The sequence below is a fragment of the Leucopleurus acutus genome (genome assembly GCF_964270905.1).
Source record: "Leucopleurus acutus genome assembly, chromosome: 14".
Classification (NCBI taxonomy): Eukaryota; Metazoa; Chordata; class Mammalia; order Artiodactyla; family Delphinidae; genus Leucopleurus; species Leucopleurus acutus.
In genome coordinates, this window is record NC_139156.1 from 78,447,679 (window position 1) to 78,591,857 (window position 144,179).

At 42.8% G+C, this 144,179-nt stretch overlaps 2 protein-coding genes across 5 annotated transcripts in view; both read right to left on the minus strand.

Moving 5' to 3' along the window:
• The window catches only part of MTR (5-methyltetrahydrofolate-homocysteine methyltransferase), a 95,111-nt gene extending 86,221 nt beyond the window's left edge, over positions 1–8,890 (minus strand). For all 3 annotated transcript variants that reach the window (XM_082854597.1, XM_082854598.1, XM_082854596.1), the window contains exon 1: positions 8,485–8,890. In XM_082854597.1, the coding sequence (XP_082710723.1) occupies positions 8,485–8,518 (34 nt within the window). In that variant the 5' untranslated portion in view covers positions 8,519–8,890. The remainder of the gene's footprint in view (positions 1–8,484) is intronic.
• Positions 8,891–21,286: 12,396 nt separating this feature from the next.
• ACTN2 (actinin alpha 2) lies at positions 21,287–98,275 on the minus strand (the record flags this gene model as incomplete). Of its 2 annotated transcripts, XM_082854638.1 has the most annotated exons (21): positions 21,287–21,445; positions 23,636–23,794; positions 24,704–24,769; positions 26,665–26,811; positions 27,589–27,768; positions 28,686–28,820; positions 31,359–31,541; positions 33,470–33,610; positions 35,290–35,398; positions 39,712–39,862; positions 41,738–41,885; positions 44,354–44,584; positions 46,168–46,260; positions 47,808–47,893; positions 52,199–52,280; positions 55,215–55,293; positions 57,109–57,196; positions 61,439–61,525; positions 62,409–62,528; positions 63,452–63,566; positions 98,150–98,275. In XM_082854638.1, 21 exons carry the CDS (start codon positions 98,273–98,275, stop codon positions 21,287–21,289), a joined length of 2,685 nt encoding a protein of 894 aa, XP_082710764.1. The 2 variants fall into 2 exon arrangements, with proteins under 2 accessions (XP_082710764.1, XP_082710763.1); XM_082854637.1 differs by lacking the exon at positions 24,704–24,769 and having other exon boundaries at positions 98,150–98,218.
• Between the last annotated feature and the right edge of the window lie 45,904 nt (positions 98,276–144,179).

A 144,179-nucleotide genomic window follows, 5' to 3' on the forward strand; every position in this document is an offset into this window, starting at 1 on the left:
CCCCAGAATGTTTAAATAACAATGCTTAATGAAATAGGACACTGTACACAGCACAGAATCACTGGTAAAGCACCACACCAAGGTTAAAGTAGGCTCCAGTTGTTCCTGTTTCGAAGATGAGCAAAACAGGCAGCAAAGAGCCCAGTGTTAACAAGGCCAGGCCACCTGCTGGAGAACATCTTTAGGGCTCTCTGTTGGTTCTGTGCATGTGTCCCCTCAATAAGGAGATTTAGCTTGATAACTGAAAGCCATCAATAATTCCAAACTGCCATTTAGACTGTTAACTTTGACGGTCTCTCCCACCCACTGCCAGAACTCACGTAGCCTACACACAGGGTTTTCCTCACCCCTGCTCCACCTCTGGACCGATGACTGCTTAACACCCTGGAGCTTCTCAACTCTCCCTGTGCCCTTGACTTCTCCTAATTCCCGGTCCTCAAAAGCCCCAAGGCCTACTCCTTCCAATCCTACTTTATGGTCTCCAAGAACTACTGGAAAGCCACAAAACCATGCTGTTTGGAGTCACTGAAAATTCCTAACATGGAGCCTCTTGTTTGGTTCACCTTTTCTCGGCGCTCTCAACACTTCCCACACCAGCTGTCCCAAACCTCTGCTTGCTTTTGGCACCAAATCCTTCTCATCCGTTTCACTCACAGGTGATTTCACCTAATCCTGTACAAAAGAGTCTTCTTTGGGGAGCTCCTCAAATTCACCCCCCTCCACCTCAAAATCCTCTTGCGGCTCGGCTCCCTCTGCACCTAAAGAAGAGCACTTGACCAGCTCCACCCACACCTCCCACTGCTCCTCCCTTCCAACTCCGCCCCCCACCCCCCCACCCCCGCCAACCCCGGGCAGCTCTAGCTCAACCTGTCTTCTCACTGTGGCTTCCTCCTCTGCCTCTCTACCGCAATTACTCTCCAAAGGCACCCACGACCTTCGAATTCTCAAACACTGGCTCCAATCTTAGACCCAGATTTCAAGGTGTCCACCTGTGATGGCCCCCTAGAATACCCACCTGCCCCTCAATCTAGTATCCAAATCCAAACCTGCCAAATTTCCTGTCTGATCTCCCTGTTTCTGTGAATGGCACCACCCTTCCCAGAAGCCTGACCTGACAACCTCAGTGTCAACTGACTCCTCACTCGCCCTGATAACCAGCATCTACTCAGATCTCAAGCCCTATAGATCTGGCATCCAAAATGCCATTCATGGACTTCCCTGGTGGTCCAGTGGTTAAGAATCCACACTTCCACTACAGAAAGGGGGCATGGGTTTGATCCCTGGTCGGGGAACTAAGATTCCACATGCCAAGTGGCATGGCCAAAAGAACCCCCAAAAACCAAAAAAGCATTCACATTGGGCCCACCTTCCATCCCCAGTGCCACCCTTTCTTCAAGCCCTTACTACACATCCCAGCCATCACAGATCCTCTCTGAGCTTCAGTTTGCATCCATGAAAACTGAGAATAACAATACCTGCTCATCCTACCTCATGGAGTTGTCTTACGGGTTAAATGGGATCAGATATGAAGATGCTTTGTAAAAAATCAAGTGTCCTACAAAGGTAAGAGATTACGACCACCGGGGTGACTGTACCTGGTCACCCTACATTCCAACCCATCCTATGCACCACGACCAGATTCATCTTCCTAAAGTACAAGTTTAAACCAGCTGCTTCCCTTGCTCAAAAACCTTCACCAATCCCTTACTGCCAGGCTTCCCTGGTGGTGCAGTGGTTGAGAGTCTGCCTGCCGATGCAGGGGACACGGGTTCGTGCCCCAGTCCGGGAAGATCCCACATGCCGCAGAGCGGCTGGGCCCGTGAGCCATGGCCACTGAGCCTGCGCGTCCGGAGCCTGTGCTCCACAACCGGAGAGGTCACAACAGTGAGAGGCCCGCGTACCGCAAAAAAAAAAAAAAAAAAAAAAAAAACCCTTACTGCCCACCAAAGTTACAAGTTATTCACCACAAATCACAATGACACCCACCTCTGCTGTCAACATGGCCTTCTGTGCTCCCTAAAAGAGGAACAAAGCTGGAATAAAATGCAGCTGGCTCTAAGCTATTTGAGCCTCTTGGAGAAGACTGTGACTACACCAACTGATCGCTGTCCCTAGCAATACCAAGGACAGTACCTGGCACCTAAGTGTTCAGTAACTCTTTCCTTAATTGAGACAGCAAAAAAGTGAGGAAAGATGAGAAAGAAGAGAAGGTCATCTAAAACCCAAACCAGTAATGTATGAAGATTTGTAAGCTGGCATTTACAAGCCAGCGCTGTCTTACTGTCCAGAGTCTTAGGTACTCAATACAGAAACAGGAGCTAAATGATGGCTACAGAGCTATTTTGACTGAGTTACTGCTAATAGGCTTCAGAAAGGTTGCTCTAGCAACCGGCAAGGCAAATTTGCCAATATCTGGTTTCTTTCCCAAAGGACATTATGCTTATTTCAGGGTTTACTATTCCTTTCCAAAACCAACTCACTGGTTAATTCTGTTTATCGAACTGACAGGTGAAAGAAAATTCTTCCTGAAAAAGGAACAAAGTTAAGATCCAATGATCTGACTAGTAGTACTTCAAGTACCAAAGGAAAAAAATCACTTCCTGGGAATGTGAAGAAAAGCAGGGCTTATTGAGACATGTATAATAGAAAGATCAGTAGGCAATCCGGCAGTGGTCCAGTCATTTCCAGCTAAAGTCAAAAAAGGCGATTCAGGTGTGGCATTAATTTGGACACCCCATGCATGATGTGGTTGTCCTATCAGCTAATAAGCACCCAGAATTTGACATGATTAAGTTAATGGTGACGACAAAAAAAGCCAAGAAATGGGGGTTTTAGTCCTCACTCTCATAAGTAGCTATGGGGTTTTGGACAAGATATGCCCCGCCTTTATCACAGAAAGTGTGATAAGAGAATGAAACAATGTGTTTGAAAGCAAATTTCAGATGTTAACAGCTGGGACTCTCAAATCACACAAGTCATGAAATGAGACATATATCCTTCACATAAACAGCCCGTAAATGTTAATGACTCTTACTATGTCATTATTATTGCATAGCTGATAAAAAGTGGAGCTGGGCTTGAAACTCTAAAGGTTGCTTTCTATATACTACAGTGTCCAGCAGACCATGAAAAAGCATCACATAAGCCTGAAGCTATCAGCTCTGTTCATCTTGGGGCAGGAAGCAGGGATGGCATGTTTACAGGTTTGGAAATGAACATGAATGTGGCAGAGGGAAGACAATACTCGGTGAAAACTTTTAAATGGAGATCCTTTCAGATGGGGAATAAGAAGAGAGAAGATTAAAAACTTTAACCTATATGCTCAACTGAGTTCCTTTTTTCTTAAAAGAATGCAGCTGCAATCCACCCTGAAATAAGAGCATGTGAGCTTAAGTAGGTGTGACTGAATCACCCAACTGTGGGCGCACAGGGTGTGGACATGGTGGCGGGGGGGGGGGGGGGGGGGGGGGAGGAAGTGATGCATCTGAAATTTAAAAAGTATTCAAACCTTCTAGGAAAAAAACCCCAGTCTTTTCCACAATGAAATATGCCTTTGGCATCAGCAAAATAGTCAATCAGTATCATATTATTTACATGTCTTTGTCCTTCTATCTCCTCCACTGACCACGTGCACAGATGCTTAAGGAGACAGGAAGAAGAAAGGAGAAATTAACGTTAACGACATAAGAAATGCCCCACCTCCTCCCACCCTGGTCTAGCTCATCAGTGTTGGTTTGGCTTTTCTCTACTCACTGCAAATCTGACAATGGAGTGCACCTCACTTCTCCCATTTTCATAAGAAGTCTAAGCACTTTTTCATGAGGCCTCCACTGTATTCACTTCTCAAATCAGAAATATAGATTGTTTTCAATCTGTAAGACAGTTCACTATAGGGACTTCCTTGGCCGTCCAGTGGTTAGGACTCTGGGCTTCCACTGCAGGGGGCACAGATTCGATCCCTGATCAGGGAACTAAGATCCCGCATGCCGCATGGCAAAGCCAGAAAAAAAAAAGATAGTTCACTATTTACCATAAAACAACCCCATCCCCACACATACAAATTGTGATATCTTGTTAAGAGTCATCACATATGTAAGAGATCAAAGGTTTTTTGTAAACTCTAGACAAAACATGTGAATTTTTATGAGAAACTTGATAAACTTACTCTGTAACTTATGTGGAAGACTAAAAGTCCAGAAAGAGCTAAGTTAACTTTTAAAAAGTAGGAAGAGATTATTTGGCCTACCAAATACTATGATATACTACAAAACAATATCATAAAATAAGGAAAGTAAAATATAGAATATCTTTATTACTTAGCATAGGGAAAGACTTCCAAAGACTCAAAAAGCTCAACCTATAATGTTAAAAAAAAAAAGGTGAATTTGATTACATAAAAACTAAGAATTCCTGTTAAATGAAAGTCACCACAGACAAAAGTAATAAACAGATTATGAATTGGAGGAAGATTCTGCAATGTCTATAACTGAAAGGGACTGGGAATTCCCTGGCAGTCCAGTGGTTAGGACTCCGCGCTTCCACTGCTGGGGGCCCAGGTTCGATTCCTGCTCAGGGAACTAAGCAGGAACTAAGATTCCGCCTCAGGGAACTAAGATTCCGCCTCAGGGAACTAAGATTCCACAAGCAGCACAGCACAGCCAAAGAAAAAAAAATTAAAAAAAAAAAAAAGGTGTAAGTGAAAGGGACTAACATCTGTAATGTACCAGGAGCTCCTACAAATCAATAAGAAATCAAATAGAAAAATGGGCAAAAGATGTGAATAAGCAAACCAAGAGAAGGAAAAATTGAATAATCAACAAGTATATGAAGAGATGCTCCAACTCATTAACTATCAAAGAGACAGGAATTAAAACAAGACAAAACCAATATATACACAATGGATGGGCAATAATTAGAAGACTGGATAATGCCAAAGAAAATGTGAACTCTTGCTTTTTGGAACATAGACAGATACAGCCATTGTGGACAGCAGCCTAGCAGGAGTCAGTAAAATTAAGCATGAGGAAAACCCAACAATCTTACTCCTGGTATTTCCCAAAGTCTCCATCGATCCACAGAGAACAAATCAGAGGATGTTTATAGAAGTGGCAAGTTGCAGACAACCTTGGGAAATGGCAAAGTCAAATGTGCAGGATGCTCATGCAGAATACTACTGGGTGGTAGCCGGATCTACCTCTGTGTTGCTCTACTGTACGGACAGAATATTGAGGGAGAAAGTTAGAAATGACTAACTACCAGGTTTATATTTATATGAATTAAAAATACATACACAGACTAGAGTCTACAAGGAAATGTACAAATACGTAGAAATATGTGAAACAGGAGCAAGAGAATTGTGAACAGAAAATAGAGGCAAAAGGGAACACATAATAAAAAAAATATGAGTGGAAATTGTAAGGATTGAACACAAAACTCCTCTGCAACTGAGGTCCTTAAAAATCCAATGCATCTACATTTTCCACATGTTTATTTATCCTTTGGGGGATAACGTAAGATTTACCATAAGAGAAACTAAAAGATCCTCCTCCCATATTTGTTAGCATAAGTGTTCACTGTTCTAATCTTTATGTGTTCCGCAAGACTTTCCAGTATGGGATTATCTTTCACTGGCTTCTAATCACCATTGCTCCTCCAGAACCTTCTCATAAGAGTAAGTCACCTTAACAATTCTCCTTTCCCTTGGCAGGGTGAGCATTTGTTGAAATGCTGCTCTCCCATAAACAACAAAAACAACAAATCAAACCTCTGGTATTTATCTGTATTCAGTTCATTAGGTCTAGAACATTCTGTACTTTTTTTTTTTTGCGGTACGCGGGCCTCTCACCGTTGTGGCCTCTCCTGTTGCGGAGCACAGGCTCCGGACGCGCAGGCGAAGCGGCCATGGCTCACGGGCCCAGCCGCTCCGCAGCATGTGGGATCTTCCCAGACCGGGACACGAACCCGTGTCCCCTGCATCGGCAGGCGGACTCTCAACCAGTGCGCCACCAGGGAAGCCCTAGAACATTCTGTACATTCTGTACATTTTACTCCTGACTAGTCAGGTTCTAAACAGAGCAGAACATCAGGTTCTAAACAGAGCAGAACATCCCTAACATCTTTCACAGTAGAAGTTTTGCAGGTCCTTCATCTAACTGACCAGTTACAACAGTGTCTCAGAAATACCTTTAAGTTTAACATATATATGTATTATATAGATATGCAGTCCAGAAGAGAGAGTCCTTGTCTAGCGAGCCTAACAGATCACAGTATTTTTCCCAGTTTGAGAGGACCTAGCCAATGTATTTTGTTTATTTGGGTGATTTATTTTTCTACCACTAACGTTTTATTTCCCAGTAATAATACTGTGATTCATAATAAGTGTTCCAAAGAATAAACAAACATGGGTTAACTGGTTAAAACACCAATTAGATGTTGAGGTGGGTAAGTCAGATACTATCACCTTTAAGAACCATCCTGAAGAATGACAAGATGAAGGCATAAACAAATAAACCCCTAATACACAGGATTTAAGGTAATAAATTAGTGTCAGGAACACATTTCCTCTGGGGACAGAATGATCCCATGTAGCTGATTTATTTAGGACTCCCATATCCACTGCACTAACTGGGGAACACACAGAGCAAGGAAAAGAAGTTTTCATTTTCTGCATTGTAAACAAATGATCCCAACACATTCTCAGCAGTTTCCTGACTTTACTATATTAAAGACTATCTTACTGCTGCCCTGTAAGTCCCTTGCAAGATACTTCATTTTTGAATCTCTAACTTCTAGGTTGCACCAACTTGCTACACTTTGTAGACATCTCTCTGCTTGTGCAATGTTCCATTTCTGAAATATACTATTTCCGCTTTGATTTTAATAAGACAGGGAAGAATTAGAATCAGGTAACTGGCTGATATCAATTCCCTGGCTCATTCAGTCATTCTTTCATTAATCACTTAACAACTGAGTTCCAGATAACATAGATAGCAAGGATGAAACTAAGAAATGTTTAGAAGCTGTAGTTAAACTTTTCTCACAAGAAGTATTTGCTAGCCCACCAGCCTCTTTCCTAAGCGGGTACAACCATGGTCTGAGGTCATGGACATTTAGGCTTAAGGCCTGACCTCGAGATTCAAGAATTCCCAGTTCTTCATTAAAGAGCTTCACTAAGACTGGACACCAATAAGTAACTAAGTAAGGGTTTTTAGGAAGTTAAAACCTGATTCTCACCCCAACATACAGGCTGCCCACACAGAGAGAAGCTGCAGAAGTGAGCCTTGGGGTCAGGGAGCTGAGCTAGATTCAAATACTCAACAATTTTCCTTTCATCTGCTGTACAAAGATCACTCAGTATTCAAACTATTCTAAATCTTTAGAGGCATTTTGCTGCTGGATGAGGGAAATCACATACCTCCTTTTTTAATTAAACGGGGAGGGGAGTGCCAGAAGTCATCGGTAAGAGATATTGTTCAAATAAATAAATGACACCCCTGTGAGAGATACAGGTCTTACTTTATAGCAACAGTGATCAAATGTTTCTCAGTCATAGTTCCACTTGTTTCATGAACAATTCTAACGGTCCCATTTATCACGACCTTACAATCTAAAGGGTCACTAGCTCACCTCTGAAAAATTTCTGAGTTATGAATTCAGTCTTCACGCTCCTCCCTGAGCTGAACAGCATCATCTGTCATAGAACTGCTACTGTTCCGTCCTTATTACTGATTCTCTTGTTTCTTCATTTTCTACTTCATACCTCACATGTTTTTATGGGTGTATCTGTCCACAAATTATAATCAGGGACGGCATTAAAGGCCCAGAGCTCATTTTAAAGCTGAAAATATATTCTGTTCTTGTGCTAAACTAGTTTGTTCGTTTTTTTCCCCTCATTGTTGATGCCGGAGCCACCAACATCAAAATCACTCAGGATTATTACTCCACATCCCGACCTACTGTGTACCTGCTAATCTATTTTAACATAGTGATTCTATGCACACTGGAGTTTGCAAAAGTACTGCTCTAACCCCGAAGTGGAAAATAAAACTTCAACGCAGTTTTAAATAGTTCTCTGGGCTTCCTTACCTCTCAGCGCCTGAACCTTCTTTGGCTTAGGTGCTCAGTAAACATATGCTGAATGAGAATGTTCAATCATGCAAAACTTCCATAGGGCCCTGCAGGAATACGCTACGTCAAACTGCAAAGTGTAGTTACCTTGACGTTCAGAATGTGTTTCGGGGGCATTGCGGGTAGGGGGTGTGCTCTACGGATTTGATGGTTTGTTTGCCTGGGGAGGAAGGGGGAAGTGGGTGGAGGGAAGGAACGCAGCAAGAAAACGTGGTACCTCAGGGCTCCTCCGCAAGTTCAAAGGCGCCGCCCGCCCACGGGGAAACCTAACCAGGTGTCTCCGGGTGGTGACTGAATCACCCCAGGGATTAGGAGGCAATAAACCACCGAAGCGCGGAGAGCGGGTCGTAGCGTTACCGGATGGCGTCAGGTCGTGGAGCGCGGGGGACATGCTGCGGAGTCCTCTCCTCCTCGGGCCGGGGACGCGGCGGGGAAGACGCACCCTCCCTCCACACGTGACGGCCCAGAGCCACGCCAGCCAGCGCGGGGCCAGTGGTTCACAGAAGGCCGGAGTCCGGGGGACACTGAGGGAGGGGCCTCCCCTCAGGACCCTGGCGCGGCGCGGCGACGACAGGCGGACCCCTGGCCCAGACCACTGCTCAAGCACGTGCTTTCTTCTCGGCCACCTGGCCTGTCCTCGGCAAGGGCCTGGCGGCTAGACCCGCGCGACCGGAGGCCGGGTCGCCGGGAGGGCGCGGGATAGACCCGAAGAGGAGGACGACGTGGCGGCCGAGGCGCCGGCCGAGACTCTGAGTCCCCTCAGGGTTTGGGGAAACTCAGAATACTGTTAGTTTCTGCGCGCAATCCAGCCTCAGCGTGGGAGGACCCGCCCTTCAAGCCCGTGATTGGTCTGTAGGAGCTCGTCGCGGCTCTATGGGCTGCTAGATCTCAACCACTCACCTGAGGCTTTGCCCCAGGGGTTTCTGGGAGATGTAGTCCAGGGTCCCAGGTGCCCCTCTGAGGCTTTGCGCATCTCAGCCCTGCGTCCGAAAGTGCGTCCGCAGCGGGTCTCCCCAAGTTTAAATCCTGGTGTTAAGTTGGCGCTGACCTCAACATGTTGTATGATGTCAAGAGCCCGGTACTTGGGAGTCTTGGAAAATCAGGTGCGAGTCACGCTTTACTGTTGACTGGCGCGGGGCAAGATACTTAACTTCTTCGTCTCCACTCTACACTTAATAAAATAGGAAATGATAGGGTGGTGATAATTACTATTTTATAAGGTTGTAGTAGGGATCAAATAAGATCGTGTGAACGCGCAGGGAAAACTATGAAGTACATATATGCGTGTTAATTGTCACTTACTGACAATAAACTTTTATTGAGCGCGCACTATGTGTCAGGCTTTGGGCTACACACTTGGAATGCAAAGACAGACAAGGTACATCACATCCCCCACCTTTGTCTTAAGAGGAAGAACTCAGTCTGGTTAAGACTAGTAATTGAACAGGGAAAAATAAAAAGAATCACATACATTGTGCCAAAGGAACTCAGAAACCCAAGGGAAGGTTTCAAAGAAGACGCTGAGTTCTGAAGGAAAGGTGTGTGCCAGCTGAGGCCATTCCAGTTGGGAGAAACTCCCAGGTAGAACACAGCACTTGAGCGAATTTGAAAATAAAAGACATCTGTGTACGGCTAAGCATGCTAGGAGGAAAAGCAAATGAATCTAGAAAAAATAAAATAGGGCTTCCCTGGTGGCGCAGTGGTTGAGAGTCCGCCTGCCGATGCAGGGGACACGGGTTCGTGCCCCTGTCTGGAAAGATCCCAAATGCCGCGGAGCGGCTGGCCCCGTGAGCCATGGCCGCTTCGCCTGCGCGTCCGGAGCCTGTGCTCCGCAACGGGAGAGGCCACAACAGTGAGAGGCCCGCGTACCGCAAAAAATAAATAAATAAAATAAAACAGAGACAAAATAATGAAGCCTACTAACTTTCAGAAAGTGCACAAATTTGCTTGTCCTTCTCATTTTCCTGTATGTAATTGTACCTCAATTGTTTAAATCTACAAAATTATAGTAATGTATATAGCATCCTTACCAAGGACGGTAATACCTGGACGGGGGAAAATGGAGTGAGTGGGGAGAGAATGAAACAAGAGTGTGAGAGGGAGGGGATATCCCTGAATAGCTGAAGGTCTTGTTAAGATTGTAAGGGCTAGTTTAAAATTTTTCACCTCTCTCTCCAAGTTTGTTGATGTCTCTCTTGAAAAGTAATCTTAAAAGCACCTAGTCATTTACTATCCCCTATCCTAGTAAAAATTCCAGGTATTGTATATCAGTCTCTGTTGTTAGCAAGTCGTCAGAAGTTTACTTTCTCAGATAAAACTGACCAAATTCACTATTTTCTTAGTTGTAAAAGGGGAACAAGATTTAAGGGATACATGATGCCTAAAGCGGCAGTGAATTCCTACTACAAAAACTCACACAACTTAAAAGTTCCAAGAATACTCGTGTGGGTTGAATTGTGTCCCCCCAGGAAGATATGTTGAGGTTAGTCCTAAACTCCGGTACTTTAGAATGTGAATAAATTTGGATATAGGGTGGTGGTTGATGTAATTAACATGAAATCATACAGGAGCAGAGTGGCATCCTTATAGGAAAAGGAGAGAGATGCACAAGAAGAAAACAGTCATGTGACAGTGAAGGCAGATATTGGTGTGATGCAGCTACAAACTGTGAAGTAAAATTCATAGTTTATGGCCAGACAAGAAAAATTTAAACATAAAAAATTCTTCTCTGCCCTTTGGCCTCCTCTCTCCCGTCACTGTGCATTGTGTCTACATTATGCATGGACCAAACCTTCCGCATCAGCAGGATGCTGCTCAACCATAAAGAGCAACATTCTCCCAGCACCAAGACAACTCCTTAAAAGATAACATTCCTTCTTGAGCTTGTAAGGGGTCACATGACCCACCACCTTGTACTTGCAGATCTGGATTATGTAAACTGTCAATAATAGGTCATTTGATGTACAGCCCTCTGTCTCAAAAAACTTAGGTAACAGTGCCTTTACTTCTAACGGGCGGAACAGTTCTCAGAGCTTTCCGAGATGCTTTTCCCCGGTTATAATCCTCAAATTTGGCTCAAATAAAAATTTCTGTTTCTTTCTTAAATCGACTAATCAATTTCTCGTCGAGAAAACCAAGGAATGCTGAGGATTGCCAGCAAACATCAGAAGCTGGAAAAGACAAGGAAGGATTCTCCCCTGTAGGTAATTATAAGAATTACTTTAAAACTTTCTCAGAAAATGCAATGTGTTCTGTTTTTTGTTTTTTTCTTCTTTGACTTGGATTTTTTGGTTTCTAGGGGGGGTTGTTCTTATTGTTTGGGGGGGTTGGTTTTTTAATTTGTTTTGGTTTTTTTTTTCTTTTGGTTTTGCCTAAGAGTAGTCAAATATTTTTGTTTAATAGACAGGAATCTGGTACTTAAGATGTTGAATTGAGAGCTAAATTGATAATTGCTAATCTATCCAACTTATAAATGAGGTATAAGGAGGGGAAAGTGCTCTGACAAACACTTTTTAAAGTTCTGTCTTTGAATCCTGGAAATTTGTGTCCTAAACATGGAGGGAAATCAGAAATAATTTTTATTTTATTTATTTTTTTAACCTACACTTCATTTAATATGGGTGCTATTTTATTTTTTTATATTTATTTATTTTTGCTGCATTTGGTCTTCGTTCCTGTGCGTGGGCTCTCTCTAGCTGTGGTGAGCAGGGGTACTCTTCGTTGCGGTGCCCAGGCTTCTCACTGTGGTGGCTTCTGTTGTGGAGCACGGGCTCTAGGCGTGCAGGCTTCAGTAGTTGTGGTGCACGGGCTTAGTTGCTCCACAGCATGTGGGACCTTCCCGGACCAGGGCTCAAACCCATGTCCCCTGCATTGGCAGGCGGATTCTTAACCACTGCACCACGAGGGAAGTCCCAGAAATAATTTTTAAATTGAAAAGAGTACATGAAGAACAAATTCTTTTCTCATAACCAAAAAGGAAACTGGTTAAAGTTCAATGTGATGTAAAATAATCTAAAGTTCAGCAACCTAAACCAGTTAGTATTTTGCTTTGGTTTTCTTTTAAAATTTCAATATACACGTGATTTAAAAGAATTAAGTGAACTAGCCAGTATTGTTTTCTGGCTCAGACTGGAAGGTGAAGTGCAATTAAGATAATCAAGTTTTGGGGAATTCCCTGGCGGTCCAGTGGTTAAGACTTGGTGCTTTCACTGCCTTGGCCGGGGTTCAGTCCCTGACCAGGGAACTAATGTCCTGCAAGTTGCGTGACGTGGCAAAAAAAAAAAAAAAAAAAAAAAGATAATCAAGTTGAAACCTAAAAATTCTGTGGTTTGGGGGACATTATCAAACTCATTAAAAGATAAGAGTTCTTGTTATACTGGCTTTTAAAGACCTAATTGTTGAAATCCTATGAATTGTTGGGGCATTTATTTATTTCACAAATATTTATTGACAATGCTATGTGCCGGGCATTGAAGCTAAAATAATGAGACAAAACAGATCCAGGTCCTGCAGCCTAGAGGGTATGACAAATGATAATCAAATATATCATTATAAAACAAGATTAGTGCCACGGAGGAGGATATTTATAAGCTAGTTTCTGTTATCATCCTTGTTTACTGGTGAGAAAACCAAAGTAAAGAGAGGTTGGCTGGTCAGAGTGCAAGAGTGTAACAGTGTTTACAATTCATTGATCACAGCCAGGTACAGATTTCTTTGTTCCTTCCCCACCCCCACTGCTTCGCTTAACTAATCAAGAAGAAAAAGGAAAAAAAATAAGAGAGAAGTTAAACAACTTGCCCAAGGTCACACTTCTAAGAGGTGGTACAGTTGGGCCTCAATCCCAGGAAAACTGGTTTCAGCATTCCTCTTCTTTATCTGTAAGCCAGTACTTGCCCTTGAATAGCTGATGAAAGAGCCCTCTCTGCAGAAAAGCGGACACATGGAATTGCTTGCAATTTCCATTGTTACTCAGATTCCCTGGCCTTAATTTACAGAATAACACGAGTTTATAAAATGCTGCCACGTCGTTAGAATTAAACAAATGCTATCTTCATTAATGAAACCATGGAATTTTAAATATACTACATTTTCAATGGGAGATATTCCTACTTGGCTTTTGGGAACAGATAAAACTTTAATGTTTAAAGGGTTCATGTTTAAAGGTCACCAAACATCATCCCCAGCGTGTTAGTACAAGACATTCCTGAGCTCTGGTAGGCCAGGTGCCTTGCCTGCTCTTTTGCCTTGCTTACTTAAGTCTTTGATTCAGTTTAAGAAAGTCTTATTTTAGTACAGACTTTTTCTGGTTTGGTCCTAGCTATAGCTACAGAAACATTTAATACCTGGCACATGGTGGCATGTGAGGAAATAATGTTTGCAAGAATAAATTACTGGAGAAATATTGCAGTCATCATTTTCTGGACATTATTAAATGAACACCGCTAGCTCAGCTTTCATAGCAGACACTTTACTGGCAGAAAGAGAGATTTTTGTTTTATTTTGTCTTCACCAGGATGTAATTTGAAAGCTATAATCATTCTCTAAGATTGGAAATATGATTCCATAATTAGCCAATGGTAAGATAAATCTCACTAAGGTTAACATTAAATAAAGCAAAATAATCCCCAGGTCAAGTGTAATTTGGTTAAAGGTATTAATCCTGGTGAAGAAACACCTGTCCGTCAGCAAATGTGGGGTTTGGGGCCGAGTACTGGTTAGGACTGGAGGCATAGACTAGGGAACTCGGGAATGCTCACCTGGTTGCTGGGATCTTTAACCCTGTTCCTGAGATGAAAGTGCAGCTGGTATCTATAATGGAGATTGCATACCTCAGGTTGTCCTGGTTTGATAGCACTAGTCTTCAAAGCCATTCAACTATTGCCTGGGTCTTTTTAGAAAGCTAGTCTTTCTCTGGTGACAGACAACCATGTTGGTATTGCTCTTCACATTTAAAGTGGAAAAACACTATACCTGGTGTATGATTAAGAATAGCTACGTTAAAAAAAAAAAAAGAATAGCCACGTATAAGTATCATGTACTTATAAAACGATGTGAGGTAGCTTTTACACTTGGCTAGCCAGTTGGTATTAAGAACCTTAATACAAATGTTATTATAAAACTATCAATTTGGATGTTGCACAGAAATGAACTATAGCCTGAAAACATTAAAATTAAATAATGTATTTTTCTTCAAGTAAATATTTAATCACCAATTATTCTTTCATTCTATTTGTCAATCATTAAGGTATATTGCAGGATTAGTTCTGCAGTGTGTTCCATCTTGGAATTTTTGTTATTAGGAATTAAATTAATTTCAAAGAAACTGAAGCCTATGGCCTTGTTCAGATTATCAAAATGTATAATTAATACTGACAGCAGAACTTCAGAAAATTCAATAAAACAAGTGCCAATTAAATACCTGAAGTGGATGAGAACCAGGTCAGGTGCCTTGGGGAATATAAAGATGTTCAAGATAAGATTCCTTCCCCAAAGACACTTCAAGACAAATTATGAATGAATAAGACAAAGCAGATCATAATAAATGGAATGACGGAAATACAAATGAAAAGCTACTGACTAGGGAAAAGGAAGTAAAGTTCATTCAAAATATGAAGAACTGAGAAAGATTCATGGAAGGAGGTGAGTTTGGACTACAAAGAATGGTGCTATGGGCTGAATGTTTGTGTTCAAATTCATATGTTGAAATCCTAATGCCCAATGTGATGGTATTAGGAGATGGGGCTTTGGGAAGTGGCTAGGTCATGAGGGTGGAACCCTCAGGAATGGAATTTGGGGTCTTATAGGAGAGGCCCAGCAGGGCTCCCTTGTCCCTTCTGCCGTGTGAGGATATAAAGGGAAGTCTGCAACCAAGAACAGGGTTCTCACCTGACCATGTTGACACCATGATCTTGAACTTCTCAGCCTCCAGAACTGTGAGAAATATCTGTTGTTAATAAGCTACCTAGCCCATGGTATTTTGTTAGAGCAGCCCAAACGGACTAAGACAAATGGGTAGGAAGGAAAAGGCTATTACTTGGCTGCAAGTAATTTTTTGAAGGGCACATAGATAACAGACGTTCTAAACTCTGCCATATGTAAAATGTCTTTCTACTGTTCATTTACATGCACAACTAACTGGCTGCCTATGAAATTCTTGATACACAACCTTTTCCCCCTCAAAGCTGATTGCTGCATTGTCTTCTTTTTTAACAGCTTTATTGAAATATAATTCACATATCATGCAGTTCACCTATTTAAGGCATATAATTAAGTGGATTTTGGTGGTATTGGTATAGCTTTTTGAGGAACAGACTGTTTTCCATAGTGGCTGCAGCATTTTACGTTTCTACCAGCAATATACAAGGGTTCTAATTTCTCTGTATCCTTACCAACACTTGTTATTTTTCATTTTATTGTTAATAGCCATCCTAATAGGAGTAAAATGGTATCTCATTGTGGTTTTGATTTGCATTTCCCTAATGAATAGTGATGTTAAACAAATTTTCATGTGTTTATTGGCCATTTGTATATCTTCTTTGGAAAAATATCTACTTAAATTCTTTGCCCACTTTTGAATTGGGTTGTTTATTTTTTGTTGTTGTATTGTGGAAATTATTTGTGTATTCTGGATATTAATCCCTTATCAGATACATGATTTGTGAATATTTTCTCCCATTCTGTGGGTTATCTTCTGTCTTGATAGTGTCCTTTAATGCATAAAAGCTTTTAATTTTGTTGAAGTCCAGTTTATCTATTTTTTTTATTACTTGTGCTTTTGGTGTCATATCTAAGTCACTGCTAAATCCAGTGTGATGAAAATTTTCCCCTGTGTTTTCTTCTAAGATTTTTAGAGTTTTAGCTACTAAGTTTAGGTCTTTGATCCATTTTTCGTTAATTTTTGTGCAGGGTGTAACATAAAAGTCCAAATTTATTCTTTTGCATGTGGAATCCAAATTTTCCCAGCACTATTTGTTGAAAGGACTATCTTTTCCACATTGAATTATTCCTCAGTTCTCTATTCCATTGGCCTATATGTCTGTTCTTGTGCCAGTACCACACTGTTTAGCTTTGTGGTAAGTTTTGAAATCAGAAAGTGTGTGTCCTTCAACTTTGTGCTTTTTTTCTCTCTTTTAAGATAGTTTTGGCTATTTGGGGTTCTTTGAGAGTTCATATAAATTTTAGGGTGACTCTTTCTGTTTCTGTAAAAAAAAAAATGCCATTCGAATTTTGATATGGATTGCATTGAATCTATAGATTGCCTTGGGTAATATTGACATCACACAATATTCCAGGACATGAGCACGAGATTTATTTGGTCTTCCTTAATTTCCTTTAGCAATGTTTTATAGTTTTCAGTGTGCAAGTCTTTCATCTCCTTGGTTAAATCTATTCCTAAGTATTTTATTCTTTTTAATGAAGTTGTAAATGGAATTACTTCATAAGTTCCATTTCAGATTGTTAATTGCAAGTGTGTAGAAATACAACATCAACACCTCAAAATCAGTTGTATCTGCAACCTTGCTGAATTCATTTATTTGCTCTAACAATGTTTTTGTGGATTCATTAGGATTTTCTACATCCAAAATCATATCATCTGTAGCACAGAGATAATTTCACTTTCTTTCCAATTTGAATGTCTTTTATTTCTTTTTCTTGACTAATTGTTCTGGCTACAACTTCCAATTCTTTGTTTAATAGAAGTGGTGAAAGAAGGAACCCTTGTCTTGTTCTTGATCTTAAAGGAAAAGCTTTCAGTCTTTTTTTTTTTTTTTTTTTTTTGCGGTGTGTGGGCCTCTCACTGTTGTGGCCTCTCCCATTGTGGAGCACAGGCTCCAGACGCGCAGGCTCAGCGGCCATGGCTCATGGGCCCAGCCGCTCCGCAGCGTGTGGGATCTTCCCAGACCGGGGCACGAACCCATGTCCCCTGCATCGGCAGGTGGACTCTCAACCACTGCGCCACCAGGGAAGCCCTCAGTCTTTCAATGTTGAGTATAATATTAGCTATGTGTTTTTCGTTTCATACGGCCTTTATCACATTAAGGAAGTTTCCTTCTATTCCTAGTTTATTGAATGTTTTTATCATGCAGAGGTGTTGCATATTATCATATTCTTTTTCTGGGTAATTTCAAATGTCTTATCTTCAAGTTTGCTGATCCTTTCCTCTGTCGGCTCAAATCTTCTATTAAATCCCTCTAGTGAGTTTTTCAATTCAGTTATTGTGCTTTTCAACACTAGAATTTCAGTGTGGTTCTTTTTGATCATTTCTATATCTTTATTGATACCCTCCTTTTATTCATACACCATTTTCCTGATTTCCTTTAGTTCCTCTGTCCATGGTTTATCTCTTTGAACATATTTAAGATAGTTGATTAAATGTGTTTGATTAATAATTCTAATATCTGAATTACTCAGGGATGATTGCTGTCCAATTCTTTACTTCCAATGAATGGATCATACTTTCCTGTTTCTTAGTATGTTTTGTAATTTTTTTGTTGAGAACTGAACATTCTGAGTATAATGTTTTGGTAATTCTGGAAATCTAATTCTCCAACTCCACAGGGATTGCTAGATTTTGCTTGTTGAGGTCTAGAGCCATGTGAATTTTCCAAACTAATTTTGCAAAGTTTGTATTCCTTATTAGATACGATCACTGAAGTTTCTCTTCCATTGTTTCTGCAGTCAGTCTTTGACCTTACAAAGATTTCCTTAAATGTCTGGCTCCCACAAGGGGAAAAATAGATCCTGTTTCTTTAAATCCCTCCTTGCTGGGAAGTCTTTCCTTAAAAGTCCAGTGTCCAATGAGATTATAGAATTGAAGTTCTTTATCCCCAGTAGACTGCAAGTTCTTTTTTTTTAAAATTTATTTTATCTTTGGCTGCGTTGGGTCTTCGTTGCTGTGTGCCAGCTTTCTCTAGTTGCAGCAAGCGGGGGCTACTCTTCGTTGTGATTCACAGGCTTCTCCTTGCGGTGGCTTCTTTTGTTGCGGAGCACGGGCTCTAGGCATGAGGGCTTCAGTAGTTGTGGCACGTGGGCTAAGTAGTTGTGGCTCATGGGCTCTAGAGCACAGGCTCAGTAGTTGTGGTGCACGGGCTTAGTTGCTCCACGGCATGTGGGATCTTCCTGGCCCAGGGATCTAACCCGTGTCCCCTGCATTGGCAGGCGGATTCTTAACCACTGCGCCACCAGGGAAGACCAGACTGCAAGTTCTTTAAAGACAGGGACCATGCCTTATTTATCTTTGGATTCCCACTCTTTATCACAGTGCCTGCATACAGCAGGAGCTCAATAAATCTTTGTTGAATAAATGATAATGTCTCAACTCTTAAGCTTCTTTTTTTTTTAGCAAGGGACATATGGCCTCAGTCAGTGCTTGCACCTGCTTTATGCCAGTGCCCACCACTGGCCAAAGCTTGTCTGTCTTTTTCTGCCCCAGGGCTTAGGTCCCCAGAAATTTCCCAGGGACCATGGCCCCTGGGTGAGGGCTGTCTGCAGGGCAGCTCACTGGCAGAATAGACATGATGGATACTCCTGAGCTTGCTGTCAGCTTTCTCAAGGTTGATCTCGGCCAGATAAGAGGAGGGCTGGTTGGTACATGAAGGAGGTGCTTGATGAAAATGTTTGATAGGAGGACTGGTCTGACAGTGAGCAGTGTGCAGGTGGAGTGCCCAGGAGAGAGGCAAATACCAACACCCACCTTCCACCCCCATAGAGAGCTGAGGTGGTTTTATGACAGAATATTCTTTCATGCATGGTAATAACAAGCATTCCAAGATCCACGGAAGAAAACAAAGACATGATTTTAAGGAGGCTGATGCAATAGTCCAAATAGGAGATAAGGGTGTGGCCTAAGGCAGAGGCAGAAGAACAGAGACACCTCAGATGGGTTTTCTGATCCTAATCAAAATACCTACTGGGGACTCTGAAGTGATCTCCTGGGTAAAAATGTCTTCCTAATCCATTTAGTTTCCTAATCCATTTATCACTCACCTCTAACTGAGTCAAACCTTAATTCCTCATCTCAAATTTACCTGTTACCCAACAAGCCAGTCTCTAATAATTTAAGGAAGGCAAATACTAAACCAAATGAGAGTTTTTAATGATGATGGAAATTTTACATGAGAAAAGTCTGTGGTTAACCAAAGAAGCTGGTTATTCTTTGAAATAATAAAAAACAGGGATTCCTTTTCTTTTACAAATTAAGTTTAATAATTCAGCTTCAGAAATAAAAATAACTTCTAAAATGAGAGTATAAACATGTTAAGTGTTTTCAGAGTTTATTTCCTTTTTTCATTTATTAGCAGACAGTATTGATCCATTCTCTTGCCTGAATGTTGTAAAGAAATTAAAGTTTTAGGTAGATGAACTACCTATACCCATTCTAAAACACCACAAATCCCCCTAGTAGCCTCAAAGGCAGAACAACTTCCCATTTTTTCCTTAATGTTTATGGCTGGAATATAGCACCTGCTTGAAGTAAAATAAGGAGTCACAGTTCATCTAAATGACACCCCAAAAGTGTTTGGCACTGAACTCAAGGACTTAGATATTTCAGGAATTTGTAAACTATCAACTACTTAATAAAATGAAGCAAATTAAATGAAATTTATAAAGGTTGAAGGTTCTAAGAGGGCCAACTGTGTAAAGGTATTAAGTTACCAGACAGTCATGAATGGAAAATATCACATTTCCAACTACTGGTGGAAATCTACAAAAATCTGAGGAAACATACTGTAGGTAACACATTACTGCTTTTCTAGTGACACTTTAATTGCTGTTTACAACTGTTTTTGTTTATAATTCATGTCCTGATCATTAAGGACTCAGATATAAAAAGAATGCCTGCTTTATTCTCTACAAGCTGTCAACAAGATGGAAAAACAGGGGAGGTACAGCATATGGTAGCACAAGCAGGAAAATGAACGAACACTGACAGATCTAGCTGATGGTGGGAGCCACTGGCATCTTCTGCATGGGGCTTCCACGCGGACAGAGCCAGACTCAGGATGTGTTAGGATGCATCATCCAATCACAGCGGGAACATGCTCTGAGTGCTGGCAGAAACATCTAGGAACTCCTACTACACGAAATGAATTCACCTGAAGTATGTAAAGGTTCTACAGTGAAAGAACTTACCTCTACTGTTGTTGAGAACTAGTCCTTTCGTACTAACTCTTCCCTTCCAATGCCTTCTCTTCACTATATCATAAAACTCAAGGTATAAAGGAGAAGTTCTGCCTGGAGAGCTTATAAAGGTACCAGTTTTTGACTTGTCCCCGTTATGAACTACTATCAACACCTGTTTGTTTAAAAACAGAGCACTTATGTACGGTCATCTCTTGAGAACCTAACATACTAACAAGCTCTAGACAAAGTACAGAAACCTGGAATCAATAAATAATCCTAAAAAACTCATTTTACCTAGTGATTCCATCTTCTTCCCCAGCAATTAAACTGACTTCCATGTTTCCTGAGGTCCCTACTTTGGAGGATGAGTAAGGCATTGAAACCCACTAATTAGACTACATAGTCCTAAATAATGAAGAGCTGACTATAATTTCTATCTAAAATGTTTTAAGTACTAAAGATCTTTTGGGTAGTCTGTTTCTATTCCCTGGAAGTTCCATCTCACAATATTAAATTCAGCTAAAGAGGTGACAGTACCATTTATCTTAAACATAGCTAATCTTTGGATAGCAAGAAAGTAAAACACCGGTATCCCAAATATATTCCCCTACGGATAACCATATAAGCATATTATATATATGAAGAATATTTTTTAAAGTATCAAACATTTACTATTATTTTTCTGCTCTTGAATCTTGGGTATTTTGGAATTTTCCCATTTTGTACATTTCTTCTGTCCCTGGGTCTTCCTAATTTCACACTACTCAAGTAATTTGCTTTGCTTTATCAAAGAAACCAACAAAAACCCTGATATGTCATTGCATTTGGCTAGAATCTCAGAAATAAACTTATTTGTTAAGTACGCTATGTCATCTACTGGAAAAACCTCAGCCATATTACATTGCTGGCAATAACTGAGCTGCAAAAAAAGTTTTCTCTCTCTTAACTGAATAAAGCTTGTCAAAGTTTCCAAGAAACAAACTATAACGAGCTTTTATTGCGTCCTGCTGGGACCAGCGATTACAGAACCCCGGCCTCACAGATCGCTCTCCCCGTACAGCGCGGAGGAGAAGGCGGCGTAATCCAGGGCGCCAGGCACGCTTCCTGGGCCCGAGTAGGCGGGCATCCTCTTGATGCAGTACTGGGCCTGGTCAGGAGGCAGTTCTCGGCGCAGCTCCTCCGCCAGGATGTACGGCTGGAAAAAAAATACACGTGTGTTTGCAAAATCAACTGCAGAAAACACAGGAACATAAATGGTTTAAACACACTGCTTAAATACATTTGTGTAATTTTAAAAAAGGACTAACTGAATCACTTTGCTGTACACTTGAAATTAATACAACATTGTTAATCAACTATACTCCAATATGAAATAAAAATTAAAGGAAATAAATTAAAAATAAAAAGGACTAAAGGCAGGGTGTCTAATGTGCACAGTACTGGACAACCAACAAAAGGCTGAGTTTTACTTGTAATTCATCATCTAGCCAGCAGGAAATTTAATATACTCCATGAAGGCAAAGGGAGCAGTACCATCAGTACTTCTTGAACTGAGCCATAATGCAAGTGAAAAATACTATGAGGGAAATTTCATACCAGAAAGATTAAGGGTAGGCTGGTTTACATCATATGCTGATGAAAACGCTGGATTATTTAATTTGAAATTATCAATGTGGTTGTTTTTTTTAAATAATGTGATGTGCGCTTTTAGGAAATGGAGTCACTTTCCTACACAGTTTATTAAAAGCTAGCAGCATGTTACCACTGGAGAAAAGCTCTTTCTAAAACAAAACAAAACTGACATTGAACAATGGAGTCTTTTTTTTTTTTTTTCTTTTTCATGTCAAATATCTAAGAAGAAATAGGGTAATTCTCATAAAACAGATTGGCAGGGCTTCCCTGGTGGCACAGTGGTTGAGACTCTGCCTGCCGATGCAGGGGATACAGGTTTGTGCCCCGGTCCGGGAGGATCCCACATGCCGCAGAGCGGCTGGGCCCGTGAGCCATGGCCGCTTCACCTGCGCGTCCGGAGCCTGTGCTCCGCAACAGGAGAGGCCACAACAGTGAGAGGCCCGCGTACCGCAAAAAAAAAAAAAAGAATCCGCCTGCCAACGAAGGGAACACAGGTTCTAGCCCTGGTCCGGGAAGATCCCACATGCTGTGGAGCAACTAAGCCTGTGCGCGACAACTACTGAACCTGCGCTCTAGAGCCCACGAGCCACAACTACTGAGCTCGCGTATGACAAATACTGAAGCCTGCCCGCCTAGAGCCCGTGGTCCACAACAAGAGAAGCCAAGAGTAGCCCCCGCTCACCGCAGCTAGAGAAAGCCCACACACAGCAACGAAGACCCAACACAGCCAAAAGTAAATAAATAAGTAAATTTATTTAAAAAAAAAAGGTGGCTGGTCAAGATAAATAGCAAATATCATATTATAATTTATAGTAGGGTTTTTTGGGGAGTTAAATAAGCCTTGGTTTATTATCTCCTACATCAGTTGGACTTCCTCCCCTCCACCCCTATCCCCATGATAAAGGATTCATTTTAAAACAAACGTAATTATTTTAAACATAGTTTATCTTGTCTGATAAGGGTTTTTTAAGGTAATAAACATGGCCATGTTGATGCGTTTCTTTTTTTTTTGGCTGTACTGCACAGCATGTAGGATCTTAGTTCCCTAACCAGGGATCAAACCCACGCCCCGTGCACTGGAAGGTGGAGTCTTAACCAGTAGACTGCAGGGCAAGTCCCATGCTGATGTGTTTTAGAATCCTAACTTCCTTTCCCTCTCAGCTACAACACAGGGTAAAGGAATCATAGCCCAAATTGAGTTTATACATACTGAGATGTTTTTATATTGTTTTGGGAAAGAGATTTGAAAATTCTGTATTTGCAATTAAACTCCTACTTAATTTCTAGGCTTCAGATAATGAAAAAGTAGCCAATTTTTTAAATGAATGAATGGCTCTATTTAACTTTGCTCCAGGGGCGGGGCACAGTGTCAGGGTCATTGATCCTTGAGAGAAGGTTCTCAGTTTTATAACATCTGAATTGCATTGTTCCTTCTTTCAGAGTCATATCTACCAACCCAGAATGTGAAGTAGGGTCGAACCAGAAAAACACACAAAAAAACTGCAAAATATATACTCTCGGTTCCTTCTATAAAACTCCCCATAAGGACAAGCACAAATGCCAGGACAGAATGTCTGTGTTTAACCTGTTCTGGGGGCATCACTGTTATATTTACGTGATTTCTGAATTCAGTGCTGTTGTGATACAAAATGCAATACATCAAAATGGTTATTATTTGCAATGCTGTTTCCTTTTTGATTAGAATGAAGCAGTGGGCTGTCACAAAAGCAGAAGAAAACATGTCCATGCAGACCTTGTCGGAAGCCAGGATTCGGAAGGAGGCGATGACCTGCTCGGCGGTGTCGGTGTCGGCCGTCTCTCTGGTCATGAAGTCAATGAAGGATTGGAAGGTGACGGTGCCCTGCCCGTTGGGATCCACCAGGGTCATGATGCGGGCAAACTCAGCTTCACCCTGAGGCAAGGTTGCAAAGAAACATTTACTTCAACCGACAACTCTCAGCAGTGCCGTTCTCCTGCTTTTACCTGTTGGCATGCAAGTTCCTTTCTGCTTGAAAACTTACATAGTCCCTGCACTTCCCTTCCACTTTTGGAACAGATTCCCCTTATGGGTGACTTAAGTTTACTGCCGTCAAATGATTTTTAAACGTTGCTGTAGCATCAACCCAGAAGCTCCTGAATGTCAGAATTCCTTCCTCTCTCTAACCCATGTTGCCGTTGGGACTTAATATAGTTATGGAAGAGGAATTCAAAGAGGGTTAGGCCTTTTCTCAGACTACAGTTGAGAAGAATAATACTGCAAAAGAGAAGGCAGGTCAGAAAAGGGTTCTCATGATGCTTATCTGACAGTTCTGAGAGGAATCAAAGCAGCTCATGTTCAACATTACATATCAGCAGGTAATAGAGAAGTGAGGGTATAAGGGCACACTCACAGCCCACAGGGAAATGTAAGATTTCTTAGCTGATTTTTACTAAAAACTTTTTATCTTCTAAAATACTAGAGGAAAAAATACTTTAAAATCAGCAAGAAAAGACACTGAAGTGTATACTCTCAATGGGTGAATTGTATGGTATGTGAATTATCTCTCACTTAAAGCTGTTTAAAAATCATCAGGAAAGTTTATGTTCTCTTCCTTCACTAGGAAAAAACCAGCTGACCGATGACTGAATGAAAATATATGTTCTGGCTCTGTGAAGTTATTTTTATATGGTACCAGGCAAACCTTCAAAAATGTTACCCTAGACAATGTAAGTCAACGAACCCCAAATGAGCTGCCATAGTTTAAGGCAGTTGTCTCCTATAATACAAATCTAAGCTCAATAGAATATCACATGGTAGTAAAATTTTCAACTTCTGTCTTACCAAATCATAACCCATGGAGATCAGGCAGGCTCTGAAATCCTCATGATCCATCAGGCCATTCTTCCTCTGCCGACAAATACAAAGAAGTTGAGGGCTTCCCTGGTGGAGCAGTGGTTAAGAATCCGCCTGCCAATGCAGGGGACACAGGTTCGAGCCCTGGGCAGGGAAGATCCCACATGCCGCGGAGCAACTAAGCCCGTGCGCCACAACTACTGACCCTGCGCTCCAGAGCCCACGAGCCACAACTACTGAAGCCCACGTGCCCAGAGCCCGTGCTCCGCAACAAGAGAAGCCACCGCAGTGAGAAGCTTGCGCACTGCAATGAAGAGTAGACCCCGCTCGCCAGAACTAGAGAAAGCCCGCACGCAGCAACAAAGACCCAAAGCAGCCAAATAAATAAATTATATAAATAAATAAATAAATAAATAAATAAAAAGAAGTTGAGAGTTAGAGGCAAAATAAAAAACTCTACTTGACCAGGGAACAAAATCCAATACAAGAAGGGACACTTTGAGATTTGCCAAATAATTTGTAAATGTCATCACTGACTTAGAGGAAGGACAGACCTGACATAGGGATGTTAGAAAATAATTTCTTAAAAAGGAAAAAGGAGGAAAGGAGGGTAAACAGCAGTCAAGAATGAAAGGAGACCACACATTCAAGAAAGCAGGAAGGACTACCCAGTGCCAGTGAAAATGACCTCGTCAGGAGCTGCCCACTGCCACCCACCGATGGCTGAACACACTCTAAGTGTTCTGAGAAATCCTCACGCTCTCGTGGCCCCAGGCAGTCCTCACTTGTAAAATTCCCCCAAAGATTAAAACATGGCTAGGACTCACACTGGAAAGTTACCCCGCAGCTACTCTCAGGCCCATGTCCCTCCAAGACACAAAAATCCTTAATTTAAACTATTAAACTTGGCAGGTTCTGCATTGTCTGCCTTTGAACTTTTGTTGCAAAAGACAGTCTCGTTATCCTAGATTCAAATAAATTTGGGTTTTTTTTCCTATGAGGTGGCCCAAACGATTGAGGGCTGTCTTCGCATAAGCCCGGGTGGATGTGTTTAGGGACGATGATCAATTATTTCCCTCCACAGGAGGAAAATGACTCAACCTGAAGGAAGTCAGGTCAGTGTTACAGCATGTTTTGTACAGTACAGTTGTGCTGAAGCCAAGCTAACTTTAATGTCCAACTCTGTGTATAATTCTTATTTATGCCTCAGCTCCCTGATCAGAAGTCTACTTTCTGAACTCTTTGATAGGCCTGAATATGGCTGAATATCCCAAGCAAAGTAATGAAATATACTTACTTTGTTACGGATCTTTTAAGGAATGGAATGTGGCCTTAGGAGTCACTTTTAACTAGATGATAAGCAAACTGGGCATTTTCTTGTGAAGAACTGGTTTTACTCAATTGTATTCAAATCAAAATACTAGATAATATTTTAAGAGCTGCACTTAACTTTTTTATGATCACCATTTTGTTGGTGCATTTTCCTTCAACATTCCATGAATCAATTTTGTTCATTAAAAAAGAAACTGAAATTTTATGGCAAAAGAATAGGCTAATCTTCATCAGGGGCTTCACCTAAATAGTTAATTGGGAAAAGTTCATTACAGCTTTGTATTTAAGTATTTAGAAAATGTCCTAAATCCCTAAACCACATTTTGGTAAGGATACACTTTCACTTAGAACAAATCTAGTGTTGATCCCAACTGCAAAGGCATTTGTTAAGTGCTCTGTATAAAACAGCCCACAAACCCAGACTTTGTGTCACCTTCAGCGACATCAGAGCTTAGCACACTTCATGTCAGAGGCTCTTTTCCTTTGGCCTTAATCGTCCTGTTTCCCCATAACCTTTAAGGACATTAAAACGTAAAATAATAGCATGAATATTATTTCAAATACATCTTTTGATGTCCCCAGTGGTGCCTTTCAAATAACTAGAGGGAGTGAGGTACCCTGTCGAAGTGGTTGAAGGAGGCTCTGAACTCATTCATCTGCTCCTGGGTGATGCCCTTCGCATCTCTCATCAGGATCTGGGTCTCCACTTCGTTGATGGTTCTGGCAATGGTCGTCAGCAGCAGCTCCCAGCCCACACGAATGTGCTGCCGAGGGAAACATCAAACGATCAGCTCCAGGTCCTCCCAGCAGGTCAATCTTGCCTCCTCATTTTCATTTTTTTTTTTTTACACCTTTATTAGAGTATAATTGCTTTACAATGGTGTGTTAGTTTCTGCTTTATAACAAGGTGAATCAGTTATACATATACATATGTTCCCATATCTCTTCCCTCTTGCGTCTCCCTCCCTCCCACCCTCCCTATCCCACCCCTCCAGGCGGTCACAAAGCACCGAGCTGAGTCAACCCAAAGGGAGATAAGTAGGGCTTCCTTATGCTTTTTTTTTTTTTTAATTCTACTTTTCCACTTTTTTCAAGATTCTATAGTGGGAAATACTCAGAAGTGAGACCAGGGTTCTAGCAGTGACAACTGTGAAGATAAAATATACAATGTACAGTGTATTATTTGTCGTTAGCGTTTACCAAATAGCAGGATGGGTCCTGGATTATACCCACTGGCCAATTTGCAAGGTCAAATTGGGTCAAACTGGCCAAAACGTAATAGTCCAATTTCGGTTCATTGTTGTGATAATGATGATGATAAAGTTGTTGAGGATGGTGATGATAATTAACAACTATGTAGCGCTTGATCTAGTTCACAAAGCTTTTTCACATATAGTAACAGGAAAGGTTTAATGATCCCTTTCCTACTTATAGAACAAAACAGGAACAGATGGAGACCAATGTGGGAGGAAAACACCCTGAGAAGGTGAAGTGGTCACAACCAGAAACCAGAGCACCGCAGGCCTGTGCAGTGGCTGTACCTCCATGGTGTAATTAGTGTGCTTGTTGTCGAAGACCAGGGCCTCCTGGATGAGCTGATGGTCACCTTCCAGCTTGTCGATGTTGTTCTTGTAGTTGATGATGTTGTGCTCGTACTGCTTCAGCTGATTCATCTGGTCCTCCAGGGCTCCCGTGATCTGGATGGAGCTCCGGGCAATCTCCTGGTGGAGGCATGAACAGGAGAAGAAAACAAGGTGAGCCGGCCTTTCAGGTTACTACGGGGGCCTTCCTGCTTCTGCTTCCAATGCCACGCCGGCATCAGGCGGCAGCTAGAGACACTTGCTTTTTCAGAGAAAGTGGGAAACAGGATAGTACTGCAGCATGAAGGAAGCTCTATTTCTAGTCTGTCTAGAGAATGGGGAAAAAACAAAACAAACCCACCAAGATCCATAAAAGCAAAGCAAGACGGGTAAGAAAGGAGCCATTTAGGCCTCTTCCAGTGAACACAGAAGCCTCCCCAGGCTGGAGCTGCCTCTTCTGCAGGAGGCCAGGGGATGGTCTGCACGAATGCAGCTGCCAGGGAGATTTCAGACCACTGGATGCTTCATCACTGGTCAAAAGAATTTCCTAGATTTTTAGATGTCCTCCTCTTAAGAAAAAAGTTAACATTTTATCACCAAAAGGGAGGCTGGGAGAAGAATAAATAGGCCAATAAATGTCTCTTGGCTGTTCTTGGTGATAAAATGAACCCAGCAATCAGTGTCATTCAAAGATTACTTTTCCCTGAATGTTCTGAAAATGCCAAGTATTTGTGACTCATTAGGGACGGACGGTTTAAAACTCTAGGTCCTGCAGAGGCTGAAAACTGAGAAAGAGCCCCGTCACCATTCTTAAGGACAGGATGAATGGATGGCAGCAAGAACAGCCTCAACTTTGGTGCACAGGTGCCCTCCCTGCCCCCCGCCCCGCACTGACGCTCATGGGCGCCCAGGCTGCAAGAGCTTAGGGGCCATCAAGAGTAAGGCCCACGGAGACCTGGATGGTGCTCTCATGGCACTGAGTGGAGACAGGTCGTCGTGTCAGCTCAGGGACCGATTTGGAGGCTGTGACAGGCTCCCTCTGAAGGTCACTAACCCACCTCCATCTTGTTCTGGATCCAGGGCCCAATGGCATTGGCCTGTGCAGCGAACTGGCGCCGCAGACGCTCGTTGGCATGCTGGCGCGCCAGCTCCTCCTGCAGCGACTGGTCCCGGATGGGCACGAGCTGCTTCACCTGCCAGGGTTCAAGGGCAACAGGGGTTAGAGGCCAGCTGTGGTCTAGGAGGAGGGACCAAGATCGGTGGTGGTGGCTGAAGGGCAGGGGTGGGAGCAGAGAGAGAGGGAGGGAGAGTGGGGGGGAGGGGAGGAGAGGTAGGGAGGGGAAGGGGAGTGGGGTCCCTACTTTAGGGACTAAAGGAAGAGCTCAGTCTAGCCTCGACTGCCCCCCAGTGCCTCCACTGCCTGAAGAAAGACGGGCTAAGTCTGCAAGAGGGACACTGACCGTTCCTCTAGCCAGGGGCTCTTGGCCTGCAGTACTAACCCTACGGAGAGCTGGGTCCAGGGTGCAGAGAATTTGTGAACTTGAATGAAGGAAAAGTGGCATCCTTATTTTCACCACCCCTAATGGAAAATGAGCATTTCCTTTGATTATGAATGCGGGCACCAAATCCACTGTGACTATCACAATAGAAATCACAGACATTCTCATATACATTAGTTACTGCCTGCCTCTCAAAATATCATATACACTCATCACTACTCACAATTATTAGACCTGCTATTAGATCATGGTTTAAAATGTGGTAGTAAAGAAGCACATACATTACTATATCCCAACTTTAAATATATATATATATATATATATATATATATAGCCTTCATTAAAATTTATTTTTTATCCAAGTACCATTGATTTACAGTGTTGTGTTAATTTCAGGTGTACAGCAAAGTGATTCAGTTACACATATATATATAAAATATATTTTACTTTTTTTTTTTTTTTTTTTTTTGCAGTACACAGGCCTCTCACTGTTGTGGCCTCTCCCGTTACGGAGCACAGGCTCCGGATGCACAGGCTCAGTGGCCATGGCTCACGGGCCCAGCTGTTCCACGGCATGTGGGATCTTCCCGGACCGGGGCACAAACCCGTGTCCCCTGCATCGGCAGGCAGACTCTCAACCACTGCGCCACCAGGGAAGCCCTTTAATAACTATTTTTAATGTAATTTATTTCCTTTGTAACCTTAAGTATTTTTTATGAATTTACACCTATTATTATCAGAAGGTATCCACGGGCTTCCCTGACTACCAAGTGATCCAAGACACAAAAACAGTTGAGAACCCCTGCCAGTTTCAGGAGCTTAGTCCTATATGATGTTGGACCACAGGAAAGTATCCTACCCTGCCTACATCTTTTCCATTCCACTTGTACCCTGTGATTTACACTTTAATGCTATGTCTCAGTTCTTTTTGAATCCGCAGACAAAAGAGCTACTTCAAGAAGGCTTTTCTGTGTGTTGGCAAAACTGCTGCTAAAGACATTATTATTCAATGTACCTTTTACAAAACTCCCTCTGGCAAATTCTGCTTTATAACTTAGTGACAAGAGAAAAGTTTGTCTCACTTTAAGAAATGACACATTTCCCTATTTTTTTCAAGGAAACTACTTAGCTCAACACGTTTCCCTCTTCACTCTGGCTGTCAGAAGAACAGAGCTAATTTTAAGATCAAACACAATAACTAATTATGGTCTCTCAGATGAACACTCTCTTTCCCATACCTGTTTTTTTTTTCCTCTTTGCATCGTTTATAACTAACGATTGCTGAATGTGTGTTTTTATAGCAAGCCACCTCAAATGCACGTGGTGGATTTCTTAAAGACTAGGTAGTAGCATACTAAGATGATCGTGCCTCAATTTAAACAAGAAAATAAATCTTTCTTAAGAATGAGACAAAAAGGCTCAAATGATCCCATTGGACTATAATTAAGTCTGTACGGTTTCCCCAAATATAAGAGGCAGCAAATTAGCAGGAAGTCCTTTGGTTCCCCAGATACAGTTTTCTAAGTAATTTTCCCGCATTTAAAATTCACACACACTTGGGACATGTCTATCCCATATTCTAAAAATTCTTTAGTGAAGTACTAGCGGCAAGCTGATACCATCAAATTTTCAGTTGGGGTTTTAAAAATAGTTTCCTTTATGGTATTAGCATCATAACCTGTACTGAGTTTGCCAACATTGATAAGGTTTTCCTTAAGGACAATCATTTCTACTTTCTTTCCTTACAAATCACAGAAGCTGCTGAATGGATTTAAGAGTATAACATATTTCATCTGTTAAAAACAAGCCCAAAATAGAGTCGAGTGCTAAATCCCACTCCACCAGACCAAGATTTAACTTAATTACAGTTTCCACTCTCCCAGAAACGGAATCTTAGTCAATCAGTCATCTGGGTGGACCCCTTCCCTCCCCTAAAGGAAAGTAACTCTGCAATAACCAATCTGCCTTTTTTTGGCCAGATAACTTCCCTGTTCCTACTCCCTTCTGCCTATAAAAGCCTTTCATTTTGTTCAGCTCCTTGGAGTCCCTTTCTGCCAGCTAGACTGGATGCTGCCCAATTCGAATCAATTTTTGCTCAAACACTTAAAATTGTTACTATGCCTCAGTTTCTCTTTTAACATGTCTATGAAGACAACCCCCAGGGCTTCACCTCTTCCCTCCACCTCGGCTTCGAGAACGTTAGCCTCGCCCCCTCCCCCCTCAGTCACCCACCTTGTCCCACTTGGACCGGATCTCGTCCACGGTGACAGTGCTATAGGGGTTGCTCGAGCTGATCCTGATGCTGTAGCTCTGGATCACCTTCTCCACCTCGTTCTGGATGGCCAGGATGGACTGCCGCTCGCCGTCGGCCTCGGGCAGCGTGGCCTTGAACTGCTCGTGGGCGGTGATCAAGCTCTAAGCCAGAGACAGAGCGGAGAAAACCCGACTTACTTCAGTGTGAATTTTACAGGCTTGCTGTTCCCTTCAGCATGCGTATAAACGACTTTATAACTGCGGGAATCTCCAGTGGAAGACAAATTCTGGATGTCTTTAGAAAAGCTACCTGGTGCACAAAAGTCAAGTTCCTCGAAAAGGGAAAAAAAGATCTCCTGATGACTCCTTGGTGGCTATTAATCCAAAGTCTTCAAAAAATAATTGTTTTCTTTTTAAAAAATTATGTTTGATTTCATCTTATATGATCCCCAGCTATTGTTTAGGTCTTACTCGCCACTGACATACAGAACTTAAATCAGGGCTTCCCTGGTGGGGCAGTGGTTAAGAATCTGCCTGCCAATGCAGGGGACATGGGTTCGAGCCCTGGTCCGGGAAGATCCCACATGCTGCGGAGCAACTAAGCCTGTGCGCCACAACTACTGAGCCTGTGCTCTAGAGCCCGTGAGCCACAACTACTGAGCCTGCGTGCCACAACTACTGAAGCCTGTACACCTAGAGGCTGTGCTCCGCAACAAGAGAAGCCACCGCAATGAGAAGCCCGTGCACCACAACAAAGAACAGCCCCCGCTTGCCGCAACTAGAGAAAGCCCACGCACAGCAACGAAGACCCAACGTGGCCAAAAAAAAAAAAAAAAAAAAAAAATGTGTGGCTGTGTCCCAGTAACACTTAAAAAAAAGAATTTAAATTAGCTGCCCTTTCTAATGACCAAGTTTACCTATAGCCCAAGAAAAGAACCTCACATTTGCTGCCTTTATACCTAAAGATCACCAGGAAGTACATCCCTTTCTCCAAAAGAAAAGGCCACAGAAACCAACTCCTTCCCCTCAGGCTTTATAAAACCTCCACTTAACAACCCTATACCCTTGGACCCTAAAGTATAAGACAGCAGCCCTTTATACTCAGCTGTAGGAAGGTGCCACGTGGACCACCTTCCAGGGCGAAGCCAACACTCAGTTCAGATGCTACGACAGATCAGCTGCTAGCACACCTTTCACTAAACAGAGAAACTACTTCATGCATCAAGTATGGCTTCCAAGGCATACTTAGACATCTCACTTTTTCCAAAAATAAATGGTTTTAGGTTGCCAACCTCTGCTTAAGAGTCTATGCAAGAAACACCATCACAGCCTCTTTCAGAAGACAAAGGCAATGTTCAACAAATTTCTTGCCTCTTACACCCCGCTGCAAACCTAGAATGGTCCTTGGCAGGGAGATATGGGTTCAAATCCCAACCTTCAGTATTTCCTTTACATCTGGATTCTTTTCGATGACCTATTTTACAGAAAAAAGAGAATCTAGAAGTATTTTCTCTATATTCCATTATACGTCAAATTCAGTATACAATGGTCTCTAATATATTGGGTCCTGGCTATTGGAGAGGAACACTCCTCCCTAACTCGATCACTTAGAGGTCTTATTTACAATCTGAAGCTCCAGCAAAAATCAAAAGCAGAACATTTCGGATGGTGGGAAGCAGAGGGTACTGATTGGTGGCTTCTTATGCTTTATGATCCGGCAAAACCCTATAGGTCTTAACGAGGGGTAATATGCAAACATTTGCAAAGTAGTTAACTCAGCAGCCAATAAACTCATAACTTGCTGTGACTAACCCCAAGAGCATATGTCTGTCTTGCTCGTATGATTCCACATTCCATTTTAAAGAACAGACCCTTTTAGATGTAGTCACCACTATCTGGCTGATGTTAATTTAGTTGCATTAAAGAGTGGTATACACATTTTTAAGCTAAAGGCCAAAGGGTAATATGGGTTTTCTAACCACATTTTTTTTTAAGGTAAAAAATGAAACAAAACCAAAAAGAGAACTCTAAGTTTTTAAAATTACGATTCATTTCTGGTACAGTGAGAGCACAGAGCTGGCTTCAGTTACCTGGATTTCCTCAATGCTGTGGACAATAAACATGTCTTGCAGATCCTCCATGGCGCCTTCCATCCAGTTGTTGAAAGGAGCAGCTCTCTTGGCAAACTCCAGGTGAAGCTGATCGATGGTTTCCAGCAATTTCTCAGTTCTCTGGAGATCAAATAGAAACCAGTGTTATCATAGGTTAAATCATAAAAATTCTCTGAACATGTAAAGATGCACTCCAGAGCAGTAAACTATTATCTGACTTTTTTCTTTTTAATGTATTTATTTATTTATTTTTGGCTGTGTTGGGTCTTCGTTTCTGTGCGAGGGCTTTCTCTAGTTGTGGCAAGCGTGGGCCACTCTTCATCGCGGTACGCAGGCCTCTCATTATCGCGGCCTCTCTTTTTGCGGAGCACAGGCTCCAGACGCGCAGGCTCAGTAATTGTGGCTCACGGGCCCAGTTGCTCTGCGGCATGTGGGATCTTCCCAGACCAGGGCTCAAACCCGTGTCCCCTGCATTGGCAGGCAGATTCTCAACCACTGCGCCACCAGGGAAACCCTATCTGACGTTTTGATGGTCGCAATCCTGTCATCATTAGCTTGTGTATACAAAAGATGAACTGATGTTCAAATGATGAGGCTGAGCCCTGCAGGTCTCCGAAGTGCCTTGTGCATCAGAGATGGATTTAACAACATCCAGAGTCACACTGTTCTGAAAGTACTTAAAATACTCCTCCACATGCTACTCTTTTGAAAACTGAGAATCCACATAGGGTATAGAGGCACTTGATTTCAGCTAAAGCAGTACTTTGTAAGTTATAGGACCTGATTCCCCAACCGTGCTGGTGCACAGGAAATTCACGGTATCTTCCTCATTTTATAATCAACAGTGTGCCTTTCCCAAAAGTCGCCTAGAGAAGACGGAAGGAACTACAGTTCCATATTCTTAAATCCTCATTCAGGATTTCACACAGAGACCCTCTTTGCCTTTCTGAGCACATGAAAGCACAAGGCTTTAAGCCACCAAGAATGGCACGACGCGCTTCCTATGGCAGACAGGGCGGGGAGCTGGCACGGAAGCGTCTGGTATCTTCAAGTCTTCCATAATTAGATTCATTTTTCCTCCTGTTCTAAAATATTTGAGCTGTCTCCGTTATATGCCTGGTCCTTCCTTTCTCTCAGCCTTTTTCTTTAGGTGGATATGTTAACCGCTGGCTGGCATCCAGGAAGCTTGGTATCACATGTGTTAAAAGTTTCATCAGAGTCAGGGTGAAAAGACTCAGAAAACTGCTAACTGCTTCTTTCTGTCACGTCGTCTGAGTCTTCCGTGGTGAGAGACGATGAGGTTCAGCTAAAAACCAGCTGTTTCTCCAAGCCTTATACTTGAAGAAGGCCAAATTCATCCTGATTCTGTTTCATATCCATTTTTCCCTACTTCAACATGTGTTGCCATTTTCCCTTTGCACATCTCAACTTCCGTTCCTCCTGATTTCCTGACTCATTCATGGCTCAATTTACTCTCAGATAAGGACTCTGGGGGAATTATCTGCCATTACTACTTCACACAAAATGAGTTTATACCGTTATCTCATTACTACTACTGGACTTTTGTTTCTTTAATTCAAAAGGATGCGTCACTGCCGTATGGATAAATTACAGTACAAAACTACCAACTTTCCATTTCCCTCTTTCTCCTACTTTTCATGTTCTCTGTAGAAGCTCCCTTCCCTAGATAATCTGTTTCGATTTATACACACCATACCACAGAAAAACAAAGTAACAGTGACTTACTGAAAGAGCCCCTATTAAAAGATTTCGTGCCAACAGGTGGCTTGGAGACTCACCTCCAGGGCCTCTCTCCTCTTCTGAGTGAGCGTTCCCAGCCTGTCCCACTGGTCACAGATTTTCTGGCACCGATCATTGATGTTCACAGCATCGTGATAGTCCAGTTCACTATCAGAAGGGAAAATAAAGATTGACTTTCCCAGATGACGTGAAGAAAAGTGGACATGGGCTCAAAATAAACAGATGATAATTTAAAAAAAAAAAAAAAGATCTGATGGGGAACTGGCAGGATATTTCAGGGTTTTGTTCATCATCACCATCACAAACATGATCACTATTCCCTTACATCATGAGAAGAATTAGTAAAACTCTTGGTGGTCAGCAGATTTCTAAACAGAGAGAAACGCTGTCTTCTCGACACTGTAGGCTAACTCTATTCTCCCTTTGTTTTCTTGGCCAGGCCTCCGGAGTGCATTATTTTTAAGTGGTGATGTACCTGTAAATGAAGCCAAGTATCTGACCTGGAGGACAGTCCCACGGGCTGTGCTGAAGCCACGGGGATGGGAACATCAAATGAGTCATGCGGGAGGGAGGGAGGGAGGGATCAGCTTGCACCCCTTCGTGTCCTCGGCTGCCCTCAAAGGGCACAGGGCTGGATGGGGCACCACGTCCAGGAGGAGCGGCCTGGCAGGACAGAGTCCTTCCTCTTCTGACAAAGATTCCAACTCATCTTATGCCATTCGTGTGACAGCAGGAACAAAATGATTTCTCACTCCGTAGTCCCTCTTCCTCTCCAGCCCCGTCTGTACATCCTAACGGGATCTTGGTGACGTGAAGTAACTTGAACTTACCATTCAAGCAGATTCTCGACTAGATGGTTAACCTGTTATCTCTGGGGGTAAAAAGTTTGAATCCTGGACAAAATGTAATCACCCTTTTAGTTAAGATGAAAGCAAGACTCAGGGAGGTTTAAAGACCTCTTCAGGAGACTTCTCCTTCAAAAATGGTCCAAGGTGAGGCTTTTAGGAAACTCCCTCCTATCCATCCAAATCCATTTCCCTGAAGCTTAAGTTTATTTCTTCTTCCAACTCTAAATGAAGGCAATGGTTGTTTATGACTTGTTTTTTTCTCTTAAGTGATATTAGCTTGTCCTTATTGAATGTTACTGTTTCTTTTACTGAATAAAGAAGATGCATACAGTTGTGATCTGAGTGTCATTTCAGTGGGTAAGAAGCTCCCTATCACCTAATGAAAGCCTGTCCAGTTCTTAAGAGCAGCTTTCTACATACACACACTTCACTAATTGAGATGGATTGAGATTCTGTGCTTATTATTATAACCAGGTAACCAAAACCAACCAAAATACACCAGCAATGTGCACAGCCTTGAATACAAAGTGAAAAGGCCATGGCCCTTCAAAATGCAACTATTAAAGAACAGAAAGATTTCAAAAACAAAAACCTAGGAACCGTCTACTGATACACAATGGAGACATCAACGCTAATCTCTCCGTGGTTATCTTTAGGGTGTACATTTTTCCCTCTTCTCTAATTCATACGTACTAGCTCTATACCTACTTGCTTTCAAGAACTTAGGGTTTGCATAACTGTGCATACTATTTTTATTTTTTTTATTTTTTTAAAATAAATTTATTTATTTATTTTTTGCTGTGTTGGGTCTTCGTTGCTGCACGCGGGCTTTCTATAGTTGCAGTGAGCGGAGGCTACTCTTCGTTGTGGTGAGCAGGCTTCTCATTACGGTGGTTCCTCTTATTGCAAAGCACGGGCTCTAGGCGCGCAGGCTTCAGTAGTTGCGGCACGCAGGCTCAGTAGTTGTGGCTCACGGGCTCTAGAGTGCAGGCTCAGTAGCTGTGGTGCACAGGCTTAGTTGCTCTGCGGCATGTGGGATCTTCCCTGACCAGGGCTCAAACCCGTGTCCCCTGCATTGGCAGGCGGATTTTTAACCACTGCGCTACCAGGGAAGCCCTGTTTTTATTTTTTGTACTTTAAGAACTGCACAAACATGTTTGTTATTTTAGAAAAGGTAAAAAGGAAAGGGAGACTAATAACAGTAAGATGAGCACATCTTTAAATTCTGTGGTTCCTCTCTCAACTGTGTAAAGAAATATGCATTGAGGATAACCGAGAATAATAATAATATAAAATTATTACTTAAATTTTAAGGGCAACACTTAAAACCATTCCAAATTACTTATGGGAGCTATGATAGAGCATTCAATTGCTTGAGTTTCTCCCCCTTATTTTATTTGTAATTGTTAACAAGCAGCCAAACAGCCAACATGCAAGAAGCATGAGAAATAAGAGTAAGGCCACAAACACAGCGAACAAATTAGATATGAAGACCACAAACAATTAAGAATATATTTAGGCAAGGCCAAATAGGAAGACACTCTTAAAAGAGGCCATCTCTGTTAATTAAGGCATTTGCTCTGGTTAAGAATGAGCAACATGGGGGTCTTAAAATGTAACATATCATGATAAACATGTATTATTGGTTGTTTAAAGTTATCATTATGTGACAGGCTCTAAAAATTGTGCAAATATATCCGTGGTTATAATGAGAGAGAAGTAGGGAATGAAATTCTGTATTTATCAAAAAGAAGCAAGGGTCTTAAAAAAAAAAAAAAAGCAAAAAAAAAGCTTAGAAACACTGCAGGGAGGCCCCTCTCCCAGAGGGTGGCCACAGCCAGAGGCAGCACCACCTGGACCAGCAGGACCTACAACTCCCACTGGGTAAACCAGCCTGGGCTCAACCTCATGCTAGCTCCTCCCATAAAATAAAAAGCATGAAAAAGAAATGGCACTTATTTGACAACAAAGAAAAGTGGGGCCTTAATGTTTCTTCTTTCAGAGGTGTCTTGTTTTTGGTTTCTGGGCGGGCAATGTGGTCCTGTCTCCTGCACCCAGGCCTGGGTGAGGCCACCTTTGCGAGCCGTGCTCTGTCCTGTTACTTGTTTCTCATTCTCTTGGATACGAAGCTGCCTGTGCTGGGGCTGGGGGTGCTGCCCAATGGGAGGACACAGGGATGCTACCACAATCAAAGCACCAGAGAGGAAGTCAGTGCATCTCTTTATATATAAAAAAAAGGGCTTCCCTGGTGGCGCAGTGGTTAAGAACCTGCCTGTCAATGCAGGGGACACGGGTTCGAGCCCTGGTCAGGGAAGATCCCCCATGCTGCAGGGCACCTAAGCCCGTGCGCCACAACTACTGAGCCCGTGCTCTAGAGCCCGTGAGCCACAACTACTGAGCCCATGCGCCGTAACTACTGAAGCCCACGCGCCTAGAGCCCATGCTCTGCAACAAGAGAAACCACTGCAATGAGAAGCCCACACACTGCAACCAAGAGTAGCCCCCACTTGCTGCAACTAGAGAAAGCCCGTGCCCGGGTGCAGAACAAAGGCCCAACGCAGCCAAAAATAAACAAATAAAATAAATAAATTTATTTTAAAAAAAGGACCTTTTTTTTTTTAGACTCCACATATAAGTGATATCACATGATATCTGTCTTTCTCTGTCTGGCTTACTTCACTTCTTCACTTAGTATGATACTCTCCAGGTCCACCCATGTTCCTGCAAATGGCATTATTTCACTCTTTGTTATGGCTGTAGTATTCCATTGTATATATGTACCACATCTTCTTTATCCATTCGTCTGTCAATGGACATCTGTCAATGGACATTTAGGTTGCTTCCATGTCTTGGCTACTGTAAATAGTGCTGCTATGAACACAGGGGTACATGTATCTTTTTGAATTTTAGTTTTCTCCAGAAATATGCCCAGGGATTGCAGGATCATATGGCAACTCTATTTTTAGTTTTTTAAGGAACCTCCGTACTGTTCTCCATAGTGGCTGCACCAATTTACATTCCCACCAACAGTGTAGGAGGGTTCCCTTTTCTCCACACCCTCTCCAGCATTTATTATTTGTAGACGTTTTGATGATGGCCATTTTGACTGGTATGAGTTAGTACCTCATTGTAGTTTTGATTTGCATTTCTTGAATAATTAGCAATGTTGAGCATCTTTTCATGTGCCTGTTGGCCATCTGTATGTCTTCTTTGGAGAAATGTCTATTTAGATCTTCTGCCCATTTTTTGATTGGGTTGTCAACAAGGACCTACTGTATGGCACAGAGAACTATACTCAGTATTTTGTAATGACCTAGAAGGGAAAAGAATCTGAAAAAGAATAGATATATATATGTATAACTGAATCACTTTGCTGTACATCTGAAACTATCAAACACAACACTGTAAATCAACTATATTTCAATTAAAACAAAAAACAGGACCAATCCCATCACAGGGTCCTCTGGCTTGGTTCTATGGATACATCTAAGACAGGACAGGAAAGGCAAGCTCCCCTGCCCCTCTCTGGGAATGCCTGGGGAAGCTCTCCACCGAGTCCTCGCTTGGACCCAGGGCTCAATGTCAGCACTGGCACCCACACAGAGCACGTACTTGAGCTCCTGCGCGATGGCCGCGATCTGCTCCACGCGGTCCTGGTGCGCCGCCAGGTCGCTCTCGAATGCCTCGTGCTTCCGCAGCAGAGCCCGGACTTCGGTCAGAGACGCCGACTCGTAATCCTTCTGCAGCAAGATCTGCTCTTTGCCTGCAATGGTTGTAGCAAGGGAATGTGAGTGCTGTCACACTTCAGCCTCTATGCAAAGTACTGGGTGATTCCATAGAACCAGGAGGAGGAAAGAAGGACAGCCCCGAGAGGCACGGGCCACATTTCAACTGGAATTCAGGCTGTCACTCTGCTAAGGCCCCGAGTCCCTCTGTGTTCTGAAAGCTCGTGTCTACAAATACAGGGTGGAAAGCGCGCTGAGCACTTTCTAAATAACAAGTCTGTGATAAACCTAAGAAACAAGTATCTGACTTTCCCGTGAGATGCTCAGTTAAGTTAGTAATTATTAGCTCACAGAAATTACCTGGAATTATTAGGTAAAACACTTGTACTCTATTTGTCTGCCCATGGGCTCAACCTTTACTCCAATTCTTTTTGTTTGAAAGCTTTATTCTTTTAATGTGGTTAAATGCAGCTTGTGATTTTTTTTTTATTTTTTTTTTTGGCGGTACGCTGGCCTCTCACTGCTGTGGCCTCTCCCGTTGCGGAGCACAGGCTCCGGACGCGCAGGCTCAGCGGCCACGGCTCACGGGCCCAGCCGCTCCACGGCATGCGGGATCTTCCCAGACCGGGGCACAAACCCGTGTCCCCTGCAACAGCAGGCGGACTCTCAACCACTGTGCCACCAGGGAAGCCCCCAGCTTGTGATTTTTTATGTAATAACATTAGAAAAATTTCTCTCCGAAACTCCACCTATTTCCCCACAAATACTTCCTAAGTTAAGCAACTGCTGTGGTTATAACTGGACCCATTTTTATTCCCTGGTTGATGACCTTTAAGAATTTAATTCCACAAAGCTAGACATGGAAAGCAAATGTTCACATGTTTAATGACAACACAGCACTTACCATCTGCCAGATACCAATTTTACTACTTTACAAATACAAACTCATTAAGTCTTCATCAAAACCCTGTGAGGGAGGTATGGTTGGTATTCCACTTTGGAGAGGACGCTGAGGCCCTGAGAGGTGAGAATGCATCCAAGGCCCACAGCTGGGAAGTATCAACTGCACGTCTGTGCCTGTGACCGTCTCGCTGAGCAACGCCAACAATCAAGCAGCAAGAAAGCAAAAGGGACCCAAGGGATGAGGGGAACCTCCCTGCCCTCTCTCGAAATAGATTACCATGCAATGAGGTGAATGTTTTGTTCTTTAACCTCAGCAAACAGCAGAGCCAAAAAAATCATGACCATAGTATCACGGCCATGGAAACGGGTATGTCTGCAAGGCCTGAAAGGAGTAGATGAATCTAAGTGAAACAAAGGAGTTAAGACTATAGAAAATCACACCTCGTGTTCTTCCTTTCCAAGCAGATTTTCTAAGTGGGCAATTATGTTGCTTTGCGGCACTTAATAAACCTTCTATCAGCAGAAGCTAGTGTCTGGGCCAGGGCTGTCTGACCCGCAGTTAGGGAATAAACAGATGCTTGTGGAATCAGATAGAAGAAAGCGGGGGAGTCAGGAGGAGGCGGATACCTATGCAGGTAAGTGTGGGAAGAACGCATTGTGAGTCCTGTTTTATAAAAACATCCATCTTCATACTCACCTCCTCTCTTTTTTCTTTTCTTTTTTTTTTTTTTTTGGCCATGCCACGCTGCTTGTGGGATCTTAGTTCCCCAACCAGGGATTGAACCCGGGCCACGGCAGTGAAAGCGCCGAGTGCTAACCACTGGACCGCCAGGGAATTCCCCACACCCACCTCTTGAAGAACCGCAGTACCTGGGACAGCAGACGAGAGAGGGGCGAGGGCAGCTGCCCACAGGGTCACAGGCGCCAGGGACAGTGGTCACTGCACATGGGGCTCTGTCCATAGCTCAGGCCCGATTCTCCAGGAGCCCCACCGCATCCTGTGGACTCACCGTAGGCCCAGGTTTCGTGCGTGGACGCCTTCTGCCGGAACTTCTCTGCCAGGTGCTCCACGCGCTCCAGCCTCCGGATCTCATTCAGCAGCCATTCCTCGTAGCCCTTCTCCGCCTGCTCCAGCCGCTGCCAGGCGCCCGCGATGTCCTGGGATGGGTGGGGACCGGCGAAGGCACGTCCGTTACGCCCTGGCCTCCTGGGCCTCTCTACGAATCCCCTCCACCACGTCCAACAGTGTTTTCCTTTGTGTCTTCTTGTCTTTCCCTCACCCCTGTGCCTCCACACCCGCCCCAAATAGCCATTCAAATGTTTTGGCTTCTAAACATCTTCATTACCACTGCACCCTTTTAGAACTAAGATCACGGTTCTCATCGGCGAACATTTAACCTGATGCTTCTCCGGATGTGGACAAAGGCTAACGGGGCTTTAATTTTCTGGCTACGAGAAGATGAAGCCTCACAGTGGCTCAGCCCAAAACGACTCTGACTCAGCGACTGGGTTCAGTCAGCCATTAACTGTCTCCCCGGCATCACGCACGTGCCAGGCACAGTGAGAGCCTTGGATATAAGAGTGAACAACAGCACCTGTAAAGTTCCCTGGGCCCCCGTGCAGCGTTCATGATTGTTGGGGGAGAAAGACATTAAATAAGGCATTCAACAACAAGTGTAATTCCTATTTCCGATAGCGATACACTCTGAAGGAAAAACAAATCACGGTCAAGGGATGCTGATGAGAGCACGGTCGGGGCAGTTCCTTTAGGCGGGTTACTGAGAGGAGACCCCTCTGAGGAGGTGGCATTGGAGCCCAGACCTCACTCATGGAAAAGCCAGGTATGTGATGAAGTGGGGGACAAGCTAAAGGCCCGAGGACGGGGTGCGCTCCACGCAGGGGAAGGACCACAGCAGGCGCGGCGGCCGCACAGTGGGTGAGGGGTAGAGCAGCCAGAGACATGGTCAGCAGGGTGGCCGTGGGGTCAGACCACATCGGATCCCAGATAAGGAATCTGGATCTTATTCTAAGTATTTCGGGAAGTCACTGGAGGGTTCTGAGAAGAAAGGAGACACGCTCTGATTTATATTTTAAAAAGATGACGGCAGCTGCTATGTAGAGAATGCATTTTAGGGGAAAAAGAACAAGAAAAGCAAGTGAGAGGGTTACTGCAAGGTTGAAGGAGAGACACTGGTGGCTTAGCATAGGCGACAGCAGCTGAAGGGCTGCTCAGACTTAAGATATAATCTGGACGCAGAGCCAGTGGCACTGGCTGAGGAACCAGGTACAAGAAAGGGACAGACTAGGAGGATCAGTGATGACACCTGGGGTTGGGGCTTTAGTAACTTAGGGGATGGTGATGCTATTTACTAAGACAGAGATCACTGCGGGAGGACTCTTGGATGTTAGGTTTTGAGACATCCAAGCGGCTCTATGAACCTGGAACTGGGGGAGAAATCAGAGCTGAAGATGTAAAATTTGGGAGGTGTTGCCATTACAGCTGGTAGTTAAAGCCACGGGCCTGGATGAGGTCACCTGCAGGTATCAAGACAGAGAAGAAGGTCAGCATCCCTGTACCCACAAACCATCCACCTACATACAGCCCAGGGACAGGAGGAGGTAAAGCTGTGAACAGCGACGGGAAGGACTCGGTGGTCAGGTGGGAGGAACTCAGCTAAGTTCAAGGGTGGAAGGAGTTTCAAGAAGAAGGCCATGGTTACAGCTACGGCGAATATGAAAATAAAAGTGACCACTAGGGGGCTTCCCTGGTGGCGCAGTGGTTGAGAGTCCGCCTGCCGATGCAGGGGACATGGGTTTGTGCCCCGGTCCGGGAATATTCCACATGCCGAAAGAGCGGCTGGGCCCGTGAGTCATGGCCACTGAGCCTGCGCGTCCGGAGCCTGTGCTCCACAACGGGAGAGGCCACAACAGTGAGAGGCCCGCGTACCGCAAAAAAAAAAAAAAAAAAAAGTGACCACTAGGTTGTCAACACAAACGCCGTTGACTTTGAACAGAACAGTCTGTCTTAGGGTGGACGGAAGCCGGATTACTTACTGCAGGTTGAAGAATAAAAGACATAAAGGAATGGGAAGTGACCAAAAACCAGTACCATAAAGAACTCTCTCTAGATGTCCTGCTACAAAGGGGAGACGAGAAACAGGACAGGTGCTGCAGGGAGGTGTGGAGTCATAGGAGGTTTTCATTATCGTCTGGCAGATGCTAGAGCGCTTCCTATGCGGATGTGAAAGCTTCAGCAGAGCGGGAGAAACTGATGATGCAAAGAGGGATGTAAATATGGGACTGAGGCCTGGAGAAGGTGAATCGGGGAGATGGTAACAGGAGGGAACAGAGGGCCTGTGATCTAGATGCTGGTCCACCTAGAGGCGGGGAGGAGAGGAAGGGGACCGTCATCATTAGGTGTTTGTCAGAGGCCTGTTCTGCGTGAGGCACCAAGAGCAGTGAGGGTCAAGAACTGCATGACGGCAGGGGGAAAAGTATCCAGAAGGAAGTGGTCACAGGGCCAGAATTACAGTCAGTGCCTCTTCTCAGTGGCCCATCAGAGGAAGGACTTTGGGAAAAGAAAAAAGAAAAGGGGGGGCTGCCCCCGGGGCCAGGGGGCTACTCACCGACACCATCTTGCCCTCGGAGGGCATGAAGGCCGGCCGGTTGCTGATCCGCAGCTTGGTCTGCAGGGTGTTGAAGTTGATCTCCAGCTGGCACTTCTCCTGCACCTTGGGAGGCTTGTGCTTCCGGCGGTAATCCCGAAAGTCCTCCAGCTTCTTCTGCATGGCCTGCATGGTCTTCTCAGGGGTCCGGTTCTCTAGCCAAGGGATCGTGCGCTGAATCCATTCCAAAAGCTGTTCCCAAAACACACGCACACAAAAAAACTGCTGACAACACCAGCAAACTGCCCACCCCCCCCCGGTTAAAAAACAGAGGCACCGAACGATTGGGAATGGATTGACTGAATGCTCCCGAGATTACAGAAGTCTGACTGGAAGGAGGGCATAAATACAAACTTCTGTGCCCTCCCAGGGCCACTCACCATCGCCCCAATGACACCACGCACAGGTCGAAAATTCAGAGTCAGCACGAGTCATGTTTTACAAAAATGGGACATTTACAGGAAACTCGGGGACCAGACATTAGCAGACAAATGCTGGATGGAGCTTTCAAATGAGAAAACAAAAACCTCACGTGGTGGAACATGGTGGAATAAAATCAGGAAAGAACTGGGTTTAACTCAAAATGTATTCCTGGTTTAAATCAGCTCAAATCTAACGGGTCTACTTACGAGATGAAAGTATCGTAAATCTGAGACTGACTCAATGCCAAAGTATATTTTATTTTAATAGCTAGCTTTCAAGGAAATCCACAGGATGAAAGTGAAAATGGCAGTGACTCCAAGGATGAAGTACGCCCCCTTCTCTTGAATTACTACCAAGGCCTTACAAAGGCCCTGCATAGTCTGTCTGAGGAGTATAAATGAAGGACCAAGTAAGAAAAGAAAGGCTATCATCACCGAGGAGCATCTGTCCTTCGGTCCTGGTCATACTTCAACCCTGATGTCGATCACTGGCATTAAACAATGTTGCCAAATGGAATTCTCCCATAGCAGCAGGAAACATAAACAGTATCATTAGCTTGGACTAATATACACCACTACTTGGGAAGACTGATTCCCAGTGTCCTGATGCTTTGCACAGTACAGACCAAGTATCAGCCAAAGTAAGTCAGAGCAAACATTATTGGGTCTCTGACATTGTCACTGTGATTGAGTTCAATCCAGAGAGAAGGTGGCTATGGACCTCACTCAGATCCTGCTTAGTTAAGATTTATACTATAATAAGAACAAAAAGAAAAGCAACATGGAAAGTGCTATTCTAACTGAGAAATCTAGCTGAAGAGCTGTAGAAAGGCATCCTGGAAACTCATGCTCAAATGTCTTGGACGGAGGGCTCTGCCTCTCCCGAGGTTCCCTCTAGGTATTTAAATACACACACAAGGCTGAGCCTTGTCTCACTGGCATGTTCCTTAGATGCTGAGTCACCGCGTGGAGCTGGGATTCTGAATACAGAGCTCACCCTACGTGATGTCAGTAGCCGACGAAGCAGGAAAAAAACAAGGAACACAATGTCATCTAGGGGAGCCCGACCCCGGAGGTGCAGAGCTGAGGATGGAATCACATTCTACGTTTTGTAACATGCAAACTACCTCTGTGCCTTGCAATGCCTGGAAAGACCAGCAGCACTACCTTTGTGCCCGTAATTAAGCAAGATGAACAACCCCTGAGAGCGAGTGTACTTTCCTACTTTTATTCTGTCTGAGATGAAAAATGCAAAAAACAAAAAAAACCCCAACACTGACAATCCGTGTTCACCCTCTGTGCCTCACCCTCAGGGTGGGGATGGACAGGACTGCGGGGACCCGTTTCCTTTACCTCACTTGCTAGCCTCTCATATTCTTCCATCAGCCTCTCATTCTCTTGATTCACAGCAAGAACCTTACATATCCTGTTAGCCGCTGTCTCGGCCTGTAAAACACAATAGGTAAACAGGACGGCTCTGTCGACAGGGACGTGCATACACAAGGTGGAAGGTGGCAGGGCAGGGGGTGACCAGGGAGGCAGCATGTGCTGTAAGTGGTGCAGGTTCTGGGTTCGGGTGGGGTAAGCCTGAGGGCACAGCTCGTTCACACTATGGGTCATTTCACACCTTTGGGACCGTTTTCACACAGACTTACATGGCAGGCTGAATATACTGTAGGGAGTAACAGGGAAATAGCATTAGTCGCAAACACGAGCTTTGTGAAACATCAAGCAAGTTAGTAACAGAAACTGATGGGCTGAGGAAACAATGGTCCCTGGGCGTCCACCTGAGCCCCCTGCCAACCTCACAACTACAGGGAGAGAACTCCCTGAGTTACATTAGCCTTTGGAAATCAAAGCAGACAGGACTGGATCCTGAATGTATACCTGTCATTGCACTGAGTTCACGAGGGCCTCTACGTATTCATTCCTGAAATGAATACATCGAATGTGCTAGATGGGATCCTTCCACGGGGCAGAACCTGCTTTAATACTTTGTTTAACCCATGTGAGTAGCTGTTGAGGTATCAATAATTCCCGATCATTGTTTTGTGGGGAGCTTGAGGCCGGGAGGGGCCAAGTGCCTTAAACCGTGACCATGAGATCCGTCCGGCTTCCGGGCCTGCAGCCTGGCCCCCAGCCTTGCCTCTGAAGCCCTAGTAGGGGCCGATTTCCAGTTATCATTGTTTGCTGGTGATGGTCTTTTTTTTGGCCCCGCCAGGCGGCTTGTGGAATCTTAGTTCCCCGACCAGGGGTCGAACCCGCAACCCCTGCAGAGGAAGCGTGGAGTCCTAACCACTGGACCTCCAGGGAAGTCCCCCAGTGATGGTCTTAAAGAGGTCACAGAAATGACACATACTCTGTCCAACCCCATCTCTCAGGACTCTGCAAGTAGAGACAGGGGGAGGGACAGGAAGCAGAAACAGGGGAACGTGGGAAAGCAGAGGGACATCCACCCATGATGTCCCTCAGGCTGTTTATCTTAAGGAGTATAAATTTTTTTGAGGTTTTAACACTGTTAGACTTTCACTATTTCAGTTAAATTAAGATTCATCTCGCAAGATGCTTGAACACGTCACTGAACAGTGAAGGCAATCTCCAGGCGGAGAACGGGACAGGGGCCCTGGAAAGGCGTTCACTTCTCCTCGTCCAAGTCCCCCTTCACCGCTCAATCAGTGTGGCTCAATTTTCATGGCCCTTGTTTTTTCCTGAAGCACAAATGTTTCCCACCATTGATTAATGAGATAAGAGCAATATCTTAGAAAGACAGAGAGCTAAGAACACTTCAGAACCGTCTAAGGGTAAAGCTGTTAACTAAAAAAGCATTCGCAGTTTGGAACTTGCCATATTAGGTCATCACAAGCCACTTAGAAAGAGTCCAAGGTAAGACGTGAAGTGCACGCACACACACCCAGGTATGCACGCGCACGCCCACACAACTAAAACCGATGCACAAGGGCAGAACGGCAACCGGACGGACGAGGGTTAAATACCTGCTCCGCGCCCGCGAAAGCATGGTAGAAGCAGGAAACGTATGTCATGATAGCTCTTTCATCGGGTTTGGGAGTGTTCACAATGTCTGAGGGAGGGAAAAATAACACAGAAAACAGACACATGCACAGATGAAGAGCAGAAACCAGGGTGAACAAAGGGAAGAACGAACTGGTTTACACTTGACTTTCTGTGTTCCTCGGGCCCACAACCCTGACCCGCAGGAAGCCTGTACAGAACTGACACACTCGTGAACAGAATGCTTTCAACCAGCACGTTTTTTTGTTTTCACATCATCAAACCAAGGGCTCCCCTCCTCCCCTACCCTGGATGGCTTTTTTTTTAAAGTGTAGGCGAGGCATTCCTATGGGAACCCGTGGGCTGCCTGTCAGAGCTGGTGACCACTTCCTAAGGACCCGGGCGGCCCCGTCTTCCTGTCTTTTGACTGGATCAGGTCATCTGCCACTTTGGCTGTGAGGAAGGCGTGTCCCTCTGCAAGATGCGGGGACACACACAGACCTCTCTGGCCCCATCTCGGATGCCACACCCCGCCCCCACCCTCATAATCCTTGGCTTTCTGCTCCGTGCACGGCCCTGGCTTGTGTGGGGATGAAGTTCATTGAAGATGGCATGTTTCCTAATCCTTCTATACATACTTGCCATGCCATTGCTAGAAGCTACCCAGAGTAACAAAGCACCTAAAGAGGAGGGTCTACACGGCTTGTACTTATTAACTATGACTCTTGCCACTATTTGTATGAGCTGCTGAGACAGCTACCAGGAAGAGAGAAAACAGAACCACGGGAACACACACCCTTCCTTCCTCACCTTGGCCTCACCCCAGTTTCGGCTGAATTACGTTCTAACTTCAGATTCAGTTCAGTCACTGGACAGAATGCAGTTAAAAAGGTGCCTCGTAATTCCCTAAGGTGAAACCCAGTCACTGGGTTTCCAGAGGATATTGATAGAAAGGATGTGGGGATGTGGAACAGCATGGAATCTTCTGGAAACCAAAGATGAATGGCATACTACTGCATGGACAGGAAGTCAGTTTCAAAGAAAACTGGACTGAAAAAGACAAACGACTGCCTCCTCAGAACCAGACGGGTCTCCTTACTCAGAGGAGTCAGTGGGGGGAAAAGAGAAAAACAATTGAAGAAAAATCAAGACACAGAGGCAAAGGATGAGTGATGACTTGCGTTTTACCTCCTCACCTTCCGTGCACCAGCAAAAGCATGACAGTAACAGGAGACATAAGTCATTACGACTCTTCGGGTCTGGCGGTGTATACTAAATCCGTGTGGAAAAATGGTTAACTGCTCGGATGTTCCGAGAGCAGCAGGCTCCTGCTAAGGGCTGCCTCAGAGAGGCCAAGGTCATGAATCTTCCCCCAGCAGCCCCACACACTTGTGTTGCTCAAACTTTGGCTCAAATCAAAGAAGTCACATTTGCAAAGTCATTACTCTGTGTGCACTTCTAAGAACCACCAAAGAGAAGGGCACAGCCAGCTCAGAAGAGCCCTAAACTAGCAAGGAAGTCACATCCATGGCCGAGTTGGACCTCCGGAATTCCGCAGAGTGCACACAACAGCACTTTCGCTCTCTGGACAGATGGAGGGCCCAGGGGTCAGCAAAGATCCTTCCTGCAAGTCCACACAGAACACGGGCACCCACAAATCTACAACCAGTACTCACCGGAGGGAGGAAAATAGAGAAACAGTTTTCATAACCTTTTAAAAAGCATGCAAGGGGGCTTCCCTGGTGGTGCAGTGGTTGAGAGTCCGCCTGCCGATGCAGGGGACACGGGTTCGTGCCCCGGTCCGGGAAGATCCCACATGCCGCGGTGCGGCTGGGCCCGTGAGCCATGGCTGCTGAGCCTGTGTGTCCGGAGCCTGTGCTCCGCAACGGGAGAGGCCACAGCAGTGAGAGGCCCCGCGTACCGCAAAGAAAAAAAGAAAAAGAAAAAAAAAAGCATGCAAGGTAGTTAAGATGAGGAAGAGTTTCACCAGTTTTCACTACAGGTTTATGGGTGAGCAGCCCAATTAGCCACTTCAAAATCCCCATTTAGGATTCAGAGACTATCACAAATGCCAGGAAGTAAGGTCAACCGCAGCAGGCGGTGGAGAGGCAAGGATTCGCCAAAGGGATTAAGTGATCCGAGGGGAGGAGATCAGTATAAGACATTACAGTAAAAGAGCAGGAGAAGTAAGAACACATTCATAGGAAGCTGTGGGGAAGGTAAGTCCGGGTGCAGGTGGCAAAGATGCAAAGGGTAATTAACAAATGGGGGGCTGATCTACTGGGGAGTTGGTTATACCACAGCTCGCCCCTCACCCAAGTCAGTCAAGTTCATAACTCTTTCACCAGAAGACTCTTACAGAAATTGCTCTGCAAAGAAAATAATATCGTATGCAAGCATTTTTCTGAGCCATTAAAAAGGAAAGAAAAAGAAAAGTAATAAGAGACTAGGATGTGTCACAAGGGAGCAAGAAATGAATAGAGTGCTAACGCATCCCATCCACTCAGAGGATAAGCAGAACACACGCCCAGACCAGGACTCAGAGACTAAGGGAAACCCAGGAACAAGAGGATGGTGAGCCTCCCAGAGTAATAACGACAGTAATCCTGAGCTCACCCTCAACTGCAGGAAATCAGGGAGGCATCAATGGACGGAGAGATGAATTTACTAAATGTCGCCTGTTTTCTCCTGTCTTCAGTAGCCTAGCTGTTGACTCAAGTGGTAAACTCTGGGTAGTTATTTATCGAGTGGAAAGGTCAAAGGACAGAGCAGAGCACCCAAATGCAAACTTAGCGTAGAGAGGACAGACAAGAAGGAAAAGGTATTTTCCTATGTGGCAACTTCACTGTTTTATTGTCTTTCTCCCTCTAAAGAGTTTCTGAAAAAAGTAGATTCTGAAGAGCATATTCAAGTGTGTTCAACACCCAATAATACAGGTGTTTGATAAAATGGCTAAATTAACAAACGGGCAAAATTAGAATCCTAATCGACAGACTACTGTCTCAGGTGCACTGTGTCCCTCAAAATGATAGGTGGAGTCCTACCTCCTGGTACCTGTGAATGGGACCTTATTCGGAAGTAGGTCTTTGCAGACGTGATCAAGTTAAGATGAGGTTGTGCTGGAATGAGGTGTGGCCTTAATCCATGATGACTGGTGTCCTCATAAGTAGCGGGAAAAAGACACAGAGACAGACGCAGAGGGAAGATGACCATGTAAAGACAGAGTCAGAGACTGGAGTGATGCTACCACGAGCCAAAGAACACCTGGGGCTTCTAGAAGCTGGAAGAAGCAAGGAAAGGTCCTTCTCTACAGACTTCGGAGGGAGCATGGCCCTGCCAACACCCTGATTTCAGAGTTACAGCTTACAGAACTACAAGAGAATAAACTTCTGTTGTTTCAAAAGCCACCTACTTTGTGGTGATTTGGTACAGCAGCCATGATGCAGTCACCAAAAATAAGGAGGAACAGAAGACTGACAACTGACTAGAATCAAGGTCTTCGCTTTTCCCCAACAATGCTAATTAGCAGAAGCAAGGAGCCGATAAAGAATAATAAGATTAACAACGAGCACAGTAATGTAAGTCCTTGAGGGCCGGGCCCTGCCTTATACATCACATTATCTCCTGCAGCATCTCCAGGGTCTTATACATAGTAGGTGCTCGGTAAGCGCATCTGCTGAGTGAGAGGTGACTCATGCATAAGTGAAAGGAAGGAATGGTCTCCACGTATCTGTGCTTTAAATGCTGTGCCAGGGCGAAACTCCCATGAACTCATCTCAGATAAAGGGCACAAGAGGTACTGAAACTAGTCTCCAGCATGAGGGCCGCTAAAGCTGCAAAATATTGAGAGGTTCTAGCTCTAACAAAACTAAATTTAATTTGGACAAATTAAAAATGAAACGTGAAGAGAGGCACATGATGAATGACCGCTCCATAGTCTAGATTGAGTTTCTATGACTTCCAGTTGGAAGGAAGCATTTTCTTCCTTGTGGAGTCTTAAAGAGCAAGGAGATTTATTTGTTAAATTTCTATGTGGTTTAAAAAGAAAAAATGTTGTTAAAATAAAAACAGGAAGCTTTCCATTGAAAATCACAAACCAAAGCATTCTGTTTCTTTGCCAAAGCTGAACCTTTTACCCAACCCTTTCACTGCAGTTTTGCTGGCTTGGTTTTGAGCAGGATTCTAGAAAATAATTTTGAGCAAAAGCTACATACGAAATTCTCTAATATTCACGAGGCCAATGACAGAAACTTCTTAGGAATCCTAAGTCCTTCAGATGTAACCTGGCTATAACGTTTACAGGTCTTTATGTGTGGTCGTAACATAGGGAGGCAACAGATTTTCTGTAAGCCAAAAAACACAATTTTCATCTCACCTTCAGCATCCAACATTTTGGGAATATCCAGGTGCTTCTCTGCAATTTCCATGGCCAAGTTGATATTTCCTATTGGGTCATCCTGCATGGAAAACAGCACAACCAGCTTTTTAGCATATTTTTTTGAACAGGACTTACGACTGTTTTTTTTATACCTCATTCTGGGGAGGAAACTTTCCCATCCACACATAACCATAATAGGATAAGATCTTCCTTCTTACATTTTCCCAAACATTTCAAACATTTAGAGAAATATCAAAAATGACATGAGAATCACCCAATCCATGCACACTCCAACTTCATAAAACGTGAGCAAAAGGTTGAAGAGAACAGGTACTGTACAGCTAGAAGGAAAGTTGTGAGGTATTTTCTCATGGATGGGAAAACACCTGGATACCTCAGCGCTGAGCTTCAACTCTGGGTAACAAAAATCTAGGCGATTCCAAAAGGAAGCATGAAACATACATTTTCCACATCTGGAAGGTGATCATGGAGAATATTTAGTACCACACTAACTTTGTTTATTTTTGTTTTAAATATAAGAAAACATGCTGCTTTCAGCATGTTTAGGTGAAACTTTTAGGTCACTAAAGAATATTACAAGATGGCTACAAAGAGCAAAAGTTAGGTTTCTAGGATGTTAAAGACCACAAGAAATGAAAGAAACTTAACATTATAAAAGAAAATTGTGAAGAAATTTTTGTTCGTCCGATTGCGTTTGTCTTCCACGGTAAAGCTGGTTAAATATATACGTAACGTAACAAAATACATTGAACCAGAGGTGTGTAAATGAAATACTGAAAAATTAAAAGAGGTATTTAACATTTCCTGTTTTAATCTTCTAAAGAGATTAAGTATTGTGAATCTGAAATGGGATGGGGGTATGTAAGACAGAAAAATCAAAATGAAAAGTAGTGTTAGTACAGGGATGACTGTAATGAATTTTAACATCAAAGCCATTTAAACATTTCAGAAACTGCAATGATTTGCAATAAGCACAATCATTTTAATACAGTGAAACATCTAAAACATAGAGGCTTCAAAAACATTCGGTGCTCAAGGAAGAAACCAAAGCAAGCTTCCTGGCCTCTCAGAGTTTACTATCATTTCAGGCAAAATGTTTCTTCAACTCCATGTTATTTTAACAAAGCATATAATCATTTCACTAAAAGCAGCCACATAATAAGGTGAGTCTTACCTGCATATTTTATGCAAATGTTTAGAAAACCAAATAGCTGAGTACAAGTTTCTTTTTGTTCTTAATATATAAGAAAATTTTCAGCATTAAAAACAGAGTAATGATTCTGAGTCTTTGTGAAAGCTATCTCACTTACACTGTAACTTAGATAAAATGTAGCAATTAAGTGTTTTCTTGGCTCAGCTACTGGTATGTGACCCTGGGAAGATTAAAGAATTCCTCCCTTCTTCATCTGTAAAACTGGGATAATTAGTACCTCCTTTCTAGATGCATGATATTATATAGTTTACTGTACATTTTGAAGATTGAATGACTGTGTATGTATAACATACATAAAATATATGTATTAATATTAACATACATATATGTACATAAAACGTTAATATATGTAATATCCACATATGTAACACATATTAATACATATATACTTATTTATTAACAGTGTCTAATCTAGAGCTATAGAAGTATTCACTGCTATGGTTAATTATTATCATTTTTCCACCCATCATAGGTGGCCAATTACCCCATCTGTTGACCTTTTGTAATAGAAACTGACCGTTATAAACTGCTAAGAAAATGAGGTCTATCTAGTATAATCCCTTCATTCTGCAAATGAGATAAAGAGTAACTGAAAAAAATATACACCGTCTCTATGTTTGAAACGTTTCAAAATAACTCAGGGATGAGAATATATGCTTGGGGAAGTCAAGCAACTCTGGCTGCCGCGTTCCCTTAGGCAACCTTCCATTCCTGTACGGCAGCTCTCATCTTCAGGATACAAGTACATTTTTCATGTGCTATCCTGTCGTCAGTGGAGAGAGGCCAGGGGAAGGGTGGTGAGCACGTGACAACTGCAAAGGTGGCAAAAGCCAGGACACTCTTCCTACTACCCCCTGTGCCACACGGGGAGGGCAGCATGCAGCAGGACCGGATTCCACACCAAACACAGCGACACGAGGTGCACGGCCAAGGAAGCACACCAGCAACCAGAGGAAATGTGCCCCACTACTCCTGGCAGGAATGGTCATGGGGCGGGCAACACTTTCCATCTTAAGTCTTTACACGGCATTATTTCTAGGACAGATGGACTGTCCACCACAAGATTTAGAAGGGGCCAGGATTTCTTTTCTCCATCACAGATCCCATGTGCAAACTACTTTTAAAGAAAGAATGTGCAGACTATTTGAAACTTAAGCACAATACAGCTTAAGCTTAAAGGGAGAATGAAAGTTTCCTCAGCTGAAAACATAAGTTCCCTAAGTTGAATTTTCTGAAAAGAGAGAGGAAAAAAAAATCCCCCAAACTTCTTTTCTAAGGGTGCAACTCATACCTTGTATCAATAGCAAGATAAGCATCCCTTGTGCAAGAAACAAGTTAATCAACTCTAAGTAAATATGTCAGCAACTAAATTCTTCAGAAAAAGGAATTTAAAAAGAAGGTTTGGGGTATTTGAACCTTTCTCCCCCCAGCCTGCCCGCCCTGCAGCAAAACAGACACTTCACTTCTCATATTTACAACCTGGGAATGTAAAATCTCTGAGAAACATGTGTAACAGCTGTCGTAGGAAATCAAGCCAAATCGACAAACATATCGTAATGTGGGCAGAAAGGTGACTTGGCTCTGGGTCTTGTCCTGCCCTAATTATAACAGGTGAGTACTTTCCCGCCACCCTTCCTGTTTTCATCCCGTGCCAGGCTAGCTGGGAGGGCATGCTGGCAGCAGCCTAGGTGTTGGTGTGAGTTCAATGCCAATGGGCTCACTTCCAGGACGACATGCTGGGGGCAGGGCAGACACAGCATGCCGGGCCCCGCAAATGACCTTGTTCAGCTTTGAGTAGTCAATGAGGTCGGGCCGGTGTCTGTGGATGAGTGCACAGAGTCCAAGGCCGTCTTTCCAGCTGCACGACGGTCACGGTCGGGAGGAACAGGAACACGGGTTAATGGACAGGCAGCAGCAAGGGGCTGACCTTGATCAGACGTTGGCCTGAAATCTCGGACCTGGGGCCCCAGGTACCTCCCTCCCTCCCCCACCCAGTGACACCCTGGCCCCTTCCCTGGACTCTCGCCTCCCTCCCAGGGTCTGCCACCCCCCTACCAGTCTCCTTTCCATCTACAGCTTCAGGCCCAGCCTTGCTGGGGACTCCCCCTAACCTCCCCGCACCCCCGCCGTGTCCTGCCCCGGTCCCTGCTGTGCTGGGAGAACTGGCAGGGACTGGAGGGAAGATGCCCCCTACTGTCCCCCACCTCCCTCAGTGCCCAGCAGGCCCGGCTTTCTCCTCTCTTCTCCAAGTCTCCATTCTAGACCTCACCCCCAGAGTCTGCCCAACAGACAGACACAAGGACATCCACCCAGAAATGCCCAGGACACACTTTCCTCCAAGAGCACACTCTCCTCCAAGAGCACACTCCTTAGTATACTCAGTACTCTCCGGTTCTCCTCTATCTTTCTTCATAAGGTTCCTTTTTGTTTTGGATTTCTTCTTTTAAAGGCAAAGATGTGTAAGCAGCTGAGGGACTTAGCAGGGAGGGTTTGGATTTCCAGTCTGTCTGCCCAGAGACACCAGCGCTCACTGTTCCCAGACACCCCCAGGCTACGAGCTCCCAAGTGATGAGCGGCGGGTTCACTGAAGGCCAGGAGCCTGTGCCTCCAAGGGTCGGGGAAGAAGGAGGCCCCTGGGGCCACACTGTCGAAGGGCTCGGGCCCATCTTGGGCCAGAAGAAGAAAAGCAAGAAGGTGAGTGGGAGGCCAGGCTGGGCCCTGAGACATTCTACCCAGCAGGTCCCACACCCCAATGGCATGTGATGTACGAACAGGAAGCCTCCTCCTCACCTGTGTGCACTCAGGGAGTGGCTCAGGGCCTAATACTACTTATCTACCTAGATTACCTCCCCAGTCTGTCCTGGTAGCTCGTCCATATCCTTCATTTCTTTTTTTTTTTTTTTGCAGTACGCGGGCCTCTCACTGTTGTGGCCTCTCCTGTTGTGGAGCACAGGCTCCGGACGCACAGGCTCAGCGGCCATGGCTCACGGGCCCAGCCGCTCCGCGGCATGTGGGATCCTCCCGGACCGGGGCACGGACCCGCGTCCCCTGCATCGGCAGGCGGACTCTCAACCACTGCGCCACCAGGGAAGCCCCATATCCTTCATTTCTTTTCTCTGATCTATGGGGCCCAGGGACCCATTTATATTCACGGGTAACCCACCACACAGAGGGAGAAAATATAAACACCTGACAAAAGATCTGCGCGAGAAAAAGACTGAAGCAAGGGACAATATCATGCTCTGAGGTTATATCTGGATTTCCTTCATCCAGTTCCCTACAGTTTTTCAAACATGATTTGCCTACTTCTCTCCAATCCCGGCCTACAAAGCTGACTGATGAAGCATCTTTTGGGCACGACAGAGAGGAGGGACGGGGTGGAGCTCGTATGTAGGATACGCAGACCCTGCTACGGTGTCTCCTTGTCACTGAGAATCCATCCCTGCCGCATCCCTGCATGATACTCACTTATAAACAGCGCCAGCCTCCCAAACCTTAATCCAACGTTTTCCCCTGAGAGACCCTAAACATCAATCATTCTAGAGCCTGAGCTCTACTACATACAGAAAACGCGTGTCAGACAGGAGGAGACACAGGAGTAAATAAACATTGTTCTCCCTGCCAACCCGGATTCCAAAGAGAATACCAGGACCCCAGGGCCCTGGTTGCGCACCTGGTGTGGAAGTTCTGAATGTTCACATTTCTATAAGGAGCGGTCTTCCTTTGACACCAAAGCAGCAGACCTTCTTTGGCAGAGGTTTCTGTAATGACAGCCAAGAAAAAGTGTCCACAGGGAAACACTCACCCTCACTGCTCGCTCACCCAACTTCTAGTCACTTGCTAAAGAGACCTCCCAGGGGGCCAACACCAAAGGCAACCTCTCTTCTCCAGTCTCTGCAAGAGGATGGAGCTGGAACCCTGCTCCCAGGGACTGACTTCTGAGGCCACTTGAAAGGACTTGAAAAGGACAGCGCAGGAGCTACAGCAAGTTATGACACGATGAATACAAAACTGGACTTCAGGGTTACTGCTAACGTACCTTTCGGATGAAAATTTGTTTTAATGTGCATAATTTATGACCTAACTATCCTGTCATTTATCTCAATTATAATTTATATTCTTAGGTAACTGGAATTCACAGAGGCCACTGTGTCTGAAATGTATTCCCTTACCCACTGATTTTAAAATACTTGAAGGCTTTTATTGGCAAATTCCAAGTTTGGCCACTTGGGTTCTGACCAAGTTAAGAAAGCAACCACGCCTGTGGCAGCCATGAAGACGTGCTGCTCAGATGTCCTGCTGCAGGGAACACAGGACAGAACTGATGTCCCAGCTACCACACTCTGAATCCTCCCCTGCATTCCCCAGAGGCCACACTTCTTCAGGGCTACTCCAGCCACAGACTGAGTGAGGGAGGGGCACCAGAGCTGGGCCATTCCTGCCACACATGGGACTCCTCTGAGAGCAACTGAGGCTGAAGAACTCCCCATTGGCCTGCTGACCCTGCCTGAGGACCACTTTGCAGAATGAGATTCTTCTTTCTCAAGCTCTTCCTTCCCCAGCACGGGTGTCAGCCAGGTGCTATGCCTGAAGGGGCTCTGCCATCTCCTGCTTCTCCCCACCCTTATCCTCCACAGGCATTTCCCCCAACAAATCTCTTGCATTTCTGCTATGGATGGAATGTCTGTGTCCCCCGAAAATTCATAGACTGAAGCCCTAACCCCCAATGTGATGATATTTAGATATGGAGCCTTTGGGAGGTAATTAGGGTTAGATGAGGTTGTGAGGGTGGGGCCCTCATGATGGAATTAGTGCCCTTATAAGAAGAGACAGCAGAGTGCTTGCTCAATCTCTCTCTCTCCCCCTCTCCCTCTCTCTCTCTTCCCTCCAATCTCCTTCTCCCTTCCCTTTCTTTCTCTGCCGTGTGAGGACACAGAGAAAAGGCAGCCATCTACAAGCCAAGAAGAGAGCCCTCACCAGAGACTAACTATGCTGGCACCCTGATCTTGATCTTCCAGGCTCCAGAACTGTGAGAAAATTAATTTCTGTTGTTTAAGCCACCCAGTCTATGGTATTTTGTATGGCAGCCTTAACAGACTAAGACAACTTCTAACACCATCTTGGCACTTGCTTGTTAGAGGACCCGAAGTTTTATACATCCAAACAGCTCCTCAAAGCCACTTACATAACTGGGATTCTGCTTGTATTTACATCTTAACAATTTAGAAAGCTCCTATGAACATGTGGACTCCTAACCAACATTGGGACCTGGCCTTCCATTTCAGTAAGAGCTTAAAGTTGATTTTTTCAAATCAAAGTAAGTATTCTGTAATTATTTATCTAAATTCTCCATTTCTAGTTCAGATTTTTCTTTGACCCATAACCCATATGAAACACCCCCCCCCACCCCTCGCAAACTTCCACATGCTCTAAGAATAATTTGAATGATTCCTGATCATGTCTCTTATCTACCAAATTCCTGTTAAGGAAAACGACTGAAAGTTCTAAGACTTTATTAAAATATTAACTGGTATAGATATCGAAATATGGAACTCCATACCCAGCTGTTCTGCTATACACACAACTGCCTGCCTTTGGGGTCCTGGCGAACGGAATTAGTAAGAAAAAGTATAACAGGAGGAAATAATCCAAACTTTTTTATAAAGTTTAAATGGCACTTAGATTAGAAAAGTAAACAGAGGTAAAGTAGATCAATACAAGCTTACAACTGCCACTTAAGCTTAGATTTATAAGTCATTGAGTTTCACTTAATTTCTTTCTGAATACGTCTGAACACTCTTATGCTATGAATGTTGAACAAAGTTTTTTCCTTACTGGATTGGCTACTCTAGCAAAGCTGACTCTCTCCCACCCCAAGTCCATTCTGAGGCATTCAGCAAAAGGTTACAAGCCTGTGCCACATAGTACATGACTGTGGTACCTCCGCCCTGCCCCCGCAGGTGTAGGTTAAACCTGAGAAGTCCACACACAGAACCCTGATGGTGGGTATAAAAAGCATGTCATAAATAGGTAATGTCATTGGTTATTCCATCATGAAAAACCATAGGATGCACCAAGAAGCCCCATCTACTTGGGCATCTCTGCACTGCCCTCACCAACAGGTATGTCAATCTCTCATTTCCCTTCTTCGAAGGGGTCCATCATTCTGTTGACGGAGACTGGCTCCTCAAAGAATTCAGTTTAATAACAAGGTCATTTTCCTACATAATATACATCATCAAAATAAATTAGACAATTTTTCTGTAGATTTACAGAAATTAAGTGAGGTTGTTAAGAAATGACCCCACAGAAGTAAAACAAATAAAAATATAAGTTAGCAAACTAACTTCATCTGCTGTGTGGGACACTGGAAGACTTCTGCTTGAAGAGATTTAAGCACCTTGTCAGTGATATCGCACTTTTGAGTGTTTATTTCTTAGTCTTTTGAAAAGCAGATTAGTATATCTTTCTATCATAATGTTTTATGAAATACTATGCTTTAAGTATCTCATCTTGGGCACATAAATAATAAATTGGGGAACCTCTAATGGATCACACCATTCATAGTTACATTTGAAACAGAATTAAGTTTTCAATTAGTATTATCACAATTTGAAATCTGTAACCAATCAGAAGAAAACCTGAGGTCAAGCTCACCTCTGTAATATTTGTGGGAAAAGGATTTGCTAGTGTAGCAAATGCAGTGGTATGAACAAGATTTTTAGAAAATAATATTTGTTCTATCAAGTGGGCTCAACTGCTTAAATATTTAAATGCCGAAGTATATAAAACTGATTAAATGATTACAAACTATTCTTTTTTAATAAAGCAGGAACTTTTAAAAAGCAGATTATTATTTTCACTAGCATGAAAGAAAATGTACTTTAATAAGAGTACATTGTATGAAAGTTTTCAAATTCAGACTCTTCATAAATTCGAGCTGGCTGTTATTTCTGAGCCTGAATTCTTGAGGTTTTAATATCATTTTATCTTAGTTTGATTTTTAGAGGGCATAAGTAAATTCCTGGACAGAATTATGAACCACGCTCCCAGCCCTGACCATTTGGGTGCGTGGTTGCCTTCTAGGTGACAAAGTTAGAGGAGACTGCCTGGTTGGATAAGTCAGACCACCCTTAAGTACATTCTTTTCTTCTTTTTTTCATATTTATTTATTTATTTGGCTGTGCTGGGTCTTAGTTGTGGCATGAGAACTCTTAGTTGCAGCATGCATGTAGGATCTAGTTCCCTGACCAGGGAACGAACCCAGGCCCCCTGCATTGGGAGCGCAGAGTCTTAACCACTGTGCCACCAGGAAAGTCCTAACTATGTTCTGCAGCTATACCTTTTGTGATTTGAGTGCTAAATAGGCCAAGTTCTAATTTTAAGAATGTCAATTTGACACTTTTGACAGTGCTGAATTCATCAAAATATTTTGGAGTGCAGTGGGCGTAAAAGACTAAAGAGCTGCATCTTCAGTGGCAGTGCTGAGGATTAGGGTTATGTTACAATGATGGAACAGTTATTGGGCCAATGACACAATGACAATAGATATTTTGTTTAAAAAAAGGGGGGAAGAGAGGGAGGGGAGAGAGAGAAAAAAAGAAAGAACAAATGAACAAACTCAGATTTCAATCGATTATCTTTCAGCACTTGAAGGAAAGCGTTTCAAATGTTTCAAGATCTGAGTCTAAAGAACTGTTATAGTCGTGAATCTACTAGTATAATAAGCCATAAAGAAGCTCAAAAAATGCTCATTTTAAAAAGCGACTTCTGTTCTGAACATGTACTCATCTTTTCCAAAATGATTCCAATCCCATGAATGAAACAGCATTGCTGGGGTCTTTTTTTCATACAAATAGAAAATTTGTGAAAACCCAAGTCGCGTATCTTTCATTCAATCCAGTCAATTTTACAAAAGCCTATCCAAACTCAACTTCATCAGCTCAATTTACAAATTACGCTAAGTATCTTAATACGATCAGGTTTTTAACCCTGTCCTTTACCTTCAACGGAAATATCCTGAATAGCAAAGCGCAGGATGATGGTCCAGATCATACCCAGCGTCATCTTCACGTTGCCGTCAACAATTTCTTTAGGTAAGAAGAAACAGCAACAAATGAGGGTAAAGATAACATAATCAGCACATAAAGTTTTCCTATAAGTTATGAGTCTCCTGTAAAGTTTTGACTGCAGAGCTACTGGAAGATACACATATGCAAAGACCAGTTTCTGTTTGTGTAAGTGTCGCAGCGTGTCTAGTTATAAATGTGGTATTCATAACCAAATGTCTACAGTTTAAATGAGTTATGAGTTAATGATGAACACAAAGCTTGCATATGCAAAGTCACTGAAAACAACCCAGGGGTTTCCAAGGTTTACAGACTAGATGAGCCAAGGTTCTAAATAATCAAACAGAGAGAACACTGGGTCATCTTTACCCTGATCCCTCTTCCCGAGCTCCCCAGTCGGCAGGTTCTCGGGCTCAGTTGTAAAGATTGAGAGGCAGGGCAGTCTCAGCTCCTGCCAGACTCACCCGGACTCCCAATCTCCCACAGAGAATGGAGATCCTTCCTACTAGTTCTTATTAAGAGTCACTGGGATGTACAAGTTCTTTCTCATTTGGATGATCAGTTTGAAAAAGACAGCATCATATTTGACTCCTTTTTTTTGGCCACACCATGCAGCATGTGTGATCTTAGTTCCCCAACCAGGGATCGAACCTGCGGCCCCTGCAGTGGAAGCTCAGAGTCTTAACCGCTGGACCACCAGGGAACTCCCTTGACTCTATTATGTACAAATGATCCTAGAGCCTTGTCTCCCGTTCATGGTGCCTGCGGAGAGCCTGTCAAGAGAGGCTGACACAGGAGATGGGGGGAAGGAAGGGGGGAGGGAAGCAGGCATCCAGCTGCAGGCCCACTGCCCCACGGGGAGGTCTGTGCGCGGTCAGGGTCATTCGCATCACACCCCATTTACCTTCCGCTCCGATGGACACCAGCTTCACGCCTTTGCTGGCTATGTAATCCAAGGCTTTGTTGACGTTAGCGATTTTGTGGAATCGCATTTTTCCTCGGTCAGGTTTGGGCAGCCTTTCCCCTGTTGGATGAAGAAAGAATCATGTAGACACAGAGAAAGGAGACCCTTGATGCAGAATCAAGATGCCAAAATTCAGAGTCCGTGCCCTCCTTAAATGGGAATCATTATTTGACTGTTCCTTATGTGTTCTCGGTTTCTGTAAATCACAGGACTTTCAAGGTCAAATGGACCAGAAGGGAGCTGTGCTATTAAGGCCATATGCTTTTCAGATTTGCTGGGAGAGTCCGGTTTGGTCTTTGAGCCAAAGTACGAATGAGTAAGAAAGAAGCTGGCTGGTGCCCCTGCAGCATTCAGAGGTGCTGACCAGCTGTGGGAGAGAGTCAGGGAGCTTTGTTCAAATCACAGGGTTCATCTCAGATGTGGAGTTACGGAGATACCTGGATCAAGGCCACCCTGCCCTCATCCTTCCCACTCACACCTCTTTAATTAAGCCCGATCCACTCTCCAGTCCACAGTCTAAACCAGCCAGCTGAAATTTAGGGCAAAGGATAACCCCTCTGGGACTTGAACTCCTGTTTTCAGAGTTAAGCCAACATGTACACTGGCCTTCGGCATGAAAGACAATTTCTGGAATACACACTAGCTGGACTTAGTGGAGAGGGCAGCCTGGTGGGCAGTCATATAAATGTCATTTTCTCTTCTCTTATTCTGTTTTGAAGTGGGTGGTAGAAACATGATTTTAATAAGTCAATTTTAAACAGAATTCACTCCTTTTTTAGAACAGAAAAATAACTCCAGGCAGACCGCTCTTTGGAAAGGTTTGCTTTGCCAATAATACCATCTCCCCCAGCCAGGTTCAAAGGGAGCTTTTTTTTAAAAAAAAAAAGAAAAAAGAAAAAAAAAACAGATGCGTATCTACTGCTCGGACATAGAAGTACATGCAAGATTGGGTATAACATGTATGAAAAATGTTTAAGACTCACCTGAGATGACTTCCAAAAGCAGCATGAGCTTAAGGCCATTCCGGAAGTCTTCCTCGATGTTCTCGATCTGAGTGCCAGCTTTCCTGAGGTGGGAGTTACACCAGGCAGTGAAGGTCTGCAACAAGAAGCAAACAGTGCTGAGCACAGCCCCATCAGCACTCAGAGCCCCTCCACATGGACCATGCCTGACATCTTACACATCGTGGGGAGAACAGGAGGCTGGGGCATCCTGGACCTTTGAGAGAGAGCAGACCGAATTGGATGGAAAGCATGATTTGAGCCCTGAAGGTAAGATTTTAATAAACTTTCTTCTTTAGAGACAAAAAAAAAATCATTTTTTGGGTCTAACCACCTGAGGAATTTTTGCCTTCAGTTTAGAAAGGTAACACATTTGGGATTAACATATACATACTACTATATATAAAATAGATAACCAACAAGGACTTACTGTATAGCATAGGGAACTACACTCAATATTTTATAATAACCTATAAGGGAAAAGAATATATATATATTATATATATATATATAATATATATATAACTGAATCACTGTGCTGTATACCTGAAACTAACACAACATTGTAAATCAACTATACTTCAATTAAAAAACTAATAAAATTTTTTTTAAAAGATACCATGTTTACACCTATGCCTTTGCCTTCTGAAAACCTCTTATTCTGTAGGAAATTAGGATGTGCTTATTCCCTGCATACAACAGAAATCAGTGTGCTTGCAGAATGGATGAATAAATTATGCTTAAAGAATGTTCAAAATGTCGTACTTTAGAGCAGAGGGTGGGCGGCATTGTGCAGTAGAAAGGGGAAGAGAAGAGGGACCTGTAACCACTAATTATCTACAACTAGTTTATCCTGGATGAACAACAGTTTTAAGCTAGTAACTGAATCAATTAAACAAATTTGCAGTATAGTCAATCATTAATAATAATAATAGTAGTAGTAGCAATAATAATGAACTCCTACTGGCATATTCCAGGTCCTGGGCTAGACCCCGGATTTCAAAGACAATTAGATACAGCCCTGCCCTGGAAGGGCTCAGAGGCTAGTCATGTTAACAAATAACTAGGGCAATATTAAGCAGAAAGATGAACTCTATACTAAGTGGCATCCAAAGTCATTCTGTTTATTTTTCAAACTTCTTTTAACTTGGTTTCCACTTGTGCACTATTTCCTGCCAAAACCAGATTAGAAATGCTTCTGGCAGCTGCTGGCTAAGAATGCAAACTGTGCCCTTGTCACACAACAGCTGCTGGGCTCCGGAACAAAGTGCCCGCACATTACGCTGCAGCGAGACAGACAAACAGGGTTTGTGTTATAGATGAGAAGACGAACCTCTCAAAAATAGAGTTTTTCCAAGTAAGACTACAAAAAGACACAGTTTTCCATAAAAATGATTTTTCTGGGTAATAAAAAGGATTTTCAAATCTGACTGACGGGCACTTATTTCAAGAAATATGTGATGTTATTTGCAGCAACATGGATGGACCTGGAGATGATCATACTAAGTGAAGTAAGTCAGAAAGAGAAAGACAAATACCATATGATATCACTTATATGTGGAATCTAAAATAGGACACAAATGAACTGATCTACAAAACAGAAAGAGACTCACAGATACAGATAACAGACTTCTGGTTGTCGAGGGGGAAGGGAGCTGGGGGAGGGATGGATTGGGAGTTTGGGGTTAGCAGATGCAAACTATTATATAGAGAATGGATAAAGAGCAAGGTCCTACTCTGGGATGAAGTGAGAGAGTAGCGTGGACATATATACACTACCAAATGTAAAATAGCTAGTGGGAAGCGGCTACATAGCACAGGGAGATCAGCTCAGTGCTTTGTGACCACCTAGAGGGGTGGGATAAGGAGGGTGGGAGGGAGACGCAAAAGGGAGGGGATATGGGGATATATGTATACGTATAGCTGATTCAATTTGTTATAAAGCAGAAACTAATACACCATTGTAAAGCGATTATACTCCAATAAAGATGTTAAAAAAAAAGGTCCTACTGTATAGCACAGGGAACTATATTCGATATTCTGTGATACACCATAATGGAAAAGAACATGAAAAAGAATGAATATAGATGTATAACTGAATCACTTTGCTGTACAGCAGAAATAAACACAACACTGTAAATCAACTGTACTTCAATAAAATAAATTTAAGAAAAAGAAATATGTGATGGCATTAAATTCTAGGATAAAAAGAAAATATAGGTATTTTCTTGGATTTCCAATAATAAATGTTATTGTGAGAGCCAAAACTAATAGTTATTTCTCCTAAAACACATCTAAACTTTAGTCAGGTCTAAACAGAAGAGATACTCTAAGTCATATACTCTAGGTCTGCACCCAATCAATATGGTAGCCAGTAACCATACTTGGCTATTTAAATGTAATTAATTAAAATGAAAGGAAATTAAAATTTTAGTTTTCCAGCTGTACAAGCCATCTTTCGAGTGTTCAAAAGCCACATGTGTATAAGCACATCTGTACTGGATGGTGTAGATGTGTACGGAACACTTCCAGCATCACAGAGAGTTCTATTGGACAGTGCTACTATACATAATCAAATTTTGTTTTTTGAAGCTAAGATTATTAACAAGAGTCTATTATTACCTGGGTTCAAAATTCAAGTGGTACAAAAAGGCATAAAGTGGAAAGCCTCCCTCTCACTCCTGTTTCCAGCCACTGAGTTCCCTTCCCCAGAGGGAACAACAAAGAGATTCAGTGTCTTGTGTTTCTCTTCAACAATATTGTATACATACGTACACACAAAGGCACACACATCTTTTTTCTATCCCTTTAACACAAATCATAATATACACATTGTTCTGCACCTGGCTTTTTTATATTTTCTAAGAAAACTATAACCTAGGGTCATTCAATATCAGCAAAGAGCATTCCTCTTTGTGGCTGCATAGTATTCCACTCTCGTGACTATACCACATTTATTTTCTAACTAGCTCCTTGGATGGACATTTAGGTTGCTTCCAGATAACTAAGTTCATACAGTGAAAAACTTCCCAGGCCCCATTTTCAGCAAGCAAAACTACTTTAAAGGTTTTCTGTTTGTTTTTCTTTTTTTTTCACAATACTGAGACTAACCATATACATAACCTTTTGGGGAAGGCACAAGAGAACAGTGGGTTATGGAACTGACAGAGAAAAAAATATAATGATATAAAATATTTATTGAATTATCTTTATCTATACTCTAATTAAAAATGGGCAGGGCTTCCCTGGTGCCGCAGTGGTTGGGAGCCCGCCTGCCGATGCAGGGGACGAGGGTTTGTGCCCCGGTCCGGGAGGATCCCGCATGCCGCAGAGCGGCTGGGCCCGTGAGCCATGGCCGCTGAGCCTGCGCGTCCGGAGCCTGTGCTCCGCAAAGGGAGAGGCCACAACAGTGAGAGGCCCGCGTACTGCAAAAAATAAAAAAATAAAAAAGGCAAATATTGCTGGTATAAATTACCTTATTACCATGTTATTTAAGCCCCTTCATAATGTAAGTATCAGAAGCACTTCTGGATAGAACCCCAAAGCTTTTCATGAAATCAATGCAGGTTTCCTGACCCCCACTATGGAACACTGTGAACATCTGCTGGATACCACCTTTTTTTTTTTTGCCGTACGCGGGCCTCTCACTGTTGTGGCCTCTCCCGTTGCGGAGCACAGGCTCCAGATGCACAGGCTCAGCGGCCATGGCTCACGGGCCCAGCCGCTCCGCGGCATGTGGGATCTTCCCGGACCGGAGCACGAACCCGTGTCCCCTGCATCGGCAGGCGGACTCTGAACCACAGCGCCACCAGGGAAGCCCCTGGATACCACCTTTTTATAGGTATGCATGTGATGAAGGTAACTTACCACAGGTAATTATTTAGCTGTGCAAATCCAGAGAATGAACTGAATCTACCAGGTCAATTTTGTCAGTTAAGCCTAATGAAGTTTCGCTTTCTTTAATGAGTATTCCGAAGAGCTAATAAAGGTGGCTGACTAACCAACTCAAATGCGAAAAAGGACCCCAAGGCTCTGTGATAATAGCTTGCAAAGAAGCCAGTGCACTCTGAAAAGGAATTTTAAGCCTTATTAGACTGTTTAATTTTCATTCTATTTACAGTTTCCATTACCACGGCCTACAGAGACTGTTCCTATGCCTTCCCCATTGTCCTCAGCTTCTGTGAAAATCCCGCTAATCGTGGAGGAGATAAAAACAAAAGCCATCACAGCAGCAACAAAATCCCACATATTGTACCTATAAGATTTCTTTGTGGGGACATCCCTGGTGGCGCAGTGGTTGGGAATCCGCCTGCCAATGCAGGGCACACGGGTTCGAGCCCTGGTTCGGGAAGATCCCACATGCCGTGGAGCAACTAAGCCCGTGCTCCACAACTACTGAGCCTGCGCTCTAGAGCCTGCGAGCCACAACTACTGAGCCCACGCGCCTAGAGCCCATGCTCCACAACAAGAGAAGCCACTGCAATGAGAAGCCCTCACACCACAACAAAAAGTAGGCCCTGCTCGCCACACCTAGAGAAAGCCCGCGCACGGCAAAGAAGACCCACTGCAGACAAAAATAAAATAAATTAATTTAAAAAAAAAAGACTTCTTTGTGGATTTTCTTGCTCTTTGATGGCAACATGCATCTTTAAGTTCCCCGTGAACTAAATCTGGGAGAAATCAAATGGAACCAATGTAGGTCCACGTGGTTTTGGAGGGAGGCTCCTTGGTTCAAACCATATTAGGAAGGCAGGTGTCCTTTCTTAAAAGATATGGTGTTGGGCTTCCCTGGTGGCGCAGTGGTTGAGAGTCTGCCTGATGATGCAGGGGACGCGGGTTCATGCCCCGGTCCGGGAAGATCCCACATGCCGTGGAGCAGCTGGGCCTATGAGCCATGGCCGCTGGGCCTGCGCGTCCAGAGCCTGTGCTCCGCAACGGGAGAGGCCACAACAGTGAGAGGCCCGCGTACCGCAAAAAAAAAAAATAAAGACATGGTGTTACAAACCAGACAGAGACCCTCAAGGAAAGAGGCCAACGTCTCCCCAGCCCAAAGCTCACCTCAGAAGCTGCCTCATCACATCTGAGGTCCTCCAACCTCCTCCCTTGCTTCCAACTCAAATCTTCCTCTACCTCTCTCCTAGAGAAGAGCTTCTTCCCTGCCCCTGTTCACCTAGTGATAAATACATACACTTTTTGCATCTTGAAAACAAACACATAAAAAAACCTCTCAGTGGCTTCCCTGGTGGTGCAGTGGTTGAGAGTCCGCCTGCCGATGCAGGGGACACGGGTTCGTGCCCCGGTCCGGGAAGATCCCACATGCCACGGAGCGGCTGGGCCCATGAGCCATGGCCGCTGAGCCTGCACGTCGGGAGCCTGTGCTCCGCAACAGGAGAGGCCACAACAGCGAGAGGCCCGCGTACCGCAAAAAAAAAACAAACAAAAAACAAAAAAAAAGAAAAAAACCTCTCAGAGCCACACAAAGAGAACCAGGATGGGAAAGCATGAACCGCCTACCCGCAGACAGGAAAGGCTGATGCTTCCAGTCCTTCTCACCCTTCAAAGACGCGCACGACAAAGGGAATGATGGACCTAGAGATGATCATACTAAGTGAAGTAAGCCAGACAGAGAAAGACAAATATCATGATATTGCTTACACGTAAAATCTAAAAATAAAAAGTGATACAAATGAATTTATATACCAAACAGAAGTAGACTAACAGACCTAGAAAACAAACTTACGGTTACCAAAGGGGAAACGGTGGGGGGAGGGATAAATTAGGAGTTTGGGATTAACAAATACACACTACTATATATAAAATAGGTAACCGACAAGGACCTATTATATAGCACAGGGAACTATACTCAATATTTTGTAATAACCTCTAAGGGAAAAGAATCTGAAAAATAGATATATATGTATCACTGACTCACTCTGCTGTAACCTGAAATTAACACAACATTGTAAACCAATTATACTTCAATAAAAATAAATATATATATGTATATATTAAAAAAAAAGCTAAGGGCACAAGTGTTCAAGTCACAGAGGAAAAGACGGAAGGGCATGGGAGTCACTGTCTCACTTTGTATATTCCTTAGGCAATGGGAGCAAATATTAGCATTTCTTCCTGAAACATACAGAATCATAACCCATGAGTCACTGGCCAGGATGGACAGTCCTATGGGTGCAGACTGGTCTCCCTGCTCATACAGGACCCTCTCTGGTCATGGTACTGAAACTCTCCAAACACAGGGAGCAGAAGAAGAGGGCCTGGGGGTTAAGGCCATGTGCCTGTGACTTATAGTATTCTGTTTTCCTGGGATAAGTCTGAAGGATACTCAAACAATCAGCGGTCGCTGCCCCGTTATCTTCCTGAACATAATCTAAGAGATCCAGAAAATGCTCTTCAACCCCTGAAACATGGTGGTTGAGAAAAATGTCAGTTGGAATAACCAACACACGGAAGCAGCCTAAATGTCCATCAACAGAATAAAGGATAAAGAAGAGGTGGTACATATATACAATGGAATACTACTCAGCCATAAAAGAGAATGAAATAATGCCATCTGTAGCAACATGGGTGGACCTAGAGATTATCACAATAAGTGAAGTAAGTCAGAAAGAGAAAGACAAATATCATATCACTTATATCTGGAATCTAAAATATGATACAAATGAACTTATCTACAAAACAGAAACAGACTCACAGACATAGAGAACAGACTTCTGGTTACCAAAGAGGAAAGATTGGGGGGAGGGGTAAATTAGGAGTTTGGGATTAACATAGACACACTACTATATATAAAATAGATGATCAACAGGACCTACTGTATTGCACAGGGAAGTCTACTCACTATTCTGTAATAACCTATATGAGAAAGAATCTGAAAAAGAATGGATACATGTATATGTATAACTGAATCACTTTGCTGTACACCTGAAACACAACATTGTAAATCAACTACACTCCAAAATAAAATAAAAATTAAAAAAAAAGAAAAAGAAAGAAAAATGTCAGTTGGAGGAGTTTTCCAGGAATATCTGTTAGCAAGAATTGCTACCCCCATTCAGAGGCCATACCTTCTTCCTTGAAGAACATACTAGCAAAGTCCCAAGTCCATAGGAATCCTAAGACCACTGTCTTTCTGAAAGTTAAATTATACGTCATGACAACCAATACAATGTGCTTAATGGCAAAAAAAGTACTTATTAAAAAAAAAGGGACTTCCCTGGTGGTCCAATGGTTAGGTGGTCCAATGGTTAAGAGGACTCAGCTTCCACTGCAGGGGACGCGGGTTTGATCCCTGGTCAGGGGACTGAGATCCCACATGCCATGCAGAGCAGAAAAAAAAAAAAAAAAAAAGCACTTACGTCCTCACTGAAATATTGAGATAAGCTTGACCATTATGTATTCGTATTTGGTTTCTATATAAGTTAATTAAGTCAATTAATTCTACAGACACAACAACCTACATTGTAGACTATTCCAAAGAGAGAAGGGAAAACAAGGTCTTTTAATCAAAATGAGTAATATCTGTGATTACATATATTGTTTAAATAACACAAGTTTGCATCTCTACCTGGAAAAGATTATCACCTGGAGACACAAATAAGAACCAAAAAGATCAATCCTGAATCTGACACGGTCCTCTGAGTTTGAGTCCATCTCATACCATCAGTTAATTATTAATTCTTCTAGCAATAAGGCTCTAGGGTTGGGCTGGCTCCTATAAGACTATCCCTGTTCAATTTACTATTCCATTTTCTCCAAACAAAAATCTGGCAACACAACAGCTATCAATTTCTTTTATACTCCGTTAACCAGCTTTTATTTTCATAATAACTGCATAAAATACTAATTAGAGGTCACATTTCCTAACATGGAGACTCACTACAGCCACTGGGCGTTTCTGAACAAGATAGAACAGGGTTTACTGAGGGCTGGGACGTTCGGGCAGAGCCTGCAGCATGAAGCTCAGGATAGGCAAGCCCGAATAATCTTCAGCTTTTAAATCCACTAATTATAAAACAGCATTGTCACTGGGAGTCTGGGGTTAACAGATGCAAACTTTTATATATAGAATGGTTAACAATAAGGTCCTACTGTCTAGCACAGGGAACTATATATGTGTGTGTGTAGCTGAATCACTTTGCTATACAGCAGAAATTAACACAACACTGTAAATCAACTATACATCAAAAAAAAAAGAGAAACAGCATTGTCTATCAGGTCTAAACAGGTTTGGGGCACCATCAGAGTGTTCTACAATTTTGAGTTTGCTTATCATTTACTGTCCTCAGAGAGTAAAGACATCAAGTGGCTAGCATGGGAATTCCTGGCCTGCATCCTAGGGGTGGGACAACTGAGCCCCAGGTGAGCAGGGGCAGTGGTCCCTGAGAGGGAGCAGGGAGGGCAGGTGGAGCCCAGTCCCGCCCACAGTCGTGGCTCAAACTCGGATTCTATTTCTGACTCTGACACCATGCAATTATTTGTCCTTCACGTCCTGACACCTTCCCAGCTACCAAAAAATTGTCATGGTCAACTTAATGAAACAATTCAAAAGGTTATCAGGAGGAGAAGAAATACAAAGGCCAGCCGGGCCACACGACCTATTATCACAGTGGTTCTGAACAGCCTCCCATGAAAAACTGTTGAAAACCACAGCTCTGTTAAGTTGATTTTCTCAAAATGCTCCATTTGTTTTTCTATTTACAATAATCATTATAACAGTGTCTTCTTTTCCACTTCACAAATTCTCAATTTGCCAGGATCCCTCCTAATCGCTTTCCTTGTTCTTTTTAAATATTCAAAAAGTAAGGCAGGGGTGCAGGTATCTAGAAAGATGCACATATTTTGTAAGGGAGAAGGGGGGCAGCTCCAGCGTTTAAGAAAGGACACGCTGCCCTCCTGAAGGGCAGGGAGCCGCTCCTCTGAGAGGGCAGAAATTCCTGCAAACCATGTGGCTGGCAGAAGCAGATGTGCTGGTTCACCACAAAGCTTCACCACCCCTCAGCCAGAAAGACCCTGACCCACAAATCACAGGGGGAATAGCACTGGGTGAGCCTGGACAATGCCACAACGCCCAGAAAAACGGGCCACTCCAGCATCACATCAGAAAAATCAGCAGAATGACCTTAAATTGAAAGATTCAGACACTCAACCATCTTTAAATAAAAGGTGTTTCTCAGGATCACAGACATAGAGAACAGACTGGTGGTTGCCAAGGGAGAGGGGGTTGGAGGAGGGATGGAGTGGGAGGTTGGGATTAGCAGACGTAAGCTATTATACATAGAATGGATAAACAACAAGGCCCTACTGTAGAGCACAGGGAATTATATTCAACATTCTATGAGAAACCATAATGGAAAAGAATATATATGTATAACTGAATCACTTTGCTGTTCAGCAGTAATTAGCACAACACTGTAAATCAACTATACTTCAATTAAAAAAAAAAAACCACCAGGGGCTTCCCTGGTGGCGCAGTGGTTGAGAGTCCGCCTGCCGATGCAGGGGACGTGGGTTCGTGCCCCAGTCCAGGGGGATCCCACATGCCGCGGAGTGGCTGGGCCCGTGAGCCATGGCCGCTGAGCCTGCGCGTCCAGAGCCTGTGCTCCGCAACGGGAGAGGCCACAACAGTGAGAGGCCCACGTACCGCCAAAACAAAACAAAACAAAAAAAACACCCCCAAATTTTTTTAATGTAAATTGCCAAAAAAAAAAATGGTGTTTCTCCTGGAGTTTATACTAACATTAGGATAGTTCTCTGGACCCAGCAGTCACTCAAGAGTTGTCACCGACTGTTCAGCACAGTGAACGCTGAATAATCATCTGATGTTGAAAACATTCCAAACCTTCAAGGTTACCAAGCACCCAAGTACACTTCTCAACTACAGACATTTAAAAAATTGAATCAAAGCAAGAAATACGTAAGTAGAAGAGTGTTCCTTCTAAGGATGCTGCATGTGCTACAATCAATTACCAGATATCTCGGAAGCCCATTTGGGGCCCTCCTGTTCTCATAACTGGCATAACCAGGCAGCTAACGACACGGTGGGCAGCCCTTTCTTCTCCACCCACAAATCTCTGCTTAGTCTCCAAGATCCTGCTGCATAACATGGCATGCAACAGCTCAGTTTAGCAGTCCCTAAAAAACAGCGACCCTAAAATCCAAAGCCTGGCTCTGTGATCAGCTCAGCATCTGGTGTGGGTAAGTCAGCTCATCTCTCCTGTGGCTTATTACTTTCCTTTTCTTTTCTTTTCATTTTATTTTTAATTTTTTTAACATCTTTATTGCAGTATAATTGCTTTACAATGTTGTGTTAGTTTCTGCCGTATAACAAAGTGAATCAGCTATATGTATACATATATCCCTATATCCCCTCCCTGTTGCGTCTCCCTCCCACCCTCCCTATCCCACCCCTCTAGGTGGTCACAAAGCACGGAGCTGATCTCCCTGTGCTATGCGGCTGCTTCCCACTAGTTATCTATTTTACATTTGGTAGTGTATATATGTCCATGCCACTCTCTCACTTTGTCACAGCTTAACCTTACCCTCCCTGTGTCCTCAAGTCCATTCTCTACGTCTGTGTCTTTATTCCTGTCCTGCCCCTAGGTTCTTCATAACCTATTTTTTTTATTCTATATATATGTGTTAGCATATGGTATTTGTTTTTCTCTTTCTGACTTACTTCACTCTGTATGACAGACTCTAGGTCCATCCACCTCACTACAAATAACTCAATTTCGTTTCTTTTTATGGCTGAGTAATGTTCCATTCTATGTATGTGCCACTTCTTCTTTATCCATTCATCTGTCGATGGACACTTAGGTTGCTTCCATGTCCTAGCTATCATAAATAGTGCTGCAATGAACATTGGGGTACATGACTCTTTTTGAATTACAGTTTACTCAGGATATATACCCAGTAGTGGGATTGCTGGGTCATATGGTAGTTCCATTTTTAGTTTTTTAAGGAACCTCCATACTGTTCTCCATAGAGGCTGTATCAATTTACATTCCCACCAACAGTGCAGAGGGTTCCCTTTCCTCCACACCCTCTCCAGCATTTACTGTTTGTAGATTTGTTGATGATGGCCATTCTGACCGGTGTGAGGTGATACCTCACTGTAGTTTTGATTTGCATCTCTCTAATGATTAGTGATGTTGAGCATCCTTTCATGTGTTTGTTGGCAATCTGTATGTCTTCTTTGGAGAAATGTCTATTTAGGTCTTCTGCCCATTTTCGGATTGGGCTGTTTGTTTTTTTAATAATGAGCTGCGTGAGTTGCTTGTATATTTTGGAGATTAATCCTTTGTCAGTTGCTTCATTTGCAAATATTTTCTCCCATTCTGAGGGCTGTATTTTGGTCTTGTTTATGGTTTCCTTTGCTGTGCAAAAGCTTTGAAGTTTCATTAGGTCCCATTTATTTATTTTTGTTTTTATTTCCATTTCTCTAGGAGGTGGGTCAAAAAGGATCTTGCTGTGATTTATGTCATAGAGTGTTCTGCCTGTGTTTTCCTCTAAGAGTTTGATAATGTCTGCCTTACATTTAAGTCTTTAATCCATTCTGAGTTTATTTTCGTGTATGGTGTTAGGGAGTTCATTCTTTTACACGTAGCTGTCCAGTTTTCCCAGCACCACTTATTGAAGAGGCTGTGATTTCTCCATTGTATACTCTTGCCTCCTTTATCAAAGATAAGGCGACCGTATGTGCATGGGTTTATTTCTGGGCTTTCTATCCTGTTCCATTGATCTATATTTCTATTTTTGTGCCAGTACCATACTGTCTTGATTACTGTAGCTTTGTAGTATAGTCTGAAGTCAGGGAGCCTGATTCCTCCAGCTCCATTTTTCTTTCTCAACATTGCTTGGGCTATTCAGGGTCTCTGGTGTTTCCATACAAATTGTGAAATTTTTTGTTCTAGTTCTGTGAAAAATGCCAGTGGTAGTTTGATAGGGATTGCGTTGAATCTGCAGATTGCTTTGGGTAGTATAGTCATTTTCACAATGTTGATTCTTCCAACCCAAGAACATGGTATATCTCTCCATCTGTTTGTATCATTTTTAATTTCTTTCATCAGTGTCTTATAGATTTCTGCATACAGGTCTTTTGTCTCCTTAGGTAGGTTTATTCCTAGCTATTTTATTTTTTTTGTTGCAGTGGTAAATGGGAGTGTTTCCTTAATTTCTCTTTCAGATTGTTCATCATTAGTGTATAGGAATGCAAGAGGTTTCTGTGCCTTAATTTTGTATCCTGCTACTTTACCAAATTCATTGATTAGCTCTAGTAGTTTTCTGGTAGCATCTTTAGGATTCTCTATGTATAGTATCATGTCATCTGCAAACAGTGACAGTTTTATTTCTTCTTTTCCAATTTGGATTCCTTTGATTTCTTTTTCTTCTCTGATTGCTGCGGCTAAAACTTCTGAAACTACGTTGAATAACAGTGGTGCGAGTGGGAAACCTTGTCTTGTTCCTGATCTTAGTGGAAATGTTCTCAGTTTTTCACCACTGGGAATGATATTGGCTGTGGGTTTGTCATATGTGGCCTTTATTATGTTGAGGTAACTTCCCTCTATGCCTACTTTCTGAAGGGTTTTTATCATAAATGGGTGTTGAATTTTTTCAAAAGCTTTTTCTGCATCTACTGAGAGGATCATATGGTTTTTATCCTTCAATTTGTTAATATGGTGTATCACATTGATTGATTTGCGTATATTGAAGAATCCTTGCATTCCTGGGATAAACCCCAGTTGATCATGGTGTATGATCCTTTAATGTGCTGTTGGATTCTGTTTGCTAGTATTTTGTTAAGGATTTTTGCATCTATGTTCATCAGTGATATTGGCCTGTAGTTTTCTTTTTTTGTGACATCTTTGTCTGGTTTTTTTTTAGCCATACGCGGGCCTCTCACTGTTGTGGCCTCTCCCGTTGCGGAGCACAGGCTCCAGACGCACAGGCCCAGCAGCCATGGCTCACGGGCCCAGCCGCTCCGCAGCATGTGGGATCTTCCCAGACTGAGGCACAAACCCGTGTCCTCTGCATTGGCAGGCCGACCCTCAACCACTGTGTCACCAGGGAAGCCCTGTCTGGTTTTGGTATCACGGTGATGGTGGCCTCATAGAATGAGTTTGGGAGTGTTCCTCCCTCTGCTATATTTTGGAAGAGTTTGAGAAGGATAGGTGTTAGCTCCCCTCCCCTCTAAATGTTGAGAGAATTTACCTGTGAAGCCATCTGATCCTGGACTTTTGTTTGTTAGAAGATTTTTAATCACAGTTTCAATTTCCGTGCTTGTGACTGGTCTGTTTATATTTCCTATTTCTTCCTGGTTCACTCTCAGAAGGTTGTGCTTTTCTAAGAATTTGTCCATTTCTTCCAGGTTGTCCATTTTATTGGCATGTAGTTGCTTGTAGTAATCTCTCATGATCCTTTGTATTTCTTCAGTGTCAGTTGTTGCTTCTCCTTTTTCATTTCTAATTCTGTTGATTTGAGTCTTTTCCCTTTTCTTCTTCTCTGAGTCTGGCTAATGGTTTATCAATTTCATCTTCTCAAAGAACCAGCTTTTAGTTTTATTGATCTTTGCTATTGTGTCCTTCATTTCTTTTTCATTTATTTCTGATCTGATATTTATGATTTCTTTCCTTCTGCTAACTTTGGGGGTTTTTTGTTCTTCTTTCTCTAATTGCTTTAGGTGTAAGGTTAGGTTGTTGAGATTTTTCTTGTTCTTTGAGGTATGATTGTATTGCTACAAACTCCTCTCTTAGAACTGCTTTTGCTGCATCCCATAGGTTTTGCGTTGTTGTGCTTTCATTGTCATTTGTTTCTAGGTACTTTTTTATTTCCTCTTTGATTTCTTCAGTGACCTCTTGGTTATTTAGTATTGTTTAGCCTCCATGTGTTTGTATTTTTTACAGTTTTCTTCCTGTAACTGATATCTAGTCTCATAGCATTGTGGTTGGAAAAGATACTTGATATGATTTCTTTTATTTTTTAAATTTATTTATTATTTATTTTTGGCTGTCTTGGCTCTCTGTTGCTGCATGCGGGCTTTATTTAGTTGCAGTGAGCAGGGGCTACTCTTCGTTGCGGTATATGGGCTTCTCTTGTTGCGGAGCATGGGCTCTAGGCAAGCGGGCTCAGTAGTTGTGGCTCATAGGCTCTAGATAGAGCACAGGCTCAGTAGTTGTGGTGCATGGGCTTAGTTCCTCTGTAGCATGTGGGATCTTCCCAGACCAGGGCTCGAATCCGTATCCCCTACATTGGCAGGCAGATTCTTAACCTCTGCGCCACCAGGGAAGTCCCTTGATATGATTTCAATTTTCTTAAATTTACCAAGGCTTGATTTGTGACCCAAGATATGATCCATCTTGGAGAATGTTCCATGAGCACTTCAGAAGAAAGTGGATTCTGTTGTGTTCGGATGGAATGTCCTATAAATATCAATTAAGTCCATGTTGTTTAATGTATCATTTAAAGCTTGTGTTTCCTTATTTATTTTCAGTTTGGATGATCTGTCCATTGGTGAAAGTGGGGTGCTAAATCTCCTACTATGATTGTGTTACTGCCAATTTCCCCTTTTATGGCTGTTGGCATTTGCCTTATGTATTGAGGTGCTCCTATATTGGGTGCATAAATATTTACAATTCTTATATCTTCTTCTTGGATTGATTCCTTGATCATTATGTAGTGTCCTTCTTTGTCTCTTGTAATAGTCTTTATTTTAAAGTCTATTTTGTCTGATATGAGAATTGCTACTCCAGCTTTCTTTTGATTTCCATTTGCATGGACTATCTTTTTCCAATCCCCTTCCTTTCGGTCTGTATGTGTTCCTAGGTCTGAAGTGGGTCTCTTATAGACAGCATATATAAGGGTCTTGTTTTTGTATCCATTCAGCCAGTCCGTGTCTTTTGGTGGGAACATTTAATCCATTTACATTTAAGGTAATTATCAATATGTATGTTCCTATTACCATTTTGTTAATTGTTTTGGGTTTGTTATTGTAGGTCTTTTGCTTCTCTTGTGTTTCCTGCCTAGGGAAGTTCCTTTAGCATTTGTTGTAAAGTTGGTTTGGTGGTGCTGAATTCTCTTAGCTTCTGCTTGTCTGTAAAGGTTTTAATTTCTCCATCGAATCTGAATGAGATCCTTGCTGAGTAGAGTGATCTTCGTTGTAGGTTTTTCCCTTTCATCACTTTAAATATGTCCTGCCATTCCCTTCTGGCTTGCAGAGTTTCTGCTGAAAGATCAGCTGTTAACCTTATGGAGATTGCCTTGTATGTTATTTGTTGCTTTTCCCTTGCTGCTTTTAGTATTTTTTTCTGTGTATTTAATTTTTGATAGTGTGATTAATAGGTGTCTTAGCATGTTTCTCCTTGGATTTATCCTGTATTCTTTTCATTTTATTGAAGTACAGTTGATTTACAATGTTGTGTTAATTTCTGCTGTACAGCAAAGTGACTCAGTTATACATATATGCTTTTTCATATTCTTTTCCATTATGGTTTATTACAGGATATTAAATATAGTTCCCTGTTCTGTACAGTAGGACCTTGTTGTTTATCCATCCTATATATAATAGTTTGCCTCTGCTAATCATGTGGCTTATTTCTTCCCCTAAGCAATGCACCATGGACCTAATTCGATGAGTTGGCTGGGAAGTGTGATGAATTGTAAGCGACTGGAAAATATTTTGCAAATATAAATGCTACAGGAACACACACAGAAATACCAGCAGTCTGTGATGGCAATTCAAAGAAACCTGAAGTGCTTACAATGGAAATGGAAGTAAGTCATCGCATAGAAAAATGAAGACAGCCCATGGTCACAATTTATGTCTACTTGAACAGAGGAGATATTCCACCTCTGATAACTGAACATAAACATGCTGTCACTCAGCACATTTCATAGCCTACTGCTGTACACAGAGAAGGATACAAGGAGGTCTGTGATCCAAGAACCCAGAATCATGCCAGGTCTCCATCTTTGCTGGTTTATCACAAGTACTCACCCCACCATTAAAAGAAACAAGGACACCCACTGGCATATCTTAATTTCCTGAAGATACAAGGTGCTTAGAGCACTAGTTTTTGCTCATAGAGGATAAAAATATTTTTCCCATGAACTTTAAAATTAACTTGTGTAAAACGACAAATTCCAGGCTTCCCTGGTGGCACAGTGGTTAAGAATCTGCCTGCCAATGCAGGGGACACGGGCTTGAGCCCTGGTCCGGGGAGATCCCACATGCCGTGGAGCAACTAGGGCCGTGCACCACAACTACTAAACCTCCGCTCTAGAGCCCGTGAGCCACAACTACTCAGCCTGCATGCCACAACTACTGAAGCCCGTGCTCCACAAGAGAAGTCACCACAAGAAGCAGCCCGCGCACCGCAACGAAGACCCAACTCAGCCAAAAAATATTTTTAAATAAAGTAAAATAATAAAATAAATTTAAAAATTTTTTTAAAGACAAATACCACTGCATTCCATTGCAAATGGAAGGCCCACAACTGGTTTCCCAGGCTTCTATATGCCCGCAGGCATACATATTATGAATCAGAGAACCACAAAATGAACACAGAAGCCCCTAGTCTTCCCTCATTCACCTTTGTATCAGCACCAAGCAGGGACACCTGTATTCACGCACACAGAGCTAGCACTCATTCAAATTTTTAATACTTCAAGCTTAAACTTGACAATTTCAGTCATAAATGAATTGGAGCCTCAACAGTAACAACATACTGCTTTTAACTTGAGTAACAGGAATACTCATCAATACAAATTTGATTACTCAAAGACAAAGAAAGAAAAAAAACAGAGGCAGCCTTTTCCCACTTATTCTTCCCCAACAAATACTGCCTTCAAGCAGGATTCAGGATCTCTTTGTAGGCAATGTGAGAATATCTAACAATTTCTAATTAAGGAATATCAAAGCCTACAAACAACTCAAGTAGGGCTGTCACCATTTAGAATTCTTTAAGGACTTGGTAGGGAAGCAGGAATAATCGTCTCAGAAATACCTGGTGGGTGACACCACCACCTGGAACATTCTAAAAATATCTGTGAAAGTGCCACACAGAGAAGCTGGGATTTTTGTTTTGTGTTCTAGACAGTGCCCGGGACCTAGTGGCACTCAGTAACTATTTGCTGAATAACATCTTATTTGACCTTCTGGAATAGATCAAAGGAGAGAGCAATCAGACTTTTTAAACTGAAAAAATAAAAAACAGCACGGAGCTAAAAATCTCTATTTGCTCAAGTTCCAGGCTTTTGAAAATTATTATTATCGTGTCAAACTTAACTAGAGAATCCTTAAACGTTAAAAAAGAGGAGTCTGTAATCTTGTTTCCCAAAAAACACCTCAGAAAAAGTAAAAGGCAACCTTACTGCTGAGGGGACCTAAAAATAGAATCAGGCTAATGGATGACTGAAGTGGGGAGGTTAAAGATGGCTCTCCCAGCCTCTGAAAAGACAGTCTTAACCAGGTCTGGTTTTCATCGTGAATTTTAGGCTTCAATCACCAGGCTCATAAGACTGACTTCCATTTAGTCCCTGGATGTTCAGAATAGATAAAGAAATGTGCTAAAAACCCTTGAGGCTGCCTAACGGGACAAAAATGTTTTTCAGTTTTTTTAACAAAGCCAAGTCTAGCCCGGACTAATTCCGGTTTAAGGAATGACCTGTCTGGGACTTCCCTGATGGAGCAGTGGATAAGACTCCACACTCCCAATGCAGAGGGCCTGGGTCCAATCCCTGGTCAGGGAACTAGATCCCACATGGTGCAACTAAGAGTTCACATGCCGCAACTAAAGATCCCGCATGCCACAACTAAGGATCCCACGTGCTGCAACTAAGGAGTCCGCCTGCCGCAACTAAGACCCAGTCTCAACCAAATTAAAAATAAATAAGTAAATAAATAAAAAAGGAATGACCTGCCTACTATGTGGAGTCTCTTCTGTAACTTCCAGAAAGGATGTAACAGAAAGTTATGAAATTTGCAAAGAGGAAATAGCTAAATGAGGTACTTTATGTTGGGAAGCATCTGAGCTCCAAAGGGAAAGTTGTGCATTGTCTACGGCATCACTTCTACGCTCTTCTACAGCTCATCTATCTAAGCCAAAGATGATCAAGAGCAATGCAAAGTCATTCTTGTCCACAGACAAGGAATGCATTCTGTCCAGTTCAGGGACAACCCTCCTTCCACCCACAGAAAAGTATCTGCCACCATTTGGACATTAATTTCAATATTACCGATCTATAAATGTTACTGTTCTTCAGAGTCTCTTTTGAACTGGCTGGAACACCTCTCCAGTTTTCTCATTAGTAAGTTAAATAACATCTTTAACGTGTTTATTTTTCTTCTTGTATGAGAGTCGTGGTTTTACCTTTATTTAAGAACTATCTTTTAATAGTTTTAGTCTTTCTTCTAAAAAGAGGTCAACATTCACATGTGCTAAAATATTCACTATTCTGGTCTAAATTTTACTGATTTTGATGAAGACAAATAGTAATTAATGCACAAGAATGATACACAGAAAACAAATTTATGGTTACCAAAGGGGAAAGAGGGTGGGGGAGCGATAAATTAGGAGTTTGGGATTAGCAGATACAAACTAATATATATAAAATAGATAAACGACAAGGTCCTACTATACAGCACCGGGAACTATATTCAGTATCTTGTAATAAACTATAAGGGAAGTATATAGTTATGTTATATATATATAACTGAATCACTTTGCTGTACACCAGAAATCAACACAACATTGTAAATCAACTATACTTCAATAAAAAATAAAAAAGGACATGAGCAAAAATTTTACAAAAAGAATGATACACTAAAATAACTGAGGTCTATCACTTGCTGATGTTAATAACAGTACGCTTTGCTTGTCCTGTGAAAATGACAACTGTCTGAAGTCTCAGCTTACTGCATTCCTTTTTCATTTAAAACCCAATGTGCGTCCCAGTGTTCCCTCTTATACAGATCACCAGAAATAATATTGGATTTGGGTTGAATTATTTAGCACTTTTCTCTGTTTCATAAAAAAATCTTACATTTCTCTGGAAGCTGAAGTACCTCCATCTGTTAATTTCCTCCCAGCTCATGAAATTTCCTACAAACATTTTATTACCACTTACAGGAGTCCTTATTACTCATTCTCCTAATTCTTATTTTTCAGGGGCAGTTACTCATCTCTGCATCTCTGTAGTCCTCAAGGTAGAGGGAAGCAACCTAGCAAGGACATCAAACACTTCTGTGAGCCACTGACTCCCAATACTAGTTTGCAATCCAAACTACCTCTCCTTTAATTCCAAGGGATGTTTTGCAATGCTTGAAACAAAATCTTAATTATAAAAAAAAAAAGTTACAGCCTTCTGTCTTCTAAAGGACAGTTAAATGATCTTGATGAAACTCCCCCATTTTAACTGTTAAATGGGAAAAAAAAAAGTTAAGATTAGAAATATGCAGATACTTCCTAAACAATTGGAGGCATACGCTAACCAAATCAAATCTCTACAGAATCAAAGTTTTGGTCATTTTTGCTCTAAAGTATTAAAAACAAAAAGCGGTAAGCTCAAAGAACCACATGAAAGCTATTGGTGCCTGGTCACCTGAGCTGAAAGATTTCCTGAGGTCAAGAGCCTGACTTAGCCGCTGGCTGGGAGTTTTGTGGGGTCACACCTGCCTCCCCCAAGCTGGCACGACCTCCGTGGAGAATTCCTTTGACGACTTTCTGGTAAGCAAGCATTTAAGGCTCCCAACAGCCTCACATACGATTGATCCTAAGTTATGCTTTCCAAAATAACTTGTTCCCTGGGAGCCTGGGTAATTACGTGTAAGACATGGCTCTGGGACAGGGCAGACCCAACTGTGCTCGGTTATAGGCAAAAGCAACATTAATTGTACTTCCACGATTCTCTTCTTGAGGATGAATTCCAGTTTAAAGAAAAGCACACTGATGTCCCCCTCCCCAACCCCGGTCCATCCCAGCAACCGGGGAAGCAGCTTGTACTACCCAGACACCAAAATAAATATTCTTTAATTCAGGTTCACCATACTGTTACTATTTTCAGGGACCCAAACAAATGGCTGCCTGCACAGAGAAATGCAAGTGTTCATTTCGAAGGGAACAGCTCTCTATAATACGCCAGTCTCTGCGTTGGCAGTTTGGACAGAGCACAGTTCTAAGTGAGGAACAGCCCCCAGTCAGGTCCGTCTACAGCTTTGCTCTACATATGCGGAAAGCTCTGGAAAACAGAAGGGCTAAAAACCAGGAAAGCTGGTCATTTCCAAAGTTCCTGCCCACTCCGCCCTGGGGGAACCAGGCTGGGATTTCCTCCATCGAGAAGTTCTTCCCTAGGGCTCATGCTGACTAAAAAGTGTTCATAAAAATAGATAATAAAGTCTTCGTATCCTGAGCCATTTCAGACAGTTATATATTATAGTATAAGACACAGAAATATATGCTTTTCTAGTACAGCGTCAAGTCATCTAGCAGGCAATATGGCAAAATGTTAACACTAGTTTTCCCTACGGTATGACTTTTTAAATTTCTTCTCCATATTTTCTGTAGTGAAGACATATGACTTGGGTGATGTGATTATTTGAAAATGTATCTTAAAAAGGTAGTTTGGGAAAGTCTATATAATTGGTTAGGCTAGATTCTTCTCCCTTCCCTGGTTATCTGTAATTATGTTAGCTAGCTTTCTTTCACTCAGCCTCCATCTTTTTACCTGTAAAAGAAAAACTACTTAAATTGGATACACTCCAGCAAGCTTACATTTCTTAAGTTAATCAGTCGGTGAGGTGCTACTTCAGGACCTTTTTTTAAGTTTGACACTAAAATCCCTATTTCAATGTGAAGTTTTAAAATGCCCACGGAGAAGGTACACACTGTCCAAGTCCAAGGACCGCAGCAGAGAAATCCTCAGTATCCAGTTACCCAGACACCAGTGACAGACAGCAATAGAACCCACTGTCACTCCCCAAGTATTTCTGACAACACTCACCCTGCTTCCCGACCAAGTCCTTAATGGACTCGAATGGTGACAGCCCCACCTGTGTCTCATGACAGAAGGGACAATTTTACATTAAACATGATTTTGTCCCACAGTAAATATATTTATCACCGCTTCACTTCCAGACTTTCAAGTGTCTAAAGATATATACAATTTTATTAGAAAAAGACTTAAGCTGTCATAAGAACAAACCCAGCGATCCAACCTTGGAAATTAGTCCAGATATCTCAATAAAGTTTAACCCTTCGTTTTTTAGATGTGCAAAATAAGCATCCTTAAAGCCTAGCACATATTAATAGCAAGCTATCTGAAGTATGAGTATATATACTATTTATAAAACCACACGGACGGCATACAAACTACCATAAGGACGACGACAATGTGCATTTCAGGGGGAAACCTGGCCCACAGTAGGCATCCAGCGGGGTCCGTGGTCCCACACCCTCCAGACGCAGGGCTCACTCCCACCGCTGGCTACAAGGCTTGGTCTTCTAAAGGATTCGTGAGTTAGAAGATTCAGAAATTACTAGACAGTGATATTTAAAACTGTCGAAGTTTTAGAACTCTCATTTCACCAATATTTGCATTTTTTCAAGTTCAGAAATAGGCCAGAACTTTGAGAAAAGGCATTACTGTCCAATATACAAATTATTTGGGTCTCAATATTATGGTAACCTTCTCTGAGGTGGCCTTGTGTATCTCCTCTGAACAGTGACCACAGAATTCGAACTGGACCACTTCTGAGAGTCAAAGGTGATGCTATTTATAGTTACTCTGGGACAAGAGCCACAACTAGGATTGTCCTGGGCAAACCTGGATGAGGGGTCACCCTACCTCTGGAATCAGTCCACCCTCCTTCCTCATTTCCTTCCATAAAGAATAGAGAACCTGGGCTTCCCTGGTGGCGCAGTGGTTGAGAATCTGCCCGCTAATGCAGGGGACATGGGTTCGAGCGCTGGTCTGGGAAGATCCCACATGCGGCGGAGCAACTAGGCCTGTGAGCCACAACTACTGAGCCTGCGCGTCTGGAGCCTGTGCTCCGCAACAAGAGACATCACGATAGTGAGAGGCCCACACGTCGCGATGAAGAGTGGCCCCTGCCTGCCACAACTAGAGAAAGCCCTCGTACAGAAACGAAGACGCAACACAGCAAAAATAAATAAATTAATTAATAAACTCCTACCCCCAACATCTTCTTAAAAAAAAAAAGAATAGAGAACCTGAGAGATGGGCAAGATGTTGTAACCCTTCAACTTACACAATATTACATGTCAATTACATCTCAATAAAGCTGGGAAACAAACTAAAATGAATCTTTGTAAGGAAGGAGGTGGCCTGGAACTGCTACGTGCAGGCAGCAGCCCCCATCCCTCCCAGGGCTCCCCTAGAAATTCACATACCTAAGCAGGTGAGGATGTGATCTGTACCTAAAGAAAAGCTGCAGAAGCAGTCTTGGCAAAACTGCCCCTAAAAATAACCTTTCCCCAAGAACACTTAACACGTGTGTTCTGCTCCTTCCTCCCTGCACTCTGGGGTGGTGGAGGAAACAAAGATGCAGAGGTATCAAATTCAGCCTCTTCAGACACGGTGCCCACCTCCTGTCTCAAATTCAGGCTCCCCACTCAAAGAAGTAAAAGCAGTGGTCGCGGGAGCTAGACCAATAAACCCGAAGGAGGTTATGGGGTCAGTTTACCAGATCAGTCTGCAGCAGGAGAAGAGAAATACCCTATCAGTACTGACTTTACAAGGGGCCACAAACAGCAGTTAACCATCCCCGTTTACAGGATGTTAAAAGGCTTTACCTCTACCAACAGTGCTTTCTTTGCACAATTCTGTCCTCTTCTCCTACAGAGCCTGAAATTCACCATTGGAATTAGATAACAGCGTTATTGTCTTAGAAAGGTCACCTTTAAAATATTGATGATCTCTGGAAAAGCAGGTCTTGGCAATCTTTGGTTTTTAGAAATAGCCAGTTGTAACATTAACAGCATGAGAAATTACTAGGAGAACTGGGGGTTAGGAGAGGTATCCCAGCAGAGCAGGGAGGAGGCCTGGACAGCCAAAAGGGGTAGCAGGAAGCGTGGGGTCTGGGGGGGAGGAGACTGATGTTTCAAAACAGGGAAGGCAACTAACTGTAGGCTTAATTGGCAGTTTTGATTCAAAATTTCGTTTAGAGAATAAAGCATCTATTGAACATAAAAACTTTTTTCCTTTTAGTATTGGACATCCCTGGTAATTATTTCACAATGTATACATTTATCAAAACATGTGGCACACTTTAAATATATAAAATGTTTTATTTGTCAATGACAGCTCAATAAAGCTGGGGAAAAAAAGAACCAGGCATCCCCTATTCATGAAACTTTGGTTTTCCTTGGCCAGTGGGATTCAGAGGGATTCGCTATATGTCCTCTCCGTTTTTATATATGTTTGAAATTTTCCATAATAAGAAGTTAAAAATAAATAAAAGAAAGCCAGGATTTTTTTCAATGTAAAGTGAAGGGAGTCCTTGGCACTGCCTTTGGCCAAATCTCCGTGGAGCCCAAATCTTGGAGAACATCCCTGTCCACTAAGACATCACGTCTGCAGGAGGATGGCTCTAATCTATGCTCTTGCCACTGGAAGTCTCCTTTTCTAGTTCCAAACGGAAACTGACTCAAATGCTTAGGCATCCTGAACTCTGGCTTCTTTTTGGAACTGTGTCAGACAGACCAGCAGGTAATTCCAAAGATGTGCCCTTAATGGCATGTCCTGTAAGCCTCCATTTGAGAGGTGTAGTTGGCTTTTCCTGTGGTCCCTTTCCTCCTCCTCCGGCACTTTTGTGGGACAGAGTGATTGCTAGGCCCTCACTTGGGGTTACCTTGGAAGGACAGTATTTTCCATAACTCAAAATTTAGTCTTCTCATTCTCATCAGATGCTCTCCCTGGACCCATTTAGAAATTAAAAATTCAGACACACACACCCTTATGCATGGGCAGTAGGTTTTGGATAAGTGAAAACTTAGGAATACTGAATTCTAGGCGTTTTCTCTGAGTTGTTGGTTAAAACTCTGAGCAAAAAAGCAACGAAAACAGAAAAATTTAGTGGTTAAAAAGCACCACCTTTGACTACTCACAATAGCCAATAAACAGCCTAGATGTCCATCAACAGAGGAATGGATAAAGAAGATGTGGTACATATATACAATGGAATACTACTCAGCCATTAAAAAGAATGAAATAATGCCATTTGCAGCAACATGGATGGGCCTAGAGATTATCATACTAAGTGAAATAAGTCAGAAAGAGAAAGACAAATACCATATTGTATCACTTGTATGTGAAATGTAAAACAAGACACAAATGAACTTATCTGTAAAACAGACAGACTCACAGACATAGAGAACAGACCTGTGGCTGCCAAGGGGGAAGGAGACAGATTGAGAGTCTGGGGTTAGCAGAAGCAAACTATTATATATATATAATGGATAAACCACAAGGTCTTACTGTATAGCAGAGGGAACTATATTCAATATCCTGGGATAAACCATAATGGAAAAGAATATATATGTCTAACTGAATCACTTTGCTGTATAGCAGAAATTAACACAACATTATAAATCAACTAAAATTCAACAAAATAAATTTTAAAAATATAAAAATAAAAGCACTGCCTCTGGAGTTAAGCATCCTGGATCCAAACTTCAGCTCTGGCACTTGCAGACCAAAATGTGCAATAAAATAATTAGCATCTCCATGTGTTATAAAATTTCGATTGTGAGAGAGAATATCTTTGTAATTTAGACAAAATTCTGTGTGCATGTTCCAGCTACCACTTCCCCACCCTCAACCACCCTTAGGTAAGTTACTTAATCTCCCTGGTTGAAAAATGAGAATCACAATACTCATCTCCTAAGACTGTTGTGACGTTCGAATAAAATAATACGTATGGTCTAAACAGTGCCTGCAAATTCTCAATAAATAGCTGCTCTGCCCTATATACTGAATAGTTGGGGATACTGGGAACCATATGCCAAATCCCCTCCCATTCTTTTTTTAATCCACTGGAAAAAAATCCATATCTTAAAATATCACTTTTACTGTCTTACTGGAGTATTTTTGTTTTGCTGTTATACTGAAAAAATGAAAATAAACATTTTGTCCCAAAATTTAACAGGAAAGGTATGCAATGAAATATTCAGATACTTCCTATTTCATAAACTGCAGTAACAGAATAGAAATTGTACGGTTTACAAAACGTAAAACACATGGTTTGCATTTTTCCAACGAATATCCCCTCCTCACGTCCCAGCCCAACCTGATCTTTACCCTTGCCGCCCCTCCAACATGGATTTGTTTTAAAATAGGAAAATATTACCCTCTATGGGTAATCTCGAAACTGACTGCAATTCTGTTATGTCTTTCACTATTTTCATGACTGATACACCCAAAATATCAATAATATTTTTAAAACCTTAAAACAAAACCCCTAAATGAGGACCACCACTCATCCTATTTTCTTAATTTTATAAATGATAAAACAGAAAAGGGAAACCCACCTTGTGGTTGAATGCTACACTTGGTATGTTAAGATGAAACCAATTCTTTTCAGTAATGAAACTACTTTCTTCAGTAATCCTTACAAATTTTCAATAAAGTCTTCCTCAATAAAGCCCAGCCTTGGCCATTCCAGCTGCAGAAGGATTTTATGTCACAGACTTGAGCACACCGCCATAAATAGTTTCTTACAGCTTTTCACTTCCTTTGCAAGCATAACTTATCTCATGAGCTAAAAGATCTCCCATTCCACGGTGCCAAAGCCCTGGGTTTCTGTTCCAGCGACTAAACGGATTCAAATGTCAGATTCAGACGGACTGGCGAAGTTCCAGAGAAATACCAAGGTGAGATTTCTCCCGGAAGAAAATCAGACATTTCGACAGTTCATCTAAGTCATCCAGTAAATGCATGGTTTCATCCAGAGAAGCGAGGCTTCCACGTTCCAGTAATCACTGCTTCCTCTGGGAGCCCTCGATGTTAAGCTCACCTCAGCACCTGGCAGGTAGATCTTCCACTATCCCCTCCTTACAGTTTCAACCATGGCCTCTGAGCAGATAACTCCCACACCTAAATCTCTAGGCTTGACCTTCCTTCTCGATATTTCCATGGGCTGTCAAGCCCTCAATCCAAACCTCACATTTTTAACTTCTACAAAACCTAACCACCCCTTATTTTCCCAAATGGATACCAAAGGCATTAGAGGTAAGACTAGAAACAAGCTGAACTCAGTTTTATGGCTTGGCTGTGGTGTGGTCTTGGTCAAGTAACTTGAATATAGTGGGACAATAGTGGTAAAGTGGTTTTATTGGGTTGAGCCATAAGAAACTGCAATGTTTGGAGGTCAAAATGGTCAGTGTCAAAAATTTCCTACGGTTCAACCTAATGCATACAAAATATCTTAAAATCCTAATAAAAAACAATGAGATTAGATTACCTACCTTCTAAATAATTATTATCTTCCCATCCTGTTGGACTATAATGAAGAAACTTAAAGACTCCTCATGACTCTAAAAGACAGGATTTTTTTTTTTTTTGGCCGTGCTGCGTGGCATGCAGCATCTTAGTTCCTCGGCCAGGGATCCAACCCGTGTCTCCTGCAGTGGAAGCGTGGAGCCCTAACCACTGGACAGCCAGGGAATTCCCGAGCATTTCTTGAGTTGCCAATCTCAATTATAATTGTCTGTATAAGACTCAGTCATACCTTCAATATCAAATACTGTTCTCATTTCCCCTCAACCTCATATTCACTTACTTGCCCACTTGATCCTCACAATCACTAAAAAATAAGAGTTTTTCCCGCGATAGCATGACTTTTAATGAAAAGGTTGTAACAGAGGCTAATGAGAATCTATTTTCATTATACAGTAATTTCTAGGAATGATGACTAATACATTTATCCCCTAGCAAAGACAAACAAACACAGCAAGACAACTCAATGCCATGCTAACTCTGTAGTCTTGGGTTCGGCTTATATCGATACCGCCCAGGCCAATTCTTTTCCAGGGTCCACATACTCTGCAGAATCATCTGCATCTCTTCTCTCTTTTCCATTTCCGCTACTGTGAAGCCTACCATGTCTTCCAAAAGTTTTTGTCTTACCAGGTTTTACATTGAGAAGAACAAATTTAAATGTATACTTCTCTGAATCTAAATGAATTTGGAATTTTCTCTATGATGTGGGTAAAGGTTTTCAATCTGGACAAAACAGTCATTTCCAATCCAGTTTGGGCTCCCAGAGCTTTGTTCATTAATATGGTGACACATTTTAGTATCATTTAAATAAATCTACATGTATGATTTTATTTTATTCCCCAAATCTCTAAATTACAAATTATTGTTATTTTTTTAATTAAACAGCTTATCTTCGTAGGCTCAGTCTGAGAATAAGAGCTAAGTCGGAGAAGTCCGTCGTTTGGGGAACTTGCTCTGTAAGGAGCATTAAACGAGTATGAGCTGGACTTAACACATTTGTAGCTCAAGGAGTTGCAAAGATTGCAAAAAAAAAATTTAATTGTACTAAATTCTTTTCAGAAATATGACTTAGAATTCCTGCATTTCACAAATGTGAGTGCAGACTCTAAGCAGGACCATTGCAGGGCCAGGGGGCCACAGGACAGTGTCTGCTCATAGGGGAGACCAGGACAGCACCCAGGGACCCATGTTCTAGAGGAGGGGCCCGAGGAAGAAGAACTCCCAGGGCGGGTAGAGGAGGTAGTCTCAGGTATAAGCCAAGAGGAGAATCAAACACGTGGGCTCCAGGAGCCCTAGGGGGAGAGGCGCAGCAGACAGAAGCTGGCTCAGGCCTGGCTCCCAACACCCTCCTGAAGGCAATAAAGAACCACACAGGGGCTTTAAGCAGAAATACCATGACCAGGCTTGTGTTTTATACAGATCCCTCCTGCAGCGTCAGGCAGAAAAAAGCCTGAAGGCAAGTACGGTATGTGGAAGGGTGACAAAAGCAGGGGCCACCACCCCCATCCAGGCAGGAAGTGCAGAGGCCCTGAAAGCCTTAAAGCACATGATGGGAGGAAGGGGCAGGGTCCGGAGGACTTTAGGAGGTGGGCTCACAGGAGCTGAGAGAGAGGGAAGCCTCAAGGGTGACTCCCAGCTTCCCTGCACGGGCGCCAGGGAGGAAGATGCTTCCAGGCACCGGGAGAGGGGACCATGCAGGAGGGGCTTTGGAAATGCTCTCCACTCCCTTCCACCGGCCAGGGTGAACTGGGTGTCCCTCCTCTGTACTTCTCACTGCTCTTTGTGTCTCTTGAACTAAGCTGCAAGCTCCTTAAAGCCTGGGGTGGTGTCAATTCCATTCCCTAACCCCGGCCTCTAGCGGGACCGTAATAAACGTCTGCCAAAGGAATGAAAAGGATAAACAGCCATGCTTGTGCTCCACTTCTATTCTGCCCTTCAGTACGGCTGCAGGAGAAAGCATCCAGTTTCTGATCAAGAAAATCGTGGGGAGGGGTACAGGTGTGGTGTGGGCTCAGAGGCCAGTGCGCAAGTGCTCAGCCGGATACGTGCTTGTGGAAAACATGTTCCTCAGCTTCTTTAGAAAAACACATTTCTGGCACTCAAGGTTTTCCTTCCTTTGAACCAAGTCTAGCACAGTAGTTAGCAAGCGTTTTCCCCCTCATCTCTGCTTTCTGTTCTTTCTGGAAGAACTAGTACCGTTCCCACGGAAACAGCGGTACAATTCTGACTGTCCTCCAACGTATTCCGTACCAACTCCTCTGCTCATCACGGGAGTGCCTCCACCCACCCCAGAGCTGCACCTTTTCTGTAGCCCAGCTGCAGCAACCGACTGTAGGGCTTTCTGACAGTTTTCTGAAGCTGCTGTTCTTTAGGCTTCCCAGCTAAGAGTTCTATTCCTCCTCCCACGCTCCTGGAAAATCGTATCTTGGGCTCAAGTTTCTTCCTTGGTGAATGTGGCTGAAGGGGTAGGGCAGACCCCAGGACACACCGCAGTGCCTAAGAGAAGATGCAGAAATCACAAAGAGTGATTTCCCCACCTTACGACTCCTGCACCTGTGGTTCTCCATAGCAAACCAAGGGCATCTTGAGAACAACAGCCCTTCTGGGGGCAGAGATTTCTTAGGGCTCATACAAGATTCTGCCTTTGCAAGCCTGCCCATCAGCAACTCTCTCTGGACATCAAAGGCTGCCTGAAACTCCAGCCCTGCATTTAGGCAATGGCCACCTGGACACACAACTTGCCCCTCAGCACTCAGCCCCTGCACTGAATGATACATCCTGTAAATGGTCAGCCTTCCACCCAGACACCTCTCCTGGTTAGATAAGCAGACACTCCTCATTAGTTTGTTTGTTACTTGTCAATATCACTATCTTGAGTTTTAAGCCCAGGAGCTCTAATGATGAGATCATGTCTGCTTAATTGGATTTATACAACAGCCTGCCATGCAACAACATGGGGTTATTTAATACTTTTTATAATCCCTCTTGATCACTCTCAAATTGATGGCTTCCTCACCACTGCTTCTAATCCTCACCACTTTAAACGTATCATTCCCGTAATGGGCTTCTACCTGGGTCCCCCACCTCAGCCCTTCACCCACTGCAATTTATTCTGCAAACAATATTCTACTTGAAGCATGGCTCTTCCTGGCTCAAATATTCCCAGAGCTCTGCACTGCTTGAAGAATGAAGTCCACACTCACCCTGGCATCCTAGGTCCTCTGTAAACTGGCCCCGGATTACCTATGCAATTTTCTCTCTAAATCTGAATCTGTATCTTTAGCTTCAGTTAAGCCTAGACTGTTCACTCTATTTCTCTAGCTAGGAATGTTCTGTTTCTCTCTCCTCGCCATCCAGCTAGTATTTAGTTACTCCTCAAATTAAGGCCCACCCCAAGTTCTACTCCCTTGTAAAGCTGTTTCCCCATTATCCTCACCCACAATGGTTTTCCTTACTTGATCTCCTAAATTTTTTGCGCTTTATACAACAAGCACCTGGCACTTGTTATTAAACAATTTCTTGTTCTAAGTGTGGAAGCGTGTAAACCCTACCTTTAAAGGTACATGGGGGGAGGAGGTACTAGGAAGTTACTGTTTAATAGACAGAGTTTAACTTGGGGGTGAGATGGAAAAGTTCTGGAGATGGATGGTGGTGATGGTTCCACAACAATGTGAATGTATTAATGTCACTGAATTGTACACCTAAAAATGGTTAAAATGGTAAATTTTATGTTATGTAGATTTTACCACAATTTTTTTGAAAAGTACATCCAAGTCACTAAAGAACAAATCACGTGCTTCTTCAACCTCACAAATTCAATCACAGTGCTAATTACTACGACACCACCTGATGAAATTAATTATTAGGCTGCACTAGGATAGTAATAATATTTGAACATTTACAGATCCCTGTACAGCGTACAAAGCCCCTTCAACATAAACTAGTTTGACCATTTGATTCTGAAAAACTCTGTGAGGCAAGAAAGACAGGAATCCCTTATCTTTATTTTCTAGATGAAGAGATGGAACTCGAAAGGCTTAGTGACTTGATTACCGCCAAACAGAGGGTACCAGGCAGAGCTGAGATTCATCTGGGTCTCATGAATCTGAGACACTTCCCAGGCCCCTCCTTAATCGTTCACCTCGTTGGAACAATTCGTGCCTTTCTTTCCCCAGGGAAAATTCCCACAAGAGCCTACTCCACTGTGCAGGGGAGAAGAACCTTGACCTGCCCCCTTAACCAGCAGTTGCTCCTTGAGACACAGAAAGGGGCAACTGGCAGGTTCTGGATCCTCTATTTAATCCAACCTGTGCGCAGCTGCTCCCACACAAGCGTCCTTCCCCACTGCCTGACCCCACGTGGCAACATTTCAGCCTGATGACAGGACAGGCAGCAGGTGTGCTGAGGAGAACACTGAGCTGCTCCATCTAAACTGTGACTCTGCGGAAGAACTTGGATTTCTTTAGGCACGATGAAAACTAATCAGAATTCTGAAAGTGGAATAAATGAACGACTCTCTTATGCTCTCCACAGCTGGTGAAAAAGAGTATCGATCACCTAGCCCTATACAGATGAAGGATGTAAGGGCCCTTTATGTATCGAAACACACAGTCATTTCCTTAAAAGGCCTGTTCTAGCCTCCCAGAGTGGTGAAGGACAGCGCCCTGTGCCCACGGAGATAGCACACATATTCAGCATTGCTGTTCTGACAAGTCACCTCCCGATTAGGCCGCAGTTGAATTAAAGGCTGAATGTGCTCTTTGCTTCCAGGAGAAGCTTACTTCTAAACACCAAAGCTCTAGAAGTTTCAGAAGTCCACAAAAGAGAGCTTCATTTACGTGACTACAAATATTCTTAAACACCCCTGCAAGAGGAGAGCACTCTGAAATGCCTGTACATGCTCAGGCTAAATTCAACATCTTCTAAATTGCCTTTCTTTTGGAAAAAGCACTGCATGTGCTCAAAAAATTGAAAACCAATCATTGCCACAAGATCCAGAAATTCCACTTCTAGGTATCTAACCAAAAAAATCCGAAAGCAGGGACATGAAGAGATATTTGTACACCCATGTTCACAGCAGCATTATTTACAATAACCAAAAGGTAGAAGCAATCCACGTGTGCAGCAATCAATGAATGGATAAACAAAATGTGGTCCATACAGTCAGTGAAATATTACTCAGCCTTAAAAAGGAAGGAAATTCTGACACATGACACAACGTGGATGAACCTTGAGGACATTATGCTAAGTGAAGTAAGCCAGATGCAAAAGGACAAATAGTGTGTGATTCCACCCATATGAGGTCCCCAGGGGTCAAATCCATGGAGACAGAGGTAGAAGGGTGGTTGCCAGGGGCTGGGGGGTGGGGGGGATAGAAAGTTATTGTTTTATACAGAGTTTAATTCTGCAAGATGAAGAGTCTTGGAGATTGATTGCACAACAATGTGAATGTACGTAGCACGCCTGAACTGGACGCTTTAAAATAGTTAAGATTGGGCTTCCCTGGTGGCGCAGTGGTTGAGAGTCCACCTGCCGATGCAGGGAACACAGGTTCGTGCCCCGGTCCGGGAAGATCGCACATGCCGCGGAGTGGCCGGGCCCGTGAGCTATGGCCGCTGAGCCTGCGCATCCGGAGCCTGTGCTCCGCAACGGGAAAGGCCAAAACAATGAGAGACCCGCGTAAGGCAAAAAATAAATAAATAAAATGGTTAAGATGGTAAATTTTATGTAAAAAAAAAAAAGATCTCCCATCACATACACACACAGCACTACAGTTTTACTAAGTCCTTCTGTAGCAAGGCATTCCATACCAGAGCAAGGTTTACCACAGCCCATGAGACTCTGTGAACTGTGGATATAATTAGGTCCCTCATCCATTATAACGCTACAGACGTCATCATGTGTTACCAGCATCTGTTGACAGATCTCATACCCAGCATATCATTGAAATGGCAAGTGTGGAAAAGGTAGCCCACAATAGAAACAATGGCATTTTATCCCTGTCCTGTTCCAGCAGTTTGGCTCATAGGACATAAATAGAGGCTATTGCTCTGCCTGCCCGGACCTCACAGTTCAGTATTACTTTACTGACTTGAGTGGGTTCTCTACCAAAAGTAGAAACAGAGGATCTTCTGGATCTGTTCAGGTCTGTGTCCTAACGTAATGTTTGGCTCTGTTTTGTTTGTCACTAAAGTCACAACACAGCACTCAACCTACCTGAGAAAAAGATGACATATGTCTGTTTTTTAATATATAATATACAAGTGCTATACAATTATAATAATATATTCACGCAGGAACCCCAAACTTTAAAAAAATCACAATGAAATTATATCCAAAAATACTGTGAATTTAAAAATATATATAATTATATATCATATATTAAAAATAATTTTAAAATTATATGTATATGACAGAAGACATATATCAATGTTGTCTTTGGAAACTAAAATTAACTCTGTCCTGTACTGTAATTTTAAAAAATCAACAGAAACCACTGTGATTAGACTATTACTTTCAAGAATGATGGGCAGACTACCTGTCCAATTCCTTAGCTATTTGGCTCTTCCTCATGAGGGAAAAAAAAAAAGCAATCTCTGCAACAAAGACTTGAGACTTTTTAAAAAATCCATGAAAAAATGTAGTAATCAAAATTGTGGGGAAAATTTTTAAAAAGAAACACTCACTGTTAAAAATTAAAGCAACTATTTAACTTCTTTCTCATTGATGATGCAGCAATTAGCTCAGATGACGAACTAATAATAACAACACATTAATAATCCTCAAGTCGGGTGTTTAAAAAATTGTAGAAGGTTTGAAATTTTATTCTCCTTTATAGACTCAACTTCTACTTATCACTCCCATTCTACTGTTTCCAAGAAGGCAGGGATGATGGAACTAAGGGGGAGAATGAAATGTAGCTAAATTAGAGCTTTAAAACAATAATAGTAAGTGGTTTTAAAAGAGAATAGACAACAAAAGAAAAATCTTGATTTGAAAATACCATGGTTATTTTACAAATAACAAAAAAAAAAACCCTAAAATGGTTATCTGATAATTATCCAAATGTGGGACCTCTCTCCTTCAGCTAACACTGTTTGTTGGGAGTATGTGTTTCCTATAGTCAGACACATTCACCAGGCACTATCAGATAATCACCCACAGTGGCAGCTACACAGAGCAGTCCCAGGCACACAGATGGTCAACAGACGTTATCCACTTAATGGCAGGCCCTTAGAAGGGAAACCCACTTTGCCCCACCCCGAGAAAAATAGGGGGGAAAAGCAGAGGGCACTTTGCTTTTGCCAGGACACTGTCATCATAAGGTTGGGTGAGTAGGTCTGGGTTGGCATCCCTGACCTGCCCAGGCTCTGTGCCCAAACAGGAGGCGAGATTTAGCCTCCTGGTGAGCAGTCCCTAGAATTCTAGCCAAGGGGATCAAGAAGAAACCTTGAGATAGTGGAATGTTCCACTGGGCCCCCAGAGAGCGCCAACCAAGATGGGAAGGGAACTTTTAGAGCTGGCTGACTCCCTCGTCCCTGTGCGCTCACCTCAATGAACCGTAAATAGAGTGTGAAATAACTATTAATTTATCGGTGAATGTCTAGTGTTCTTACAGCATCTCTCTCCAGGGAACCCCAAAACATGTAATAAATGATTTTCAATTACTCTCTGGGGCAGCTCTGTGAAAATCGGAATGAAGCCGATGTTCTTTTGACCTCTTTTACTTGGAGAAAGACGGGTTAGGGGGAAATGGGACACAACGGGACCAGAAGACACAACTCTGTGGCCAAGGTCACAGACTCAAGGGGTCAGGAGCAGACCTGAGACTTTCACACTCTGGTCTAATGCAGGTTAAAACAGAAACGGCTGCACTGTTCTTCCCCTAACATTGTTCGTTTTGTGACTCTTATGTGACACACGCGCGCACCCACGCACAATCGTGCGCGCGCACACTCACGACGCCCAGGTCCGTGCCTGTCCCTGGACTTTTCCCGGCTACGAGGACATGGGACAACACGACCCTCCATCAAGCTCCCTCCCGCTAGTCCACACGGTCGGCGGCGCCCCCGGGCGGTCGCCCCCCGGGAAAGGCGACACACAGACACGCGGGTCCAGCCCGCAGACGGCGGGCACGCGGCCCTGGCTGACCTTCCTCTGCTGCTTCTCCCAGGCCGGGTCGAGGAGCAGGTCGCGGTCCCACTCCTCCTCCTGGATCATGTACTCGTCATCTTCGTAGACGTAGTTGTACTGCACGCCGGGCTCGATCTGGTTCATGGCGCTCGGGTGGCCGGGGCTGCGGCGGGGCGCGCGGGGCTCGGGCGGTCGGACGGGCGGGCGGAGACGCGGCGGGGCCGGCGAGGCGCGCGGGGCTCGGCGGAGGCGCGGGCGGCGGACGGGCTGGCGGGCGCGGGGTGACCTTCGCGCGGTCCTCTCGGGGCGGCACGCCTGGGCGCTGGGTCGCGGGCGAAGCACCAGCTCGGGCTGCGGAGCAGCGGCCGCCCCGCTTAATACCCGCGCCGCCCGTCACGTGGCCGCCCGGCCGCGCCCCCACCCCCCGCCCCGCCCCGCCCCGCCCCGGGCCTCCGCCCGCCCCCGGCCCCGCCCCCGCCCCCGCCCCTCCGAGCACTTGCTGGCGGGCAGCGGGGCCAGGGCTTCGCGTCAGCGTTCCCGGTGCTGCCCCAAACCTCCGGCGCTGCGAGCTGAGGCCGCCGGCACCAGCCCACGCCTCCCACCCACCCTCTGCCTCGCTGCGCGGCTGGACTTGCGGGCGCCCAGGTGGGTTACCCGGGTGAGTGGATGCGGGCGCCCAGGTGGGTTACCCGGGTGAGTGGATGTTCGCGGATCAGAGGAGGGACACACGGCCTGGGCTCCTGACCACCCCCAGCACATCCAAGTTGTCCAGCGTATTCACGTTTTCCATATATTCCCACATATTCATAGATACCACACACATACACCCCTAAAAAGTAAAGTTTAGAAGCTACGGCATCCCCTTTCTTCCTCCTCTCCTCCCTGCCCTCACCTGCGGAAACCGAGGCAAGGGAGTTGGCCCAGCCATGTTAAAAAGTCAGAAACCAAACCAAAGGCAGGAAGTGTCTGCTCTCACCTGCCAGTCTTAAAACAACTGACAACTGAGGACAAGCAGCCAGCTTCATGTTACATTTCCATCTCCCCCTGATGTGTTGCACTTAAGGCTTTTCCTCCCTATCGTCCTGGCTGGCTGTTTCCTGTGCCTTATGCCCCTATAGGAACCAAGATGAGGTCCCTTGAAGAGGAGGTTGAAATTTTTTTATCACATATGTGTTAGACACCGGGAATCCAGAGGCCAGCTGACAGGCAGGGCACTTGCCTCGTGCAACTTATGTCCAAATTGAATAAAAGTTGCCCACCGCTGCTACACAACTGTGGTTCAGGTCTACTACTTTGTTGACAGATTTCAAGCCAAAAGTATGTCTGGATTCATCATTGTTCCTTAGAATTTTTACATCACTTAGTTTTATTTTTTTGAGCTTTCTGCAAAAAAACTTTGACAAATTAGCAAATACATCATGCTAACATTTTTTTAAAACATGCCCACTAGAATATGAACTCCATGAGGCCAGGGCTCTTGTCCTGTTCACAGCTGTAATCCCCAGAAACCACTAGGTGCTCAAGTATTTGTTGACAAAATAAGTATCCTTAGAAAGAGTGACTGAGCTTATTTGCTTGGATTTAAATTTAAAATTTAAAGTTTAAATTAGGATTAAAATTATAATCTCTAAACAAGTTTATGAGTAAATTTAATTATTAGAAACTGGACCAGCAATTACAAAAACTGTTAATGTTAGGCTTCAAAAATTGTGGGGACTTCAGGTTCCAGATGAGATGGATTAAAAGACACCAGATTTACAATGCTGCCTGAAACAACTAAAATCTGGAGGAAAATATATTAAGCAAAGCTTTTTAAGACATTGACCATCAGGCAATGAAAGATGATGATCCCTGAGAGGCAGAAAACAAATGACATGAGCACTCTGCCCCAGGTTATTGCCTGGAGAAGGTTTCCAAGATGTACCAGAATAAGGGGAACCCAGGCATAGCACAATGGTCTCCCTCAACTGTGAGTTCAGAGAGACAGAGGCAGGTAGAGTTTGCAAGGCCAGTTGCAGAAGAGGAGAGAGCTGCAAAGAGAGAGAGAACCCTGGAAATTTGCAGAGGGTCTCCCTTGAGTCTTATCAGTGAATGTGTGGGAGAAAAACACCTGAGGCCAAGGAAGGAAGCACCCAAAAAGATTAGAAGGAATGATTCTTAGAATTTCCAAAGGGCTGGGAATAGTTCCTGTTTCCATTCATAATTCACAGGGCATTAGATAGAGTGTTCAGAAGTGGGGGAGTGGGGGAAGGGGCATTAGGCTTAAACTAAATGATGTACTGGTGCTACCTGAAAAAGCGCAAAAGCAAGACCTGAAAGGGTCAAACTGTTTCCGAGTCACGTAACTGTGTCCCAGAACAAAGCTGAACACGTAGTAATACACGAACATTCAACACTTAAGGTAAATTTTGCGGTTTCTGGCATCTATCAAATATTACCAAGTGTGCAAAGAAACAGGAAAGTGTGATCTCTAATGAGGAGAACAATCGATCAAAACTGATCCAGGGACTTCCCTGGCAGTCCAGTGGTTAAGACTCCATGCGTCCAATGCAGGGGGTACAGGTTCAATCCCTGGTCAGGGAACTAAGATCCCACATGCCCCATGGCATGGCAAAAAACAACAAGAACAAAAAAAAAACTGATCCAAAATTGGCACATGATTGATAGAGTTAGTAGAAAAGAACACTAAAAGCAGCTATTACTGTATTCCATGTATTTAAGAAGCTAAAAGAAAGATTGAACATGCTATGTTGAGACATGGAAGATTTTAAAAAGACCCAAATTGAATATCTAGAGATGAAAAGTACAACATCTGAGATTAAAAATATCCTGAATGGGATTAACTACAGGGTAGACAAGAAAAGATGAATGAACTCGAAGACTTAGCAATAGAAACAATGCAATATGAAACATGGAGAGGAAAAAAAAAGACTTAAAAAAATAAGCAGAGGATGAGTGAGATGGGAAAACTTTAAGCAGCCTAATATTTGTGTAATTGGAGTCCCTGAAGTGGGAGGACAGGAAAAAAAAAAACAAACAAACTTGAAGACATAACAGCTAAAGTTAAGAAATTAATAAAGCAACTTCTACTTCTGGCCAAGATGGAGTAATAAGGACTGGAATCACCTTTCCTCTTGAAACAATTGTGCGGGCAAAAAAAAGACAAAGCATATGAAGCAATGGTTTTCCAATACACCAGAAATCATGTAATGAAGGACAGGAATGCTGAGAGATGGGAAACAAATGGGGAGAGTCCTATAACTGCCTCAGTTTACAGCCTTGGCTTGTAGACCAGACCATTGAGGTAGAGTCCGGAGGGCTCCCTGAGTTGAGGACATGAAGCTGAGAGTATGGGAAGAAGAAGGCAGCTAGTATTCTTAGGATAAAGTATCAGAGAGGAGAGGGCCACACACAGAGAGAGCTCTGGAGATCTTCGGAGTGTCCCACCTGAGCGCGTACTGATCAGAGCACGCTTGTGAAGAAGCCACCCAAGTCCGAGGAAAGAGCCATCTGAGAGGATTAGAGGGAGCAGTGCATGGCATTCACACAGGGCCAGGTGGGTGCCTGCTTCAACCACAGGACTGCAGAAACGTTTAATTCCCAGAGCATTGAGTAGAGGACTTAAGGTCTTGCTTCAGTAGTGTAGAATGAATTATTCCTAGATTGGTAGTGGTATGGAATTAATTATTCCTAGACTAGTCCTAGAATGACCACTGCTCTAAACTGGCGTAAAAAATCATAAAACAATCATGAAATCATAAAAGCAAGACCCAAAAGGATAAGACTGTTTTCCAAGTAACTTGTTTGCAAGTTAAGTTAACGGTTTCCAAGCAACTGAACTACATCACAGAACAAAGCTCAAGATTTATAAGAACACAAAAATATCCAGCACTCCACAAGGTAAAAATTACAAATATCTGGCACCCAACCAAAGATTCCCACCTATACAAAGAAGCAGGAAAACACAACCCATAATGAAAATAGCAAATCAATCAAAACTGATCGAGGGCTGACACAGATGTTAGAGATAACAGACGAGGACGCTAAAACAGTTATTACGGCTGTATTCCATATGTTCAAAAAGTTAAAGAGAAACATGGAAGATTCTTTTTTTTAAAGATCCAAATGAAACTTCTAGTAATAAAACTATAATATCTGAGATGAAAAATACACCAAATGGGATTAAGGGCAGGTTAGAGATTGCAGAAGAAAAGATCAGTGAATTTGAAAGCATAGAAATAGAAGGTATCCAAGGGGCTTCCCTGGTGGCGCAGTGGTTAAGAATCTGCCTGCCAATGCAGGGGACATGGATTCAAGCCCTGGTCCGGGAAGATCCCACATGCAGTGGAGCAACTAAGCCCGTGTGCCACAACTACTGAGCCTGCACTCTAGAGCTCGTGAGCCACAACTACTGAGCCCGTGTGCCACAACAAGAGAAGGCACCGCAATGAGAAGCCCGCGCACCGCAACGAAGGGTAGCCCCCACTCGCCGCAACTAGAGAAAGCCCGCCAGCAGCAACAAACACCCAACACAGCCAAAAATAAATAAATAAGTTTAAAAAAAACAGAAGCTATCCAAAATGAAATACAGAAAGAAAAAAATAAGCCAGAAGAATCAAAAGAACTTCAGTGACCTTGTTGGGCGGTAATCCACCATGGGTCCTGAGTATGCCTGCACATTCTTGCAGGTATGCCAGAATTGCAGAACCCTGGCCACTTTATCCAGGCAATTTCACCAGGTTGTATTTGCAATGAGCAATCTTGACAGATGAGGTAATGTTCACCCCTTTGAACAAAGAACAGTCTTGCTTCTGCTTGCAATGAAAGTCATGAGTCCCCAAGCTCAGTCTTCCTCTCCTATAATGAAACCCACAGTGTGTGCAGGCTTCCATTATGGGTCCTTTGAATCCCCCCAATAGGACTTAGGAATTATGGAAAACCAGCATGAGCAGCAAGATAGACCATATTCAGGGCCATAAAACAACTCTCAATAAATTTAAAAGGATATAAGTCTTACAAAGTATGGTCTCAGACCACAATAGGATTAAATTAGAAACAGAAACCTCTAGAAGATCCCCAGATATTTGGAAATTCAATAACACATTTCTAGGTAATCCAAGGATGAAAGGAAAAATCAAAAGGGATATTAGAAAGCATTTTTTAACTGAATGAAAATGAAAACACTTTATATCAGAAGTTGTGGGGTGCCATTAAAGCAGTGCTTAGGGGGAAATTTATAGCACTAAATGCCTATATTAAAAAAATGGAAGGATCTTACATTAGTAACCTCAACTTCCACCTTAAAAACTAGAAAAAAGAGCAGAGTAGGCAAAAGAAAGGAAATAATAAAGATCAATATAGAAATCAATAAAATAAATAAAACAGAAACCCAGTAAACTTAAAGCTGGTCCTCTGAGAAGATCAATAAAATTGATGCACTTCAGGCCACACTGTTGATCAGGAAAAAAAAGGGAAAAACCACAAATTATCTGTATCAGGAATGAAAGAGGTCGCATCATTACCAATTCTATATACATTAAAATATAATAGCAACTATTATTAATACTATTAACAACTATATTCCAATAAAGTCAACGGTTTAGATGAAATAGACAAATTCCTTTAATGACACAAGCTACTAAACTCACTCAAGAAGTAAAAAATTGGAATAGCTCTGTATCTGTTAAAGAAACTCAATTTGTAGTTTAAAACACCCCTCTCCTCCATCACAGGCACACAAAAACTTTTAAGGCCCAGATGGCTTCTGTAGTGAATTCAATCAAACATATTTTAAAATTTTATTTATTTATTTGTTTATTTTGGCTGCGTTGGGTCTTCGTTGCTACGCACGCGCTTTCTCTAGTTACAGCGAGCTGGGGCTACTCTTCATTGCGGTGCGCGGGCTTCTCATTGCAGTGGCTTCTCTTGTTGTGGGGCACAGACTCTAGGCGCATGGGATTCAGTAATTGTGTCACACGAGCTTCCGTATTTGTGGCTCGTGGGCTCTAGAGCACAGGCTCAGTAGTTGTGGTGCACGGGCTTAGTTGCTCCACGGCATGTGGGATCTTCCCAGACCATGACTCAGACCCGTGTCCCCTGCGTTGGCAGATGTATTCTTAACCACTGCACCACCAGGGAAGACCTGGTTATACATAACCAGGAAACTGAAGAGAAGGGACTACTTCCCAATTCATTCTATAAGACCAGTATTGGTCTGATACCAAAGGTAGGTAAAGATGTTACAAAAAAAGGAAAACTACAGATCAATATCTCTCATGAAAATTGATGCAGAAATCCTCAACAGGGGCTTCCCTGGTGGTGCAGTGGTTGAGAGTCTGCCTGCTGATGCAGGGGACACGTGTTCGTGCCCCGGTCCTGGAAGATCCCACATGCCGCGGAGCGGCTGGGCCCGTGAGCCATGGCCGCTGAGCCTGCGGGTCCGGAGCCTGTGCTCCGCAACGGGAGAGGCCACAACAGTGAGAGGCCCACGTACCGCAAAAAAAAAAAAAAAAAAAAATCCTCAACAAAATTTTACCAATTCAATCCCTGATGATCAAGTGGGATTTATTCCAGGAATTCAGGGTTGATTTAAATATTCAAAAATCAATTAATTTAATTTATCATATAAGCAGACTAAAAAGAAAAACCATATGATCTTCTCAATAGATACAAAAAAATTTGACAAAATCCAACATTCATTACTGATAAAACCCTCAGCAAATTGGAATGGAAGGGAACTTTCTGAACCTGAAAAGGGGCATCTATTTAAAAAAAAACACTATAGCTAACACCATACTTAATTTTGAAAAACTGAATGCTTTCTCCCTAAAATCAGAAACTAATCAGGAACAAAACTGTTAATGTCTGCTCTCACAACTTCTATTCAACATTGTACTGGTGATTCTAACCCAGGGCAATCAGGCAAAAAAAAGAAATAGTCATCAAGATTGCAAAAGAAGTAAAATTTATTTATTTTATTTATTTACTTTTGGCTGCGTTGGGTCTTCATTGCTGTGCCCGAACTCTCTCTAGTTGCAGTGCACGGGCTTCTCATTGCGGGGGCTTCTCTTGTTGCGGAGCGTGGGCTCTAGGCACGCAGGCTTCAGTAGTTGTGGTACGAGGGCTCAGTAATTGTGTCTCGCGGGCTCTAGAGCACAGGCTCAGTAGTTGTGGTGCACGGGCTTAGTTGCTCCGCAGCATGTGGGATCTTCCTGGACCAGGGATCAGATCCATGTCCCCTGCATTGGCAGGCAGATTCTTAACCATTGCACCACCAGGGAAGTCCCGTAAAACTGTATTTATTCACAGACAATGATCATCTATGTAAAAAATCCAATGGGATCATCAAAAAAGTTACTAGAACTAATAAGTTAATTTATCAAAGTTGCAGGATACAAGATCAATATACAAAAAATCAACTGTATTAAGACATATCCTGATCCAAATGGCTTCACTGGCAAATTTTAACAGAATTTAAAACAGAAATACCTCTAATCCTACACATTCTCTTCCAGATAATAGAAGAGGCAGGAACACTTCCCAACTCGTTTTATGAAGCCAGCATTATCTTGGTACCCAAACCAGACAAAGACAGTGCAAAAAAAAAGGGAGAGAGAGAAAACTATTCTAATTAGTCTATTCCAATTGGTCTCTTCCAACTAGACCAGTTTCCCTCATGAACTTAGGTACAAAAGTCCTCAATGAATTATCAGCAAACTGAACTGGTTATGTATAAAAAGAATAAAGACATTTACAAATCACATATCCAACAAAGAGCTTATATCCAAAATATATTTTCAAAACTCTCTTCATGCAACACTAAGAAAACAATCAACCCAGTAAAAAGATGGTCAAATGGCTTGAACAGATAATTCACCTGAGAGGCTATACTACCAGCTTACCTTGTTTTCTTGTGCTTCACTTTGTTGCTCTTTGCAGAGACTGCATTTTCTTTTTTTTAACAAATTGAAGGTTTGTGGCAACCCTGCACTGAGTAAGTCTATTGGTGCCATTATTTTCTGACAGCATTTGCTCACTTCGTGTCTTTGTGTCACATTTTGGTAATTCAGTATTTCAGACTTTTTCATGATTATTATATTTGTTATGCTGATCTGTGATCAGTGATCTTTGATGTTCCTGTTGTCATTGTGTTGAGGTGCCATGAACTGTGCCCAGGATGGCAAATTTAATCAGTAAATACTGTGTGTGTTTCCTGACTACTCTGCCGACTGGCCATTTCCCCATCTCTCTCCCTCTCCTCGCGCCTTCCTATTCTCTGAGACACAACAATATTGAAATCAGGCCACTTAAACCCAACAGTGGCCTCTAAGTGTGTTCAAGTGGAAGGAAGAGTTGCACATCTTTTTTTAAATCAAAAGCTAGAAATGATTAAGCTTAGGGAGGGAGGCATGTCCAAAGCCAAGACAGGCTAAAAGCGAGGCATCTTGTGCCAAGCAGTGAGCAAAGGTTGTGAACGCAAAGGAAAAGTTCTCGGAGGAAATTAAAAGTGCTGCCCCAGTGAACACACGAATGATGAGAAAGTGAAACAGCCTTATTGCTAAGACAGAGAAAGCTGTAGTGGTCTGGATAAAAGAACAAACCAGCCACAACATTCCCTTAAGCCAAAGCCTAATCCAGAGCAAAGCCCTAACTCTTCAATTCTGTGGCTGAGAGAAGTGAGGAAGCTTCTTCTCAGATGCCATCTCCATAACATGAAAGTAAAGGGTGAAGCAGCAAGGGCTGATCTAGAAGCTGCTGCAAGTTATCCAGAAGATCTAGCTAAGAGAATTAAGGAAGGTGGCTACGCTAAACAATAGGTTTTCCATGTAGATGAAACAGCCTTATATTGGAAGAAGACAGCACCTAGGACTTTCATAGCAAGAGAGGAGAAGTCGATGCCTCACTTCAAATTTTCAAAGGAGAGGCTGACTCTCTTGTTAGAGGCTAATGCAGCTGATGACTTTAAGCTGAAGCCAGTGCTCATTTACCATTCCAAAAATCCTGGGGCCTTAAGAATTATGCTAAATCTTCTCTGACTCTATAAATGGAACAGTAAAGCCAGGATGACAGCACCTCTGTTGACAACATGGTTTACTGAATATTTTAAGCCCATTGTTGAGGCACTGCACAGGAAAAAAAACATTCCCTTCAAAACATTACTGCTCAATGATAATGCACCTGGTCATGCAAGAGCTCTGCTGGAGATGTACAATGAGATTAATGTTGTTTTAGTGCCTGCTAACACAACATCCATTCTGCATCCCATTGATCAAACAGTAATTTCAACTTTCAAGTCTTATTATTTAAGAAATATATTTTTTAAGGCTATAGCTGCCATAGGTAGTGATTCCTCTGATGGATCTGGACAAAGTCAATTGAAAACCTGAGAAGGATTCACCATTCTAGATGCCATTAAGATCATTCATGATTCATGGGAAGAGGTCAAAATATCAACAACAGGACTTTGGAAGAAGTTGGTTCCAACCTTCATAGATGACTCTGAGGGGTTCAAGATTTCAGTGGAGGAAGTAATTGAAGAGAACTAGAATTTTAAGTGAAGCCTGAAGATGTAACTGAATTGCTGCAATCTCACAATAAAACTTTAACAGATGAGGAGTTGCTTCTTACGGATGAGCAAAGAAAGGGGTTTCTTGAGATGGAATCTACTCCTGGTGAAGATGCTATGAAAATTGTTGAAATGACAACAAAGTATTTAAATATTACACAAATTTAATTGGTAGAGCAGCGGCAGAGTTTGAAAGAACTGTCTCCAATTTTGGAAGAAGTTCTACTGTGGGTAAAATGCTATCAAACAGCATTGCAGAGAAATTGTTCATGGAAGGAAGAGTCAATTGATGGCAAACTTCCTTGTTGTCTTACTGTAAGAGATTGCCACGGCCACCCCAGGCTCGGCCACCACCACCCATCAACATCAAGGCAAGACCCTTCACCAGCAAAAAGATTACAACTTGCTGAAGGCTCAGATGATGGTTAGCATTTTTAAACAATAAAATTTATAAAATCTCTACCCTTCCTTTGGCCCCTTCTCCCCAACTCCTCCCACCTACATGTAAAGATTGGTCAAGGACAGATGAATGGATAAAGAAGATGTGGTATATATATGTATATATATATATATATATATATATATATATATATAATGGAATATTACTCAGCCATAAAAAAGAATGAAATAATGTCATTTGCAGCAACATGGATGGACCTAGAGATTATCATACTAAGTGAAGTGAGTCAGAAAGAGAAAGACAAATATCACATGATATCACTTATATGTGGAATCTAAAATATGATACAAATGAACTTATTTATACAACAGACTCATAGTTATAGAAAACAAACTTATGGTTACCAAAGGGGAAAGGTGGAGAGGGACAAATTAGGAGCTTGGGATTCACAAACACACACCATATATATAAAATAAATAGCAAGGACCTACTGTATAGCACAGGGAAGTATATTCAATAGTTCAGTATTTCAAAGAATTTGAAAAAGAATACACACACACACACACACATATATATATAACTGAATCACTTTGCTGTACACCAGAAACTAACAAAACATTGTAAACCAACGACACTTCAGTTAAAAAAAGATTGATTGTCAAGAAGTTAAATCAACATTATTGAGACAATGCTGCCTTTAGGAAGAATGATCTACATGCAGTGATATAGAAACATATCCAAGATAGTATTACCTTAAAAAAAGGAAGTTGTACAATCATTCATATAGTTTAATCTTATTTAAATTAAAAAAATTTATGGAAAAGCATCACATTTTTAAATGTACATTTATAAAAGAAACAAACAAATTGAAATACCCCCAGCACAGTCAAATAGCTCTACCTGCACACACCACCCACCTGCCCTTTTTCACTCCTTAAGAGACTCTGAACCTCATGGTAACTCAAGGAAACCGTAAACATCATCAATAGGAAAGAGAATGTGGGTTGATGCATGAATAAATGTTGGAAATGCCAAGGATTTCATGTTGTTTTAAGTCTGTTCTTAACAATAAGTAACAATAATTGGACTGAATTTTATCTCTTGTTTTTTTACCCACACTGCTTTCTGCTTCTGTGAAAAAGACCTAGGTGTCTTAACTGACAGCAAGTTCAATAGAAGCCAACTGTAGGCGGACCAAAAAAATCAAATGCAAAGTTAAACTGGATTAATAGATGTGATATTCAGTTCTAGATGATGCATTGTCCTCTGAGCTGGCGAGAACACAGCTGGAGTAATAAAGGCTATCATTTATTATAAATGTGACATACTCCCTGTAAAAATACAAATAGTACAAAATGGTATGAAATAAATAGTCGAAGTCCCCGCATCTTTCCACCCCCTACCCATTTGCCGTGGTTTGCTGATAGGAAGAGCTTGGAGTGTTTTCTTCTAAATACAAACATTTTATAGACATATGTAATTTTCTTCCAGAAAAGAAATCACTTTTGCAACTTGCTTTTCATTTCTAACTCACAGACATCAACATTTAGAGATGTTCCATAATTTCCTTAATCAACCCCCTACACATGGACATTTGTCTGTATCTGTAGGGTAGGTTCACAAAAATGGAATTTCTGTGTCAAAGAGCACATTTACAATTTTTGATAGGTAATCTCCAGAGAAGAGACCCTCTCCCTGCCAGAATTGCCCTTCTGGATTCAGTCAAGCCAAGTTCACCCCAGGACAGCATTCTCCCACACCTGGTGGGGGGATGGTAGAAGGCCGGAGGACACAGTGTTAAGTCTACCTGTTCATAAACATCCATTTGTGCCAACTGTTTTATTGAGGCAATGTCTGAGATGGTCTTGTGAATTTGAGTTTAGGTACTAGGTAGCAAGGTTTAATTTGGACTTTTGGAAAATGGGAATGCCTGGGTGGGTGGGATGTAGGATGTTAGATGGTAAAGGACAGAACACAGTGCTGGAAGAGAAGAAGGAAGTGAGAAAGGTGGGCGAAGACTTTTACGTACTTCGTAATTTTGATAGAACTTGGGTAATGGCTGGAATAATTCCTTAAAAGCTCTCTAATGCCATTGGCAGATTTATGGTTCTACAGGGTGCCAGGGCCTGAATTTTGGATCTTTCTAACATGATAATCCAATTATGAGCCCTTAGTAAATTCTCCAGTAGCTTCCCCCTGTCTTATAGACCAGGTCTACACTGTCCAGTGCAGTACACGAGGCCCCTCCTCAGGGCTGCCCCAGCCCTCCTGTGATGTGTCTGCTCTTACTTCCTGCTCTGCCCCACCCCACCACCTCACGTTAGATTCTCACCCTCAGGGCTCTAACAGGCATCCATGCCTTTGCATGTGTTTTTCCTTCTTCCTAAATACCGACTCCAGCGTAGGTACCTGGAAAACTCCTGCTCAACTTTCACATCTCAGCTCAAACCCCACCTCCTCTGTAAGGTCTGCCTTGTCTCATCTGATCAGACCTGAGTCCCATCTTCCTCTACACCCATGCATTTGTACAAACTCCCATCACAGCTACTAAATGATTCTACTGTGTAGCCCTTCATTTGTGATGCTCTCCCCTTTAGTCTGTGAGCTCCTTGAAGGTAAGAGCAATTTGCTTTCTTCTTCGTATCCCCAGCACCTACCCAGGTCCTTGGTACTTAGAACCTGCTCAAAAAATATTTGCTGAGGAAAGGAGTGACCTTCTTGACCTTCCTTGTCCTGATTGTTCGGCTGCAACAGAGCTGATTCAGAGAACAGAGGAACTTCTGGAAGTTTCTCACTTGTATGGGAGTATTCCTAAATTGGAGTGGTCCAGGGAAGTGGGTCATTCAAGAACAAGAGTTGAACCTACTTTTCCCCAAGCACAGGTCTGGCAAATTCTTTTGCCTTGGGTTTCCTTATGCTCTCTTGGGGAGAATCACTAAATTCAAAATTACATCAGACTGCAACTAGAGATTATCATACTAAGTGAAGTAAGTCAGAAAGAAAGACAAATACCGTAATATATCATTTATATGTGGAATCTAAAATATGGCACAAATGAACCTATCTGCAAAACAGAAACACACTCACAGACATAGAGAACAGACTTGTGCTTGCCAAGGGGAAGCGGGAGGGAAGGGCTGGGAGATTGGGATGAGCAGGTGTAAACTATTATATATTGGGTGGATAAACAACAAGGTCCTACTGAATAGCACAGGGAACTATATTCAATACCCCGTGATAAACCATAATGCAAAAGAGTACAAAAAGAAAAGAATGTCTCTATGCGTGTAACTGAGTCACTTTGCTGCACAGCAAAGATTGCCACAACTTTTAAATCAACTATACTTTTTTAAAAAACAGTAAAATTAAAAAAAATTGCATCAGAGGATATTTGCCTAGCTTGGATCAGAATCTACCAGTTAAAATGAGATAGACTGAGATTACTGCCTTGAGAAAAGCAGTATGCCACAATAGCTAAGGAGTTTGAAATCAGTAAGATCTATGTTTGAATCCTGACTGCAGCATTAACTAGTTGTGGGCAGATTTGCTCATTGATTTGACAATCATTTTTTTAATGGCATCCTACTTTCATTAGTAGAGATTCAAAATAGCTATTGTTGGTTTGAATTTAATCAGGATGCATGGATCTACCGAATATACCAAAAGGCTAGCTGGTTTTCTTTGGCAAAAAGCCAGAAAACTTTCTATTCTATTTTAGTCTCCTTTTTCTTTATTTTGTATGTGGGATTGAATAATACAGTTTCTTTTTTCTGAATGTTCGTACAAATATGCTTTTTTTCTAGAAAGTTATAAAATCATTAGGAATTTTTATTTCCTTCATCTAAAAGAAATCTTCAAATACATCTTCTAAAGACCAATTCCACTGTCTCTTTCCCAATCCCTAGTAATGGACCCTGACAGTTTAAACAAAATAAAAAGTCAAGACCACAACTGAAGGGCTAGTAAAGCTCCCTCCTGGGAGGTCTGGCAATGACTAAGGAATAGGATGATGAGTTTTTGTTATCTCTTTGACACAAAAAAGAAGCCAAGTTCCAAGCCCACCCTATAATTTAGTCCTTAAGGCAACTCAGCTGAAAATAACACAAGTGCTTCAAGGCAAAAGGCAAAACAATTTTCTCACTTGACAGAGACTGAGAATCAGGGGACTTTCTCCTAACAGTGGAAAGAGTACATTCCCACTTGAAATTTTATTTTAAACAACACTCTGTGCTTGAGTTAATTGCCTTAGGTCTAAATTGCTACAGTAGGAGGGGGGACCCATCTCTTGTCCTTCTATTCTTTTCCAACATGAGAAGTAAAGGAGATACAACTTTCAGAGAGTATTAGAGGTAGTGGGGTCATAGTGATCATGTCTAACCCTCTCATTTTACAGGTGAGGATATACTTACTGAGGCTGATGGATTTAGGGGCCTGCCCTAGGGCTAATCATCACTGGTGTCTGGAGAGGCCATGTGTGGTGGCAGAAAAAGAACTGGTACTAGAGCCAGTTTGACCCAGCTTTTCTGGTCCTGCTCTGAGACCTCAGGCAGCTTTAGTTACCTCTCTGAGCTAGATTTCCATCCATGTAAAAAAGAAAAACCTGGGTTATAAAATCTCTACTATCACTCCAAGTGATAGCATCCTGAAAATGGCTTTTCGTTGTTGTTGGTTGGTTGGGCTTTTCATTGTTTTTTATTTATTTTAATTGTGCCTGCAGGCACAGTGCTGCGCCACCATGTGAACTTGGGGGGGCGAGCCACTGCCTCAGTCAAATGGCCACCAAGGTCTCGGGACTGGGGAGGCGCACACTGGGGAAGGGTATGGGGAGCAGTCAAGTGCGTTTTTTTGTTGTTGTTGTCCCGACCAGGGATTGAACCCATGCCCACTGCATTGGTAGTGCAGAGTCTTAACAACTGAACCACCAAGGAAGTCCCCAAGTGGCTTTTTTAAGATCAGAGCCAAAATTACCTGGTCGCTCATCCAGGACATTTTAACCACACTTTACTGCCCCTCACACCATAAGTTCTTGTTTGCAAAAATTGTGAAACACTTGCTACTCAAAGAGTGGTCTGTCTGCAGACCTTCAGCTACACCTGGGGGCTTATTATACAGCAGAGCTTGTGGGTCAAACCCTAGACTAGACCTTGTGAATCAGACTCTGCATTTTAACAAGATCCACTACTGGCTTAGAGTTTGAGAAGCACTGTGTTTAAACACTCTGTGCTGTAGTGTTGATCACAAACACTCTAATTATATTAACATTATATGTATATGTATATTATTTATTTTTAGTTATATTATTTATGTATTATATTTATATTAACATTACATTTAATGTGTTTACACTTAAAAAACATAAATTAGAAGCATATATAAACAAATTACTTACTGTTCGGATCAAATTCACATTTCACATTATCAGGACTTAAGAATTTAGATTCAAGGCCCAGAATTATTACTTATTATTTGTGTGATACTGGACAAATTATCCCCCAAGCTCCAGCTTCCCCAGCTGTAAAATGTGAATAATTCCTGCCTTGCATACTTCATCAGGGGTATTATGAAGAGCAAATGAAATAATATATGCAAAAGAACTTTGTAAACGTTTATTACAGAGAAGCAACTTTTAGGAAAGGGGATAGGGCTTCCCTGGTGGCGCAGTGGTTGAGAGTCCGCCTGCCGATGCAGGGGACACGGGTTCGTGCCCCGGTCCGGGAAGATCCCACATGCCGCGGAGCAGCTGGGCCTGTGAGCCATGGCCGCTGAGCCTGCGTGTCCGGAGCCTGTGCTCTGCACTGGGAGAGCCCACAACAGTGAGAGGCCTGCGTACGGAAAAAAAAAAAAAAAGAAAGGGGATAATCCTGACTCTATTGATAGTAGAACAAAGTACCTTCGAGAAGTTGATAGGATGGGTTTTGTTTATAGAGAGAGGTAATTACCTGCACAGTGAGGTTTATGAAATGATGGGAAGGCTTCTTCCATCCTCTTCATTCTCTCATCCAGGAATTTTTCTAATGGGAGCCTGGGATTGAAAGAAGTTCAATACAATAAATCAATTAAGAGACTGGACGTACTATTTTAAAACATCTCTGTAAATGCATTAATGAGCTGGCATTATTATATTAGATATGACACCAAAAGCATTATCCATGAAAGGAAAAAATTGACAAATTGGGCTTCCTCAAAATTAGGAAAGTCTGTTTTTCAGAAGATACTGGTAAGAGAATGAAAAGACAAATTACACAGGAGAGAAAATATTTACAAATCCTATCGGTAAAATACCTATATTTAGGTATACCAGCAATCCCATAAAATATTTAAACAGACACTTCACCAATAAAAATATAGGGGTGGCAACTAAGCACCATAAAACATGCACGACATCAGTTGTTACTATGGAAATGCACATCAGAAGCATAATGAGATAACATCACATGCGTGTTAGAATGGCTGGAATTAAAAAGACTTACTATACCAAGTGTTGGCCAGGATGTGGAAGAAACAGAACTCTCAGACATTGCTGATGAAAAATGGTTGGGACGTTTCTTTAAAAGTTAAATATATGCCTACCATATCTTCCAATCAATCCACTCCTCGATATCTACCCAAGAAATATGAATATGTACATACAAAGACTTATACATGAATGTCCTTACAGTATTTGTAGTAGCCAAAAAGTTGAAAATAAACTAAATATCCATCAACAGGTGAGCAGATAAAAGAATTGTGGTCTATCCATTCTGCAGTAGGCTGAAAAATTGCCCCCCAAAGACACCCAAGTCTAATGCCTGAAACCTCTGAATGCTACCTTATTTGGGAAAAGGGTCTTTGTTTTTATGATTCAGTTAAGAATTTTGTGAAGAAAAGATAATGCTGGATTATCCAGATGAGCTTTAAATACCACCGTAAGTGACATGATAAGAGTGACACGAGGAAGAGAAGACAAACAGAAGAGGCGAAGGCACTGTGACCACAGAGGCAGAGATTGTGATGCAGTCACAAGTAAAGGAATGGAGACGTTCCCCAGGAGCTGGAAAAGGCAAGGAATAGTTTCTCTCCTAAAGCCCGTGGAAATAGAGTGGTCTTCCTGGATTTCAGACTTTTAGCCTCCAGAACTATGGGAAGAATACATTTCCGTTGTTTTAAGCCATCCGGTTTGTGGTAATTTGTTGCAGAAGCCCCAGGAAACTAATATACATACAAGAGAATACTATTCAGTAATAAAAAGAAATGAACACTTCGTCCACATAACAATATGGCTAAATTTCAAAGTAATTATGCCAAGTGAAAGAAGCCAGACCAAAAAAAAGAGTACATGTTGCATGATTCCACGTCTATGAAATTCTGTGAAATTCTAGAAAATGCAAACTATGGAGACAGAAAGCGGATCAGTGTTTGCCTGGGGGTGAGAAAGGGCAGAAATGAGACATTACAAAGGGCACGAGAAAACTTTTGGAGGGGTTCATTATCGTGACTGTGGTAATGGTTTTACAGGTGTATACATATGTCAGCTTCATTGAATTATACATTTTAAATGTGTATACATTATTATATGTTAATGATGCCTTAATACATTTTAAACAAAGCAAAACAAAACAAAACAAAATATAAAGGGCTATCAATCGCTAGTGCCCACAGTCTCCTGGTAGAAGTAAATCCAGATGCTGTCTGGAAGACCAGACACCTTAAACACTGGGGTTGAAAAATTCCCATCAATCAGCTTCAAAGGATTCTGAGCTCATGTTCGAAACTCCCCAAACACCAAAGGAAGGAAGGCAGAAAAAAAAAAATCTGCAGGAAAAAAATTAGGTATCAAAATCAGACTAACATTTCAGATATTGGAATGAACAAAATCAGAATATAAAATAAAATATGCTTCCTATGTTTAAAGAAATAAAAGATAATTAAAAACATGAAGATATAAAGGACTGTAAAATAATTTTAAATACTGCAAAATAATGAAATAAATTAAAAGTTAAAAAAAATAAGCCTACAATAATGGAAAATTAAAACCCAAAGGAGGAACTTCCCTGGCGGTCCAGTGGTAAAAACTCCCTGCCTCCACTGCAAGGGGTGCAGGTTTGATCCCTGGTTGGGGAAATAAGATCCCACATGCCAAACACCTCCCTCCCCCCCACAAAAAAACAAAACCCAAAGGAATTTAACAACAGATTAAACACAGATGAAAATATACTTTGGTAAATCAAATAATATCCTTCCCCTCAAATGTCTATACCTCAGTCCTTAGAACCTGTGACAATGTTATGTTACATGGCAAAAGGGATTTGCAGATGTAATTAAGGTTATGGATCCTGGGAGCTTGAAACTGACGGCAATCAATCATCAGTGAGATCTCTTCCACCTGTGACCTGCCTTCACAGATCAAGCTCGCTTTAATTGTTGCTACAAAAGACTTTCCTGTCCTCCAAGCGTCACGTGGCAGAAACTATGTTTGCCTGAGCTGATTTTTAGGAACCTGGAGTCAGCTGTGTCCAGTTGGAGCTTGAGCCGGTTAAAACTGGTTAGGACCACCGACCCCCCCCCCAACCGGGCATGCGCGAGTGTCCGCTCCATGACCCTTTTTTTTTTTGGTACGCGGGCCTCTCACTGTGTCGCAGCCTCTCCCGTTGCGGAGCACAGGCTCCGAACGCGCAGGCCCAGCGGCCATGGCTCACGGGCCCAGCCGCTCCGCTGCACGTGGGATCTTCCTGGACCCGGGCACAAACCCGCGTCGCCTGCATCGGGAGGCGGACTCTCAACCACTGCGCCACCAGGGAAGCCCCGCTCCATGACCTTTTGACCTTTTGACAACAGAGGGCTGGAAGCTCCACACTCAGATCATGCTAATGCCCAAATTTCTGAATACGTGTTCTGTGAAGATGCCTGTAGCTTAATTGCACCTGCGCAAAACCATGATTACCTCACCTTTTTCTTATTTACATTCACCTTGCCACGGGCCCCCGCCGCCTCAGCCCATCAATATCCTGAGCTCTGTGCCTTGGCGGAGGACAATTTGATATTTGTTCTCTCTTCTCCTCGCTTGGTTGCCTCGTGAATAAACCTTTTCTCTGCTGCAGACCTTGGCATCTCGGCGTTCAGCTTGCTGTGCGTCAGGTAAATGAACCCGGTTCAGTAACAAGCCTTTAATTCAACTTAATTAATTTTTTAATTGAAGTGTAATTGATTTACAATTCAGTGTCAGGTTTATAGCAAAGTGATGCAGTTATATACATATATTTTTTTTAGATTTTTTTCCACCCTAGGTTATTACAAGATATTGAATATTGTTTGCTGTGTTATACAGAAAATCTTTGTTGCTTATCTGTTTTATATATGGTAGTGTGTGTCTGTTAATCCCATACTACTAATTTATCCCTCCCTCCCTCCCCCTTTGGTAACCAAAACTTTGTTTTCTATGTGTGAGTCTGTTTCTGTTTTGTTTTGTTTTATTTATTTATGTATTTATGTATGTATGTATTTATTTATTTATTTTTGGCTGCATTAGGTCTTTGTTTCTGTGCGTGGGCTTTCTCTAGTTGCTGTGAGCAGGGGCTACTCTTCGTTGCTGTGCGCAGTCTTCTCATTGTGGTGGATTCTCATTGCGGTGGCTTCTCTTGTTGCGGAGCACAGGCTCTAGGCATGTGGGCTCAGTGGTTGTGGCTCGCAGGCTCTAGAGAGCAGGCTCAGTAGTTGTGGTGCACAGGCTTAGTTGCTCCACGGCATGTGGGATCTTCCCGGACCAAGACTCGAACCGTGTCCCCTGCATTGGCAGGAGGATTCTTAACCACTGGGCAACCAGGGAAATCCCTGTCATGTATATTTAAAGGCACGAGGACAATAGCATATAAATCAGGAACAGGTGCTCCACATTACAGTGGTCTACAGTCCTTGCATGGTCCAGGAGGAAGTTAAAGATGTTGTATAACTTTAGAAGTTAGCATTTATCATGTTGTAATTCCCATCTAACTGCTAACAGAATAGAAATATGGTTTATAACTTTCAAAGTAGTAAAGGGGAAAAATTGGATTGAGGAAAAAAGAAAACATTTTATCCATTATAAGGCAAGAAAAAAGAAAGGAAAACAGAAAAGTAGAACATATTAGAGCAAATTTGAATGTGGACGGAAACAATCCAGAAGAGAGCAGGAGGGGAAGCATTCGAGGAAGAAATGAGAAATAGGGAGGAAGGTGTGTGTGAAAAGGAAGGGAATGGGATTGGAGCACATGAGGATGAGGCAGGGGCTCCCAGGGTGGGGGGATGGTGAAGACGTGCACAGATACTGGGTGGCTGTGGGCATGGTCCCCGGAAGATGAGGCGCTTCTGTCTGATGGCTTTTTAGAGTCACCAATGAAGTGGAGGAAGCAAGGACATCTGCTGAGAGGGAGAGGGAGGGGGTCGAGGGGTATGAGAGAGTTCAGCAGTGCTGCCCAAAAAGGGCAGAAAGTACCACAAACGGCAAGAGAAAAACTCGCCCCCTCACAATTGTGTCTCGTTTCTTGGAAGTCTGCTTCTATCAATAGACTGTGGAGACATTTAGAACTACAGCTGAGCTGAGCCCACCTTGAAATGATAAAGCAGAAAATGCTTTATCCATTTCATTTTTGCTTCCATTTCATGTTTGTTTCATTATCCATCCAACCTTCCTCTTTTGCAAACATCCCTGTCAAATTAAGTCACAGAACTATGAAGCTTGGTATCTTCGAGCTTGGAGGAAATTGGAGATCATTTTTACAGAGGAGAAAGTCCCAGAAATATTAATCAAATTTTCCTTTCCCAGACCTCTGTTTTATTAATTATTTAATTGACGTATAGGTGATTTACAGTGTTTCAGGTCTACAGCAAAGTGATTGTCATACATCTGTTTTATTAATTTTATTTAAAAAGAAGACTCTGGCAATACAAGATGATTGACAGCATTTCTGCAGGTCTTTTTTTATTGTTTTAAAACTTAAAATTTACTATTTTAACTATTTTTAAGTATACATTTCAATGGCACAAATTACATTCACTTTGTTGCGTACCCATCGCTACTATCCACCTCTAGAAGGTTTTCATCTTCCCAAATTAAAGCTCTGGACCCATTAAACAGGTTATCATTCTTTCATTCTTTTTTTTTTTCTCCTTACATTGCCTTTATTTATTTATTTTTAATTGGGGTATAGTTGCTTTACAATGTTGTGTTAGTTTCTGCAGTACAGCGAAGTGAATCAGCTATATGTGTACATATATCCCCTCTTTTTTGGATTTTCTTCCCATTTAGTCACCACAGAACACTGAGTAGAGTTCCCTGTGCTATACAGCAGGTACTTATTAGTTAACTGTTTTATACATAGTAGTGTATATATGTCAATTCCAATCTCCCAATTCATTCCAACCCCCCCCCCATTTATCTCCTTGGTGTCCATACGTTTGTTCTCTACATCTGTGTCTCTATTTCTGCTTTGCAAATAGGTTCATCTGTACCATTTCAGGGTATCATTCTTAACCCACGTACTGACTGACTCAACAGCATTCATATGCATAACAACAGGGTCTCAGCCCCCCTCAGAACATCTCCCAGCTGTTTTTGGAGAATTTAAAGAGTGATTGTCAAGTGCTCATAAAGCAATTTGTTACCTTCACTTCCTCCCAGTGCCAGGCCTGCCTTTCCTTGGCCTCTTGGCTGGTGGAATGGCCCTGAAAGACACTTTCCCTGATTGCCCATCCGTGGACCACCAACCTCCGAGCCCCAGTGCTTCCAGGACTTGGGATGTCAGAGCACTGTCGGGTTCTGCGCAGAGGCCAGGGGATGGGCTTCCTTTCCAACCTTCTCATCTGGAATACCACATAGCTCTGCTTGCACGCAGAGGCTCTGTTCTTGAAGAGTTCTTTCAACTTCCAGGATTCATTCTCCCACCTAGAGTACTTCCAGTCCCCTGCACACACCTGAGTTTATAAACAGAAGCTGGTCCATCCTTTCCCTTCTCTTTTTGATTTCTGCTCCCTCTTTTTTTCTACCTTCATCAGAAAGCACAGTCTCCAGCTGCATACTGGTTGAGGCAAAAGGATGTGCGCGTGACTGTGTCTATGTCTGTGTGTTTGGGGGTGGGGGGAGGGTGGAAGTGGGAAGAGAGGCGAGCTGTCACATACCTTGGCAACAGCCCTGTCGCACATCAATCACTCTTGGACCAGTTGCAGTTGGCTCTCAGAGCCCTATCTCCATCAGCAAGATAAAGTTTTCTAGTCAGTGCTCATCTTGAAGAGGCTCCTGTAGACAGAAAACTAAAAAGAGTTATCAGTTCCAGTGTAGACAACATGATTTTATTTTTCTATTGTTTCCTTCACTCTAAGGTTACATGGTGCTGTTAGCACTGAGATTGCTTTCGATAACACTGTATTCTAATGGTAGAAAATGTCACATTTGTAAAAATTAAAAAAAATTATAGACTGTTGGAACTTGAATACACCTTTAGAGATCATCAGTGCAATCCCATATTTTTTTTTTTTTTTTTTTTGCGTTACACGGGCCTCTCACTGTTGTGACCTCTCCCGTTGCGGAGCACAGGCTCCGGACGCGCAGGCTCAGTGGCCATGGCTCACGGGCCCAGCCGCTCCGCGGCATGTGGGATCTTCCCAGACTGGGGCACGAACCCACATCCCCTGCATCGGCAGGTGGACTCTCAACCACTGCGCCACAAGGGAAGCCCGCAATCCCATATTTTAGACAGAGAAAATGTGGCCAGAGGATTTAGGTGTCTTTATGAAGGTCATATAGCTGGTGTTCTGACACCAAATTAAATGTTCTTTTTAGTACATCATGCTGCTATCTAAATTTCCAATCTTTTCTGTGAAAGCAGAGCTTCTCAACCACTTTTTTCATTATTATATCCCCAGGAGTCTTCTTTGGTCTTTTCCCCCCTAAACCTGTCCCTTCTCCGTGAAATTAAAATATGAGAGAAAAATCTGTAAATCTGTTTAGACACTGTATGTATATCTGTGCTTTACACATAAAAAGAGTAAGATTTTTTCACCCCTTCATTGAGAATGAATGTGTTAAAGCAATACAGAGTGGTGTAAAAGGCATAATTCTAAAACACCACCAAAAACAAACAAAAACTTCATGTTGGGGCACTTTTGGCTACCAGTAATAGAAATTTGACTAGTAGTCACTTAAACAAGGAGAATGTATAGCCCCACATAACAAGAAATCCAGAGGTAGGCAATTCAGGCTTGGTTAATCCTTTATTCTATTGTAAGTTTATATAATCTTTTAATTAATAGACATTTTTTGAGCAGTTTTAAGTTTACAGAAAAATTGAGCTGAAAGTACAGAGTGTTCCCATCTACTCCCTCACCTATTTCCCCTATTAATACTAGTTTCCCCTAATACAAACATCTTGCAATTGGTGTGGTACATTTGTTACAATTGATGCACCAACATTAATATGCTATTAGTAACTAAAGTACATCATTTACATTAGGGTTCATACTTGGTACTGCAGTCTTTGGCTCTTGACAGATGTGTATAATGACTTGTGTCCATCATTACAGAATAATACTGAATAGTTTCACTGACCTAAAAATACCCTGTGCTCCACCTATTTATTGCCTTCTCCCCCCAAATCCCTGTCAACCACTGATCTTTTTACTATCTCAATACTTCTGCCTTTTCCAGAATGTCATAAATAGTCATGTAGGATGTAGCCTTTTCAGACTGGCTTCTTTCACTTGGTAACATGCTTTTATACTTTCTCCATGTCTTTTTATGCCTTGATAGCTCATTGCTTTTTTATCACTGAATAATATTCCACTATCTGAATGTACCATAATTTGTTTATTCATTCACCTTCTGAAGGATGTCTTGGTTGCTTCCAACTTTTGGCAGTTATGAATAAAACTGCTACAAACACTCATATGCAGGTTTTCACATGGACATAAGTTTTTAAATTATTGGGTAAATAGTAAACACTACTGCTGGATCATATGGTAAGAGTATGTTTAGTTTTGTAAGAAACTCTAACTGTCTTCCAAAGTGGCTGCACCATGTTGCGTTCCCACCAGCAATGACGAGAGTACCTGTTGCTCCACATTCTCACCAGAATTTGTGTTGTCAGTGTTTTAGATGTTAGCCATTTTAACAGGTATGTAGTGGTATCTCATTATTGTTTTAATTTGCAATTCCCTAATGACAATATGATATAAAACATATTTTCATACACTTATTTGCCATCTGTATATCTTGTTTCTTAAGGTACCTGTTCAGATCTTATTGTTAAGTTTTAAGAGTTCTTTGTATATTTTGGATAACGGTCTTTTATGAGAGATCTCTTTTGCAAATATTTTCTCCCAGTGTGTGGCTTGCCTTTTCATTCTTTTAATAGTAACTTAAAAAAAAATAGTAACTTAAACAGAAGGTTTTTTTAAAATTATTTTATTTATTTATTTTATTTTTGGCTGCGTTGAGTCTTCGTTGCTATGCGCGGGCTTTGACGTCTAGTTGACGGCGAGCGGGGGCTACTCTTCATTGCGGTGTGCGGGCTTCTCGTTGCAGTGGCTTCTCCTGTTGCGGAGCACGGGCTCTAGGCACGCGGGCTTCAGTAGTTGTGGCGCACAGGTTAGTTGCTCCGTGGCATGTAGGATCTTCCTGGACCAGGGCTCAAACCCGTGTCCCCTGCATTGGCAGGCAGATTCTCAACCACTGCGCCACCAGGGAAGCCCCAGAAGGTTTTTTTTTAATGTTAATGAAGTCCAACTTATTTCTTTAAAAAATTTTTTTTATTGAACTAGAGTTAATTTACAATATTGTGTTAGTTTCAGGTGTACAGCACAGTGATTCAGATATATATATATATATATATATATATATATATATATATATTCTTTTTCAGATTCTTTTCCCTTATAGGTTATTACAAAGTATTGAGTATAGTTCCCTGTGCTCTACAGTAGGTCCTGCTGGTTATCTGTTTTATATATAGTTATGTGTATATGTTAATCCCAAACTCCTAATTTATCCCCTTCCCCCTTCCCCTTTGGTAACCATGTTTGTTTTCTATGTTAACTCATTTCTTCCTTTCATAGATAGCACTTTTGGTGTTGTACTTAAAACTCATCACCAAACCAAGGTCACCTTGATTTTTTCTGTGTTATCTTCCAGGAGTTTTTCATTTAGATCTCTGATACATTCTATTTTCTTTTTTGATTAATACTCTCCATAATTTCCCATTTTAATTATTGCATTGGTGGCTATTTTCCATTCACGCTGTAAATTGCGCTTTGAAAATTGTGTTCTTACTTTGTATTCCACTATGCTTTTCTGCTTTCTTTCCATTGGTATTTCTTCTGCAATAATCCTTTTATAACGTCTATATGGTTTGGACTTGTACAATAGCTTCTTTAATCATGAGCATATTTTGCAATTAGTAAGTCAAAGATTTCTCATTTAAAAATGGGAAATAATTCAGACCCTAAATGAAACTAACGTCATATATACCTAACTCAATATGTATCACACAACCCAAGTGAAACGGCACAGCTGAAAAGCTGTGAAGGTTCATAAAGTGTCCCTCAAATGGAACATTCAAAGAAAGCATGGTGTTCTAAATGAGCTTGAGCTGGGATCGTGTGCTGCATGAAGCTGCACTCGCCCTTTGCAGCCAAACACACATGGTGACAGGTGGAGAAACTACAAATAGCCTTGGCCTAAGAATGGAAAAAATGATAAGCTGGGGCCAAAGCTTTCAAAGTGACTGAATGCCAGGAATGCAAGGGGCAGACCTGAGGATACAGAGGAGGGTATTACAGGCCTCCTGAAGAACCTTTGAGTGCAGAGGACTTAGGCTGCATCCCTCTCCTGCTGGCTGCTTAGACTAGGGTAGAAAACTCCAAGACTCACTTCTGTGCCAGTGCTGAGATCCACGAGTACACACAGCATGAAGCACAAATACCAGCTTCTTCAAAACAGCCAAGGCCCCCATCAGTCCTTGTCATGACACTGAACTGAGCCACTCTGAGCTGCACATTTGCTGGGCCCATGGGTTGGTTGGTGTTGGGTTTTGATGCTGGTGGAGAGTGGCTAGCCACTTAGCTCACCTGTATCATGTTACCTGTAGGCCGAGCAGAGGACAGTGGGCAGGAGATTTAAGAACTCAGGGTTTTAATCCCAGCTCCACTCGTCGGCTCATTGAACACTTTTGGCATTTTGATTTCCTCATCTTTAAAATTGGGATATGAGCTGGCTTGACTGGGAAGGTGACCATGAGTGATGAACCGTAGACCATTTGGTGCTCTAAAAATTATTCAGCGGATGAGTAAAGAGTTAACCACGGGGGCTTCCCTGGTGGCGCAGTGGTTGAGAGTCCGCCTGCCAATGCAGGGGACACAGGTTCATGTCCCGGTCCGGGAAGATCCCACATGCCGCAGAGCGGCTGGGCCCATGAGCCATGGCCGCAGAGCCTGCGCGTCCGGAGCCTGTGCTCCGCAACCGGAGAGGCCACACAGTGAGAGGCCCGCGTACCGCAAAAAAAAAAGGAAAAAAAGAGTTAACCACGAACTCTAGGCCTCGCTCTGCTTCATTTCCGCAATACAAGATAGTTAGGCCACATGATCCCTAAGATTGCTTCCATTCCGAAATCCATCATTTTATTTTACTTTTACATGGTATTGTATTTTATTTCATTATTTTATTTTAATTTTTTAATAGAAATATAGTTGATGTACAATATTATACAGGTGTACAACGTAGTGATTTATGATTTTTAAAGGCTATGCTCCACTTACAGTTATTATAAAATATTGGCTATATTCCCTGTGTTGTACAATATACCCTCATAGCTTATTTATTTTATACATAATAGTTCGTACCTTTCAATCCGTTCCCCCTTCCCTCTCCTCACTGGTAACCACTAGTTTGTTCTGTGTATCTGTGAATCTGTTTCTTTTCTGTTATATTCACTAATTTGTTTTATATTTTGGATTCCACATAGTAGTGATATCATACAGTATGTGTCCTTCTCCGTCTGACTTACCGAGATCCATCATTTTAGACATCGAATTCCATCACGTGGCAGTGGTTCTCAAACTTGAACATGAGACAGAATCACCTGGAAGGTTGATAAAATCACAGACAGGAGCCCAAGATGGGCATGTCCAACAAGTTCCTGGATGTCACTGATGACACTTTCTAGGGACCTCACCCCTGAGAACACTAGATTTCAGCAGTGGAGAAAACTGGTCCAAGGAGAGTTGGTGAATAAAGCCTCTTCATGGGCACACAACCTGGGCAGCACCCCAGGCTCCCCGCCTCCCCTCAGAAGCTCTCATGCTTGGTTTAATGCTCTGCTCTCACCAACCACTGGAAATTTTAAATTTTCAAACAAGAGGCCTTGCATTTTCATTTTGCGTTGGGCCCCATACATTACGTAGCCGGTCCTGTTCATAGTTTTGGTTTTACAAATAAACTTTGGGTAATGAACAAATGTCATTTGGAAAAGGCATCTTAAAAAACCACTAAGAACTTTTCAGCTGCTTCTCCACCCCAAGAAACAGGCTTATTGAAAAATTGTTCTTCTAGTTACAGGCATTTTGCCAGTCTGCTAATCCATGTGCATAAGTGGGCAAGCCCTTGGCAAAATTAGGGCAAGGTGAGGTCCAGTCTTATCCTCCCCCTTCTTTTGCTCCTTCCTCTCCTCTGTTCACCAGATGGGCTGGGCCTTCCTCACTGCCCCAGGCAGAAAAGCCTTAACAGGTTGTAGCAGGAATGCCTATGTTTCAGAAGGTGAATACAGTTAATCTTTGAACAACATGTGTTTGAACTGCGTGGGTCACTTATACATGGATTTTTTTCAGTAGTAAATACTAAAGTACTACATGGTCCAGACCCATGCTTGGTTGAATCCAAGGATTCAGAACCAGGGTTACAGAGGAACCACAGACGTGGAGGAACTGCCTATACGGAGGACCAACTATAAATTATACGTGGATTTTTCAACTGTAGCAGAGGGTGGGCACCCCTCACTGTTTGTGTTGTTCAAGGGTAACTGTACTTACAGGGAGAAAGCAATATTATTATATAAATAGACATATTTTTTGAGGGTGGAGGACTTCACCCTTTGAATCATAACAGGCAAGTGCTGTCTGCCCAGCCTGTCTCTCAGACTGGGCTGCAACATTATCTTATCCCTAAGAGGAGAGATCCTTTAGGGGCCTGACCTGAAAATACCCAAGTAAGACCAACTACATGGCCAAGCCAACTGACTGGATCATGGTTGGAGTAATAAAATGAGGACATCCACTTCCTGTTTTATGTCTACCCTGGAATACCTCTTGACTTGAGTTTTATTTATTTATTTTGGGGGGGAAGGGGAGGCAGGGGGTCAGAGCTAATAATAGCATTTGGATTTTATACAGTCCTATTACTGTGCATGTCAACAGTGTAGGGAAGTGTAGAGCCGAAATCTGTTTCTTTTGCTTCTCTGGGGTAACTGGCATTTAACTGCTAGAAGCAGATAACCTACATAAGTTTTGGCAAGAGGACAAAAAGCATGGGAGATTGGAAGAGCCATTGCCTAAATTAAGATTTTCTTGGACTGACTGAGAAAGATTCTTGGTCTCAAGGTGGTAGGAAGAGGACAGGACACGCTCACTAAGAATGGAGTGATTCAGCCGGTGTTTGAGTTACCAGGGTTAGTAAAGAGTTTCTGGGATGATAGGATGTTAGCAAACTAGAAATGAAAGGCACTAGTTAGCTTTCAGCAAACGTGGAGCAGCCCCTCTAAAAATACCAAGAAATTTAAGCGTCTTTTCCTCTGAAGGATCATGTACCCGCCACCCCACCTTTTGCATACAGGAGACTGTGCAATTTAGAAAAGGGATCCCCTGCTTAAGGACATTGTACAGCTTCTTGTCGTCATCACCATATAAATTTGTGGTGTCCTGAAGTGCGTGGCGCTCCTTGCAATTGGGCCAGCACAACTTACCCAAACTTTAAACAAAGGCCATTTCTAAGGATCCAAAGTCATGGGGATGTTAGGTCTGTTAGCTATTATCTCCTTGCGGGTAACAGCACAGATCATTGTCAAGAATTAATACTTACTGCCTATTGACCTTGGTATGGCTGTGTGATAAGAATTCAAAAGAGGGCTTCCCTGGTGGCGCAGTGGTTGAGAGTCCGCCTGCCGATGCAGGGGACATGGGTTCGTGCCCTGGTCCGGAAAGATCCCACATGCCACGGAGCGGCTGGGCCCGTGAGCCATGGCCGCTGAGCCTGCGCGTCCGGAGCCTGTGCTCCGCAACGGGAGAGGCCGCAACGGTGAGAGGCCCGCGTACCGCAAAAAAAAAAAAAAGAAAAGAACATAGCATTGCTATTAATCATCATTTCTTCGCTGGATGGTTGTGCGATCATACCTGCTTCCTGGGGGGAACAAATCCATTCCATACATACTGACCTTCCTAAAGAACAGCTCTGGTAACATCACCTTCCCCATTCAAAACCTTCCTGCGTTTCCATTGCTTTCCTAATTAACCATAACCCCAACCCAGGCCTGCAGGACTTTCCACACAGAAGGGTCCCAATTCACTGTAATTCACACACACCAAATAGAACTCAAGGTTTGCTGGATCTGCCCTTCATGCTTCTTCACTTTTTGCTTTTGCCCCTGCATTTCATTCTACACATCTTAAGTTCACTCAGCAACATCCAGTTTGTCCTTCAGGGTGCAGTTTAAGTACTAGAACCACCGTGAAATCTATTCTGATCATCTCCAATCAGATATAATTATTCACTCTGCCATTGAAAAATACCTCTCTTCTGACACCCATCTTTCTTTCTTTTTTTCCTTTTGAAGGAGAAATATTATAATAATTTTCCACAGTTAAGAAATTTTCATAGTCCAGACTTAGTGCTTAGGAACATTTAAATATCTCTTTTAGATTCAATTTTATGGTTTATAAACAAATCTTCTTTTTTCATATTCTTTTCCATTATGTTTTATCACAGGATATTGAACATGGTTCTCCATGCTATACAGTAGGACCTTGTTGTTTATCCTTCCTGTATACAGTAGTTTGCATCTGCTAATCCCAAACTCCGAATGGTTCCCTACCCGGCCCCTTCCCCCTTGACAACTACAAATCTGTTCTCTATGTCCCTGAGTTTGTTTCTGTTTCATAGATAAATTCATCTGTGCCATATTTTAGATTCCACATATAAGTGATATCATATGGTATTTGTCTTTCTCTTTCCGACTTACTTCATTTAGTATGAAAATCGCTAGGTCCATCCAAGACATCCATCTTTCTTTATATGGTAGTATAGTAATCTGTATTCTTGCCATATTTTACCAATCAAACTTTGCCAAAGATTAACAATTCTCCAAAGGGTGGAAACTATCTAGCTCTTCTTTGTCTCTCGAGGGGCCTAGAACAGTGTCTTGCCTTTGGTTGGTGGGTGATTTCACCAACTTCTTCAGGAGACAGGATACTCTTTGCAGAATCCCATGGTGCTTTCCTGGAAGACCATGATGTATTCATCCCATAATCAGACATTCAACAAACATTTACTGGATGTCTGCACTGTGCTAGGCTCTGATACGTACTGATGTATTCAAATCCTTCACCAAAACCAAGATAATTTGACTAAAAGAAAGGATAACTGTATTTAATAGATGCATGTAAAATTGCAACAATCAATATGAACTTAAAAAAGAAAACAGGAAGTGCGTGAGTTTTTATTTATTTGCTAAATTTTTATTCATTTTGTCTTTGGTCCACCCAAGTTTTTTTTTTTTTTTTTTTTTCAGTATGTGGGCTTCTCATTGTTGTGGCCTCTTCCGTTGCAGAGCACAGGCTCCGGACGCTCTGCGGCATGTCGGATCTTCCCGGACCAGGGCACGAACCCATGTCCCCTGCATTGGCAGGCGGACTCTCAACCACTGCGCCACCAGGGAAGCCCTACCCGAGTTCTTAAGTGTGAAGAAAAGTAGGGGAAAAAAATAATTTGAAGTTGAGAGAATCCTATCCATTAAATTATCATTTTCTGAAAGTTAAGAAACAGTTACCATTCTTTGAATTTACCAGTAGGACACTTGAGTTCAGCATTGGAGCAACAGAGTTTTTGCAGGAGCATAGGTTGAAATCCACTTCAGAATGTGGGTCTTACATGATGTTTGTGGGGCACATAAGACATTTTCCAGAAGAAGGTGACCAAAAATAGAACCCAGAATCAAAATTCAATCAAACCGAGTTATAAGAGGATTAACATTTATATCAGCATGCTGGTACCTGGGGTAAGATTTATCTTCCAAAGCAACAAGATATTATTTAGGTTCCAGCAAAGAGTTGGCTTTTATTCTGGAGCACAGGGTTAATTGAACATACCACTCACCTCTGAAACTTTGTGCTTTTCAAAATGTATCTAAGCATACTGAACACTACCATGACATTGCTTGTGCCAAAAATATACATACTCCAGGAGGGGAAATCTGGCCACAAGAGTCAATTCTGAATCCTCCCGTCCTGTAACACTTTTGTCTCCTCCAAGTCTGAACTGAGTGCAATTCTCACATGAAGGTTCTTAGACTCACACAGGTACCCAACTCAAAGGCAGCCCTCTGCACATGGAGGATAAAATGGCCTCCACCACTGCCAGAGATTTCTCACAAATTGTGCCTATTGCCAAAAGGGCCATGCTAAATTCAGATCAAAGCAATGTCTGCTATTTTCAGAGGGATTGAAACCAGACTCTAAATCCTCAAATCACATTGCTTGGGTGGATCACATCTTAAATGACTGCTTAGGGACTAAATAGAATTTTAATTTCTTAATCCCTTTGATACCAATGATAATTGACATCCGAAAGCACATCTTCCTTGTGCCAGTCATTATAATGATGTTTTAAAATATCAGAGAATTAATTGCTGTCTTATTGTGTCACCTGCTGATTTTACACTGTGCTTACATTCAGGCTCAAAGGGTTAGCTCAGGCTACTTGAAGAATATCGAGTTTGTTCCGGGTTGCCTCTGTGCCAACCTGCTTCTGCCCTTGTCTCCACCAGCTAAGCCGAAAAGAGAACAACCGTATTTTGCATACAGCTTTTCAGGAGATGCTTCTCTCATCCTAACATACTGCTGGACTTGAAAGGAAAATTACAATTCTATCTTGCTATGTGAAAGAACCGCTAATGAATGCTGTTGTTTTGTTTTCAAAAACAAACATCAAAAATCTGGCTGTGACATGGAGAAAGGAAAGGAAGAGTGGAAAAAGAAGCCAGATAAAATGCAGCGTGAAGGATGCTTCTGCACTGTGATCACCATCCACAATCACTTATTCATAGAGTGACCAGAAAATTTGTTGTCCAAACTGGGATACATCTGAAAATGAAAGGAGAGGCTGTTAATGGTTATGGTAGGGACAAGTACCCTATTCATGGAGCACTCCTTGCATGCAGGGATTGTGTTACATGTTGGGATTTACAAAGAGGACACAGTGTATTTTCTTCCATACAAGGCTAAAATTTAGTTGGGAAAGAGAAGATATTTACAAAAAATAAATACACCATGAAGCAGCTGAATCAGGTACATTGACCTAAGAAAGTGATTATTAAAAGCTGAGAAATTTTTGGTTGAAGACACTTTTATTAGTTTATTAGATTTCATCTCCTACAATTGTTATTTATACTTTTTAAAACCCCTACATTTTTATTAGTTATTAAATCTTACATTTGTATTGTTCTTTACACTACAGACATAGCTCAGTTGCTCATTTTCTTATTAGTCTGCATTTTTATTAGTTATTAAATCTTACCACTGTATTGTTATTTACACTTTCTAAAACCCCTGCAGACATAGCTCAATTACTCCTCATAGCAACCTGGAGAGGTTGGCAAGGTGAAAATCATCTGTCTGTCTCACAGGTGAGACAGTAGAATCCAAGGACTTGGATTTGCCGGCCAATATCACTGCTAGTAAATGACAGAATGGAGAACAGAGACCAGATGCTCTGAAACGGGGTCTAATGCCCTCTTACAGCACTCAACAGGGAGGAGGGCAGCACGGTCCCTAGAATCCCAGGAACGAGAGTGGACTGTTGGGAGCAAAACCTAATTGAGTTTGTCTAGAAAACAACTCAAGTACATAGTGGGAGATAATATTAAAACCCCAGTTTAGGTAGCAGTGAAATTATTCAAAGTCTTGACTGCTGGCTAAACCTGTTAAATGCAGGCTTCTGAAAAAAAATATGGGTGGGTGAAGGATGACACATGTGAAGTCACATCTTAGGAAGACCCACCATGGACTAGCAGAACAGGAAGAAACTAGAAACCAACAGACTGTAGTACTTCAACGTGAGTGCTGTGCTATGGATTGGAATTAAGATGGCAGATCTTGAAGAAAGGACTACGTGACTCTAGATGTGAGGAGACAAAGGGAGGTGAGAGGCTTCCCTGGTGGCGCAGTGGTTGAGAGCCCGCCTGCCGATGCAGGGGACACGAGTTCGTGCCCCGGTCCGGGAAGATCCCACATGCCGCGGAGTGGCTGGGCCCGTGAGCCATGGCCACTGAGCCTGCGCGTCCAGAGCCTGTGCTCCGCAACGGGAGAGACGGCAGCAGTGAGAAGCCCGCGTACCGGAAATAAAAAAAAGGGAGGTGAGCCTGTGTCACTAGAAGAATGGACTACTGTGAACACGAAGAGGGACGCTTAGAAGGAGCATTGCTTAATGGCATGTCTTAGAGCTCTTTTACACCAGGCCATGTAGTATTCTGCATTCTTTTCTAATTGCTGTATTGTTATTCCATGGTATAACGTACCAAAGTTTGTTGTTGTTTTTTTAATTGAAGTAGAGTTTATTTACAATGTTGTGTTAGTTTCAGGTGTACAGCAAAGTGATTCATTTATATATATATATATATATATTCTTTATATGTATTCTTTTTCAGATTCTTTTCCATTATATGTTCTTACAAGATATTGGATATAGCTCACTGTGCTATAGAGTGGGTCCTTGTTGTTTATCTATTTTATATATAGTAGTTTGTATCTGTTAATCCCAAACACCTAATTTATCCCTCCCCACCAAAATTTTTTTTAAACTTAATTCAATTGTGATCTCACCCTTTTGTCAAGATTTACACTTTCAACTATAAATGAAAATCTTGCACTTGTGTATCCTTACCTTATGAATAAGTATCAGAAGAAAACTTGTAATTTGGTAACTGTATTCTTTTTTTTTTTAATTTTATTTATTTATTTATTTATGGCTGTGTTGGGTCTTCGTTTCTGCGCGAGGGCTTTCTCCAGTTGCGGCAAGCGGGGGCTACTCTTCATCGCGGTGCATGGGCCTCTCACTATCGCGGCCTCTCTTGTTGCCGAGCACAGGCTCCAGACGCGCAGGCTCAGCAATTGTGGCTCATGGGCCTAGTTGCTCCGCGGCATGTGGGATCCTCCCAGACCAGGTCTCGAACCCGTGTCCCCTGCATTGGCAGGCAGACTGTCAACCACTGCGCCACCAGGGAAGCCCGGTAACTATATTCTTTTAGGACATTGTACATGTGGCATGAAAAAAACATATCAAAAGTCATCTATAAAGTTTGACTCTGTAAATCAAATTTTTATATTCAAAAAACATTTATTGAGTTATTCCTATGTGCAAATCACAGGTAATGGTGCTGTATGCTTGACTTCAAGGAATTTAGATTCAAATAAAGGAGATACACATGCAAAAAAATATAATACAAAAATAAGAATGAAAAACCACACTAGAGGTATAAGCGAAATGCTACAAGAACATTGAAGATGAAGGAATCACTTCTAAAAGCAGAAGGTAGATTGTAAATAACCTTGTAGGCTTCCCTTGTGGCACAGAATCCGCCTGCCAATGCAGGGGACATGGGTTCGAGCCCTGGTCCAGGAAGATCCCACATGCCGCAGAGCAACTAAACCCGTGCAGCACAACTACTAAAGCCTGTGTGCCACAACTACTGAAGCCTGCGTGCCTAGAGCCCGTGTTCCACAACAAGAGAAGCCACCACAATGAGGAGCCTGCGCACCACAATCAAGAGTAGCCCCCGCTCGCCGCAACTAGAGAAAGCCCGTGCGCAGCAACGAAGACCCAACACAGCCAAAAATAAAATAAATAAAATAAGTAAATTTAAAAAAATAATAATAACCTTATAGATTATGAATTGGCTTTTTCGTCCTCCAAATCTGAAGTGTACAGTAGTAACTGAGCCATTCAGGAAATGCATATTGATTGGTTAATCCCAAGATTAGAACATAAACAGCTAAAGTTTATGAAGCATGTACTATGTGCCAACACAATGCAGTGTGCATTGCTTATGTCACCTCATTTAATCAAATGATGAAAAGCAGATTGGAAAGAGAAAACATGCACTTTGCTTAGTCACACATTCATGTGCATTCCAATGGTATGCTGAAACGACATCTCTGTATAATTGCATTTCTTAGTAATTCCATAAATTCAGGAAAGCTATTAATTTATACATGTAATTATACATATTATAATTAAATATTTTCTAATTAGACATAAATGGCAAATGATCTAGGAAATTATATTTATAATTACATACTGATTGTGAATGTACATATATATATAGCATATTACCATATATTACTAGTTATATTTAAAATGTAATTTTACTACACATTAGAGACATCATTTCTGCTTCTGCTTGTTGCTTCCTCTTACCCTTTTCTTCTTGTTCTTCTTACTCTTTTTTTTTTTTAATTTATTTATTTATTTATTTATGGCTGTGTTGGGTCTTTGTTTCTGTGCGAGGGCTTTCTCTAGTTGCGGCGAGCAGGGGCCACCCTTCATCGCGGTGCGTGGGCCTCTCACTATCGCGGCCTCTCTTGTTGCGGAGCACAGGCTCCAGACGCGCAGGCTCAGTAGTTGTGGCTCACGGGCCCAGTTGCTCCGCGGCATGTGGGATCCTCCCGGCCCAGGGCTTGAACCCGTGTCCCCTGCATTGACAGACAGATTCTCAACCACTGTGCCACCAGGGAAGCCCCCTTCTTACTCTTTTTCTTCTCTTCCTCCTCCTCTTCGCCTTCCTCCTTCTCCTTCAGTGCTGTCTTTAACTACAATAAAATAAGTATTCAAGTTCCATTTTTCCTGTTACTTATGGTAATCCTTATGGACAAAAGAATATTCCCATAGCTTCGAGAATTAGCTTTTAGTCTGTCTCTTATTATTAACCTAAAAGAAACCCCTTAATCTTCTTTCTTTGTCCAGTGATTGTTTTCTTTCTATCATATTTCCTTTTTCCAATACCAAATTACATGGAAACGTCAGTTCTACCTAGTGCCTAGATTTTTTTTTTTTTTTAGGCCATGCCATGCAGCATGCAGGATCTTGCAAGTTGAGCAGCCAGTTCTCCTGTGTGCGGCCCCTCACAGTTGCAATACAGCTGCCTCAGCCCAGGCATTCCAGGCAAGAGGGAGAGGACAGGGTCATGTCAGCATGTCCTTGTCTCTTACCTGGACCTTTCGGGAGGAAGCAGAAGCTTTCTCAGAAACAACTCTCACCTACTTTTAGGTCTCATTGATGAGAGCTCAGACACATGGCCACTGGATGCAAGGATGCTGGATGCAAGGTAAGTCAGGAAAGCAAATATCTATTTCCTGTTTGTTTTCCCCACTTTCTATAGTGGAACCATAAAGAGCTTTTATTTCTGTGGCTTATATCTCTCAATATTTACCATAGCAGATATAAAAACTGAGAAATTCTGTGGTATGTACTTACACGGGTATATTATTCAGCCTTAAAAAGGAATGAAATTCTGATGCAACACAGATGAATCTTGAAAACGTTAAGTGATGGAAGCCAGACAGAAAATGACAAACACTGTATGATTCCACTTACATGAGGTACCTGGTATAGCCAAATTTATGGAAACAAAGTTGAATAGTGGTTACCAGGGACTGGGAGAAAGGGCTATTGGCAAGTTATTGTTTCTTGGGGACAGAGTTTATTTTGGGATGATGAAAAAGTTCTGAATGTGGATAGTGGTGACGGTTGTACAATAATATGAATGTACTTAATGCCACTGAACTTGCACACTTAAAACGTTAAATTGTGATGTATATTTTATCACAATAATAATTTTAAAAAGAAAACTCAGAAATGTTAAGAATATTTCTTAATTCATTTTAGAATAACAGTAACAAACCCATAATATAGGTTTCACACAAAGAATATATTTTTATGGGCTTCCCTGGTGGCGCAGTGGTTGAGAATCTGCCTGCTAATGCAGGGGACACGGGTTCGAGCCCTGATCTGGGAGGATCCCACATGCCGTGGAGCAACTGGGCCCATGAGCCACAACGACTGAGCCTGCGCGTCTGGAGCCTGTGCTCCACAACAAGAGAGGCCGCAATAGTGAGAGGCCCATGCACCGCGATGAAGAGCGGCCCCCGCTTGCCACAACTAGAGAAAGCCCTCGCGCAGAAACGAAGACCCAACACAGCAAAAATAAATAAATATATTAATAAACTCCTACCCCCAACATCTTAAAAAAAAAGAATATATTTTTATGAAACATAACTTTTTTAAAATGATTTTTTTCTTTTAATTAATTTATTTGTTTTTATTTTTGGCTGTTTTGGGTCTTTGTTGCTGTGTGCGGGCTTTCTCTAGTTGCGGTGAGCTGGGGCTACTCTTCGTTGTGGTGCGCGGGCTTCTCATTGCAGTGGCTTCTCTTGTGGAGTGCGGGCTCTAGGCGCGCAGGCTTCAGTAGTTGTGGCACGCGAGCTCAGTAGTTGTGGCTCGCAGGCTCTAGAGTACAGGTCAGTAGTTGTGGCACACGGGCTTAGTTGCTCCGTGGCATGTGGGATTTTCACAAGCCAGGGCTTGAACCTGTGTCCCCTGCATTGGCAGGCAGATTCTTAACCACTGAGCCACCAGGGAAGCTCCATAACTCTATTTTCCAAAAAAAATGAAAAAAAAATGGGTGGGCACAGTAGCATTGTTTTGCCTTTTTTGCACATCTCTTTATTATGTATCTTTTTTTTTTTTTTTTTGCGGTACGCGGACCTCTCACTGTTGTGGCCTCTCCCGTTGCGGAACACAGACGCCGGATGCGCAGGCTCAGCGGTCATGGCTCACGGGTCTAGCTGCTCTGCGGCATGTGGGATCTTCCTGGACCGGGGCATGAACCCGTGTCCCCTGGATCGGCAGGCGGACTCGCAACCACTGCGCCACCAGGGAAACCCTATTACGTATCTTAATAGAAGACAGCTGGATTCTTCTATCGGCTCCTGCAATGTTTCATTATCACATGTCATATAACGTCAGGAAAATGTGACTGTACGCTCGTGAAGGGATGGGAGTGGCAAAGGCAAGTACTGTCTTCATGTTGGAAGAAATAGTTCCAGCTTCACAGACCCCCTGAAAGGGTCCCAGGACCACTTTGAGAACCAGTGCAGCATAAATGTGGTCTTTAGTTGGGAAGCCCTGGGTTAGCCATCGAGGGGTGTCTGCCATGGTCTCATTTTCCAATTTGCGGCTTTGCCTTTTATTTGCATAACTAAATGGTCAATTCAAGTGTTAACCTCAGAATCAAGGAACAGTCTTCCCCACGATTACGTGCAGCTCTTAACGGCTTACCAAACAGAAAACGACCGGCAGTTTTGTGGTTACAGGCCCATTTTGGTTTCCCTAATATGCATTTGGATTCAGAAAGTCATAGGGTCTTTTCAGTCACGGGTCAAATAAATGTTGCCTGTGCTTTCCTTCTTCCCTTCTCTGCAAGAAGGAAGCTTCCCTCCCAAGCTCGTGGCACGAGAGAAGGATATGGAGCAGGAAGATGTGTCTGAGGTGGGACAGTAGAAGGATGCATCTGCCTCCACCGTCACCCCTTGGCTTCAGGCTCTGCAACCATCCGTGTTCTGCAGGGATTATGGAAGACGTGATTGATGACATCCAAATTTCCATTTGAAATCTTCGGCAGCTCCAAGGAATAAACCTAAGACATTCAGTCAATTGTTGTCAATATTGAATTATACCCACCTCATTCTCTGTATGCTATTCAGCCTCCTTAGCTACGCACTCCTAAGTGTGAGAAAGTTCACAGGGCAACATTGGGGGAGGGAGGCTTAGGTCATCTTCCTTAAGTGCTTCAGAAGTTAACTCCGAAATGTCAGGAGCATTGTGGGCAAATTGCAGAAAAAGCTAGAGAGGCCCTCCACCAGCATCCAAGATCTGTGCCAGTGGTTTTCTGAAGAGGCATTGGGGTTTGCAGGTGGGGTACAGAGTCACCTGGGGAACTTTCTCAAAGTACACGTGCTGGTTCCTTCCCCCAACCCCCTGGAGATGGATCTTGTCTCACCACCAGCCCGGTTGAAAATCACTGATATGGGTTGTTAGGAAAGAGCTTCATTAAATTTAAATTTAGCATGTGAGGCTGTGGATAACCCCATCTCTGTTTCTGAGAAACAACTGTTTACTATTCTAGCACTCTGGAAACCTGGCAACCAGCTAAGGGAGTGCTGGCAACCCTGAGCTCCTGAAGCTTCTGTGCAGCTGCTCTGTGAGGGACCCCTGCCCTGAGGGCTTCCACCTGCCCAGCTTGGTGTTCAAGTTAGGAGGGGTACAAGACCGAGAACTTTGCAGGACCCAAAAGGGCAGCCGGGACCTATTTTTGATGATCCTGAGGATTATTAAGAAAGGAAATTCCACAAAGTCCATGTAACTCTCAAAGTATTTTGTTCCATTGCTTGCTTTCTTTGTCCCTCTGATTTTATTTCTGGATTTCCGTCTTTACGTTTCTGCGTCTGGAACTGAATAGCAATGAAGTGAAAGTGATTGTCCTAAAGAGATATTCCCGGGTGGAAAAATAGGTTACTAAAAATCCCTGCTGCTACCCATGGGATGGTAATCTTGATGGAATTTCAGGAGGACTTGAAGGACAGTTGGAGCCCTGGCTACTCAGAGGGGGACTTTTTATCCTACTGTCTCTTATTGTAGGGAAAAGGTGATGTGGGTTACAGCTACCTAGGTATTTGGACTGAATTTGTTGCTGAACACTGAGAAATTGCCTTGCTCACACTTCTTTTTCGTATTTTTTTTTATTGAAGTATAGTTGATTTACAATGTTGTATCAGTTTCAGGTGTACAGCACAGTGATTCAGTTATATATATATCTTATAACTATATACTTCCATTATAGTTTATTACAAGATATTGAATATAGTTCCCTGTGCTATACAGTAGGACCTTGTTGTTTATCTGTTTTATATTTAGTAGTGTATATCTGCTAATCCCACTCTCCTAATTTATCCCTCCCCCCTCTACCCCTTTGGTAACCATAAGTTTGTTCTCTATGTCTCACACCTTCTTTTTGAAAAGTTTGCTGCAGGCAAAGCCTTCTGCTCAGATGCCCTTCTTCTAAATCACACACACGGTACATGACACGGGGTGTTGGAGTGGGGGCACTGGACAGTAGACGCAAAACAGTCCTGGTATCTCTGCAAGTGACGTGATAGACACACTGCATGATCCCCGCAGCTAAAATGGGACTCCAGGCGCCGGAAGGAATGGAAAGTGATGACGCGGGTTGCCTGAACGGTATCTTAACCTCAGAGGACGTTCACAGCCAGTGCTATACAAGCTGAATGGACTGGAGCCCAGTGCATATGACGCCATCGTGGACAGAGAATGTAATGACGTCGCCTGTTATTCCCTGCTTCAAGTGTCCTGTCTAACGAACCTACCCGTTAAGGAGAAAATAAAGCTTTAGTTCATCACCATTTGATGTTGGAAATGCACTCTGGAAGAGGATAGAGTTTACTCATTTAAAGGGTATGTTTTGGCCAAACTTGTCCAAACCCAGCTTTTCTGTGGTCATCTTTACCATTTTTGTCCAGCAGGCAACAAACAACTAATTAGTCCTCACTATGGTCAAGGCAGTGTCCTAAAAAATCAGACAAATAACAAAGATAAAACAGACATGGAACCTGCCCTAAAGAGGATCACAAGCCAGCAGGAGAGGACATAGGCATAAAGTGTTATTCTGCATGTACACGTATAAGTATATACTTATGTATCTGACGTCTCAGAGTAGTGGCCACAGCACCTTCCATCAGGTAGGTTGTACACAAACAAGCGAATCATACACATGTGAGCAGCGCTATTTTAATGGAGGATGCACAGAAATAACGCTTCTAGAAGAATTTTCCCCAAGAATTCTGGAAGCCAGGGCAAGATTCCAGAACCTTCTTTTTAATAGATATTAGTTGGTAGTATAACAAAACAAACCGTGAACTATAATGCTCAAAAAACTAATAAACCCTATTATAAGCTTATGTATATTCCCTACATAATTGAATGGATGATATCTTTTATTTTTGAGGTTTTTGCTCTTTCTCCATCTTTTTTTAACCATTTTTTAAATTGAAGTATAGTTAATTTACAATGTTATGTTAGTTTCAGGTGTACAACAAAGTGATTCAGTGATTCATATATATTCATATATATGAATATAGATTCATATATATGTATATATTCAGCTTTAATGTTTCAATTCTATGAAAAAGTACTGGTATTGTATAACCACATAGTTCTTATACTTTGACTTTACAATATATATACGTATTATATTTATCTAAATACTGTTCATTTATGAGGTTTCAATAATTAAACTGACTCCATTAAAATTTAAGTTTAAACAGTTACTTCTAATAGTAATGGAATGAGGTCTTGGTGGAGAAGGCAACTTTTGCAATCCAAAATCTTTTTTGTGCTGTTTTAGGAAAACAGTGCATAGAAGTGGAACTAGTCTAGGAGTTTGGTGAAAAGGCTTGAAAGCAAATTTGTAATATGTCTTCTAAGCTTCTTAATTAAAAAAAAAAAAGCAATCTGACCAGCAAATGACTAGCATACTTTTCTCTAATTTACACCCTCTTGGTCCTGCCGTAAGGGAGCCAATACCAGTTCTGTGGGAGTGCATCAAGAAGTTCTTGGCAAGAACCTCCGAAGCCACCGCAGTAGAACCACGGAGCCAGGTCATGTGCCTTCCCATCTGCTACGTGGCTCCGGCCCTGGGCTGCCGGTCCCTGACAGCATGACATTAATCTATGCTGCCCCTTGTACCTGCCTCTTTCCCTCCCCCCCACCTCCCCACCTGGGTGATTCCAGAGATTCCCTCTCCCTCACTTCATAACCCTGGAGGTTCACGTGCATGCACGCACACACACACACGCTTTGCCTCTCTTTGCCCAGTTCCTTTGCCATTGCAGAATCATCACTGCATCGCACCATGTCTGAGGTTAGCCATGTCTCCCACATGACAACCCCGCCCCCAACTCCTCTCCTTGGTTCTACTGTGAGTATCTGTTGAAAATAGGACCGGACATCCCTGGTGATGCAGTGGTTAAGAATCCGCCTGCCACTGCAGGGGACACGGGTTCGAGCCCTGGTTCAGGAAGATCCCACATGCCGCGGAGCAACTAAGCCTGTGCGCCACAAGTACTGAGCCTGCGCTCTAGAACCCGCGAGCCACAACTACTGAGCCCACGTGCCACAACTACTGAAGCCCGCGTGCCTAGAGCCCGTGCTCCACAACAAGAGAAGCCACCGCAACGAGAAGCCCGCGCACTGCATCGAAGAGTAGCCCCCGCTCGCCGCAACTAGAGAAAAGACCACGCGCAGCAACAAAGACCCAACACAGCCAAAAATAGATAGATAGATAGATAGATAGATAGATAGATAGATAGATAGATAGAAATAGAAAATAGGACCTTTGGTGGAGGAAAGGGGGAGAGAGCTTCCCTCTCCACCTCCACCTCACCCCACTCCCTCTGTTCCTCTCTCCCCAACACTAGTCCCTGGTATTGAATGTGGAAAGGAAAGTCTCTCACCGACGTCCTGCCACTGCACCTCCCTCTCCTCCCCACCACCTCGTGCCTGCCACGTGTCCATGGTGAGACGAATGAGAGGAAGATGTGAAAAGATTGACCCAAGGAGGTTGGGGCGCAGTGCTGTCCCTCACGGCCCTTGACCCCCTGGACCACACCATTACTCAGCACCCACAGGGCCCTCTGCCCACCACCCTTGTCCAGTCTTCCCCCAGCCTTTCTTTGCTCCCACATCTCCTGCCATAGTCCCTTCCTCCTTAGGGTCCCCAATCCTTGTTCCCCACTTCTTCCCAGCCTCTGAGGTTCAGTAACTTCTGCCCTGGGCCATGAGATCCTTGCTAGTGGTGTACACCTGGGAGGTTCTCAATCCATTTCTAGGACTGCAGCGGACGAGACGTAAGTTCCTGACATTCAGAATTAGGTCTCTGTCAAAGTGGGGTTTGCGGGCTTCCCTGGTGGCGCAGTGGTTGAGAGTCTGCCTGCTGATGCAGGGGACACGGGTTCGTGCCCTGGTCCGGGAAGATCCCACATGCCGCGGAGTGGCTGGGACCGTGAGCCATGGCCGCTGAGCCTGCACGTCCGGAGCCTGTGCTCCGCAACGGGAGAGGCCACAACAGTGAGAGGCCCACGTACCACAAAAAAAAAAAAAAAAAAAAAAAAAAAGTTCGATAGGGACTTCCCTAGTGGTCCAGTGGTAGAGAATGTGCCTTACAGTGCAGGGGATGCGGGTTCGATCCCTGGTCAGGGAACTAAGATCCCACCTGCCGTGGGGCAACTAAGCCCATGCGCCACACCTACTGAGCTTGTGCACCACAACTGCTCAGCTCCTGTACCTCAACTAGAGAGCCTGCGTGCTGCAAACTACAGAGCCCACGCACCCTGGAGCCTGCATGCCACAACTGGAGAGAGAAAACCTGCAAGCCACAACTAGAGAGAAGCCCGCACGCCGCAATGAAAGATCCCGCATACCTCAACAAAGATCCCGTGTGCCACAACTAAGATCCAATGCAGCCAAAAATAAATTAAATAAATAAATAATAAATCTTAAAAAAAAAAAAAGTTCAACAATGTAGGTGTATTGTAGATTATTCATTAGATTAAAATTTACGCCTACCACCTGCTGGGAACTATTCCAGACATCAGAGAAACAGCCATAAAAGTGACAGGTAAGTTGCCCATCGTCGTGGTCATCACATGGGGTTGATGGGCAAAGAAACAAGTAAACAAACAAATAGAATCATTTCAGAGAGACTTCAGTTCTGTGAATGAAATACTACAGGGTGATGTGGTGGAGTGGCCAGGAGGCATACTTTACAACTGGGTGGTCAGGGTAAGCCACGCTGAGGAAATATTAGTGACATTTTCTCTGAGATGAATGATAAGAAGGAAACGGTGAAGGTCTGGGTGGCACAACATTTCAGACAGGGAACAGCAGTTACACAGCCCAAGGTAGGAATGAGTGTGTCATGTTTGAGAAACTGAAAACTTAGTGGTGATGGAGAAAAATGAGAGAGGGAGTGCTGTGGACTGAGTTACATCCTCCCAAACTTCCTATGTTGAGGCCCTAACTCTCTTTATGATGGTATTTGGAGGTGGGGTCTTTGGGAGGTAATTAGGGTTAGATGAGGTCATGAGGGTGGGGCCCTTGTGATGGCATCAGTGACCTCATAAGAAGAGACAGCAGAGAGCTCATGTGTTTTATCTCTTTGTCTTGTGAGGACACAGCGAGAAGGTGGCCGTCTGCAAGCCAGGAAGCATCCTCACCGGAAACTGAACCTTGACCTTGAACTTCCAGCCTCCGCAGCTGTGAGAAAATTAATTTCTGTTGTTTAAGCCTCCCAGTCTGTGGTATTTTGTTATAGCAGCCCCAGCTAACTAGCACGGGGATTAATACCAGAGGAAGTAAGAACAGCAGGCGGAGGAACAGATCTTTTAGGACCTTGTGCACTGGGGTAAGGAATATGAAAATGTCATACCATCTGTGTGCTGCCTAGGGCTAGGTATTTCAGCCATCTCTTTCTGCATGAAAACCATCTGAACCCTTAGTGTCTTGAAGCAAACACCACCATTTATTTGCTCCTGATTTTGCAGTCTAGGCAGGGCTCCGTGGGGATGACTTGGCTCTGTTCCATGAGGTATTGGCTGAGGTCCCGCATGCAGCTGTGCTCAGCTGGGGGCTCCCCTGGGGCTGGAGCCACAAAGAAGTTAACTGTGTGTTAGGGACCACACACTGCAACCAATGAAGCTGGATGGCTGGGGACTGGCTGGGCCTTTTGCTATCCATGTGGTTTCTCATCATTTAGTGGTCTATCTTGAACTCCTTTTTAGGTAACTGGATCCCAAGAGGGTGAAAGCAGAAGCCACAATGCCTTTTTAAGTGCTGAGACGGGAAGTCCCAGAATGTCATTTCCACCACATCTGCCAATATTCAAAGGGGCTGGAGATGCTGAAAATAAGAAATAGTTTTATTTTCCAACCCAACAAATCGAGAAATATCTCCTCTAACTTTTGCTTGAAAAGAGGACATGTGTTTTTTGTTTGTTTGTTTGGTTGTTTTTTTTGGCCATGCTGTGTGGCATGTGGGATCTTAGCTCCCCAACCAGGAATCGAACCCACACCCCCTGCCGTGGAAGCTCAGAGTCTTAACCACTGGATCGCCAGGGAAGTGGTTCTCTCTCTCTCTCTCTTTTTTTTAAATGGTTAGGATAGTCGAATTTATGTTATATGTTTTTTACCACAAGGAAAAAAGTGATACAGCTTCTGCCTGGTTCTCTTGGGATCCTTAGCCATGTTGTGAGGAAGCCCAGACCAGCCCTGGCAGAGGGACCACGTGGAGAGATCTCCCCAGGTATGGGGTCCAGCCCCACTGAGGTCCCAGCCACCAACCAGCATCAACCACCAGGGTGTGAGTTAAGGCAACAGCAAGTCCCCCCTGCCTTCCAGGCTTCCCAGCCCTAACACTGCTGGAGCAGAGACTAGCCAATTCCCTTATTAACTATAGACACCATGCTGTACATTGCATCCCCAGGGCTTACTTATTTTATAACTGGAAGTTTGTACCTCTTGACTCTCTTCACCCATTTCTCCCATCCTCCCACCCTCTCACCCCCATCTCTGGCAACCACCAGTCTATCTATGAGTTTAGTTGTTTGTTTGTTTTCAGATTCCACATATAAGCAAGATCATATAGTATTTGTCTTCTCCGTCTGACTTACTTCACTTAGCATTAATGCTCTCAG